Here is a 144179-nt window from a genome sequence, read left to right as displayed (position 1 = left end):
ATTGAAAAGGGTAAGGGGCCTAGCCAGCTGCCATGGGGGATTCCTGAATCTACCTGGATTATGTTGGAGAGGCATCCATTAATGAACACCCTCTGTGCTCTGTTAGACAGGTAACTCTTTATCCACAATATAAACTCAGCAAAAAAACGTCCTCTCACTGTCAACTGCGTTTATTTTCAGCAAACTTAACACCCTTCTCATTTGGGTGAATTAGAAATCAGGGAGGCTTGGGCGAGTTGCTGTGGGGAGTGCAGGGCAGATGACCGGGGTAGGGGTAGCCAGGTGGAAAGCATGGCCAGCCGTAGAAAAATGCTTATCGAAATTCTAAATGATAGTGGATTTATCAGTGGTGACAGTGTTTCTAACCTCAGTGAAGTGGGCAGCTGGGAGGAGGTGCTCTTATTTTCCATGGACTTTACAGTGTCCCAGAACTTTTTTGAGTGTGTGCTACAGGATGCAAATTTCTGCTTGAAAAAGCTAGCCTTAGCTTTCCTAACTGCCTGTGTACATTGGTTCCTAACTTCCCTGAAAAGTTGCATGGATGAGTCAACAGGCGTGGCGGACCTGGCACAACTCCTGCTATATGTCCGTTACGTTTATGGGGGATCAATTAAGGAAGACATCCTCTTCTGCAAACCAATGGAAACCAGAACAACATGAGAGGATATGTTTAAAGTACTGGACAGCTTTGTGACATCAAATGGACTTTGGTGGTCAAGATGTGTTGGTATCTGTACTGATGGCGCAAAAGCCATGACAGGGAGACATAGTGGAGTGGTAACGCGCGTGCAAGCAGTTGCTCCCAAGCAGTTGCTCCCAAGCAGTTACAGACGCCATTTGGGTACACTGCAGCATCCACCGAGAGGCCCTTGCTGCCAAGGGAATGCCTGACAGCTTGAAGTACATTTTGGACACTACAGTGAAAATTGTTAACTTTTTAAAAGCAAGGCCCCTGAACTATCGTGTATTTTCTGCATTATGCAATGATATGGGCAGCGACAATGTAACGCTTTTACAACATACGCTGGTTATCAAGTATTGACACATTTTTTTTAATTGAGAGACGAGCTTAAAGTTTCTTTACTGACCATAATTTTCACTTGTCTGACTGCTTGCATGATGACGAGTTTCTCACACGACTGGCCTATCTGGGTGATGTTTTTTCTAGCCTGAATGATCTGAATCTAGGATTACAGGGACTCTTTGCAACTATATTAAATGTGTGGGACAAAATTGAGGCTATGATTAAGAAGTTGGAGCTATTTTATGTCTGCATTAACAAGGTCTTTGTATGATTTTTTTGTGTGCAAAGGAACTCAAGCTTACAGACAATGTCAAATGTGATATAGCGAAGCACCTGAGTGAGCTGGGTGCCCAATTACGCAGGTACTTTCCTGGAACGGACGACACAAACAACTGGATTCATTATCCCTATCATGCCCTGCCTCCAGTCCACTTACCAATATCTGAACAAGAGAGCCTCATCGAAATTGCAACAAGTGGTTCTGTGAAAATTTTATTTAATCAGAAGCCACTGCGAGATTTCTGGATAGGGCTGCACTCAGAGTTTCTTGCCTTGGCAAATCACGCTGTTAAGACACTGATGCCCTTTGCAACCACGTACCTATGTGAGAATGGATTCTCGGTCCTCACTAGTATGAAAACTAAATACAGACACAGACTGTGTGTGGAAAAGGATTTAAAACTGAAACTCTCTCCAATACAACCCAACATTGCAGAGTTATGTGCATCCCTTCAAACACACCCTTCTCATTTACAACAACTATTACAACAACTATTATGGTTAAACTCAAATATACAAAAATAAAAATGCTTCTAGTTTATTTTTCTAAAAGGTATAATCTTTGTAAATGATATCATAAATAGGACTGGTGGAGTTATGTCACACATGCAGCTAACAAAAATATATGGAAATGTCTGCTCTACCCAAAATTACATCCAACTATTCCAGTATGGATCGAACAGAATATGCCGGGGCCCCCTTGATGTCCAGAGGGGGCGGAGGAACCTCCCGCACCTCAGACTCCTGGAGCGGGCCAGCTACCACCGGCCTGAGGAGAGACACATGGAACGAGGGGTTAATACGGTAATCGGGGGGAAGCTGTAACCTGTAACAAACCTTGTTCACTCTCCTCAGGACTTTAAATGGCCCCACAAACCGCAGCCCCAGCTTCCGGCAGGGCAGGTGGAGGGGCAGGTTTCGGGTCGAGAGCCAGACTCGGTCCCCCTGTGCGAAAACCAGGGCCTCACTGTGGTAACGGTCTGCGCTGGCTTTCTGGCGCAGCACGGCCAACTGAAGGTGAACATGGGTGGCGTCCCAGGTCTCCTCCGCGCGCCTGAACCAGTTGTCCACCACAGGAGCTCCGATCTGACTCTGATGCCAAGGCGCCAGAACCGGCTGGTACCCCACTACGCACTGGAAGGGGGAAAGGTTAGTGGAGGAGTGGCGGAGTGAGTTCTGAGCCATCTCGGCTCAGGGCACGAACGCCACCCAATCCCCCGGCCGGTCCTGGCAATAAGACAGCAGAAACCTACCGGAAGACATGCGTAAACAAGGCCTCCGCAGTCTGTAGGGCCGTAGGGAGACCGGGCAGAGGGAGGAGACTGTCACGTTCTGACCTTAGTTCCTTTGTTTTGTCTTTGTTTTATTATGGTCAGGGCGTGAGTTGGGGTGGGCAGTCTATGTTTGTTTTTCTATGTTGTATTTTGCGTTTGGCCTGGTATGGTTCTCTATCAGAGGCAGGTGTCATTAGTTGTCTCTGATTGAGAATCATACTTAAGCAGCCTTTTCCCACCAGTGTTCCGTGGGTGATTATTTTCTGTTTAGTGTGTGTTGCACCTGACGGAGCTGTTTCGTTTGTTCTCTTTTGTTACTTTGTATTTAGTGTTCAGTTCAGTTTATTAAAAGGATGAGCATTACCACTCTGCAAATTGGTCTGACATTTCTTACTCCTCATCAGAGGAGGACAAAGACGAAAGTTACAGAAACGGCAGGACTTAGAGAAACGATCCACAATGACCAGGATCGTAGTGTTCCCCTGTGAGGGGCGAGATCGGTAAGGAAATCGACTGACAGTTGCAACCATGGCCGCTGTGGAACGGGTAAGGGGTGTAGCTTACCTCTGGGCAGGTGCCTAGGAGCCTTACACTGGGGGCACACAGAGCAGGAGAAAACATAAACCCTCACGTCCTTGGCCAAGGTAGGCCACCAGGACTTCCCACTCAAACAGCGCACTGTCCGACCGATGCCTGGATGACCAGAGGAGGGTGACATGTGGACCTAATAGATCAAACGGTCATGGACAGCAGACGGAACATACAGACGCCCAGCGGGACACTGGAGGGAGCGGGCTCTGCACGTAATGCCTGCTCAATGCCCGCGTCCAGCTCCCACACTACCGGTGCCACCAGGCAGGAGGCCGGGAGTATAGGGGTAGGATCCATGGGCCGCTCCTCTGTGTCAATCAGCCGGGACAGTGCGTATGCCTTCACATTCTGGGAACCTGGTCTGTAGGAAAGGGTGAAAACAACACGGGTGAAAAACATGGCTCACCTTGCCTGATGAGGATTCAGTCTCCTCGCTGCCTGGATGTACTCCAGGTTGCGGTGGTCAGTCCAGATGAGAAAAGGGTGTTTAGCCCCCTCAAGCCAATGTCTCCATGCCTTCAACGCCTTGACAACATCCAACAACTCCCGGTCCCCCACATCATAGTTGAGCTGAGCTTCTTCGAGAAGAAGGCACAGGGGAGGAGCTTCGGTGGCGTGCCCGAGCGCTGAGAGAGCGCTGAGGCTCCTATCCCAGCCTCGGACGCGTCCACCTCCACTGTGAACGCCAAAGAGGGATCCGGATGGGCCAGCACGGGAGTCGAGGTAAACAGAACCCTTAGGTGACCAAAAGCCCTGTCCGCCTCAGCCGACCACTGCAAACGTACCGGGCCCCCCTTCAGCAGTGAGGTAATGGGAGCCGCTATCTGACCAAAACCCCGGATAAATCTCTGGTAGTAATTAGCAAACCCTAGAAACCACTGCACCTCCTTTACCGTGGTGGGAGTCGGCCAATTACGCACGGCTGAAATTTGGTCACCCCTGAGGTGGAAATGGGGTACCCTAGGAAAGAGATGGACTGCTGGAAGAACAGGCATTTCTCAGCCTTGACATATAGGTCATGCTCCAACAATCAACCAAGCACCCTGCGCACCAGGTGCGTGCATGCTCGGTGCATGCAGCGGAGTATATCAGAATGTCATCAATATACACCACTACACCCTGCCCGTGCAGGTCCCTGAAAATCTTGTCTACAAAGTCTTGGAAGACTGAGATCTAGTTTGGTGAAGAAGCGCGCCCCGTGCATTGACTCAATCGCTGTGGCTATGAGAGGTAACGGGTAACTGTACTTCACAGTGATCTGGTTTAGGGCTCGATAGTCAATACATGGGCACAGACCTCCCTCCTTCTTCTTCACGAAAAATAAACTTGAGGAGGCGGGTGATGTAGAGGACCGAATGTATCCCTGACACAGGGATTCGGAGACATATGCGCCACTGGTCGATGGAAGTCAGGTGCAGGAGAGCAGAGATGAGTGAACAGGCACACTTTATTCAGGCAGAAGAAAACAGCCTGATGCAACTGCGTCACAACACTCCGGCCCAAGGAAAAAGCAAGCGCACAAATTACACAAACAGGTACAAGTAACAAAACCACGGGTTATGAACAATACTCAAAACCAGCCTGTAGCGTCACACACGTAATGAAACAAACAATTCACTTCGGCGGGAGTCGTGACAGCACGCTGCAAAGCAACTTCCTCTTAGGGTTGCGAACATAATAAAAAATATTGCATAATGAAATTACACATGGGGAAAAAAACTAGTAGCAGCGTGTAAGTATAAGGCAGAATGATTTGCACGGCTTGGTTATCAACCTCTCTTTCGTGTCACCCCCTCTTCAAAGGGCTTCAATGCCATACAACTCTCCTTCCGTGGCCTCCAATTGCTCTTAAATACAAGTAAAACTAAATGCATGCTCTTCAACCGATCGCTACCAACATTACTACTCTGGACGGCTCTGACTTAGAATACGTGGACAACTACAAATACTTAGGTGTCTGGTTAGACTGTAAACTCTCCTTCCAGACCCATATCAAACATCTCCAATCCAAAGTTAAATCTAGAATTGGCTTCCTACTTCGCAACAAAGCATCCTTCACTCATGCTGCCAAACACACCCTTGTAAAACTGACCATCCTACCAATCCTCGACTTTGGCGATGTCATTTACAAAATAGCCTCCAATACCCTACTCAACAAATTGGATGCAGTCTATCACAGTGCAATCCGTTTTGTCACCAAAGCCCCATATACTACCCACCATTGCGACCTGTACGCTCTCGTTGGCTGGCCCTCGCTTCATACTCGTCGCCAAACCCACTGGCTCCATGTCATCTACAAGACCCTGCTAGGTAAAGTCCCCCCTTATCTCAGCTCGCTGGTCACCATTGCATCTCCCACCTGCAGCACACGCTCCAGCAGGTATATCTCTCTAGTCACCCCCAAAACCAATTCTTTCTTTGGCCGCCTCTCCTTCCAGTTCTCTGCTGCCAATGACTGGAACGAACTACAAAAATCTCTGAAACTGGAAACACTTATCTCCCTCACTAGCTTTAAGCACCAACTGTCATAGCAGCTCACAGATTACTGCACCTGCACATAGTCCACCTATAATTTAGCCCAAACAACTACCTCTTTCCCTACTGTATTTAATTAATTTATTTATTTTGCTCCTTTGCACCCCATTATTTTTATTTCTACTTTGCACATTCTCCCATTGCAAATCTACCATTCCAGTGTTTTACTTGCTATATTGTATTTACTTTGCCATCATGGCCTTTTTGCCTTTACCTCCCTTATCTCACCTCATTTGCTCACATCGTATATAGACTTGTTTATACTGTATTATTGACTGTATGTTTGTTTTACTCCATGTGTAACTCTGTGTCGTTGTATGCGTCAAACTGCTTTGCTTTACCTTGGCCAGGTCGCAATTGTAAATGAGAACTTGTTCTCAACTTGCCTACCTGGTTAAATAAAGGTGAAATAAAAAAATTAAATACAAATTAGCCAAAGTTCATATTCAACATGCATACTGTATGGGGATGAGGTAGGTAGTTGGTTGGATGGATGGGCTATTTACAGATGGGCTGTGTACAGCTGCAGCGATCAGTAAGCTGCTCTGACAGCTAATGCTTAAAGTTAGTGAGGGAGACATAAGTCTCCAACTTCAGTGATTTTTGCAATTCGTTCCAGTCATTGACAGCAGAGAGCTGGAAGGATAGGCGGCCAAAGAAGGTGTTGGCTTTGGGGATGACCAGTGAAATATACCTGCTGGAGCATGTGCTACGGGTTGGTGTTGCTATGGTGACCAGTGAGCTGAGATAAGGTGGAGCTTTACCTAGCAAAGACTTATAGATGACCTGGAGCCAGTGGGTTTGGCGTTGAATATGTAGCGAGGACCAGCCAACGAGAGCATACAAGTCGCAGTGGTGGGTGGTATATGGGGCTTTGGTGACAAAACGGATGGCACTCTGATAGACTGCATCCAATTTACTGAGTAGAGTGTTGCAGGCTATTTTGTAAATCACATCCCCGAAGTCAAGGATCGGTAGGATAGTCAGTTTTACGAGGGTATCTTTGGCAGCATGAGTGATGGAGGTTTTGTTGCGAAATAGGAAGCCGATTCTAGATTAAACTTTGGATTGGAGATGCTTAATGTGAGTCTGGAAGGAGAGTTTACAGTTTAGCCAGATACCTAGGTATTTAAAGTTGTCCACATATTCTAAGTCAGAGCCGTCTAGAGTAGTCGGGGGAGTGGGTGGGTGCGGGCAGCATTCGGTTGAAGAGCATGCATTTAGTTTGACTAGCATTTAAGAGCAGTTGGAGGCCACGGAAGGAGAGTTGTATGGCGTTAAAGCTCGTTTGGAGGTTTGTTAAAACAGTGTCCATTGAAGGGTCAGATGTATACAGAATGGTGTCGTCTACATAGATGTGGATCAAAGAATCACCAGCAGAGAGAGCGACATCATTGATACATACAGAGAAAAGAGTCGGCCCGAGAATTTAACCCTGTGGCCCCCTATAGAGACTGCCAGAGCTCTGGACAACAGGCCCTCCGATTTGACACACTGAACTCTATCTGAGAAGTAGTTAGTGGAGAGGCAGTCATTAGAGAAACCAAGGCTGTCGAGTCTGCCGATAAGAGTACAGTGATTGACAGAGTCGAAAGCCTTGAACAGGTCAATGAAGACGGTAGCACAGTATTGTCTTTTGTCGATGGCGGTTATGATATCGTTTAGTACCTTGAGCGTGGCTGAGGTGCAACCGTTACCAGCTCAGAAATCAGATTGCATAGCGGAGAAGGTACGGTGAGATTCGAAATGATCGGTGATCTGTTTGTTAACTTGGCTTTCGAAGACTTTAGAAAGGCAGGCCAGGATGTATATAGGTCTGTAACAGTTTGGGTCTAGAGTGTGTCCCCCTTTGAAGAGGGGAATGACCGCGGCCGCTTTCCAATCTTAGGAATCTCAGACGATACGAAAGAGGTTGAACAGACTAGTGATAGGGGTTGCAACAATGGTGGCAGATAATTTTAGGAAGAGAAGGTCCAGATAGTCTAGCTGATTTGTAGGGATCCAGGGGGGGGGGGGGGGGGGGTTGGACCAGTTGCTGCGGGGGGTGTGGAGCTGTTGGCTGGGGTTGGGGTAGCCAGATGGAAAGCATGGCCAGCAGTAGAGAAATGCTTATTGAAATTCTTGATTATCGTGGATTAATCAGTGAGTGCTTCCTAGTCTCAGTGCAGTGGGCAGCTGGGAGGAAGTACTCTTATTCAAAATGGACTTTACAGTGTTGGCGGTGTGTGCTAAAGCAGTGTATGCAGCAAACTTAGGGAGGAGGCTTCTGATGTTAACATGCATGAAGCCAAGGTTTTTACGGTTGCAGAAGTCAACAAATGAGAGCACTTGGGGGGACAGAGGGCCTGGGATAACCTTTACATCACCAGAGGAACAAAGGAGGAGTAGGATGAGGGTAAGGCTAAAGGTTAAAAGAACTGGTCGTCTAGTGCGTTGGGAACAGAGAATAAAAGGACAGATTTCTGGGCGTGGTAGGATAGATTTTTTATTTTTTTTATTTATTTTATTTTACCTTTATTTAACCAGGTAGGCAAGTTGAGAACAAGTTCTCATTTACAACTGTGACCTGGCCAAGATAAAGCAAAGCAGTTCGACACATACAACGACACAGAGTTACACATGGAGTAAAACAAACATACAGTCAATAATACAGTATAAACAAGTCTATATACGATGTGAGCAAATGAGGTGAGATAAGGGAGGTAAAGGCAAAAAAAGGCCATGGTGGCAAAGTAAATACAATATAGCAAGTAAAACACTGGAATGGTAGATTTGCAGTGGAAGAATGTGCAAAATAGAAATAAAAATAATGGGGTGCAAAGGAGCAAAATAAATAAATAAATAAAATAAATACAGTAGGGAAAGAGGCAGTTGTTTGGGCTAAATTATAGGTGGGCTATGTACAGGTGCAGTAATCTGTGAGCTGCTCTGACAGTTGGTGCTTAAAGCTAGTGAGGGAGATAAGTGCTTCCAGCTTCAGAGATGTTTGTAGTTCGTTCCAGTCATTGGCAGCAGAGAACTGAAAGTAGAGGCGGCCAAAGAAAGAATTGGTTTTGGGGGTGACTAGAGAGATATACCTGCTGGATAGCGTGCTACAGGTGGGAGATGCTATGGTGACCAGCGAGCTGAGATAAGGGGGGACTTTAACTAGCCGGGTCTTGTAGATGACATGGAGCCAGTGGGTTTGGCGACGAGTATGACGCGAGGGCCAGCCAACGAGAGCGTATAGGTCGCAATGGTGGGTAGTATATGGGGCATAGTGTATGGTAGGGTATGGTAGGGTGTGAGTACAGTGGGGTAAACCTAGGCATTGAGTGACAATGAGAGAGGTTGCATCTCTGGAGGCGCCAGTTAAGCTATGTGCGGTCTCTGCATGTGTGGGGGGTGAGACAAGGGGGCTATCTGTGGCATGTTGAGCAGGACTAGGGGCTCCGCAGTAAAATAAAACAATGAGAGCTGCCCTAAACAACAGTATACAATGCATATTGACATTAGAGAAATGCATAAAGCAATCACAGGTGTTAATTGGGAGAGCTAAGACAACAAAGGGTGAGACAACAACAGGTAAACAGCTAGGACAACAACAACGGTTAAATGGTGATGAATGGGCAGAGAGTGTCAGTTAACTACACACAGGGCCTGAGTTCGAGGCTGGGGCCGACAGATAAACAAAAGGAAGAACCGTGTTAATGAACAGTCCAGCAGGTATTGCCTGTGTAGCCGAGTGATCATATGGTCCAATGAGCAGCAATAGATGAAACAGGGAGCCGTTCGGTAGTCGATTACTACGCTAGGCGAGCGGGAGACACAGCGTTCAGGAAGCTAGTAGGCCGGGGATAGCAGATGGATCATCACCAACATCCACGACGCCGAGGCCGGTTGAGAGCACATTGGCCAAATTACGTCAGCAGACCAGCAGACCAGTCGTGATGAATCAGCGGGGCTCCGTGTCGACAAAGGGTCCAGGCCAATTGGCAAGAGAGGTATTGTAGTTGGTGTACTTCGTTTGCTAGCCGGGAGATGGGCCTAGCTCGAGGCTAACTGGTGCAAGCTTCTGGACAAGCGCGTTAGCCACAATAGCCACTGGGAAGCAACTAGCTAGCTGCGAAGATCTGGTGTAATGGTCCAGAGCTTGCGGCAGGAATCCAATGATACAGTGGGGGAAAAAGCAGTCTGATATGCTCAGGGCTTATATCGCGCTGTGCAGACTGGCATGTATTATCTGGGCTACCCGGGATAAAGGGGCTGGAGTCCGAGCTAAAGGTAAAGACTGCTAGCAGTGGCTAACAATGACTAAATAGCAAGTAGCTAATTATCTGGCTAGCTTCTGATGGAGGTTCCAGTTATAAGGTCTAAAAAATAGCAGATCCGTACCACATTGGGTGAGGCGGGTTGCATGATTTTGGGGATGAATATCTAACTGTCCTGTGCCTCAGGGTGTTAAGCTTTGTTTTCATTGTTCTGGACATAAAATAATTGTCCTCTTCAAAATGCAAACCCTCAACCTCAGCTACTGTATGTGAGAGATGTCTATGCACAGCATCCTTGTCCTCTATTCACAAGGTGGGTCCTCTTGCTTGCCAGACTCATGGAGACACGGCAGCTATGGGAAGAGACTACAAGGATGGCTAGCAGCCTGCAGCCAGTGAGGGAACAAGGAAAAGAGGGGGAAACCCAGAGGCCTTGAGTTTTTAGAGCAAGTCGACAGAGATAAAGATGGTACAGAGAAATCCAGAGGAAGGAGACCAATACCAGATGGTAGTTTAGCAAGCCCTGGGACCAGGGTAAAAGTACATTCAGCCCTGGGACCAGGGTAAAACTACATTCAGCCCTGGGACCAGTGTAAAACTACATTCAGCCCTGGGACCAGGGTAAAACTACATTAATCACTAGAACATTTTCTGTGTCATAGTCAGATATGGCCTGTCCACGTGCGCAGACACACACACACCAATGCACGAGCACACAAAACCCCATGTATGAGCACACACACAGAGAGAGAGACAGACAGCAGCCAGACAAACCTCCAGAGTCGGCTTTGTACCATCTGCTCCAGAGCTCCAGATTCACACCTGATGCCTCTCTCTCTCTCTCTCTCTTTCTCTCTCTCACTCTCTCTCTTGCCCTCTCTCTTGCCCTCTCTCCATCCCTCTCTCCATCCCTCTCTCCATCCTGGAGAATCTGGGAACAAGAAGAATGATTGGACACAGACGGTATCTTTCTGGCTCTACATATCAGCCATAACACAAAAGAGTCTAACACATTTAGGAAAAACAACATAATTGAATGGTCTATTATCCAGTGTCAGTGAAATGCTCCTCAGTGTCAGTGAAATGCTCCTCAGTGTCAGTGAAATGCTCCTCAGTGTCAGTGAAATGCTCCTCAGTGTCAGTGAAATGCTCCTCAGTGTCAGTGAAATGCTCCTCAGTGTCAGTGAAATGCTCCTCAGTGTCAGTGAAATGCTCCTCAGTGTCAGTGAAATGTTCCTCAGTGTCAGTGAAAGGCTCCTCAGTGTCAGTGAAATAATCCTCAGTGTCAGTGAAATGCTCCTCAGTGTCAGTGAAATGCTTCTGTGTCAGTGAAATGTTCCTCAGTGTCAGTGAAATGCTCCTCAGTGTCAGTGAAATGCTCCTGTGTCAGTGAAATGCTCCTGTGTCAGTGAAATGCTCCAGTGTCAGTGAAATGCTCCTCAGTGTCAGTGAAATGCTCCTCAGTGTCAGTGAAATGCTCCTGTGTCAGTGAAATGCTCCTGTGTCAGTGAAATGTTCCTCAGTGTCAGTGAAATGCTCCTGTGTCAGTGAAATGCTCCTGTGTCAGTGAAATGTTCCTCAGTGTCAGTGAAATACTCCTGTGTCAGTGAAATGCTCCTCAGTGTCAGTGAAATGCTCCTGTGTCAGTGAAATGCTCCTCAGTGTCAGTGAAATGCTCCTGTGTCAGTGAAATGTTTCTCAGTGTCAGTGAAATGCTCCTCAGTATCAGTGAAATGCTCCTCAGTGTCAGTGAAATGTTCCTCAGTGTCAGTGAAATACTCCTGTGTCAGTGAAATGCTCCTCAGTGTCAGTGAAATGCTCCTGTGTCAGTGAAATGCTCCTCAGTGTCAGTGAAATGCTCCTCAGTGTCAGTGAAATGCTCCTGTGTCAGTGAAATGCTCCTCAGTGTCAGTGAAATGTTCCTCAGTGTCAGTGAAATACTCCTGTGTCAGTGAAATGTTCCTCAGTGTCAGTGAAATGCTCCTGTGTCAGTGAAATGCTCCTCAGTGTCAGTGAAATGCTCCTCAGTGTCAGTGAAATGCTCCAGTGTCAGTGAAATGTTCCTCAGTGTCAGTGAAATGCTCCTCAGTGTCAGTGAAATGCTCCTGTGTCAGTGAAATGCTCCTCAGTGTCAGTGAAATGCTCCTGTGTCAGTGAAATGTTTCTCAGTGTCAGTGAAATGCTCCTCAGTGTCAGTGAAATGCTCCTGTGTCAGTGAAATGTTTCTCAGTGTCAGTGAAATGCTCCTCAGTGTCAGTGAAATGCTCCTCAGTGTCAGTGAAATGCTCCTGTGTCAGTGAAATGTTTCTCAGTGTCAGTGAAATGCTCCTCAGTGTCAGTGAAATGCTCCTCAGTGTCAGTGAAATGCTCCTCAGTGTCAGTGAAATGTTTCTCAGTGTCAGTGAAATGCTCCTCAGTGTCAGTGAAATGCTCCTCAGTGTCAGTGAAATGCTCCTCAGTGTCAGTGAAATGCTCCTCAGTGTCAGTGAAATGCTCCTCACAAGGCGTTAGAATAATTTGTTGCACATTGTCCCACATGTAAACATTGACACATCTTCCTACTTGTATTATTCCATTTAATTCATGTATTATTCCGTTCAACAGATGCTGCTGTAAAAATGGATGCATAGAAGAATGGCAACACTATCAACATTATGTCTAGCTATCACCATACTTATTTTTGTTATCTGCATTGAAACAACTGGCAGAAAAATACAATAAATGGCAGTGGTCTTTGTATAACAGCAGACTATCCCGGCATTTTTCTAACAGGACATTATCTATGCTCTTACATCAAGCCCTTTGTCTGTTTCCAATGCAATGTTTCGTCCCAATATTTCTATATTTCTTTATTCCATTTTTGCACTTTTAGATTTGTATTTATTGTTGTGAATTGTGAGATACTACTGCACTGTTGGAGCTAGGAACACAAGCATTTCGCACCCGCAATAACATCTGCTAAATATGTGTATGTGACCAAAAAAAATTGATTTGGTTCGACGTGCTATTCTACCAATTCAAAGACTTGCTTTGGGGGGGGGGGGGTTACTTTGGACCTTTTCCCACAGTGTTAAAAGGAGCAAGTGGGGTATTTTCTTGGACAGCATTCTGTGACCAATATGTTGTCATTTGTTACTGCCAGAAAGGTAAAAGTAATCATATTGCCAAGGTGTAACGAATGTCGTCGGGAGAAGGAGAGGAGGACCAAAGCGCAGTGTGGTACGTATCCATAATACTTTTAATCCAGAATGAACACAAACAACAACACAAACAAAAACAACAAAACCGATAAACGAACAGTTCTGACAGGTGCAACAAACACTAACCAGAAAATAACTACCCATAGTGGGAAAACAGGCTGCCTAAGTATGGTTCTCAATCAGAGACTATGATTGCCAGCTGCCTCTGATTGGGGACCATACCAGGCCAAACACATAGAAATAGAAAACATAGAACACAAAACATAGAATGCCCACCCCAACTCACGCCCTGACCAAACTAAAACAGAGACATAAAAAAGGAACTAAGGTCAGGATGTGACACAAGGCACCTAACATAATGACTTTCTCTGTTGTCTTGGTTCCTCACCTCACTCTAGCCAACTAATATCTGCTTAAAAGTATGCCGGTTGGTACTCACAGAGGACCTTATCACCTTAAACTGTCCCTCTTTACTCTACTGGGGAAAAAACATGGGAATAAGACTGTTACTTGATCTTTACTATGTCTTCATATCCACATTCCGATTCAACTCTAACCTTAGCCTCAACCACAACCCTTAACCCTAGCTTCATATCCACATCCCTGTTCAACCCTAGTCTCAACCACAACCACAACCCTAACCCTAGCTTCATATCCACATTCCGATTCAACTCTAACCTTAGCCTCAACCACAACCCTTAACCCTAGCTTCATATCCACATCCATGTTCAACCCTAGTCTCAACCACAACCCTAACCTTAGCTTCAAATCCACATCCCAATTCAACCCTTATTCTCAACGGCAATCCTAATCTTAGCCTCAACCACAACCCTAACCCTAGCTTAATGTACACACTAACACCTGTTCTCCCACAAGGAGGTGGTCCTGGGAGGAGGTGAATTGTAGGCAACTTAAAGTAAACTTTAGGTAGTTCTGGAAGTATTCCTAAGATTCTGAAAACTTAAAGTGTACTTCTAGTAGTTCTGGAACTATTCATAGGATTCTTTAAGGTGTGAAATTCAAGGTCAATCTTCTATCATAGTGTTCTTTAATAAATCACAAAACTGTATCTTGTTATTAAATCACATTATACATAATTTAATTAAGCAATAAAGACTGGGGGGGTGTGGTATATGACCAATATACCACGGCAAAGGGCTGTTCTTATGCACGATGCAATGTGGAGTGCCTGGATACAGCCCTTAGCCATGGTATATTGACCATATACCACAAACCACTGAGGTGCCTTATTGCTATTATAAACTGCTTGCCAACTAAATTATAAGAGTAAAGATAAAGATTTTGTCATACCCATGGTATACAGCCAATCAGTATTGTGGGCTCGAACCACCCAGTTTATAATATATAATATGTGATTTTAATCAGTGATTTTCCTGCAGAGATCCTACTCTTTAATCTACAGTAGTGTCACAACTTCTACCGAAGTCGATGCCTCTCCTTGTTCGGGCGGTGCTCGGCAGTCGATGTCACCGGTCTTCTAGCCATCATTGATCTATGTTTCATTTTCCATTGGTTTTGTCTGGTCTTCTTACACACCTGGTTCCAATCCCATTCATTAAGTGTTGTATATTTAACCCTCTGTTTCCCCTCCTGTCCTTGTCAGAGATTGTTTATTGTTATGTTCATGTTTTATGGATTGGTGTGCGACGGGTTCTTGTACCCACATTTATTTTATTATGGACTTTGGTTTTGGAGTTTGTTTTAAGTTATTCAAATACTCCAATTATACCAAGTTTGATTCTCCTGCTCTTGACTTCCCTGGCACCAGCATACACGACGTGACAAGTAGATTGTCTCACAAAAGCAACAATCAAAACATGCTTAATGCACGCAAAGGCTTGCAATATTCCACCCATACAGATTTTTTACATTAAAAAAGACTACCCAAATGCTCCATTTGCTGAATGTTACTGAATTCTTAGACACACATTTTATCTAACAAACATGATTATCTTGTCATACCAGGCAGCCCAAAGGTGACCCCAAGGGTACCATAAACTGTGCCTTTCATTGAGGCATTCAGAGGTGTTCAATTTACCATTAGATAATGTTATCACATCTCAGATAAAACTCCAAATGTCATCAGCTCCAGCTTCTGTGAAATCAAGTTTAAATCACAGAGCGTTTAGCTGTTCTGATTAAAATAACTGTTACAGAAATAAGAAGACTGCCTGATCTCCTATCTTTATAAGACAAGCTATTTATCATATTCCACTGTGGAATGTATTATTAATTCAAGTAGGAGGAATAGGTGGGAGGAATATAACGATGAACTATGATCAATATCCCTTAAATGTCTCCCAGTTAGAAGTGTAGGAAAATGGCACAGTCAAAATTCTGTAACATCCTACGGTTCAAGATGTGATTTTTAGAAATTATTTTTTTGGTATTAAAAAGAGATTTACATAGCAGAGACTGAGGTTGTTACTGTATACAATTCGTTCTCCACTTGGCCAATTTTAGAGAGATTAGAGGACTAATAGTGTTAGCATGCATTGAGAGATACTGTACTTTCTGTTCACTCTTGATGTGGCCCCAATGCATTAAAAAAAGGATTACCGAAATTGAAGGATTAACACAATTATTGAAGAGATGTCATCATCTCAGAGAGTTGAAATAGTTAGAAGAAAAAAATGAAGTGGGAAAGTTTCAAATACAAGACAAGGTCATCTGAAATCTTCCTGCATGCAGAGACCTGAGGTCATCCTGCAGTTCATAAAAATACAAATGCACTGTACTTCAAAGATAAACTCAAATTCAAACCTAAACTCAACTCAATGCCTAATACATTTGATTGATAGTTTGAAGCATCCTTTTCACCATCAAGCTGCTGATTTAAACAGTGATGATAACCAGCATGCTCTGGTTTCATTGTTCATAATACACTGTATTCCTCAGGGACTATACTCCAATGAGGCTCCGATAAGGGGGCCTAGGGGGGCCATCATAATAAATGGTTATAGCACCACCTAAAGGATGTGTTAGACCTACAGTACTTTACTGAATATAAATGGGGAGAATGATTGGTCGATTTCAGCTCCAGACCAGTAAAAAACAACTTTTCTACAGATTCCTATTTGTGATAGATGTGTGTGTTCGTACATTAGTAGATCATGAATGCACATGTTTCATATGGGGCTAAAATAAGCCAGTATTTGTCATTCTATCAATCCTGATGATAAATCATAAGCCATATCTTTCCCTTGCATTGGCATGCTGCAGAGAAACAGGATGAGAAGTTAGACCAGCACCTCAATGCTGCTACATCTGTTAGATCTTTCTGTGTGAAGCTCTGCCCAACCATCACACACAGAGAGAGAGAGAGAGAGAGAGAGAGAGAGAGAGAGAGAGAGAGAGAGAGAGAGAGAGAGAGAAAAATATATATTTTCCCATAATATGACATTTGAAACATCTTTATTCTTTTGGAACTTATGTCAGTGTAATGTTTACTGTTAATTTTTATTGTTTATTTCACTTTTGTTTATTATCTACTTCATTTGCTTTGGAAATGTTAACATGTGTTTCCCAGGCCAATAAAGCCCTTGAATTTAATTGAGAGAACATATCAACAAGCTGTTCTCTTCCATAACTTGGATACACACACCACCTGGTGGTTAAAGCACCTCACACCTGAAATCAAAATACTGTATTTGTAAATGTCTCCATCATACTCTCTCTTGATGTGATCTGAATAATATCTCAAATTGTATTTTCTAATGTTGGTCATGGATGAGGGTGGTTATTTTGTTGGGTTCCATTCTCCACATGATTACATACTTTGTGCCATATAAGAGGACAGACTGATATGAAAAAAATATATTTTCCCAAGGCTGAGAAGAAAACTCCCATTAGTTTGTGAGGTCAGAAATAAGAAATGAATGCAATAGTTCATCTTGAGATTAAATCGTTCTGTTTTGAAACCTGCAATTAATAAAACTCACCACTAGAAGGTAGTATTGACTTCATATTGAAAACTTTTGTGCTGCGTTCATGCAGGACAGGTTTAGACTATCCGCTAGGTTCAGGCCGTCCTTCTCTGGTTCAGTTAATTTTTGGTCTAAATACTCAATGCATAGATCACTAAGCAGACACATGAATCGTAACTTTTAAGAGTACATCGGTGGATACTTCAGTCGCTTCCATTGCTAATTGTTAATCTTTAACCCTGCAATGTTCCCACCGGACTGTGATCAATTGACAAAATATGAGTACTGTAAATCCTTTTCAGAATAAATTCCCGGGATGTCACGTGTCCTACTTATATCAGTACATACGTAACAACGTAAGCATTGCATTCTATTAAACAAATAAACCATCATGGTGTTTGTTAACCAAATTGGACACGCTCATTGACCTCTATACAAAAACTCATCACTTTTGTGTGTAAAAAAAATGCCACCTGCTGGAGAAGACAGGTGTAGGGCCCAGTTATCCCTCTCGCTTCACGTCTTCCTCTGTGTTATATTCAATTCAAATGGGCTTTATCGCCATGGGAAACATGTGATTACATTGCCAAAGCAAGTGAAATAAACAAAAGTAAGAAGACCAAAAACAACATCAACAAAAAACAATTAGAATTGAACATTTATAACTAACGATCATTCTATATGTGTTCCACGCATTGAGCTTTAATAAGAAGGGTTCAACTTTCAGAAAACGTGGCGTTCTGATATAACACGTGCGGAGCAACCAATTGACGCTGAGCTAAACGGTCACTCTCTGACCAATGGGGGAAGAGAGAAGAAGAAAGTGGTTACGTAGTAGTGCTTTGGATCCGTCCGTTCCACATTTATTGGTGTTGTTGACAGGACTGAAAGCGTGTCTGTTACATCGTAAAATGAAGACATTTTAGGATTTATCTTGATTCAATTTGTTATTTTTGGTAATACTATGGACTAGCTTGGAATCATGGTTGTGAATTCAGTGCATTGGTTTCGTAAGGGACTGCGGTTACACGATAATCCGGCTTTACAGGAAGCTCTAAATAGCGCGGACACTGTGCGATGTGTTTATATTTTGGATCCGTGGTTTGCTGGTTCCGCCAACGTCGGCATCAACAGATGGAGGTCAGTGTCAATGCACACATTACTAAAACGACTAACTATAACTTAATGAAATTATTAGCTGTATAATCAGCGTGGCCCCGAGGTCTAAGGCACTGCAACTCAGTGCAAGAGGCGTCACACTACAGTCCCTGGTTCGATTCCAGGCTGTATCACATCCGGCAGTAATTGGGAGTCCCAGTTTTACAGATTTGGCCGGGGTAGGCCGTCATTGTAAATAAGAATTTTAGGAAGTATACACGAACTAGCTAGTGGAAAAGCGAAGCACATCTGCATCACTGAAAATGCTGGCAAGACATCGGGCATTGTCTTGCTCCGCATCACAACAAAAATAATCACGCTACAAATTAGCAACTTTTTCGGTAGTTTACTACTTATACTGCAAAACGACGCACAAATTGACGAGAAAAAAAGCCAACACTGCCACGCACCGCAACCTAGTCCAGCAGAAGAGTTGCAGCGGTGTAGATTGCTTCCCAATTAAACGAATCCGGTGTGCACGAGGCCCGTTTATATCGTGACAAATGTCATTACACTATAAATATTATTCATGCAATTCCGTCATTACGTTATAGGTCATCTTCATGCAATCTCGTTCCGCTACTGGACCACATAATTTCTAACACACCGACAGTGTCATTGCGCAAAATATTACGCAGTATCATCTGGAACTGTATGTAACAAAAGTATAACATCACCTTCTGCTACCATTTCTGTCAAGCTATCTACCATATAGTTTGACGTACGCACTGCCTCGGCAATGCAATTCTACTGCATCTCAGTGCTAGAGGCGTCACTACAATTCGAATACAGGCTGTATCACAACTGGCTGTGATTGGGAGTCCCATAGGACATTGCCCAGTTGGTTTAGTGTCGTCTGGGTTTGGCCGGTGTAGGCCGTCATTATAAATACGAATTTGTTCTTAACTGATTTGTCTAGTTAGCCAGCCATTGGCCAGCGCAGTAGACAAACTCGATGAAACCACAGATCTACAGGTCCGCCAGGCAGACTGACTTTGTCTTTTCAGACATTAAATGGTTCCAAACGGTTACACTTTGCCTACTCGGTGCGCAGGGCTTTTGAATCAAGTGCAGCTAAAGCCAACAGCGCAACACAAATAACAAAACAAGTAGCGCAAGCCTTTTTCTTTGGCTTTTCTAAAGAAATGTTTGAGCGACTAGGAATGCCTTGAAGATCGACCGGTTGGTGACCACCGATCTATAGGCTATATGTGTGCAGCGTGCGTGTGATATATAATCGACATAATGAACAGCTTCAGAAAGCCATCTGTTATGACAAAATCAATGATGGCCCCATGCCGTGACACTTTTTTAATTTTAGATTCTCCCTGACTCCCAGTTTTTATTTAGGTGATTTGTTTGTTCTCAAAGATTACCTTATTTTTATATATATATATATATATATATATATATGAGCTCCATTATCTTTTCTACATATCTGTTAGTTGTTTTAAGTTTACAGTGAAAACATTTTACCATCCCAAATACAGATGGTACCAGTCAAACATTTGGGCACACCTAGGGTTTTTCTTTATTTTTACAATTTTCTACATTGTAGAATAATAGGCCAGGTATTCTGATGCAGCACTGTCACTCTCCTTGGTCAAATAGCCCTTTAACAACCTGGAGGTGTGTTTTTTTCAGTCATTGTCCTGTTGAAAAACAAATGATAGTCCCACTAAGCTCAAACCAGATGGGAATGGTGTATTGCTGCAGAATGCTGTGGTAGCCATGCTGGTTAAGTGTGCCTAGAATTCAAAATAAATCACAGACAGTGTCACCAGCAAAGCACCACCTCCATGCTTCACAGTGGGAACCACACACGCGGAGATCATCTGTTCACCTACTCTGCGTCTCACAAAGACACGGCGATTGGAACAAAAAATCTCAGATGAGATTTGGACTGCTCAAACCAAATGACAGATTTCCATTATTCTTGGCCCAAGCAAGTCTCTTCTTATTATTGGTGTCCTTTTAGTGGTGGTTTCTTTGCAGCTTTTCGACCATGAGGGCCTAATTCCTCCGAACAGTTGCTGTTGAGATGTATCTCTTACTTGAACCCTGAAGTATTTATTTGGGCTGCAATTTTTTAGGCTGGTAACTCTAATGAGAGCCAGTTTCATCATAGCGCTTGATGGTTTTAGCGACGGCACTTGAAGAAAAGTTCAAAGTTCTTGACTTTTTTGTCTTGAAGTAATGATGGACTACTTCTCTTTGCTTATTTGAGCTGTTCTTGCCGTAATATGAACTTGGTCTTTTACCAAATAGGGCTATCTTCTATATGCCACCCCTAGTTTGTCACAACACAACTGATTGGCTCAAACGCATTAGGAAGGAAAGAAATTACACAAATGAACTTTTAACAAGGCACACCTGTTAGTTGAAATGCATTCCAGGTGACTACCTCATGAAGCTGGTTGAGAGGTTCAGCTGTCAAGGCAAAGGCTGGCTACTTTGAAGAATCTCAAATATATAATACTTTTTTGGTTACTACATATTCCATATGTGTTTCATAGTTTTGATGTCCTCACTATTCTACAAATGATTAAATGGTTTTCAATCTTCACACAATATCCCATAATGACAAAGCAAAAAACATTTATTTGAAATTGTTTCTAATTTCTTAAAAATATCGAACTTAATTATTACATTTACATAAGTATTTAGACCCTTTAATCAGTACTTTGTTTGGCAGCAATTATGGAATCGAGTCTTCTTGGGTATGGCACAACAAGCTTGGCACACCTGTATTTGGGGAGTTTCTCCCATTCTTCTCTGCAGATCCTCTCAAGCTCTGTCAGGTTGGATGGGGAGCGTTGCTGCACAGCTATTTCCTGTTCGATCATGTTCATCAAGTCCAGGCTCTGGCTGGACATTGAGACTTGTCCCGAAACCAGTCCTGCATTGTCTTGGCTGTGTGCTTAGGGTTGTTGTCCTGTTGGAAGGTGAACATTCGCCCCAGTCTGAGGTCCTGAGCACTCTGGAGCAGGTTTTCATCAAGGATCTCTCTACTCTGCTCCGTTCATCTTTCCCTCGATCCTGCCGCTGAAAAACATCCCCACAGCATGATGCTTGCTACACTGGCGGGATGGTGCCAGGTTTCCTCCAGACGTGACGCTTGGCATTCAGGCCATAGAGTTCAATCTTGGTTTCATCAGACCAGAGAATCTTGTTTCTCATGATCTGGGAGTCTTTAGGTGCCTTTGGCAAACTCCAATGCGGGCTGTCATGTGCCTTTTTTACGGAGGAGTGGCTTCAGTCTGGCCACTACCATAAAGAGCTCTGTCAGAGTGACCATCGGGTACTTGGTCACCTGACCAAGGCCCTTCTCCCCTGATTGCTCAGTTTAGCTGGGTGGCCAGTTCTAGAAAAAGTATTGGTGGTTCCAAACTTCTTCTATTTAAGAAGGATGGAGACCACAGTGTTCTTGGAGAAATTGTTTGGTACTCTTCCCCACATCTGTGCCTTGACAAAATTATGGCTTGGTTTTTGCTCAGACATGTCAACTGTGGGACCTCATATAGACCGGTGTGTGTGTGTGCCTTTCCAAATCATGTCCAATCAATGGAATTTACCACAGGTGGACTCCAATCAAGTTATAAAAACATCTCAAGGATGATCAGTGGAAACACAATGCACCAGAGCTCAAATTCGAGTGTCATAGCGAAGGGGCTGAATACTTATCTAAATAAGGTATTTCTATTTTGAATACATTTGCTAAAATTTCAGTATGGGGTTTGTCAGTATGTGGTATTGTGTGTAGATGGCCGAGAAAATGTTTTTATTAAATCAATTTAGAATATGGCTAATGTAACAAAGTGGAGGGGTCTGAATACTTTCCGAAGGCACTGTGGAAACACTGATGTTGAACTGTATGTGGGTGGGCCAAGCCGTTATGGCTCTCCTATTCTCCCATCTATGTATCCTGTTGTGGCTGACTACCAGATGATAATGGGGATCCTTCTATAAGGGCTCAGCGAGTTCCTCGTAAGGTTTCTTTATTCTATATGGTTGCCACTGTCAACCGCTGTCCACAAAGTCACCACATCCAAGGCCAAATCTGATGTTAAGTAAGGAAAGACTGCGCTGGCAACACATATTGTGTTAGTCTAAAAAAGCGTGTAAGTTTAGGGTCAGGACGATACCAGTATCGCTATTATTTTTTTCCATGGCCAAAATGAAAACATGAAACAGATCAAACTCCTTGTTCCTTTAAAATATTGTGTTTGTGATGTTTTAGCCTGGAAAATAAATACATGTGACTCTGGATGACAACATAATGATATTTCTTCCCAACATTAGGGTTGTTTTCCTAAAGAAGTGAAATCTAATTTGTGTTTTGTTTCCTTGCCACAATACTGTTATAGTCCCGGCCCTATCTAAGTTTCGACTTTGTCACAGAGCTCTTAAAAAAAACAATGACAAATTTCCTTGTTAAAAGAAATGTTCACATTTGTTGATTGGTTGAGATATTCTTTTCACAGGTTTCTGCTGGAGTCTTTGGAGGACCTGGACAGCAGTTTGAGGAAGCTCGATTCTAGGCTGTTTGTGGTGCGAGGCCAACCTGCTAACGTGTTTCCCAGTCTCTTTAAGGTACTGTAGTCAAGTCACGGTTAGCCCTACAGCTTTGATTTTGGGTTATACTACTTTATGTAATGAGCATTTTCATTGAATTGGGTCCAGCAAAAGCTCATAAGCCTACAGTTGCGAGCAGTTACTTCAAAAAACATGTAGGCCTAAACTTATGCACTTACTGTACTTTAGCACAAGACAATTGAGCTATCTCAATCTAACATTGCCAGCTTTGTCAATATGCAAGTATTTTCATACCTGGATGTGAGGTAGACTAGGCTACTACTCCGTAATGACTGGAATCAGTGGGTGTATTAATTGTACACTACACCTTGAATCATGGGTAATTGCAGTGAACATCTTCCGTGGTATGGCTTCATTCGGATTATCACAATAGTATTCTACAGAACCATGCATTTGAGTAATACTGCAATGTGAGAATTGTCTCCCTAACTGTCTGACAAAAGGTTTGCATTGTTTTGGAAGGATCACCTTTGAGCTCCACTCACAAAATATATGACCATGAGTAACATAATATTATCCTCATTATTGCATAGTTAAGCTGCAGATTTATTTTTTAATACTAGTGAGTATCGCGATACTGGTACGTCCCGGCCCTACTAGACGTTCCATAACCCAAATTGTAAAACTCAATCCCTGTTTTGTTTTTAATAGTGATGGCACATAAATTTGGGCATTTTATAGGCTTATTTGGGTCCATCAATAGGTTTAGTTTCTCAGAAGACAACTATAGCCCTAATACTACACAGCCTACCACCCACCCACCTCAATGTTCATCCCAAATAAATAAAAAATGGGTTCTGAGAATATGCATTCTTACAGAGAACATAAACCTGCTTACTTACTATGGATGTGCATCGTTCCCTTTCAAGACAATTCGATTAGGATCTGTGGTACGATACAGCAGCGATACGTTTTAGTTTGGAACTATCTGGTTTGATTAGATGAACCAATCAATTCGATGCACTGAACACATTCATTTTCCATTCTAAAGTCACAATCTGCTGCTGATGGAGCTCACGGGCTGGATTTGTCTGAGCTGACTCATGTCGTGTGTGTATATCCTGACAAGGTAGTCAAACAATACTAGATTTTTAATGTCCTGAATTTGTTCAAATGCAATTTTAGGCTTAAGGGTTAGGCTTAAGGGTTAGGCTTAAGGGTTAGGCTTAAGGGTTATGTCATGTTGTGTCTTGTCTCTGTCCTTTCCCTTCACCCTGTCTCCCTCTGCTGGTCGTTGTTAGGTTACCTTTTCTCCCCCTCTTTCCCCCAGCTGTGCCTTGTCTCCTCCTAACCACCTCGTCACCCCTTTTCCCACCTGTTCCCTTTTTCCCTCTGATTAGGTCCCTATATCTCTCTCTGTTCCTGCTCCTGTCCTTGTCGGATTCTTGTTTGTTGTGTTTCATGCCTGAACCAGACTGTCGTCATGTTTGCTGTAACCTTGTCTTGTCCTGTCGGAATCTGCCGGTCCGTCTGAGCCTACCTATGTTTGGTAATTAAAGAAGCTCTGTTTAAGTTAATTCGCTTTTGGGTCCTCATTCACGCACCGTAACAGAAGAATCCGACCAAGAATGGACCCAGCGACTTCGGATCCTCTCCACTCAGCCGTCGGGATCCAGGGAGCGATGCTAGGCAGACACGAGCAGGAATTGTCTGCTGCTCGACATGCCGTTGAGACCCTGGCCACCCAAGTCTCCAACCTCACAGAACAGGTTCACCATCTCCGCCTCGATCCACCGGCCACTTCCAGGGCTTTCGAATCTCCGGAGCCCAGAATCAATAACCCGCCGTGTTACTCTGGGGAGCCCACTGAATGCCGCTCGTTCCTCACCCAGTGTGATATTGTGTTTTCTCTCCAGCCCTACACTTTCTCCAGGAGCACTGCTCGTGTCGCCTACGTCATATCTCTCCTTATTGGACGGGCTCGTGAGTGGGGCACGGCAATCTGGGAGGCAAGGGCTGAGTGTACTAACCAGTATCAGGACTTTAAGGAGGAGATGATACGGGTTTTTGATCGATCTGTGTTTGGGGAGGAGGCTTCCAGGGCCCTGTCTTCCCTATGTCAAGGTAATCGATCCATAACAGACTACTCTATTGAGTTTCGCACTCTTGCTGCCTCCAGTGGCTGGAACGAGCCGGCTTTGCTCGCTCGTTTTCTGGAGGGTCTCCGCGCAGAGGTAAAGGATGAGATTCTCTCCCGGGAGGTTCCTTCCAGCGTGGATTCCTTGATTGAACTCGCTATTCGCATTGAGCGACGGGTTGATCTTCGTCACCGAGCTCGTGGAAAGGAGCTCGCGTTCTCCGTTGCCCCCCTCTCCGCATCACTACCATCTTCCTCTGCCGGCTCGGGTGCTGAGCCCATGCAGCTGGGAGGTATCCGCATCTCGACTAAGGAGAGGGAACGGAGAATCACCAACCGCCTCTGTCTCTATTGCGGTTCCGCTGGTCATTTTGTCACTTCATGTCCAGTAAAAGGCCAGAGCTCATCAGTAAGCGGAGGGCTACTGGTGAGCGCTACTACTCCTGTCTCTCCTTCAAGATCCTGCACTACCTTGTCGGTCCATCTACGCTGGACCGGTTCGTCAGCTTCCTGCAGTGCCTTAATAGACTCTGGGGCGGAGGGCTGTTTTATGGACGAGACCTGGGCTCGGGAACATGACATTCCTCTCAGACAGTTAAAGGAGCCCACGGCCTTGTTCGCCCTGGATGGTAGTCCTCTCCCCAGGATTCAGCGTGAGACGCTACCTTTAACCCTCACTGTTTCTGGTAATCATAGTGAAACCATTTCTTTTTTAATTTTTCGTTCACCTTTTACACCTGTTGTTTTGGGCCATCCCTGGCTAGTTTGTCATAATCCTTCCATTAATTGGTCTAGTAATTCTATCCTCTCCTGGAACGTCTCTTGTCATGTGAAATGTTTAATGTCTGCTATCCCTCCTGTTTCCTCTGTCTCTTCTTCACAGGAGGAGCCTGGTGATTTGACAGGGGTGCCGGAGGAATATCACGATCTGCGCACGGTGTTCAGTCGGTCCAGGGCCACCTCTCTTCCTCCACACCGGTCGTATGATTGTAGTATTGATCTCCTTCCGGGAACCACCCCCCCCCCGGGGTAGACTATACTCTCTGTCGGCTCCCGAACGTAAGGCTCTCGAAGATTATTTGTCTGTAGCTCTTGACGCCGGTACCATAGTCCCCTCCTCCTCTCCCGCCGGAGCGGGGTTTTTTTTTGTCAAGAAGAAGGACGGGTCTCTGCGCCCCTGCATAGATTATCGAGGGCTGAATGACATAACAGTGAAGAATCGTTATCCGCTTCCTCTTATGTCTTCAGCCTTCGAGATCCTGCAGGGAGCCAGGTTTTTCACTAAGTTGGACCTTCGTAACGCTTACCATCTCGTGCGCATCAGGGAGGGGGACGAGTGGAAGACGGCGTTTAACACTCCGTTAGGGCACTTTGAATACCGGGTTCTTCCTTTCGGCCTCGCTAACGCTCCAGCTGTCTTTCAGGCATTAGTCAATGATGTCCTGAGAGACATGCTGAACATCTTTGTTTTCGTTTACCTTGACGATATCCTGATTTTTTCACCGTCACTCCAGATTCATGTTCAGCACGTTCGACGTGTCCTCCAGCGCCTTTTAGAGAATTGTCTTTTTGTGAAGGCTGAGAAGTGCACTTTTCATGCCTCCTCCGTCACATTTCTCGGTTCTGTTATTTCCGCTGAAGGCATTAAGATGGATCCCGCTAAGGTCCAAGCTGTCATTGATTGGCCCGTCCCTAAGTCACGTGTCGAGCTGCAGCGCTTTCTCGGCTTCGCGAACTTCTATCGTCGTTTCATCTGTAATTTCGGTCAGGTGGCAGCTCCTCTCACAGCCCTTACTTCTGTCAAGACGTGCTTTAAGTGGTCCGTTTCCGCCCAGGGAGCTTTTGATCTCCTCAAGAATCGTTTTACATCCGCTCCTATCCTTGTTACACCTGACGTCTCTAGACAGTTCGTTGTCGAGGTTGACGCGTCAGAGGTGGGCGTGGGAGCCATTCTTTCTCAGCGCTCCCTCTCTGACGACAAGGTCCACCCATGCGCGTATTTTTCTCATCGCCTGTCGCCGTCGGAACGTAACTATGATGTGGGTAACCGCGAACTGCTCGCCATCCGGTTAGCCCTAGGCGAATGGCGACAGTGGTTGGAGGGGGCGACCGTTCCTTTTGTCGTTTGGACTGACCATAGGAACCTTGAGTACATCCGTTCTGCCAAACGACTTAATGCGCGTCAGGCGCGTTGGGCGCTGTTTTTCGCTCGTTTCGAGTTCGTGATTTCTTATCGTCCGGGCTCTAAGAACACCAAGCCTGATGCTTTGTCTCGTCTCTTCAGTTCTTCAGTAGCCTCCACTGACCCCGAGGGGATTCTCCCTGAGGGGCGTGTTGTCGGGTTGACTGTCTGGGGAATTGAGAGGCAGGTAAAGCAAGCGCTCACTCACACTCCGTCGCCGCGCGCTTGTCCTAGGAACCTTCTTTTCGTTCCCGTTCCTACTCGTCTGGCCGTTCTTCAGTGGGCTCACTCTGCCAAGTTAGCCGGCCACCCTGGCGTTCGGGGTACGCTTGCTTCCATTCGCCAGCGTTTTTGGTGGCCCACCCGGGAGCATGACACGCGTCGTTTCGTGGCTGCTTGTTCGGTCTGCGCGCAGACTAAGTCCGGTAACTCTCCTCCTGCCGGCCGTCTCAGGCCGCTTCCTATTCCCTCTCGACCGTGGTCTCACATCGCCTTAGATTTTGTCACCGGACTGCCTTCGTCAGCGGGGAAGACTGTTATTCTTACGGTTGTCGATAGGTTCTCTAAGGCGGCTCATTTCATTCCCCTTGCTAAGCTTCCTTCTGCTAAAGAGACGGCACAAATCATCATCGAGAATGTTTTCAGAATTCATGGCCTTCCGTCAGACGTCGTTTCGGACAGAGGTCCGCAATTCACGTCTCAATTTTGGAGGGAGTTTTGCCGTTTGATTGGGGCTTCCGTCAGTCTCTCTTCCGGCTTTCACCCCCAGTCTAACGGTCAAGCAGAACGGGCCAATCAGACTATTGGTCGCATCTTACGCAGTCTTTCTTTTCGCAACCCTGCGTCTTGGTCAGAACAGCTCCCCTGGGCAGAATACGCCCACAACTCGCTTCCTTCGTCTGCGACCGGGCTATCTCCTTTTCAGAGTAGCCTCGGGTACCAGCCTCCGCTGTTCTCATCTCAGTTCGCCGAGTCCAGCGTCCCCTCCGCTCAGGCTTTTGTCCAACGTTGCGAGCGCACCTGGAAGAGGGTCAGGTCTGCACTTTGCCGTTATAGGACGCAGACTGTGAGGGCTGCTAATAAGCGTAGAACTAAGAGTCCTAGATATTGTCGCGGTCAGAGAGTTTGGCTCTCCACTCAGAACCTTCCCCTTAAGACGGCTTCTCGCAAGTTGACCCCGCGGTTCATTGGTCCGTTCCGTATTTCTCGGGTCATTAATCCTGTCGCAGTTCGACTTCTTCTTCCGCGATACCTTCGTCGCGTCCACCCGGTCTTCCATGTCTCCTGCATCAAGCCCGTCCTTCGCGCCCCCGCTCGTCTTCCCCCCCCCCCCCCCCCCCCCATCCTTGTCGAGGGCGCACCCATCTACAGGGTCCGTAGAATTTTGGACATGCGTCCTCGGGGCCGTGGTCACCAGTACCTCGTAGATTGGGAGGGGTACGGTCCTGAGGAGAGGAGTTGGGTTCCCTCTCGGGACGTGCTGGACCGTGCGCTGATCGAGGATTTCCTCCGTTGCCGCCAGGTTTCCTCCTCGAGTGCGCCAGGAGGCGCTCGGTGAGTGGGGGGGTACTGTCATGTTGTGTCTTGTCTCTGTCCTTTCCCTTCACCCTGTCTCCCTCTGCTGGTCGTTGTTAGGTTACCTTTTCTCCCCCTCTTTCCCCCAGCTGTGCCTTGTCTCCTCCTAACCACCTCGTCACCCCTTTTCCCACCTGTTCCCTTTTTCCCTCTGATTGGGTCCCTATATCTCTCTCTGTTCCTGCTCCTGTCCTTGTCGGATTCTTGTTTGTTGTGTTTCATGCCTGAACCAGACTGTCGTCATGTTTGCTGTAACCTTGTCTTGTCCTGTCGGAATCTGCCGGTCCGTCTGAGCCTACCTATGTTTGGTAATTAAAGAAGCTCTGTTTAAGTTAATTCGCTTTTGGGTCCTCATTCACGCACCGTAACAGGTTAGGCTTAAGGGTTAGGCTTAAGGGTTAGGCAGTGGAAGTTAACTTAATAGAAAATGACTCCAGTGAAAATCACCCAGTAAAATACTACTTGTGTTAGTCTAAAATAATTTGGTTTTAAATATTCTAAAGTATCAAAAGTAAAGGTATAAATCATTTCAAGTTCCTTATATTCAGCAAACGCAGAGGCACCAGTTTTATTTATTTTTAATTTTATGGATAGCCAGGGGCGCACGCCAACACTCAGACATAATTTACAAACGAAGAGTGTGTTTAGTGAGTTCGCCAGATGAGAGGCAGTAGGATTACCAGGGATATTATCTTGATAAGTGTATGAATTGAACCATTTTTCTCCCCTGCTAAGCATTCAAAGTGTAACAAGTACTTTTGGGTGTCAGGGACAATGTATGGAGTGAAAAGTGTATAAGTTGTAAAAAAAAAATATGCTCCTAAAAACTACTTAATTGTTCTTTTGGGTTAGGGAAAATATGATTTGAATAAGAATAAATGTTTACTTCCTAAATCAACATGTATAGCCAAATGAGTTTTCTCCGGCAGTAGCTTAGGCTACTTTTATTCTCGTTAAACACCATTTTCTACAGTGCTTTTGATTTTTTTTATACCTAGCAAATTTCACTGGTTGCCACTCAACTAAGAGAGTATACTGTTGTGCAAGCCATTGCATAAACATTTGACTGCTGAAGGTGCTGCGCAGATGTGTCAGATCAGGGAAAAGGTCTATCTGTTTTTGGTCAGCGCGCAGAGTTGCACAAAGCACCCAGTTTGACTAGACTACTGATATTCCCTGGGGTTGTTTGGCATGCAAAATGACTTGTAGATCAGTGACTCAACATAATAACATGCTTAGTTCAACACTGAAGGAGAGGACACAATTGTCACAAAAGATTAGGTATTTTCGGAAGGCGTAGTAATTTGAGAAAAAAAATAGTGTGAACTGACAATTCGTAATGTTTGAATCGATTTCCTGACCGACGCATGATACATTTGGATCTGTTTTGGGGTCCCGCAGACCGATGCACTCGTCTCTTACTCATCGGTCCCCAGTTCAAATGTTTCTCTATTAATCATTACATCCCTATTAATTACCCACATTTTCTACCATACATCCTCATTTTAATCTAACAATGATGTTTGGTCATGCATGAGACAAGCTGATGGATCACCAGTTTGTCTCTCCGGGAACATTTAGGAAATACAGCCAATGGTACAGTTGGTAAGTAAATCAAGGAACACTGAACAAACTGTAAAGAACAAATGATCTTCTGCCAGGACCAAACACTCTGCACATCCACACACCTGTTCTCACTTCTGAGAAATGGGACTTATTTTGCAGGTATCAATTCACCTCTATGAAGGTTGATGACTAAGAGGAGAGCCATACACATCACCTCATTGCCTCTGTCGTCAAGGCTGCTTGTCATAATACGGTAATTCTGAAGATATTTGCTTCTGAATTACCACTTCGCCGCACTTTAGTTTTTCAGATGTCCAGTTTACAGTGCTAGAATACGTGTAGTGGGTGACGCACTGACCAGCAGGTTGGAGAAAGGGTTGTTTATGTAAGAGACCATCAGGTCTGAGGAGAGGCGGAGAGGGCACTCGGTACGTTTCACTTTCAGCACTAAGCTCTCATTATCATGTGTTCAGCAGCAGGGCCTACTGAAGATGGAGGAAACGCTATAGAGGTCAGATGTCGATAAACTCCAATAACTGCATTGCAGATACAGTGCCCTCTGGTGTCTATAGACCTAGTGAATGTGGTTATAGTGATCAAATTGTTCTGCAGATCACGGTGCACTGAAGCATGCATTGCTGCATTTATTCAGCCGCTGCTTCAACAAGTAGGATGTTTTAGAAGGTTCTATAACCTACGCTGACCACTTGTTTCAGCAAGCACTGACGGAGAATCCTGTTTTTTATTTTTTTTTATTTTTTTTTAACCTTTCACCTTTGTGTAGCCTAGACTCTAGCCACCTGCCATGTAGACTAGATTGTAATGATAATGTGTACTGTTCACAGATCTTTAGGCCCATGTCTGGGAGATAAGGTGTTGTCCCAGTAACATCAGAGAAATGGATCTCAACCCCAGTTAGCGTTCCATTGTGACTTAACATGTATTATCTTTCATCCTCTCTCTCCCCATCTCTCTCTGCTCCTGTCGGTAGGAGTGGAACGTCACCCGGTTGACCTTTGAGTATGACTCTGAGCCCTATGGGAAGGAGAGAGATGGAGCCATCATTAAAATGGCCGAGGAGTTTGGAGTGGAGACCATAGTGAGGAATTCTCACACACTCTACAACTTGGACAGGTTAGTCACTGACTGTCACACTCAGTAGGAAGGGTCCAATAAGTAAAATATTTATTTCCCCATTATACTGCTTATCTAACCTAGTCCCAAATTGTTTTGCCTCAGGACAATGACCATAGGAGTTGGCAAGACGTCACAAACAGATCTGGGATCAGGCTAGTGCTTACCTAGTCATTTGAATGTTGAGCTCACACTGTTCCCAGTGCTATTAAAAATCTGTCATTCTGCCCCTGAGCAAGGCAGTTAACCTACTGTACCCCGGGTGCCGAAGACGTGGATGTTGATTAAGGCAGCCCTCTGCACCTCTAATTCAAAGAGGTTGGGTTAAATGCAGAAGACACATTTCGGTTGAAGGCCTTCAATTGTACAACTGACTAGGTATCCCCCTTGCCCTATTCAACACCTTATTGGATAAACCAGAGCAAAGTGTGTCCCAGGGAAAACCTTACTGCTGTGGTGCTGTAACACATCTGAGATGATGCTACGTGTTATGTCATGGAGACAGCCAGCTGACAGTCTGGTGTCGTCACAACCACAACAGAACAGTGTGGGAAATAAACTTACCCCAGCAATACTGTAAAATGCTGAATTAACAGATTGTTTGACCAGAGAGAAGTCCATAAGATTTTGACAGTCTATTGTGTCTGTCTATCCAGTAGGCTAAGTGATGTCAGTATACCACTGGAAGTCAAACTAGAGAACAATGCAGTGGGTAACATAATGCTGATTTCATGCTGTAAAGACATGCTGTAAGCAGTGCTTCAGAGCTCAAAAGGGGAAAAGCACTGATGTAGAATGAGCTAAAAGAGTTTTGATGTTCTACTTCCCACAAACACACAGTCCCATAGAATCCCATAGCTCTGTGATGCTTCCTAGTGGTGGGTTAATGTAACTAACTGTCACACCACACAACATGTGCAAGCTCCAGGCAGTGGGAGGAGGAAATGGCTGAGCAGGGAGGCAGTCACTGTGGCAGACATGTGCGTGGCGGACAGGTGGGGTGGCAGTGCTCAGCCATCGCAACCACATTGCTGCTGGAGACACATGGGGGCTCCTGACGCCTACTCGGCCCGGCCCACAATATGAGTTGATCCAATAAGAATACCTAAAAGGGCCCAAACAGCGCCAATAAGATGGGACCTATTTTATAAGATTCACGCTGTAACATAATCAGGCCATGGTTAGGGGATAACTACAGTACCAGTCCAAAGTTTGGAGAACCTACTCATTCAAGGGGTTTTCTTTGTTTACTACGTTGTAGAATAATAGTGAAGACCCCAACAATGAAATAACACATATAGAATCATGTGGTAACCAAAAAAGTGTCAAACAAATCAAAATATATTTTCTTGAAAATTGCCACCCTTTGTCTTGATGACAGCTTCGCACACTCTTGGCATTCTCGCAACCAGCTTCATGAGGTAGTCCCCAGGAATGCATTTCAATTAACAGGTGTGCCTTGTTAAAAATTAATTTGTGGAATTTCTTTCCTTGATGTGTTTGAGCCAATCTCACCAACTCTTGCTCTGTTATGAGTCAAGATGTTGCCAGATTATTATTTTTTTTAAATACGTTTAAGTACTTTATGTATATGAGGTAATAGAAAAGATGAATACAATAACTATGATCCAATCCTGTACCATTATTATGTTGACTATCAATCATTTATACTGTATAGGTTTTTAGATGGTACAGAATGTCAAAACTACATCATGTCGACTGAAAAGTAGAACTGTATTGATTGTTTTGATTTGTGCTGAGAAATTAGTTACCGGCCAGTTAATTTCCCCACCAGTTTGCTGACATGCAAAGATCACCACATCAGTATCAATTGGCCTTTCAACAAGTAATGCTCTGTTTTAATCCTGAAATGACATTTTCATAATTTCTACCTCTACATTTACACCATCATCTTCAGGATCATTGAGATGAACAACTGCCCTCCACTCGCGGTCAAGAATCACCCGTGCGTTTTCCTCAACAGCATCACTTCACCACAGCAGTATTATTATGGACATTTCAACAAAGTTACCTCGGGCCTGGTATTCACAAAACGTCTGATTTAGAAGTGCTGATCTACGATCAGTTTAGCCTTTTACATCGTAATGAATAAGATAACAGGGGCAGGGTGAGGACCTAATCCTAGATCAGCATTCCTACTCTGAGACGCTTTATGAATACGGTCCCGTATCTCAATGTGTTTTAATCTCACGATCCTTCATGTTTCTACTGTTATCAGGATCGTTGAGATGAACAACGGCAGTCCTCCGCTGACCTTCAAGAGGTTCCAGGCCTTAGTGAACAGGCTTGAGCTGCCTATGAAACCCCTGCCCACCATCACACAAGAACAGATGGGCAGTTGTCGGACGAAGATCGCTGATAACCACGACGAACACTACAGTGTCCCCTCTCTGGAAGAGCTTGGTAATCAATCAATCAGATGTATTTTAATACTCCTTTGATATCAGCAATCACTGCATTTACAGTAACCCAGCATAGACTCCATCCAGACCATGTAAGAGAATGACATTCAATTATGGATTGTCATTTTGACTTGGGTGTACCATATACACTACCTGTCAAACGTTTTAGAACACTTATTCAAGGGTTTTTCTTTATTTTTACTATTTTCTACATTGTAGAATAATAGTTAAGACCTCAACTATGAAATGGCACAAATGGAATCATGTGTTGGAATGAAAAGATGGAGAAAAATGGGGCATAGGTCGGGCTGCCTTCTGAGAATTCGTAGGCAAGTGAGTAAACTCCCAATGCCATCTGTTCTATTGGCCAACGTGCAATCATTGGGACATTAAAAACTGTAATATCTTATGTTTCACTGAGTCACCGCTGAACGAAGACACGGATAATATAGAGCTGGCGGGATTTTCCATGGTACCGGCAGGACAGAGAAACTACATCTGGTAAGACGAGAGGCGGGGGTGTGTGTCTATTTGTCAATAGCAGCTGGTGCGTGATGTCTAATATTGAAGAAGTCTCGAGGTATTGCTTGCCTGAGGTAGATTACCCTATGATAAGCTGTAGACCACACTATCTACCTAGAGTTCTCATCTATATTATTCGTAACGGTCTATTTACCACCACTAACCGATGCTGGCACTAAGACCGCACTCAACCAGCTGTATAAGGCCATAAGCAAACAAGAAAATGCTTATCCAGAAGCAGCGCTCCTAGTGGTCAAGGACTTTAATGCAGGGACATTTAAATCCGTTTTAGCAATTTTTTTTACCAGCATGTCACATGAGATGAGATGCATACAAAATGTCACACACAGAGATGCGTAGAAAGCAGGAAGTACCAGTGACTCGCTTAATACAGAATAATACTTATTTTCCACCATGATTTGCAAATAAATTCATAAAAAATCCTACAATGTGATTTTCTGGATTTTTTTTCTCATTTTGTCTGTCATAGTTGAAGTAGACCTATGATAAAAAATACAGGCCTCTCTCATCTTTAAGTGGGAGAACTTGCACAATTGGTGGCTGACTAAATACTTTTTTGCCCCACTGTATACATAATTTAGTCATTATTCATAAAAATCCCTTAACAGTAATACCTACATGTTTCAAGCAAACCACTATAGTCCCTGTGTCAAAGGAAGCGAAGGTAACCTGCCTAAATGATTACCGCCCCATAGCATTCACGTCGGTAGCCATGAAGTGCTTTGAATCGCTGGTCATGGCTCACATCTACAGCATCCTCCCAGATACCCTAGACCCACTCCAATTCGCATATCGCCCAACAGATCCACAGATGATGAAATCTCACTCGTAGTCAACACCGCCCTTTCCCACCTGGACAAAAGGAACACCTACAGTGCCTTGCGAAAGTATTCGGCCCCCTTGAACTTTGCGACCTTTTGCCACATTTCAGGCTTCAAACATAAAGATATAAAACTGTATTTTTTTGTGAAGAATCAACAACAAGTGGGACACAATCATGAAGTGGAACGACATTTATTGGATATTTCAAACTTTTTTAACAAATCAAAAACTGAAAAATTGGGCGTGCAAAATGATTCAGCCCCCTTAAGTTAATACTTTGTAGCGCCACCTTTTGCTGCGATTACAGCTGTAAGTCGCTTGGGGTATGTCTCTATCAGTTTTGCACATCGAGAGACTGACATTTTTTCCCATTCCTCCTTGCAAAACAGCTCGAGCTCAGTGAGGTTGGATGGAGAGCATTTGTGAACAGCAGTTTTCAGTTCTTTCCACAGATTCTCGATTGGATTCAGGTCTGGACTTTGACTTGGCCATTCTAACACCTGGATATGTTTATTTTTGAACCATTCCATTGTAGATTTTGCTTTATGTTTTGGATCATTGTCTTGTTGGAAGACAAATCTCCGTCCCAGTCTCAGGTCTTTTGCAGACTACATCCAGAATGGTCCTGTATTTGGCTCCATCCATCTTCCCATCAATTTTAACCATCTTCCCTGTCCCTGCTGAAGAAAAGCAGGCCCAAACCATGATGCTGCCACCACCATGTTTGAGAGTGGGGGTGGTGTGTTCAGGGTGATGAGCTGTGTTGCTTTTACGCCAAACATAACGTTTTGCATTGTTGCCAAAAAGTTCAATTTTGGTTTCATCTGACCAGAGCACCTTCTTCCACATGTTTGGTGTGTCTCCCAGGTGGCTTGTGGCAAACTTTAAATGACACTTTTTATGGATATCTTTAAGAAATGGCTTTCTTCTTGCCACTCTTCCATAAAGGCCAGATTTGTGCAATATACGACTGATTGTTGTCCTATGGACAGAGTCTCCCACCTCAGCTGTAGATCTCTGCAGTTCATCCAGAGTGATCATGGGCCTCTTGGCTGCATCTCTGATCAGTCTTCTCCTTGTATGAGCTGAAAGTTTAGAGGGACGGCCAGGTCTTGGTAGATTTGCAGTGGTCTGATATTCCTTCCATTTCAATATTATCGCTTGCACAGTGCTCCTTGGGATGTTTAAAGCTTGGGAAATCTTTTTGTATCCAAATCCTGCTTTAAACTTCTTCACAACAGTATCTCGGACCTGCCTGGTGTGTTCCTTGTTCTTCATGATGCTCTCTGCGCTTTTAACGGACCTCTGAGACTTATCACAGTGCAGGTGCATTTATACGGAGACTTGATTACACACAGGTGGATTGTATTTATCATCATTAGTCATTTAGGTCAATATTGGATCATTCAGAGATCCTCACTGAACTTCTGGAGAGAGTTTGCTGCACTGAAAGTAAAGGGTCTGAATAATTTTGCACGCCCAATTTTTCAGTTTTTGATTTGTTAAAAAAGTTTGAAATATCCAATAAATGTCGTTCCACTTCATGATTGTGTCCCACTTGTTGTTGATTCTTCACAAAAAAATACAATTTTATATCTTTATGTTTGAAGCCTGAAATGTGGCAAAAGGTCGCAATGTTCAAGGGGGCCGAATACTTTCGCAAGGCACTGTATGTGAGAATGCTGTTAATTGACTACAGCTCAGCATTCAACACCATAGTGCCCACAAAGCGTATTACCAAGCTAAGGACCCTGGGACTAAACACCTCCCTTTGCAACTGGATCCTGGACTTCCTAACGGGCCGCAACCAGGTGGTAAGGGTAGGCAACAACACATCTGCTATGCTGATCCTCAGCACTGGGGCCCCTCAGGGGTGTGTGCTTAGTACCCTCCTGTCCTCCCTGTTCACCCACGACTGCATGACCAAACACGTCTCCAACACCATCATTAAGTTTGCTGACAACACAACAGTGGTAGGCCAGATCACCGACAACGATGAGACCGCCTATAGGGAGGAGGTCAGAGACCTGGCAGTGTGGTACCAGGACAACAACCTCTCCCTCAATGTGATCAAAATAAGAGATGATCGTGGACTATTGGAAAAGGCGGGCCGAACAGGCCCCCATTAACATCGATGGGGCTGTAGTGGAGCCGGTCGAGAGTTTCAAGTTCCTTGGTGTCCACATCACCAATGAACTGTCTTGGTCCAAACACACCAAGACAGTCGTGAAGAGGGCACAACAACACCTTTTCCCCCTCTGGAGACTGATGAGATTTAGCATGGGTCCCCAGATCCTCAAAGTTCTACAGCTGCACCATCGAGAGCATCCTGACCGGTTGCATCGCCTGGTTTGGTAACTACTCTGCATTTGCATGTAAGGCGCTACAGAGGGTAGTGCGTACGGCCCAGTACATCACTAGGGCCAAGCTTACTGCCATCCAGGACCTATATCCTAGCAGGTGTCAGAGGAAAACATAAAACGTTGTCAAAGACTCTAGTCACCCCATCATAGACTTCTCTCAGAAGATAGCCCTGTTTGGTAAAGGACCACATTCATATTATCGAAAGAACAGCTAAAATAAGCAAAGAGGAACAACCGTCCATCATTACTCTTAAGACAGGAAGGTCAGTCAATACGGAACATTTCAAGTACTTTGAAAGATTCTTCAAGTGCAGTCGCAAAAACCATCAAGCACTATGATGAAACTGGCTCTGAAGAGTACTGCCACAGGAATGGATGACCCAGAGTTACCTCTGCTGCAGAGCACAAGTCCATTAGAGTTAACAGCCTCAGAAATTGCAGCCCAAATAAATGCTTCTCAGAGTTCAAGTAACGGACACATCTCAACATCAACTGTTCAGAGGAGACTGTGTGAATCAGGCCTGCATGGTCAAATTGCTGCAAGGAAGCAACTACCAAAGGACACCAATAAGAAGAAGAGACGTGCTTAGGCCAAGAAACGAGAGCAATGGACATTAGATCGGTGGAAATTTGTCCTTTTGACCTGGAGACCAAATGTGAGATTTCTGGTTCCAACCGCCTTATCTTTGTGAGACTGAGTGTGGGTGAATGGATGATCTCTGCATGTGTATTTTCCCATCATAAAGCATGGAGGAGGTGTTATGGTGTGGGGGTGCTTTGCTGGTGACGCGATCTGTGATTTCATTTGGAATTCAAGGCACACTTAACCAGCATGGCAACCACAGCATTCTGCAATGATACGCCATCCCATCTGGTTTGCGCTTAGTCCCACTATCATTTGTTTTTCAAGAGGACAATGACCCAACACACCTCCCAGGCTTTATAAGGGCTATTTGACCAAGGTGGGTGATGGAGTGCTGCATCAGATGACCTGGCCTCCACAATCCCCTGACCTCAACCAAAATGAGATGGTTTGGGATGAGTCGGATCGTAGAGTGAAAGAAAAGCAGCCAACTCAGCATATGTGGGAACTCCTTCAAGACTGTTGGAAAAGCATTCCAGGTGAAGTGGGTTGAGAGAATGCCAAGAGTGTGCAAAGTTGTCATCAAGGCAAAGGGTGGCTACCTTGAAGAATCTCATATAAAATGTATTTGAATTGGGGGGGGGGGGGTTTAAGCATTTTGTTTTATTGCTACATGATTCCATATGTGTTATTTGATAGTGTTGATGTCTTCGCTATTATTCTACAATGTAGAAAATAGTAAAAATAAAGAAAAACCCTTGAATGAGTAGATGTTCTAAAACTTTTGACCGGGTGTGTATATATGTTCTTTCACATGTTAAAACAATTGTGTGTTTGTACAGTATAATAGTTCTTGTTGCTAATGTATTTACACCATTGGGTTCTCCAGAACTGTAACATCCTGTTAATCACCATGTACTGTGTGTGAGGCTAAATGTAGTCACAATGCACATGGTATCTGACTGTTCTGTGTTTTCTGTTCTGTCCTCTCTGTTCTGTTCTCCAGGATTCAAGACTCAAGGCCTGGACCCTGCGGTGTGGAAGGGAGGGGAGTCTGAAGCACTAGAGAGACTCAACAAACACTTAGACAGAAAAGCCTGGGTAGCTAGCTTTGAGCGAGCCAGGATCAACATGTGTTCGCTGATCGCCAGTCCCACGGGCCTCAGCCCCTATCTACGCTTTGGATGCTTATCATGTCGAGTCTTCTACTACAACCTGAGGGAACTCTACATGAAGGTACCGAGACCTTTGATCACCACAATAGAGATCTTTAAAAATATATATTTATATATTTATATATATATTTTGTTTTACAAGAATACATGTTGCTGTTTGGAATGTGATAAAGAAGCTGTTTGATCATGTAATTGTAAAATAACATTTTGTTTCTGCATGCTCTCTGTGGTACAGGCTGGGTTACTGTAAAGCACAACTGCTGATGTAAGAAGTGATTTCGATAGGTATTTCTCTATCCATCCTTCCCACTCAGTTGCGGAAGAATTGCAGTCCCCCGCTCTCTTTATTCGGCCAGCTCCTGTGGAGAGAATTCTTCTATGCAGCGGGAACCAACAACCCTAACTTTGACCGGATGGAGGGCAACCCCATCTGTGTTCAGATCCCCTGGGACCATAACCCTGAGGCCCTGGCCAAGTGGGCAGAGGGGAGCACAGGCTTCCCCTGGATAGATGCTATCATGACCCAGCTGAGGCAGGAGGGCTGGATCCACCACCTGGCCAGACACGCGGTGGCCTGCTTCCTGACTCGGGGAGACCTGTGGATAAGCTGGGAGAGTGGCATGAGGGTAGGTTAGATTCCCTTTCCAGTCATTTACATTCACTTTTTCTCGATTCTTCATCTTTCCTCAGTTGCTCGCGTCTTTAGTCCCTATTCTTTCTCAAATGCATTGGAGAGGAAAATCAAAGGTCTCCCCTCTGATCTTCTCCTGCAATGGGCTTTGAGAGGGAATACAAGGAATCAAAGAAAGTAATTGAGAAAGAACCAGTGTCACCCAGCATGCACTACCATACCACAACAAGGGTTGTGGAGAAGCTTTAGTATATTAGGAGGACATGTAGCAGTAACCTATAGAGCTTGTCATCAGCGTCGGTAGATCTGGGCAGGGGTGTCCAACCCTCTTCCTGGAGAGCTTACCTTCCTGTATGTTTTCGCTCCAACCCCAGTTGTAACTAACCTGGTTCAGTTTATCAACCAGCTAATTATTCTAATCAGGTGTGATAGATTAGGATTGGAGTGAACCTACAGGATGGTAGCTCTACAGGAACAGCGTTGGAGAGCCCTGGCGTAGGTAGTTCTGGGATTACATTTTTTATGTATTTTAACCGTTATTTAACTAGGCAAGTAAGTTAAGAACAAATTATTATTTTCAATGACGGCCTAGGAACAGTGGGTTAATTGCCTTGTTCAGGGGCAGAACAATTTTTACCTTGTCAGCTCAAGGATTCAATCTTGCAACCTTTCGGTTACTAGTCCAACTCTAACCACTAGGCTACCTGCCAGGCTGTGGATAAGCCACAGCCTGTCAGTGTCTTAACCATGTAACGCTGGGGCTTGTCTCTAGTCCTTTATCCAGGTGTTAGAGCTTTTACTGAATACAGACTGTCAACACACACAGTGTTGACTTTACCTTAGTACTTCCATAAAGCAGGCCAATAACAGAAATACATGGACATTTACACGCACACAAAGGCATTGGGGGTTTACATTGACAAGGAAAACGTGGGTATTTACTGTATATCCAAAGCATCAAGACGTACGTGAGACAGTGGTGGTGCCGCTTCACTGGTATCTAACTGTATTCTTTGCTGCTTGGTTCTGCCTGTCAGGTGTTTGAGGAGCTGCTCCTGGATGCAGACTGGAGTGTGAACGCAGGCAGCTGGATGTGGCTCTCCTGCAGTGCCTTCTTCCAGCAGTTCTTCCACTGTTACTGCCCTGTGGGCTTCGGAAGGAGGACAGACCCCAGCGGAGACTACATCAGGTACACACACACACACACAACGTCTCACACACACACACAACGTCTCACACACACACACACACACACACACTACGTCTCACACACACACACACTACGTCTCACACACACACACTACGTCTCACACACACACACACACACACACACACACTCTATGTCAGACACACACTAACCTGTGGGCATTGGACAGAGGACAGTGATTGGTCCGTGGTTACCACGTTGTTTGTGCTTTGGCTGAATAATTAAATCAACTCTATTGATCCATAGAGGCTCATACAGGCACAATAAAGACACAGGCATATATCAGAACACATTGATATGAGCACTAATGGCTGACGGCAGGATTGAGCGTCAGTGCGGGTTGTGGGTCTGGCTGTGCTAGGTGTCTGCCTGTGGACCCAGGACTGGAACCTGGTCAGCCGGTGGGTCCTGGACAGTGCCGGGCATTGGATTCAGGGCTGGGTCTGGCGATTGGCCCAGGTCAAGCATATCTGCAAGGCAGCAGATGTAGTAGGTGTTAATGTTTTAAGTGTATATTATATAAGAAAAAGCTAACACTTGCGGTGGTATTATCGCTCGAGGGAAGAGCGAGAGATACAGCACTGGAAATATACATGGAGGATTTGAACAAGGAAACGGAATGGGAACTTTGATCAAAGCATTTGCCCAGCACAAATCCACTGGACAGGCATGGAAGGAGATCAGAATGTGGTATTTGTCAAAGCACTTACATTTGGGTTAAAGACTGTCCTCATAAAAATGAACAAGTTAAACTAACAGAGGAACATAAAACATAAAAACAGAGAGAGCCAATCTGCTTCTGATACTGAGATATTTATAGTTGAATCCTTAGGATCTGCTGTGATTGATACTGCATGTACACGCACAGTGTGTGGTGCAACATGTCTTAATAGTTATGTCAGTGAAATAAATATAAAATAAGTACAAAATATGATTGACACACCAAGCAACAGTGATTTCAAATTTGGAGATGGGTGAGTTATCCATTCTACCAAGAGAGTTAAGATACCAGCAAAAATTGAGCCACATTGAAACAGAGGTGTTCCCTACAGATATCCCCTTACTATTAAGCAAAGCTACCCTCAAGAAGGCAAAAAAATGACTTAAGCACTTAATTCATTCCTGGATAAGTGTGCATGGCCTGCCCCAGAAATTGTACATTGACAATGGAGGAGAATTCAATAATAATGAAATAAGAGAAATGGCAGAGAAATTCAACATGGAAGTAAAGACAACTGCTGCATACAGTCCATGAAGCAATGGACTTGTGGAGAGACATAATCAGACACTCAGAGATCATGCTGAAAGTGAAGCAAGACAATGGATGTGACTGGAAAACAGCCCTAGATTGGGCTTTGATGGCAAAAAACTCAATGCACAATGTTCATAGTCACAGCCCATAGCAACTAGTGTTGGGGCAGAACCCTAATCTTCCCTCTGTACTGGTTGACAAGCCACCAGCACTAGAAGGGACCAGAGTGAGTGCATGGGTGGGACAGCACCTTTCAGCACGACATGCAGAGAGAAGTGTTCAGAGAGAATTCTCAGGGCTCTGCGTAAACAACCCACCGATGAGCTGTACGAGACTGGAGACAAAGTGTACTACAAACGAGTTGATTGTCAAGAGTGGAAAGGACCGAGAGTAGTCATTGGCCAAGATGGTGTGGTGATATTTGTGAGGCACCATTGTTAGGGTCCATCGCTCCAGACGGCAGAAAGTAAATTTATCAACAAGATGGAGGGGCTGTTGCTGAGAATCGGCCTCCTACTGAAAATGACAAAGGACACATTAACAGACACAAAACCTACCAAAACATTTTTAACCTTTATTTAACTAGGCAAATCAGTTAAGAACAAATGTTTATTTACAATGACGGCCTCCCCTAACCCGGACGACACTGGGACACTTGTGCGTCGCCCTGTGGGACTCCAGATCACGTCCGGGTGTGATACAGCCCAGGATCAAACCAGGGTCTGCAGTGACTCCTCTAGCACTGAGATGCAGTGCCTTAGACCGCTGCGCCACTAAGGCGCGACTTTGTCACACAACCCATTTTGTAATGGAGAACTTATATAATAACTTGTGACATTTAATTATTTTGTTGATGTTTTATTTGTCTTTAAAGAAAAGTGGGAGATTATTAAGTTCATGGTTTAAGTATCCTTATATTTCTGTTTATTGCGGTGCTATCACTCTGTTATTAGTACGCCTGTGCAGTAGTCTCACTGGAGATGAACCTGGCCTGAGGGTGATGGCAACTGTGTACTGTGGAAATACGGGGAAGTAAATGTTGTTAAACTGGTCATTTTGTGTTAACAGTAGAGACCTGAACCAGAGTTGAGTCCGGTGACAGCTGGTCCAGGTGACACTCTGGCTGGGGTTTCTGTTGGGGTGCCAGCTCAGGCACCGGTGGCAGGCGGAGGTGGAGCATGCCAGAGCGCCGGCAGCTGCTGGTCAGGCTTCAGCACTGGCATCAGCTCGTCTGTCTCCGGTGCTGCTCGTGGTGTCACCGGCTGGAGTGTGGAATGGAGCTTGGCCAGATGCTGAAACGGCTTGAGCCTCTGAGACAGTCGCTGGTCTGGCTGCACCACTGGCGTCGGGTTGGCTGGCCGGAGAGCGTTGGACAGCAAGACTGGGTGCACCACTGGCATCGGGTTGGCTGGCTGGAGAGCGTTGGACAGCAAGACTGGGTGCACCACTGGCGTCGGGTTGGCTGGCCGGAGAGCGTTGGACAGCAAGACTGGCTGCACCACTGGCGTCTGGTTGGCTGGCCGGAGAGCGTTGGACAGCAAGACTGGGTGCACCACTGGCATCTGGTTGGCTGGCTGGAGCGCGTTGGACAGCAAGACTGGGTGCACCACTGGCGTCGGGTTGGCTGGCCGGAGAGCGTTGGACAGCAAGACTGGGTGCACCACTGGCGTCGGGTTGGCTGGCCGGAGAGCGTTGGACAGCAAGACTGGGTGCACCACTGGCATCTGGTTGGCTGGCTGGAGAGCGTTGGACAGCAAGACTGGGTGCACCACTGGTGTCGGGTTGGCTGGCCGGAGAGCGTTGGACAGCAAGACTGGGTGCACCACTGGCATCTGGTTGGCTGGCCGGAGAGCGTTGGACAGCAAGACTGGGTGCACCACTGGCGTCTGGTTGGCTGGCCGGAGAGCGTTGGACAGCAAGACTGGGTGCACCACTGGCGTCGGGTTGGCTGGCCGGAGAGCGTTGGACAGCAAGACTGGGTGCAGCTCTGGCGTCTGGTTGGCTGGCCGGAGAGCGTTGGACAGCAAGACTGGGTGCAGCTCTGGCAACTGCTCGGCTGGCTCTAGGGCTGGAGCCGTGGAGGCTGGGTTGGTTCCGGCTGCTGGACACGAACCTGAGGTAAAACCTCTCCATGGCCCCAGTCTGCTGGACTTCCCAGTCCTCCTCTTGCCAGCGTGTGTGCCTCGTCTGGGGCATGGCATGCTGCATGAACTGCATCCTGTTTCTACTGGTCATGTCCCAGGCCAATTGCACCTATCCGGCTCGAAAGACCAGTTTGTGGTGCTCTTTTTCAAGTACAAAATACATACATCAATAATAATAAACAACAAATGGAATGAATTGAATAAACTGCATTGAGACCATATGAATCAGTTCTATATGTAATTCAGTGGCATAAATAATAACAATGAATATCTCGAACATCTGTGATTGTCTATCTTCTAGGCGCTACATTCCTAAGTTGAAGGACTATCCCAACCGATACATCTATGAGCCGTGGAGAGCCCCAGAGTCTGTCCAGAAGGCAGCCAACTGCATCGTGGGAGTAGACTACCCCAAGCCCATGATCAACCACGCAGAGGGCAGCAGGCTCAACATAGAGAGAATGAAGCAGGTCTACCAGCAACTCTCCCACTACAGAGGCCTTAGTGAGTCTTTAACTTTTATATTATTTAACCTTGATTTGTACAGGTGAACAAGGTACGTTATTTACACTAAAAACCTAGGATCAAGATCTGAAGACAGCAGCGATAGAAAAAGTCCACCTCACCCGTCCTCATTAAAGGCCCCATGTGGCTGAGACATCTGAGGTTGGTTACAGTGGTCGTGTTCAGCGGGGAGAGTTTGATTTATTTTTTCAATAACGCCACAGATTATTGTTCTCCGTTGCGAACCGTTTTGCTGTGGTTTGCCCTATTGAACACGAGTCACGACCATGGTTTCATTTCATATAGTCTGAAAGGAGCTCTCTCGTCACAGTTCCTGCTGAGATAACGGCAGCAATTTGCCTCTTATGGGTCATCGTTTAATGGCCCCCAGCTCCACCATACTCCTTGTCATTTCTCTAAGAGCTGCTATGTTGGGCTCTGATGGACAGTCTGAATGGTTCCTACTGCCAACAACGCACTCCTCCTGTCATGAGCTGCATGACTGTCATGATGACCTGTTGTCACGAGCTGCTGTTGTCTGTCCATTCTGTCATCTCACTGATCATGTAGTAGAAGTATTATGGTTGCCACGGTACAGTAAATCCACGTTGTCCCCGTTACAGGGAATAGATATCTGTATGTATGCAGGTCAGGGGTAGGCACTTCATGTTTTTACCGACCTGGAAGACCAGGTGTGCTAAATTGAGGCAATCATTGAACTGATCAATTAGCTTAGTATTGCTGGGACAATATTCTGCAATCCCTGCGTCACTCGAGGAACAGGGTCGTCTACCACAGATGTAGGTATTGTACTGCAGTAGATGACTGTTGTTGACTGCTGTCTTATGGATGGGGCTGTCTGTCTGAGTTTTAACAGCACAGAATAGCATCCTGTTTCCTGAAGCACAGCTCCTGGTTTATTCTATGGCTCTAGAGAGCCTCCTAGTGGTAAAAGAAAAATGGTTGTTTTTCAGTTTACATTGGATGACTTGCCCTTGTGTTTTCATTCTGCGTCAGTCCTTATGTAGGCTATTTCCAGTCAGTGTTGCCATGGTAACATTGACGTAACGTCGGTCTGTGTGTGTCTGTCAGGTCTCCTGGCATCTGTGCCCACCATTCAGGAAGAGGCAGAGCCTCCCCCGACAGACGACTCTCAGGCCAGTAGCAGCACCTGTGGTATGTTCGGAGGTGTAGTTCTTATTTTGTAGTATTTAAAAAAAATGTTTATTCATCCTTTAATTAACCAGGGAAGTCCTGGTCAAGAAAGCAGCATTTTTCACGTTTTAGTTGCTGCTTAGTTGGCTCAATAAAAAAACAAGCAAATTATTTTGTAATTGAATCACTTGAAGCTTCTAACACATTGGCTTTTTCTTTTCTGAAAGTTTCAATGCATCAGCTAGACAAGGAAATGTCTATAACAGAAAGTGAATGATTTAAATGTACAGGAATAGACATTACTAATCTAAACTACTGAATGCAGAGTCACCCCCACACACTTCGTCTGCCCAGTCCAACACTCTGAAGAGAGGCAGGTCTTCCGAACCACAAAGCACCCAGATGTGCACCCACACAAAACACCAGCACACCAGCACTGCCAAAGGAGACCAGGTGCAGCAACAGGAGCAATGGGAGGAACAGTCAGAGCATCCGCCAGTGGATCTGCAGTGACACACGGTAATTAGCTAAACTATCTGATGACAATGGGTTGTTCTTTTCATTATTTTTTTAAATGATGAGATTCATTTTTCAGAAGTCATCAAATAAATTAAAATCAAATCATTCAATGCTCTTTTTTGGGGGGGCAGTTGGTAAAAAGTTAGACGCACCCCAGCTATTTTGGAAGATTTCCTTTTGGAAAACAAAATGTATTTTATATGGTAATGTACACACTCTTAAGGGTATAACAACAATATTTTGAGCAAAATATAATTTTTTGGACATAACTGAAAACGTCAAGGAGTAGGCCATGCAAGGAGTTGATCTGATGTGAGATCATCGGCCTCCCCGCTTACTTCAGGAACACTAGAGGTACAATAGTGAACAAAAGAGGAAAGGTTCACCCCTCACTTGTGTCGCGTCATGAGGATACCTGGACCACTTATTAGGGATGTGACAAATGGAAAAAATATTACTGTTTAAACGGCCCTTTTAATTATTTTATTTACTGTTAACGACGATGACGTAGTTGTGCAGACTCCCTGTTGAGTGTCAAGATTTGATTCTGCAAGAAATCGACTCCTAATATATATACTTTTTTTTTGGAAGGGATGAGACAGATTTTTTTTTTGCCTTCTGAGAACAGAAACACTTGCATCTTTCATAGCGCGCTAGTGAGGGACAGAGAGGGGAGGGGCACGGTATAGGTAGATCGGCCATCAGGCAGACCGTCAGAACCATGCACTAGGCCCGTCTATCGGCAGTTAAATGCTGTATCCCACAATTTCTTGGCTTGCAATGTCTCCCGACTTCAGCAAAGCAGGGCCTGTCATCAATGAATAGGCTAGGATATTGAGATGCGTGAGATGTAACAGTTTGCTCTCCACAGTCACACGCAGTATGTGCACGGGTTCGCTTCGTGCTTCAACACTCTTAGTTGTTGTGGAAATATACCCATTATGCTGTTTACTTTCTGCATCTGCGTCAAAAAAACGTCACACCTCTACCACCTATTGAGATGAGTTGCATCCTGTCTACTGGTGATTTAATGAGGTGAGAGGAGTGTGATTTTAACTGAAGCTTTGGTATGTTGCCTGTGTCTTTAGGATCTTGCCATGTGGGATGGTGTATAACAGAAGTACATGGCAGAAGACCTCTGATGTCCTGCGCTCACCCCCTATCCTTGTGGCAAGACGAGTCACTTACACACATGCATACATACACACACACCCACACACACACACACACACAGAGCGTTTTACAAACCATAACCACTTTCTAAAATCTAAGAATAACAGCAACTCCAGATCAGTGTTAAAAACAGTACCATACTGGCTAATAATGTATGTGTATACAGCATGGTTACAATGAAGTTTGTTATAAGAAGGTTAGTTCTTACACCTTTCAGCTTTCCTAATATAGCATTTTTTTAAAAATCTAAAAATTTACCACAACATTTTATTAGTGTGTGAATAACCTCTTTAAGACTGCAATAGACCCTCAAAGATATTAACCTTAGCGTTAAGAACTCACCGGGCAATCTCAAACTGGGGGAAATGTTTTAAATCCCCCAAAAACTGAACACATAATAACAAAACACATGCGTGTAAATACGCAGGTCATATGGTCTATAAAGATTTGATACGATTTTTATGTGCATTTCAAAGATGTGGATATGTGTTGCGAACAACCTCCATTCTCAACATGTTCGTGTCTCTGATTCCACTGTCCATATATCTGTTTGCTATTTTGCTGTATGTTATTTTGACTTCTATCACAATGACGTGATTGGTTTGTAAACTAATATTTTGCCTGTGGCAGAGAATATATATTATCAATCAGTGAAATAACCAACAATTGTTGGTGCCCTTCATTAAAGCTATAGAGAATCATATTCTATCAAACCTTACTGGAAAAAGAACGGCACCCACCTGTTTCTCCCCATCATGGGTAGTGAGGCGGCGGTCACACACGGATGAAAAATGCATAGGCACCCGTCACTGTCCCTTCACCTCATTTAAACTTCTCACATATAAGTTGCTTATGTAAAAAAACAATGTACGGACAAAACTGCTGATAGACATTTCTCATTTCTGTAGCACATCAACCTACAACAAATCCTTTTGGCTCAATATGTTTTAGATTTTGTGAATCCATCGATCAGGCTACAACACTACAGTTAATGATAAAGCTGTCTACTAATACAATAATGACTTGTTTCAATTAAATACCATATGTGTAAAGGATGTATATTAGTTCCTGCTATATTCTGTGTAAATCAGCCTTGTCTCTCTTTCTTTTTTATATATATATTATTGTTAAATATATCTTTGTCAAAACAAACATTACTTTCCCTAAAACCTTGGTAGCGTTAAGATCATTTTAAGTCCATTGGTAGGCAATTTGAGGAACAATGATCTTGGTGCCACACACATTTTGGGAAACCCCCCCCCAGTGTTGGGGAACAAGTTGAGTAGGAAATACTAACCGAGACGAACTCCATTTATATTTTCCATTAACACAGTCACCTTCTAATCGTTTTGTCAGTCACCAACTATTGTACATCCCACGCAAAAGTGTACGTTCACTATAATTTAAGTTGCCATGATGAGGTTTTGTTGAATAGTTGTATTTATTTGTTTTGAATTGTACAAAGGAGTTTATTTTCATTAAAGCCCTGATAGAATTGTGACCCATTTCACTATTCTTGGTTGTAATTGTTTTATGGACCTTACTATCACGTTCTGGAATTCACTGTTGTAATGATGACAATAACTGTAGAAGATATAGTTTGTAATAAATGTCAGTGCGTTGTATATTTACTGATGGATGGCTACAGCTCTTTTTCTTGAGGTTATGTCATTTAGTCACTGGAGGGCCACATGCAGTAGGTTGACACAGGAATATACTGGAAGTTAGGCATCTGGTAGACAAGATCGTATAGAATCTAAGGTCTAGGACTGAGCTAGAGCTATTGTCGGCTGATCGTATCTATTAATTAATGCAACAAATAAAAATGCACTCCAACAACCTTTTTAATTGTCTTGTGAAAATAGGATTGACTTACCGATTTGTAATGACTTATATTGATTAATCAACATTTAACTCTTTTAAGGCCTTAGGTTTGTTTATTTAATGGCTAGGCTCAGATCAGTTATAGCTATAGAGGTAAATTATGTCTTACTGTGCAGGCCAGTTGTAGTCTGTGAGGAGGTTTAACAGTGCTTTGTTGACCAGCAGTAACACTGACGTGATCTCCTCAGAGATCACTACTAATGGCCAGAGTCCTCTCTCTCTGTCTTTGTCTCCTGTTATCCACTCTGACAGAAACAAATGTATGGTTGTGTAACATTCTCTTACAGTAAAAGAGAAATGGATGATTGACAAATGAGCTAAAGGCAGTCTTTTAAGTACCATTTTGATATCTGGTAAAGACATGTCCCAGTGAAACTGAAACTTGAGCTTCCCTGTACAGTATAATTATCCTAATCTGTAACTTGATAAACTAAAGACCGAGGGTATTGTTAGGATGGATGAACACAGACACAGTTTAATTTACATGGCACAACCAGTAAAGTAAATGTCACACTTTCGTATTGGGATTTTACCCGCTGTTTCTTGTGAGGTTCAACGCTTGAGTTGATAGGAGTTAGTGTAAGTGTATTCACTTTATAGGAGCTGTATTTTACAAGCCCTGCATGTGTTAGTGGCTAGCCAGTGTTGTAGTGTGTGTGCATGTCATGACTTGCCAATAGGGACAGCAAATCACATTATTTTAAACAGGATAGACTAGACGTATGTAAGCTGAAAAGTATCTCTGCTGCACCGTTGCACATATCACAGTTTGTTCAGGGCATGAACCATACTACACAACCATACTACACAACAACACAGTGGAAGCCATGCTGTTCTAAGGGCCAGGGACCTTCCATGTCCTCCTCCCTCCGATCAAGATGATGAGAAGAAGACTCTTTCAGCAGCAGCTCCATTGATCCTGGCAGTCACCACTTCTCTTCCTTTAGCCTGCCCCGGTCACCACTTCTCTTCCTTTAGCCTGCCCCGGTCACCACTTCCCTTCCTTTAGCCTGTGTATGGCTGGCTGTCCTGGGGAGGAGGAGGCAGGCAACCTGAGTAGAGCTGCATCGATCCAAGCCCTCCATCATACAGGAGGCAGGGCCTTACAGGAGGAGACCCTACCCAGCCAGGGTTGATGGGCTGGGGCTAAGAGGGTGAGTCTCTTCCCCCGCCCCAGTCTCACTACTCTCCATCAGGCAGGGCTGCACCTCCCCCATCCCATCATCCCCCAGTCATTATACCAGACCAGAGGGGGAACACAAATACAGAGACCAAACAAGTGCCTTGGTGGAGCCAGTGGTGAAGACGAGATCTATGCTGTGTGGGAAATGAGCTGGTCTATCTTTTGACTGCATCCCTCTGTGGGTCCACACAAAATAGAGAACATCTAACAAAACACTGATACACTGACAGACAAGGAAAGTCAAGCACATTTTAAATACAATGATATGCAAATTATACAAACAATAGTACTAATAAAATGTCTGTCTTGTGGTGCTGATGCTGTAGTTGATGTGTGGGCCAGAGTGGATGGCGAGTGAAGAGGCTGGGAGGATTGTGAATGATGCTCTGTTGAAAGGAGGAAGTGTTTTAATTGCCTGTTGAATCGATCACTTCCTTGTCCCTTTGCCTGCCCTGCCCTGCTGATGTTACTCTGCCTCAGTCTGGCCATGGAGTACAACGAGGATGGAGTACAGTGGTTGGAGGAGGAGCATAGAGAGAAGTGGATTGAAGACCAGTGGGAGAAATGGTACAGAAGGGCTGCACTTCTAGAGTTAAACCAGGGTTGTATTCATTAGGGCAAAACGTAACAAAATGTTTTGCAATGGGAAAGCAAAAACAAGTGTTTTATTTTTGGACTACTTCAAGTGCTTCCATCCAGGTTTCAGTCTGTATTTTCCGTTTGGTGCCTAATTAATGTCTCAGGCAGAATTATAGACCTTTACCTGTGGTAAAGATACTGTGCATAGTATCATCAGATGGTTATTTTCGAACAGGGTAACAACACAACCCAGGATGCCTTATTTGGGGACTCCCGAGTGGTGCAGTGGTCTAAGACACTCAGTGCAAGATGCGTCACTGTAGAGCCTGTTTTGAATCCAGGCTGCATCCGGCCGTGATTGGGAGTCCCATAGGGCAGTGTACAATTGGCCCAGCGTTGTCATTGTAAATAATAATTTCTTCTTAACTGACTTTCCTAGTTAAATATAAAAAATAAAGCAATATGGTGTGAAATCTGAGATATTAGCGGTTGTAGGATATTATGTCCAATGATGGACTGCTTCCTGGAAAACCTCTACTATGCCAAAAGTAGGACGTTTTAAAAAGTTGTACTAGGAAATGTCCACATTATGTAAACAAAGTATGTGCTGTAAATTCATGTATTTATCTGTAGAATTACAGACAACTGTGCTGCTAGTTTTACATAGTCGGTTTTATATTTGTTGTCAAGCTTTTCTGCACAATGCATATGAGAAATGAAGATAAACTATGTTTATGCTGCGCAGCTCTTTTTGAACACCAGTATTTATTCTGGGGTGTATTCATTACATCTCGCAACAGAAACAATTTACTGTTTAAAAACCAAACGGAAGCAAACAAAACGGAGAGGTACCTATCTGAATTTGCCCAGTAGAAACTCTCGTTTACGTTGCAAACCGTTTTCCGTTTGCACCATAAGAAATGTTGTGCAACAGAATCGGCGTAATGAATACACACCTGGTAAGCAGAGGTGGGTAGTGAAACTCTGACTGGTGTAGTAATTGAAGAACCTCCTAAGCAGGACATGCAGCTGCCTTGTGTTCACCGGATTAGCAAACCAGCACATTTGCCATAAGTCCCGACTGCTTGGCAGTAATGCTCTATGATAATATACATGGAGGTCATACTAGTCTGTCTCTCTCTCTCTCTTTCTCTGTCTCTCTCTCTTTCTTTGTCTCTCTGTCTCTCTTTCTCTCTTCTTTGTCTCTGTCTCTCTTTCTCTCTTTCTCTGTCTCTCTCTCTTTCTTTGTCTCTCTGTCTCTCTTTCTCTCTTCTTTGTCTCTGTCTCTCTTTCTCTCTTTCTCTCTCTCTCTCTCTCTCTCTCTTTCTCTCTCTCTCTCTCTCTTTCTTTACAACAATTTGAATGTGTTCTAGGGTTTATTAGAGCATTTTGATATCGTCACAGATGGTAGTCCACCTGGTAGTTCTCCTGATAGTCCACCTGGTAGTCCACCTGGTAGTTCTCCTGATAGTCCACCTGGTAGTCCACCTGGTAGTTCTCCTGATAGTCCACCTGGTAGTCCACCTGGTAGTTCTCCTGATAGTCCACCTGGTAGTCCACCTGGTAGTTCTCCTGATAGTCCACCTGGTAGTCCACCTGGTAGTCCACCTGGTAGTTCTCCTGATAGTCCACCTGGTAGTCCACCTGGTAGTTCTCCTGATAGTTCACCTGGTAGTTCACCTGGTAGTTCACCTGGTAGTCCACCTGGTAGTTTTCCTGGTAGTCCACCTGGTAGTTCACCTGGTAATTCACCTGGTAGTTCACCTGGTAGTCCACCTGGTAGTTTTCCTGGTAGTTCACCTGGTAATTCACCTGGTAGTCCACCTGGTAGTCCACCTGGTAGTCCACCTGGTAGTTCTCCTGATAGTCCACCTGGTAGTCCACCTGGTAGTTCACCTGGTAGTTCACCTGGTAGTCCGCCTGGTAGTCCACCTGGTAGTTCTCCTGGTAGTTCTCCTGGTAGTTCTCCTGGTAGTCCACCTGGTAGTTATCCTGGTAGTTCACCTGGTAGTTCACCTGGTAGTTCTCCTGGTAGTCCACCTGGTAGTTCTCCTGATAGTCCACCTGGTAGTTCTCCTGATAGTCCACCTGGTAGTCCACCTGGTAGTTCTCCTGATAGTCCACCTGGTAGTCCACCTGGTAGTTCTCCTGATAGTCCACCTGGTAGTCCACCTGGTAGTTCTCCTGATAGTCCACCTGGTAGTCCACCTGGTAGTTCTCCTGGTAGTCCACCTGGTAGTCCACCTGGTAGTTCTCCTGATAGTCCACCTGGTAGTTCTCCTGATAGTTCACCTGGTAGTTCACCTGGTAGTCCACCTGGTAGTTTTCCTGGTAGTCCACCTGGTAGTTCACCTGGTAGTTCTCCTGGTAGTCCACCTGGTAGTTCTCCTGATAGTCCACCTGGTAGTTCACCTGGTAGTTCACCTGGTAGTCCACCTGGTAGTTCACCTGGTAGTCCACCTGGTAGTTCACCTGGTAGTTCTCCTGGTAGTTCTCCTGGTAGTCCACCCGGCATGTAGACTAGAAGTATAATCTAGCAGTACCTTAGTATGACTGCCATTATAAAATGAAAGTATGACTAATCTGCAGACAGACACACCTGTGATTACCCTTTGATTGATGTGTGTGACGTGTTGTGTGTTCTCCCCTCGCATTGATTTGTGACACAATGTGTGTGTGTGTCCAGGCTGACTCATGACATCAGCCTGGAGGAGTTTGAAGATGACGATCTCTCCCAGGCCACAGAGATCACTGACGAGGCTGGAGCAAGCCTCAACTATGACAACCTTGACTCACAAGTAAGATAAACTACATGTACACACACCAGACCTGGGTTCAAATACTGTTTCAAGTTGTCAATTGGGCTGGGTTTGCAGTTTTGCGACTTATATTGGTCTATTATGCCAGGCAAGCTCAATCAAACACAGATAATATTTGAACTCAGTTCTGTTACACGCAGCCTCAAGCTCCTCTGCACCTGCTTCCCTCCATTAACTCCCCCCGTCCTCCATTCTACCACAATGCACTCTGTTTGACTTGACTCTGCTGCAGTCTACTTTTCATAATATGAATATTCGTTATAGAGCGTTGAGATAAATGTTGCTCCCATTGTGTGATTTTATTTTGTGACTGTGAGAATGAGAGTAGCTGCAGCGATAGAAGAAACAGAGCAAAGTCCAGAGTAGGTCAAAGTCACTTATCAGATGAATGATTGCAGCCGGGGATAGTCCTGATACACATGTAGTCCTGAGCTAAGTCGATCTAACATATGACACGTCATTACAGCCTGGCCTTCAGCCTTTTAGCCATGCAGAGATTCTACAACACTAGCTGCTAGGGAGAACTGTCATTTTAATATCAGTCAAATGGAGTCTTCAGACCAGGCATTCGCTTTGGGGGGGTTGTAGGAGTTTTAGGATGGCATTGATGTAGCCTCAGTTAGGTTTGTGTACATCTTAATATTGTGTGGTTAATGAAATGATTCAGAATTATAATTAGATTTGACATCAGTGTAAAGACAGTCAGGGTGTTACACAGTGCTGTTGTATTCCTCACAGAACAAAACAATAGCCCAGCCCTGCCTGTGTTTGTTTTCAGGGAGGTTTATCCTGCTACAGTATGATTGGATTAGAATAACATTACAGTGAGCATGAGAGAGAAAGAGCCACAGACTCTGCTGATGTCATTGCCGAGCCCCGATTGGCTGGCTCCGTCTCTGCTCTCTCCCCCTCCCTCTGCTCTCCTCCTCACTGAATCATTCTCTCTCTCTCTCTCTCTCTCTCTCTCTCTCTCTCTCTCTCTCTCTCTGCTGCAACGCTGCTGCAACGCTGCTGCTGTCTGGATCTTCCCAGGACCATGTGACGTGGCCAGCCAGTAGCGAGGCGGGGAAGACAGACGGGCGGGGGTTTAGGGAATTGCAGGCGGAGATGATCCACTTGGAGCTGATCGATGCTGAGGAGGATATCCAAGAGGAACAGGATCACTGGGGCCTGATCCATGGTTTCCAAGACGACCACAGGCTCAACCAGGAAGAGAGAAGGGCCATTGTTTTAACGCCTGTCAGACAGAAACAGCCTAATGTCATAGAATCAGAATCTGCGGAACATCGGGTCACTATGGATACGTACAGGCCCAAGAGACCAACCACCCTAGCACTGTTTCCACAGCCTCAGCCTCCCAGGACTCAGGTGGGGGCTGTTTATTTCTACCCTGTGAGGACACGGATCATCAGATCATCCGTTTGGTTAAAATAATGTTGGATTAGATACAGAATATGTTAAGATGTGTATCCAAACAGTAGAGGGCAGATCATAGATCATATTATGTCTGTTTGAACGATGAGATTTGACAGGATAGGATCTGTATATGGGGAATTGTAGAAGCTGATAGCGTCCGAGCATCAATATACAGTAGAGATTCTGCTCATTTTCTCCTCTGTGATTCCAGATCATCTGTTTGGTTTAAATCCTTCATGGGAGATAAGATAGAATGGGATCTGTATCGAAGGCAGTTCCCCAGGCACCGATATACAGACCTGTCATGTAAATGTCTGCATTGTAACTTAATGTCCTTGAATGAAAAGGATGATCAGTTCTCATGCTTTGCTACCGTGTATTTGGATATCATAATGCTGGAACTCTTGTGGTTCTCAATCAAGGCGTTGTTACAGTAGAGGGAACGTTCAATCATGTGATACTGAATGGGCTTTTTCGCCCTCCATTTGACGGAGCCAGGGTTTACCACTGTGTATGTAGCATACGCTCCTGTCCTTGGTCTTTGCTGTCTGAAAATAGAACTGTCCTTCTGTGAGTCTGTCAGCTTCCCTGTCAGCTGAATGGCGACAGACAGGGAAGTAAGGGTGTGCTCACCAGTGATAACGATAGAAAAGGACAGGTCAGAGTCCGTCAGTGTCAGTCCAAGGATAGGGCCGTTTACAATGACAGTCCTATGTAGAAGGGGTAAAGGAATGATGATCAGCTTTCATCCCTTGCATCTTGTTGATCTGTTGAAGATCTTTGATCTTCCCCTCAGAATACACCTCTTGCCAGAGTGCTATCCTGCAGCTACCAGTTATAAACCAGTATAAACCAGAAACCAGTTATAATCAGTTATCACCAGTTGTTAAAATGGTAAAGAAAAAGTTCAGAATATATTTCACAAGGACATCCATGATGAGCACAATGTCTTTCTGAGTATGTGTTGAAATTCACAGAAGATCAGGAAAGAGCAGGATAAGGTAGTATGACCAGATGTAGGATAATAACCTGCTCCAGTATTCACTGTCAGGGTTCCTTCAGATAACCTAACATCACTTCCACCTCTGGGGAGGATGGAGAGAGGCCGTGTGTGTGTGTGTGTGTGTGTGTGTGTGTGTGTGTGTGTGTGTGTGTGTGTGTGTGTGTGTGTGTGTGTGTGTGTGTGTGTGTGTGTGTGTGTGTGTGTGTGTGTGTGTGTGTGTGTGTGTGTGTGTGTGTGTGTGTGTGTGGCAGAACTGGGTTCAAATAGCACTTGAAATCCTTAAAATACTTCAGCTGTGCTTGTTTACCCTTGCCTGGTTTAATGGACCAATAGCATAGTCCCAAAACATGAAACACCGCTCCTCTGGCACTCTAGGCAGACTAAAGCAAATGCTAAACATATCTGAAAGATTTCAAATTGTATTTGAACCCATGGTAACATGGTCCATGAGGAAGATAGAGGGATGCCTGTGTGGATGCTGTTCCTCAGGCAGTGTAATCCTTAATTCTGTCCCTGTCAGTCCTGGTCACGTCTCTGTGTGTGGCACGTCCTGAACTCTACTCCTGAGTCCTGCTGCTGCTGGTGAGTCGTGATCTCACCCTGTGTTGGGGTTAGGAGGAGGATTAGGATTAGGTTTACCATGTTTTAAGTCTCACTCTTACTCTGTCAGAGTGATAGCCTGGTACAGACAGAGACACTTCATTAAGGAGCTAATCTCAAGAACTGTGGAATAGACAGTGAAAGCTTGATTCAGACTGCCTGCTCTGGTCCCAGATATGTTTCTGCTGTAGCAAGGCTGCACTTAGCCTGGTCCCAGATCTGTTATCTGAATGTTGGTACTGCCTGTTTTCAGATCCCCCTCCAGATTAAGTGTCTATATGCCACACCCAGTCAGGTTTATAATGTGTTCAAGTACATTGGAGGATTTAGCGTTTGTTTAGACTAGAGAGAGGGACTCCCAGCCAATATGTCACCCAGTCCCTAGAGATAGGGCTGCTATCAGACTCTTATTATGCTAAATACTGCACAAATTAAACACCTCCCCTTCCCTAAAACATGTGTACATTTTGGGCTATAAATTGTGCCTTTCTGTTTTATGCTGATGCTAAAATATGTATTCTATTCTACTGAGGCATTTGCTTTATGTTCGTATTCTTATCTTGTATTATTTCTTATTGATTTCGCATTGTCGAGAAGGAACCTGCGAATAAGCATTTTGTTGGACGTTGTATCCCACGTGTATCCCGTACATATGACTAATTCAACTTGAAACTATAGAGATTCTACTCTTAACTGTGCCAGGTGATTTGTTCAAGATCTCAAAAGACCTGTATCTCTCAGAGGAAATATGTCTAGGTTGTAGCGTGGGCTAACCTGTCGGTGCCATGACTCAGATTACACAGTGGGTGGATATCAGCTGCTGGGGTTGCTATGGACAGGAGGAAGGAGGGTGAAGTCTTCCGGGGGTGGTTTGTAAAGCTAGGCTCAAATGATGTGTAACCTTACTGGAGACGTGAAGACTTGTTAGCTACCAGAGGGCCCACACAGTAAGTATTGAGTTTGATACCCGGTGGATTTCATAAACTCCAAAATGACTCTCCTTTATTTCATAAATATAACCAATTCTTCACGATGAACATTTCAACATCAAACTGTTCTATCAGCACACACACACACCAAAGAAACACATACACACTCTCTCTTTCCTCCGGTTCTGGGGCAGGGTAGCCATGGTAACCGTGCCAGTGCCCGTCAGCAGCAGCTGCATTACCACAGTGAGTCAGCACCATCACTGTGAATGGTCTCTATGACAGACAGTGAGCTGTGTTAGTGTAGGAGCCTTGACTTCCTCCTCTTCACTGGTTCATTCCTGATTCATCTTCCTGGCAGACGGATCTGATTGTGGTGGCGTGTGTGATGTCATCAGGGCTTGGTTAGTCTCGCCAGAGCCATATATTTAGATGGGTTTAGATTTAGGTGGATCTGGTTCTTCATTTGGCTGCAGGAAGCTGTAACTGAGGCTAGGGCTGGGTATATGTGATTGGAAACTGAGACAGTCATTGATCGTAGTGCTGCTTGGCTTAAATAGCTGTGGACTGGGCTGGATGGGGCTGGGCTGGATGGGGCTGGGGGGGGCTGGCTCTCTGGTAATAATACAAAACAAAACAACACTCAGGCGTTCTAACAACCACTCCTTTTGTGTGTGTGTGTACACTGTACACACATTCCCCTTGCTAACGTGCAGAACAGAGACGCTACCTCTGGTAAACCGAGGGGTGGGGCAATGTCTAATATTAAGGAAGTCTCGAGGTTTTGCTCGCCTGAGGTAGAGTACCTTATGATAAGCTGTCGATGACACTATCTACCAAGAGAGTCCTCATCTGTATTATTAGTAGCTGTCTATTTACCACCACAAAGCGAAGCTGGCATTAAGACCTCTCTCAACCAACTCTATAAGGCCATAAGCAAAGAAGAAAATGCTCACCCAGAAGCAGCGCTCCTAGTGGCCAGGGACTTTAATGCAGGCAAACTTAAATCAGTGCAACCAGGGGGAAAAAAATCTGAGACCACCTTTACTCCACACACAGAGATGTATACAAAGCTCTCCCCCGCCCTCCATTTGGCAAATCTAACCACAATTCTATCACTGGATTATGTCCCGGGATTCATCCAATGGCACTGAGGAATATACCACCTCAGTCATCCGATTCATCAATAAGTGCATCGATGACTTCGTCCCCACAGTGACTGTACGTACATATCCCAACCAGAAGCCATGGATTACAGGCAACATCCGCATTAAGCTAAAGGCTAGAGCTGACGCTTTCAAAGAGTGGGAGACTAATCCGGATGCTTATAAGAAATCCCGCTATGCCCTCAGACGAACCATCATACAAGCAAAGCATCAATACAGGATTAAGATTGAATCCTACTACACTGGCTCTGACACTCATCGGATGTGGCAGGGCTTGAAAACTATTATGGACTACAAAGGGAAACCCAGACGAGATGCCCAGTGACGCAAGCCTACCAGACGAGCTAAATGCCTTTCATGCTCGCTTCGAGGCAAGCAACACTGAAGCATGGACGAGAGTACCAGCTGTTCTGGATGACTGTGTGATAACGCTCTCGGTAGCCGATGTGAACAAAACCTTTAAACAGGTCAACATTCACAAAGCTGCGGGGCCAGACGGATTACCAGGACGTGTACTCAAAGCATGCGCGGACCAACTGTCAAGTGTCTTCACTGACATTTTCAACCTCTCCCTGACGAGTCTGTAATACCGACATGTTTCAAGCAGACCACCATAGTTCCCTGTGCCCAAGGAAGCAAAGGTAACCTGCCTAAATGATTACCGCCCCATGGCACTCACATCGGTAGCCATGAAGTGCTTTGAAAGGCTGGTCATGGCTCACATCAACAGCATCCTCCCGCACTCCACACCCCCCCTTCTCACCTGGACAAAAGCTCTAGCTATGTGAGAATGCTGTTCAGCCACTATAGCTCAGCATTCAACACCAAAGTGCCATGAAGCTCATCACTAAGCTAAGGACTCTGAGACTAAACACCTCCTTTTGCAACTGGATCCTGGACTTCCTGACGGGCCGCCCCCAGGTGGTAAGAATAGGCAACAACACGTCTGTCACGCTGATCCTTAACACTGGGGCCCTTCAGGGGTGTGTACTTAGTCCCCTCCTGTATTCCCTGTTCACCCACGACTGCGTGGCCAAACACGACTCCAACACCATCATTAAGTTTGCTGACTACACAACAGTGGTAGGTCTGATCACCGACAATGATGAGATGGCCTATAGGGAGGAGGTCAGAAACAGGCAGTGTGGTGCCAGGACAACACCCTCTGCGTCAATGTGATCAAGACAAAGGAGCTGTTTGTGGACTACAGGAAAATACGGGCCGAACAGGCACCCATTAACATCGACAGGGCTGTAGTGGAGCGGGTCGAGAGTTTCAAGTTCCTTGATGTCCACATCACCAATGAACTATCATGGTCCAAACATACCAAGACTGTCGTAAAGAGGGCACGACAAAACCTTTTCTCCCTCAGGAGACTGAGAAGATTTTGCATGGGCCCCCAGATCTTCAAAAGGTTCTACAGCTGCACCATCGAGAACACCGGTTGCATCATTGCCTGGTATGGCAACTGCTCGGCATCTGACCATAAGGCGCTACAGAGGGTAGTGCGAACGGCCCAGTACATCACTGGGGCCAAGCTTCCCGCCATCCAGGACCTATATAATATACCCTCGTTATTCTTATTGTTACTTTTTATTATAACTTTTTTTTTTTTTGCCTACTTGGTAAATGTTTTCTTCTTCTTGAACTGCACTGTTGGTTAAGGGCTTGTAAGTGAGAATTTCACGGTAAAGTCTACACTGTTGGTTAAGGGCTTGTAAGTGAGAATTTCACAGTAAAGTCTGCACTTGTTATATTTGGCGCATGTGGAAAATCAAGTTTGATTTGATGTAATGTTTATCAAATTAAAATGTATCTCTCTCCCCCTTCTCTCTTTCTCTCCCTCTTCTCTCTCTCCCCCTTCTCTCTCTCTCTCCCCCTTCTCTCTCCCTCTCTCCCCCTCTTCTCTCTCCCTCTCTCTCTCTCTGTCTGTAATATCATTGTAGGACAAGGACACTATTAACAACAATTCGTTTGGAAAGAAGGACACGTGGAAGGAGAATGTATCAAACTCAAACTCCTCCTCCCCCCACATAACAGGTGAGAATGGGATATCCCCCGGTTTAAAGCATAACCATGTACTGGTAGACAGTACCTGTTTTTAGAATAATACCAACATCAATTTTAAACAAAGCAACAAAGTTTGATTTTGCAGAAGTGAAAGTATTAAGTATGATATTTGTCTAGACATGTTTTATTTCATGTCAATGAGCACAGAGTAATTGCACATATTGTAGCCAATGCGGCAGTATTTCATTATACTCTAATCCGCTCATTCCTTCATAAAATGACTGGGCCTAGACCATGACTTGAACACTAAAATGCTTAAGAAATAGTACATGTAAGCCCAGCGGCTTCTCAATATTCTCATTCGAAACCCACCAATGGCTCTCATTATGAAACTCTATACAGTATGCAGAATGGATCTTATTATTACTGTAGCCCTTAATAATCCTTCACTGTAAAGTTTGGTGACAAATGAATAATCTTTTGTTTGTGTTGTTGTTGTCGCGTGCCTCGTTTGTGTTAAAGGGGATCCCACTAATGAGCAGGTGAATGACGAGGCTGTCCAGCAGCACAACGGTGACGGCTCTGTGGCCAAACCACCACCAAACAGAGGGAAAGAGCAGGCAGTCAAGGCACACAGCAAGGACTACTCCACGTTCATCTCACACGGAGTTACAGAAACACGAGGCCGACAGCGAGACGCCAAACAGCGGAATAAGAAGCCCTCTGCTGCTCCACACAACCAGGTTACAGCAGCAAAACCCAAAGCAGGCAGCATGAGAGACATGGCTGTGGAGGGGGATAAGAATAGGGATGGTAGCAGGGGGCGAGGAGGAGGACCGGGGCGAGGTCAGGTTCGGGGGTGCTGCCAGGAGGAGGAGCGCCAGCCAGAGGCCACCGAGGAGATCTACCTAACCCCGGTACACCAGAAGAACCCTGACACTGACTGTGACACTGACCGTGACCGTCCCTTCCTGTCTCAGAGCAGCGAGGGCAATCGCATGTCTATCAGCTCCGATGCAGAGGGACCCCCAGCATACACAAACACCACCCTCCCTGACCGAACAAACCCCTCCATCAGCGAGGAGGACGAGGTCTACCTGCACCCCTCTGCACCTCCTCCACGCTCCTCCTCCTCGTGCCTTAGGCCATCCGTCAGTGAGGGAGGGGACCGGGACAGGGGGATGTGGGACAGGGGCTCTAAGTCTAGATCTAAGGGGGGGTCGGGGGCTCTGCGAACTGCACACACTCAGAGCTCCGAGGCTGATGGTCTGTCTTATGACTCTGTCAAGTACACCCTAGTGGTGGACGAGCACGCCCAGCTAGAACTGGTGAGCTTGAAGCAGTGCTACCATAGCTACAGTGAGGACAGCGACACAGAGACGGTATATGAGTCAGCCAACGAGGAGGACTATGAGGTGGATCACAGCGAGCTGAAAAGAGAAAGGAGAAAGTCATCACGCCTGTCCAGAGCTTCTTCATCCTCTGAGGCAGGTGTTGGCGGGGGACCTCGAACACGCAAGTTCCTCAATGTGTTTGTGAACGGACGTTTACACTCCTCCGGTGAGTTCTGTGACCGGCTGCTGCCATCCTTTTTTAACATTTTATTTTTAAACCTTTATTGAACCAGGAAGTCTCTTTGGATGAATAACCTTTTTTCGAAGGAGACCTGGCTTAAGGTTATGCTGTTTCTCAGTTGTATTGCAATTTCATTGAAACCATATTTGTGAAGGAAGAGTGCTAAGATTACCACTTACCACACAGGAACTACAAAGGTTAAAGAATGACCAGAGTCAACATGATAAAAAGACCAAAGTCACTCCTGTATCAAGATGTTTGGACACTACTAATGTGATAGTGCCGTGAAGCTCCTCTCCTGCCTTGTGTCCTCCAGGTGCAGAGTCCTTTGGCCTGTTCTCCTGTGTGTTAGACGGGGTGGAGCAAGAGCAGAGCCACAGAGCTGTGTTCAGGTGAGACATTGTTTGGGGTTACTCTATACAACAACCTTCATGAATAAGCCATTATACAGTGCATTCTGGAAAGTATTCAGACCCCTTGACTTTTTCCTCATTTAGTTGCGTTACAGCCTTATTCTAAAATGGATGAAATATTTTTTTCCCCCTCGTCAATCTACACACAATACCCCATAATGACAAAGCAAAAACAGGTTTCAAACATTTTTACAATTTTTTATTTTTTTTTAATAATATCATATTTACATACACTATCGTTCAAAAGTTTGGTGTCACTTAGAAATGTCCTTGTTGTCCATGAAAACATACATGAAATTAGTTGCAAAATGAATAGGAAATATAATCAAGTCGTTGACAAGGTTATATATATAATGATTTTTAATTGAAATAATAATTGTGTCCTTCAAACTTTGCTTTCGTCAAAGAATCCTCCATGTGCAGTAATTACAGCCTTCCAGACCTTTGGCATTCTAGTTGTCAATTTGTTGAGGTAATCTGAAGAGATTTCACCTCACGCTTCCTGAAGCACCTCCCACAAGTTGAATTGGCTTGGGCTTGATGGGCACTTCTTACGTACCATACGGTCAAGCTGCTCCCACAACAGCTCAATAGGGTTGAGATCCGGTGACTGTGCTGGCCACTCCATTATAGACAGAATACCAGCAGACTGCCTCTTCCCTAAATAGTTCTTGCAGAGTTTCGAGCTGTGCTTTGGGTCATTGTCCTGTTGTAGGAGGAAATTGGCTCCAATTAAGCACCGTCCACAGGGTATGTCATGGCGTTGCAAAATGGAGTGATAGCCTTCCTTCTTCAATATCCCTTTTACCCTGTACAAATCTCCCACTTTACCAACACCAAGCACCCCCAGACCATCACATTGCCTCCACCATGCTTGACAGATGGCGTCAGGCACTCCTCCAGCATCTTTTCATTTTTCTGCGTCTCACGAATGTTCTTCTTTGTGATCCGAAACCTCAAACTTTTATTCGTCTGTCCATAACACTTTTTTCCAATCTTCCTCTGTCCAGTGTCTGTGTTCTTTTGTCCATCTTAATCTTTTGTTTTTATTGGCCAGTCTGAGATATGGCTTTTTCTTTGCAACTCTGCTGAAAAGGCCAGCATCCCGGAGTCGCCTCTTCACTGCTGACGTTGAGACTGGTGTTTTGCGGGTACTATTTAATGAAGCTGCCAGTTGAGGACTTGTGAGGCGTCTGTTTCTCAAACTAGAAACTCGAATGTACTTGTCCTCTGCTCAGTTGTGCACTGGGGCCTCCCACTACTCTTTCTATTCTGGTTAGAACCAAGTTTGCCCTGTTCTCTGAAGGAAGTAGTACACAGCGTTGTACGAGATCTTCAGTTTCTTGGCAATTTCTTGCATGGAATAGCCTTCATTTCTAAGAACAAAAATAGACTGACGAGTTTCAGAAGAAAGTTATTTGTTTCTGTCCATTTTGAGTCTGTAATCGAACCCACAAATGCTGATGCTCCAGATACTCAACTAGTCTAAAGAAGGACAGTTTTATTGCTTCTTTAATCAGGACAACAGTTTTCAGCTGTGCTAACATAATTGCAAAAGGGTTTTCTAATGATCAATTAGCCTTTTAAAATGCTAAACTTGGATGAGCTAACACAACATGCCATTTGAACACAGGAGTGATGGTTGCTGATTATGGCCTCTGTAAATGTGTGTAGATATTCCATTAAAAAATCTGCCGTTTCCAGCTAGAATAGTCATTTACAACATTGACAATGTCTACATTGTATTTCTGATCAGTTTGATGTTATTTTAATGGACATTAACATTTTTAGCTTTTCTTTCAAAAACGAGGACATTTATAAGTGACCCCAAACTTTTGAACGGTAGTGTAATTATTCAGACCCTTTACTCAGTACTTTGTTGCAGCACCTTTGGCAGCGATTACAGCCTTGAGTCTTGTATTTGGTGAGTTTCTCCCATTCTTCTCTGCAGATCCTCTCAAGCTATTTTCCGGTCTCTCCAGAGATGTTTGATCAGGTTCAAGTCCGGGCTCTGGCTGGGCCATTCAAGGACATTGAGACATGTCCTGAAGCCACTCCTGCGTTGTCTTGGCTGTGTGCTTAGGGTCGTTGTCCTGTTGGAAGGTGAACCTTCGCCCCAGTCTGAGGTCCTGACCACTCTAGAGCAGGTTTTCATCAAGGATCTCTCTGTACTCCATTCATCTTTCCCTCGAACCTGACTAATCTCCCAGTCCCTGCCACTGAAAAACATCCCCACAGCATGATGCTGCCACCACCATGCTTCACCGTAGGGATGGTGCCAGGTTTCTTCCAGATGTGAAGCTTGGCATTCAGGCCAATAAGTTCAATCTTGGTTTCATCAGTCCAGAGAATCTTCTTTCTCATGGTCTGAGAGTTCTTTAGGTGCATTTTGGCAAACTCCAAGCAAGCTGTCAATTGCCTTTTACTGAGGAGTGGCTTCCGTCTGATCACTCTACCATAAAGGCCTGATTGGTGGAGTGCTGCAGAGATGGTTGTCCTTCTGGAAGTTTCTCCCATCTCCACAGAGGAACTCTGGAGCTCTGCCAGAGTGACCATCGGGTTCTTGGTCACTTCCCTGACCAAGGCCCTTCTCCCCCGATTGCTCAGTTCTAGGAAAAGTCTTGGTGGTTCCAAACTTCTTCCATTTAAGGACGATGGAGGCCACTGTGTTCTTGGGGACCTTCAATGCTGCAGAATTTTGTGCCTTGATACAATCCAGTCACGGAGCTCTACGGACAATTTCCTCGACCTCATTGCTTGGTTTTTGCTCTGACATGCACTGTCCACTTTGGGGCCTTATATAGACAGGTGTGTGCCTTTCCAAATCATGTCCAATCATTTTAATTTACCACATGTGGACTCCATTCAAGTTGTAGAACAGGATGATCAATGGAAACAGGATGCACCTGAGCTCAATTTCGAAGGGCAAAGGGTATGAATACTTATGCAAATAAAGTATTTTTATTTTATTTCTAAAAACCTGTTTTCACTTTGGCATTATGGGGAATTGTGTGTAGATTGATGAGGAACATTTTTTCTTTAATCCATTTTAGAATAAGGTTGTAACGTAACAAAATGTGGGGGAAAAGGAAGGGGTCTGAAAACTTTCCAAATGCTCTGTACATGGGTTCTACATATATATGAATGCATAAAGCAATCTTACACAGGGTCCTCCTTCACGAGCTGACAAACGCATTAAAGATTCATTACATGAATAAACATCAAACACAACATCATAATGGTCTCACATTTAGCTAGTGTCCTCATGTAATCACTACCTCGTTAGCAAGATATTCCATGCTCGCAGTGTTTCATTTGCATCCACTATGGAGTGGGTTTCCTTCCCACTGTGCTCCTGCTTGCTCTTTGGGTGTAGGCTGGGTTACTGTAAAGAACTTTGTGACAACTGGTAAAAATGACTTTCTAACTACATTTGATTGATTTATTGATTAACCATGCTGTCTGTGTGATTGACAGGTTTGTCCCTCGCCATGACGATGAGCTGGAGCTAGAGGTGGATGACCCCCTACTGATGGAGGCTCAGGCTGATGACCTGTGGTGTAAGGCCTACAACATGAGGACTGGGGCCAGTGGCATCTTCCCTGCCTACTACGCTGCCAAGGTCACACAGGAACAAAGCAAAGGTATCAAATATGGTTTATTTCATCCATTATACGGGCTCTGAACATAGCAAAGGTAATGCCATCGATACACTTTGGGCATCACTGTTTGGTTATAGGATCAGTAAGGGCATTCTAAAAAATGCCTGAAATAAATTAGCCTGGGTGCCAGTCTGTTCATGCTCTCTTGCCAACTCCTTGCCACTCACTGTCATGCCAAACATGTTTGCCAGTTGGAGTTGGCGTTTTGGCACAAGAGCACGAACAGAATAGGATCTTTAAATAGTATTGCTTGGCTTTGAATGTACCTCTACTGTATACTGTGCTGATGAAATTAAATCTGTGTGGACCACCATTGAATGTTATTGAACTTTGTCTTTGCCCTTGTCTTACCCAAATAATTCCGCTTTTCAATGCTATTAATATCAGTATGTAATGCTCCTAACTGTAAATCAAACCGTTCTCTCCTCTTATATCAATTAGATGACAAAGATGACTGGGTTGACAGATTCCGTGTGAAGTTCCTAGGCTCTGTTAACGTACCGTACCACAAAGGCAACGATGTGCTTTGTGCTGCTATGCAAAAGGTAGAGTATTAGCCCCCCCCCCCCCCCCCCCCAGTGGTAGGCTGGAGTTTCTAATCTAAACCCTCCTTTCACAGTCCTTATTTGGAATAATACAGGAGGAATGTGATCTGGAAGCTAAGTGTACTTACAGCCAAGTAAACACCGTATTTGAATCTGACTATGTTGGTCCTGTTTCCGTCAACAGATTGCTACCAACCGGCGGATGACCATGCAGCCTCCCTCTACATGTGTTCTGGAGATCAACATGAAGGGGGTGAAGATCATAGTGCAAGATGAATGCAGGACCTCGGAAAGAGTATGTCTTCTCTTAAACCCTAAAATGCCCTTATTCCATGACTGCTAACAACAATGTGTGTTCACAGTGCTTCATTGTTATTGGTTTATGCATCAGTGTTCAAGACCCATGTTTCATTTGGATTAGCTAGATATTTATTTATTTATTTAACCTTTATTTAACTAGGCAAGTGAGTTAAGAACACATTCTTATTTACAATGACTGCCTAGGAACAGTGGGTTCAGCTCGGGGATTCGATCTTGTAACCTTTTGGTTACTGACCCAACACTCTACCACTAGGTTACCTGCCACCCCTACATGTTGTGGGATGGAATTTTGTAGTCAGACTTTTGTAGTTAATCAATCCCACGAGTCATAAATTAGTCATGTTGCAAAGTACAATTCTGGAGTGTTTCTGTGGAAGCTACGGTGTAACTAGACCTTTTCAAAACAGTCGTTAGTAGAAGCAGCAGTCTGTTACCAGGGTGGACACTACCATTCTGTTAGCAGGGTGGACACTACCATTCTGTTAGCAGGGTGGACACTACCATTCTGTTAGCAGGGTGGACACTACCATTCTGTTAGCAGGGTGGACACTACCATTCTGTTAGCAGGGTGGACACTACCATTCTGTTAGCATGGTGAAGACTTCCAGTCTGTTAGCAGGGTGGCCACTGCCAGTCTGTTAGCAGGGTGGCCACTGCCAGTCTGTTAGCAGGGTGGGCACTGCCAGTCTGTTAGCAGGGTGGGCACTACCAGTCTGTTAGCAGGGTGAAGACATCCAGTCTGTTAGCAGGGTGAAGACGTCCAGTCTGTTAGCAGGGTGGGCACGTCCAGTCTGTTAGCAGGGTGGGCACGTCCAGTCTGTTAGCATGGTGAAGACGTCCAGTCTGTTAGCAGGGTGGGCACTGCCAGTCTGTTAGCATGGTGAAGACTTCCAGTCTGTTAGCAGGGTGGCCACTGCCAGTCTGTTAGCATGGTGAAGACTTCCAGTCTGTTAGTGGGGTGGACACTGTCGGTCTTTAGTGGAAGCAGCAGTCTGTTAGCAGGGTGGGACACTGCCAGTCTGTTAGCAGGGTGTACACTGGCAGTCTTTAGTGGAAGTCGCAGTCTGTTAGTGGGGTGGACACTGCCAGTCTGTTAGCAGGGTGGACACTCAGTCTTTTGTGGAAGCAGCAGTCTGTTAGCAGGGTGGGACACTGCCAGTCTGTTAGCAGGGTGTACACTGGCAGTCTTTAGTGGAAGCCGCAGTCTGTTAGCAGGGTGGACACTGCCAGTCTTTAGTGGAAGCAGCAGTCTGTTAGCAGGGTGGACACTGCCAGTCTGTTAGCAGGGTGGACACTGCCAATCTTTAGTGGAAGCAGCAGTATGTTTGCAGGGTGGACACTGCCAGTCTGTTAGCAGGGTGGACACTGCCAATCTTTAGTGGAAGCAGCAGTATGTTAGTAGGGTGGACACTGCCAATCTTTAGTGGAAGCAGCAGTATGTTACCAGGGTGGACACTGCCAGTCTTTAGTGGAAGCAGCAGTATGTTAGTAAGGTGGACACTGCCAATCTTTAGTGGAAGCAGCAGTCTGTTAGTAAGGTGGACACTGCCAGTCTGTTAGTAGGGTGTACACTGCCAATCTTTAGTGGAAGCAGCAGTATGTTAGTAAGGTGGACACTGCCAATCTTTAGTGGAAGCAGCAGTATGTTAGTAAGGTGGACACTGCCAGTCTGTTAGTAGGGTGGACACTGCCAATCTTTAGTGGAAGCAGCAGTATGTTAGTAAGGTGGACACTGCCAGTCTGTTAGTAGGGTGTACACTGCCAATCTTTAGTGGAAGCAGCAGTATGTTAGTAAGGTGGACACTGCCAATCTTTAGTGGAAGCAGCAGTATGTTAGTAAGGTGGACACTGCCAAACTTTAGTGGAAGCAGCAGTCTGTTAATAAGGTGGACACTGCCAATCTTTAGTGGAAGCAGCAGTCTGTTAGTGGGGTGGACACTGCCAATCTTTAATGGAAGCAGCAGTCTGTTAGTGGGGTGGACACTGCCAGTCTTTAGTGGAAGCAGCAGTCTGTTAGCAGGGTGGACACTGCCCTCGTGAGGATGTTTGGGATACTGTGATAGCCAGTTACATAACCACACTCTTGCATAAAGACCACTCAGTTTTAAGACTTTTTAATCCTCCTCACTCGTGGTGCACCGGCAGTGTGCCCTTTCGGACAGGTTTACTGTATGAACAAGCTCTCAGACACAGACCATAGAGTCTCAGCCTAATATTAGGTTGTGTTTTTACTGGTATGGCCTGCGTGTCAGTCTGTTTCTGATGATTGAATTGCCATGTCAAACATGAGCAGAAACAGATGGGCTTCCATGCTAGTATGATGCATTCACTCAGGCCCATAGCCACTGTGCCCATAAAAATAGAATGAGTAGGCTACATTCTATGAGTACTTGTTCTAATTCTAGAACTGTACCCATAAAAATAGAATGAGTAGGCTACATTCTATGAGTACTTGTTCTAATTCTAGAACTGTACCCCAAAAAATAGAATGAGTAGGCTACATTCTATGAGTACTTGTTCTAATTCTAGAACTGTACCGTCTCTGACATCACACTCTAGTGCAGGAACTGACCGTAACTATCTCTAATCTCTATGTATATTTTCACAGGGGGATAAGTGCTTTCACTTTTTTCAGCTTAAGAACATCTCCTTTTGCGGCTGTCACCCAAAACATAACAAGTGAGTAAATGAACTATCATGACACATGCTAAACTAAGGAAGTAATTCAACTTAAAGCTTTTTGAATACTGTATGAAAGCAGATTCATTGCATAAAGAAATATGGGTGTTTAAAAAGCTGTAACTCAAGGATACAAAGACGAGCAATTGAGAGTTGCTTCTCAACTCTAGACACTGTATCTGGAGCATATTGCATCGTGTCTCTCCCATTGCTCTCTCCCATCCAGGTATTTTGGATTCATCACTAAACATCCTGATCATCAGCGGTTTGCTTGTCATGTATTCATGTCAGACGACTCCATGATGCCCCTAGCTGAGTCTGTTGGGTAATCTCTCATCCTTTCTCTCTGCCACCCCTTCTTACTATCCACATATGCTAATGAACATGTACATCACACTGTTTATATTACACATTTTTCTATTAACAAATTACTACTGACTATTTGTACCTAACTCCTCTTTGTTGTTCCTATACATATAGGAAAGCCTTCCAACTGTACTACAAGGAAACTGTGGGCTACTCCTGCCCAACAGAGGACATCTTCATTGAATAGCGTTCTCTCAATAGTATATTTCTCCAATATTGTGTTGTGATGAAACAACTTGCATGGTGGATTTTAAACTGCATTGAATGGTAACGCTTTGGCCGACTCCTAAAATAAATCTTTACAATGTGCCAGTAAATAACCATTTAGTAATACTGATCTGCAACACAATCTACTTGGTGCAGCTTTCTACTCACTGCCATGTTTCTACAGAACAAACATGTCTACAGAAATACCCAGGCTAAAGCATTACCGGTCCCATCCAAAAGAGCCTACATGTATCTTCCTCACAAAGGTTATTGGCCAAAAGTACAGTACTGTTAACTGTAAAGTGTGCAGCCAAATGTGAGAACAGGTACTACAGTGCAGAGAAACCAACAAGTAGTTACAGATCACACTCAATATCAAGATAGAATATGTTTATGTGGCTTTATGAGCTATTCCAAATGATATGAGATCACTATCAAGTCACCTGGAAACCTCGTCTCTGTACGGAGGAAGACGGGGACAGTGATTTCAATCTGTCTACGTGTCCCTGGACTGTTTTTAGTGTCACACTGTTTGATTTCAGATTCAGTTAGTATATATGTTGGAAAGTTTATTTATGGACTAATAGTCCATCACATCATAACAGGCTTTAAATTAAATGCAGTCCGTCAGTGCATTCTCACCAATTAACTATGTGAAAATGAACTCTGACTAGGGCTTGTCATCTATCTGCCAATACCAAAAAGGTGAATTAACTCTTATTTTTTTATTGTATTGAAAGGAATGTAATTTCAATTAAGAAATAAAAAAATAGTAGTCTGTTATTGAAGAATCAATGTATATCGGTGGGTAAGCAGGTGTAAGTTAAGGATGGTATCCTAATAACATTGTTTCCTACCTAATTCAATCACGCTCTATCACATTCTATGTGTGGAATTCTATCCGGGTGACCCTTGAAAATGACAATCTACAGACAAAAAAGCCCTATGTATTAACACTTACTCCTACTGTAACTTGGAAACAATGTTTGGCCAAAATTGTATGGTGGAATTACTGTATAAGGAAAATATTTCAACAAGTATGATCTTGGCATCACTGTGGTCTTACCACTTTAAAAGTCATCCAGAAGGCACTTTTTCTAAAAATCAAAACCACAAGTAGTGCCTATTTTCTAATTATTGTGATGACTGTTTACAGTATGTAGTTCCTTTTTATTTGAGATGGTTCTGGCACTGTGGGACAGATGTATTACCTGTACAATAGAAATATGCTGTTTGTAATTGAAATGTCCTACAGTAGGTTTGATCAAACCCCGTGTGTATTGCATGATATCAATGTCAAACAAAACAATGTAGAGAAAGACTCAGGAGGTCAATTCTTGTCATTAAATCTGAAGGTGTTTACATCTTCTCTGAAACTCAGTCGGGGTCTCAATTACTGTTGAAAGTTAGACTAGTAGAATACAAAAGGTGCCGTTTTGAATTTTGGTTGCGCATTAGCAGTTTTCCTCTTGTTATGTCAGTCACTCAATTACCTCATGTCAGCTAAATATATTTTGATTGGTAAATAATAATCTAGCGACCAACTATCTAAACTTGTAGTAATCATGGTCGAAATACCGACCGGGGTGCCCCCATTGATTTTCTTAGTCACTCTCACTCGGATATCATATTAAAAACTGCAATCATTTCTCTCCGCCCCATGGAAAAATAAGTAGAATTGCATGAAATTAGTTCTAAAACTGCTAAATCTTCTCTACGCCCCATGGAAAAATGGGTAGAAATGCAGGAATATAGCTCAAACTTTTTTCTTCGCTGTGAAGGGGTGGGGGTTATAGATGTAACAAGGTCAATAATAGATTTAGTCTGTCAGTGGGAGGATTTAAAAAAATGTAACTAGGCAAGTCAGGTAAGAACAAATTCTTATTTGTGTGTTAACTGCCTTGTTCAGGGGCAGAGCAACACATTTTTACCTTGTCAGCTCAGGGATTTGATCTTGCAACCTTTCGGTTAGTAGTCCAGCGCTCTAACCACTAGGCCATCCGCTACATGGATAAATGGATATAACAAGGTCAATAAGAGATTTAGTCTGTCAGTGGGAGGATGTGAGGGGGGGCGATTAGAAACATGTCTTCCTCGGGGGGTCTTTGTGTCCCGGTGAGATGCTGCTGCTGTTGGACTGATAGCAATCTGGGCAATGCTGTGGAGAGCATAGAGATACAATATAATACTATTTGATGCTGGGGGTGACAACACTGAAGGGTAATATTGGATTGATTTCAAGGCATTCAATGTGAGTTTAAAATATGTGATTCTATAACCTACTCCAGAACAACAGTACATTGAAGGTAGTTGCTATTAGCTATACCTAAAGCTTTGTTTATAAGTGTATATTAAATATCGAATCTGCATTAGGGGAAACAGCGCCACTGTTCGGCCCAGTAACATTATAATGAAAACAGAGGAGAGGAGGATTCGGCAACGTGGCAACAAAAAAAAAATAACTATAATCATATTCTTCGGTCGCGCGCAATGATGTCCGAATGGCGAAAAAACAGTGTTAGTTGTTTGCAGTAACTTCTTTGTTGTAATATCCGAAACGGACGTGACAGTTTCACCAATTAAGGATTCTAGCTATAAATATTTTCAACAGTATTAGAAACATAGGTGAATGTAAGGTTTCAATATTGGTCAGAATGAAACTAAATGAAGTAGGTTCTGTGCCTCAGTTTACCTAGTTTATCCACCTCCTGGTCCATATCAGGGTCAATGAGCAGCTCGGACTTGTTTGGCAGGCCACCTAGCAGCGACAACACTCGGTTATTAACACTAGATGAGCAGCCCACACACATTGCAATGGTAATATTTTCAAATGAAAAGCCTGCCAGTGTTAATTGTAGTAATGCATGGCTTGCATTTGTATTGCATTATGGGAACAATAGTCTTTGTTATGAACAGAAAACAAACCTTGTGTTCTCACCAATGTCCTGGTGGATGTCCTCGTGTCTTACCAGAGCCTTTCGCTACACTCGCATTAACATCTGCTAACCATGTGTATGTGACAAATAAAATTTGATTTGATTTGAGCCATCGCAAACCCATAGGTCATGGCAGGTGCAGAAGGATGGCTATGGAGAGTCACACAATATCAATAAATCACTCGAACTTAATCAAGCATTATGCATCCTAGTACAATTCAATACAACTCTATTTGTCCCCTTAAGGCAATTACTAATCCCAGGAAGAGCCTCACAAATAAGTATCATCTTGTGAGTACTACTGTTGACTGAAAAATCATTAATTATTTGTATTGCCATTGTAATCTTCAGATTTATTTAGAGCAATGTATTGTAATGAAACTGTTCCTTACTTACATTTGAACCTCTCACAAAGCCCCTCAAAGCATTCTCCAAACACTGATGAACCCACTCCTTCCTGAGCCTCAGTTTCCTATGTGGCCACCAGAGGCAGAGGTGGGGATGATTACAGTGTTGGGACTCTTCCCTGACAGCAGGCCCTAGTAGATCACATCACGGAAATGATCTCCAGGAACTCAGTGAGTGAAAAGGAAACAGGATTTCAGGTGACAATGTGCAGTCTAGAGTCTCCCAAGTCAGAGGCTGGGCTATTTATTTAAACAGGTACGTTTTCAATAGAGACCTGGATCATGTCAGGTATGCAGTAGTAAATCATGTTCTCTGGTCGTTGTGAGAGGACCCGAGGCAGTCCATGGCATCGTTCATCAGCACTATCCTATGTTGAAAGAGATTTGAATTGGGTATGGCCATAGTGTGTACTAAAATGTTCACAATAATGTCTTGACAATCCATTTCAGAGACGAAAACACCCTGAATTTCATGTTACATAGTGTAATGTAATACTGTACAATATCAATGAATAATGCCAAATCACAGACCTTGCTGCATGTTGTACCAACTCCACTAAACTGTCTGGACCGAGGAGCTGCAGAAGAGAGTTGTACTCCAACATGGCCAGGAAGTCTGTAGCAAGCAGAGCACATAACCTATAACAGTGGCAAACACCAGGGATATTCACTGTATCTACTGAATATAACTCAACGGCACACACAGGAGGTCCTTGTTATAATACAGTAGAATTCCATAACCTTTTTAATAAATTATATTCACATTTCTCATATGGTCAAAGACAGTGTTACCATCACACAGACGCATTAGGCCTACCTAAGTTCATTCCAATATGTCTGAAGCACCTCCAGAGAATGTGGATAAAGGAGGCCCTTTTATGAGCTCTGACCTTGATGTAGCTAAACTCTGAACAGAACATGGTTGCCATTCTTCACACTGCTGAAGCTGTCAACCAATCACAAAGGAAATCAAATACAACATGAGTGAGGACCAAATATAGGTGTCCATTAGTTACCCCAGCCACAAAGTAAAAATTGGCTATATATCGTAAACATTCATGAATACGAATTTAAGTTTAGGCATAAAGTTAGCAGTGTGGTTAGGGTTAGGAGAGTGAGAGAGAGAGGGAATGCGAGAGAAAAAAGGAGAGCGAGAGGGAATTAGAGGATGCATACTTAAATTCACACAGGACACCGGATAAGACAGAAGAAATACTCCAGATATAACAGACTGACCCTAGCCCCCCGACACATAAACTATTGCAGCATAAATACTGCAGACTGAGACAGGAGTGGTCGGGAGACACTGTGGCCCTGTCTGACGATACCCCCGGACAGGGCCAAACAGACAGGATATAACACCTTCTGTACTACTCTGATCCTGGCAACCTCAACCTGCTTTTCAGTCCAAAATGAATTTAGACCACACAAAGCCCTTTTTTTTTACCAAACAAAAATATTATGAGTCTGGCAACCAACCGAGCCATCTACTTGCACACCAACTTAAAAATGAACGGAGAGAAAGATCTATTGAGTCTATAAAGATGGCAGATGTCTCCACTACCTTGCTTATCAATAATACATTTGGTGACTTCTATAAATCTCTTTATACTTCTCAATACAGTTTACTAGCAGTGGTGTAAAGCACTTAAGTAAAAATACTTTAAAGTACTACTTAAGTAGTTTTTTGGGGGAACTACCTTCATTTATTATTAATATTTTTGATTACTTTTACTTTTACTTCACTACATTCCTAAAGAAAGAAAATAATGTACTTTTTACTCCACACATTTTCCCTGACACCCAAAAGTACTCCTAACATTGTGAATGCTTAGCAGGACAGGAAAATGGTCTAATTCACACACTTCTCAAGAGAACATCCTTGGTTATTCCTTACTGCCTCTGATCTAGCGGACTCATCAAACACGTTTTGTTTGTAAATGATGTCTGAGTGAAAGTTGGACCGTGCCCCTGGCTATCTGTAAATACATTTAAAAAACATAGAAAACGTAGCAGGCTACTTTGCTTAATATAAGGAATTTGAAATTAATTATACTTTTACTTTTGATACTTAAGTATTTTTAAAACCAAATAGTTTTAGAATTTTACTCAAGTAGTATTTTACTGGGTGACTTTTACTTGAGTCATTTTCTATTAAGGCATCTTTACTTTTACTCAAGTATGACAATTTGGCACTTTTTCTACCACTATATAATAGAGCAACTGACAACATCACAAAATATCTGAATAAGATCACTTTACCCACTATATCAGATGAGCATAGAACTACGTTAAATGCCCTCCTTACTTCTGAAAAGGTTTGGAAAGCTATTAAGTCAATGCCCTCCGGAAAAGAAGGTTCTCTGCAGCTATGCAGTCTGCTGTTTCACTAGGTGAACTGGATAGTAGATCGGCCTCCCTGTGTAGGTATTTAGTTCTTGCCTTCTTGAGGTCTTTCCATGTATCACACTTGCTGATACCTGGGAGTTGAGATATTTTGGCATTTTAAGTTGAAATTCAACATTTTAACACTGTAATGGAGTATCCTTATTCTGAATTATGTCTGTTAGTGTGAAAGAGGACAATTAATAGTCCATTTGTAATTTAGTTATGGTTTATTGATCAAATTGGGAAATGTATCAATGAGTAAAACGGACTCCTTGCAAGCCTGATAATTATGCCAGGCATGACGCTCTCTAGATAAGGTACTCTGTTTATTTTAGACAAGCCTTCTCCACAGAAAAGTTGATATTTCAATTAGATCCTTTAGATCATTATAAATCAATAATATAATAATTCCAATAAATGTTTACCCAGTGGCATCCTGAGGCATTGACAGATCACAAGAGAAGAAAAACAACTCTCAATACACACAGTCACTAATCACTAACCTTAATTCTACCACCTGTGAGTATATCAGAGGGTTGGGTACCATGGCAGAAAAAATACAAATTTCTGTTGCATAACATAAATAAATACATAAATAAACATCTATTTGAGTGGTCTTTTATTTTGAAAACTCCTTATGAAAACCCACAGTTAACTGCTAAAATGAAGGAAACACTTCAGTAAATGAGGGATACAAAGTATATTGAAACCAGGTCCTTCCACACAGGTGTGGTTCCTAAGTTCATTTAGTAATTAACATCCCATCATGCTTAGGCTCATGTATAAAAATGCCCAGTTGCCCATTATTTTGACTACCATAGCTAGAAGAGATATCAGTGACTATGAAAGAAGGGTCTGAAAGGAGCACAGGGGGTTTAAAGTGTGTTTGTGTGAATCTCAGTCACCAGATCTCAACCAAATTGAGCTCTTATGGGAGATTCTAGAGCGGGTCATGAGACAGCGTTTTCCACCCCCATCAACAAAACACCAAATTATGGAATTTCTTGTGGAAGAATTGTGTTGCATCCCTCCAATAGAGTTCTAGAAACATGTAGAATCTACACCAAGGCGTATTGAAACAGTTTTGGCGGTTCATGGTGGCCCAACGCCCTATTAAGACGCTTTAAGTTGTTGTTTCATTGATTTTGGTAGTTACCTGTAAATGTGTGATGAAGGGGAAGGGCGAACATAGTCAGTTGCACAACTGAATGCATTCTAACGAAATGTCTCTTCTGCATTTAACCCAACCCTTCTGGTTTAATCAGGTGTTATTGATGCCTAATGTATCCCCCCCTTTAAATGAAGTGTTACCCATTGTTTAAAAAAAACAAAAAACGTTTTTAAGTTATTGATTCTATTTACATTGCCGAAAATGTGTCATCAAAGTAATTTCCTCAATGGGTTACGTCAGGGTTGAGCATGTCGGAGAACTCGGGAACAGAGATGGTTCACTCATTCTGCATTCAAACAAACAGGTAAAGGTTGATCTGGTGAATTTGGCCATCAGTTGGCCAGGCAATAACGGGACGGGGGCTTCAGTAAAAAAATGGGACAGTGTGTTACAAATGCCGGGGTTGATTTCTGGCCGAGGGCAAAAGGGCAGGTGCTCAGCCATCCCTAGACCTCTAGATGTGCACATGTCTGCTTTTAAACAACATTCTTCCCATTGCTGTAAGAAAGTATTTTGGCATATAAAGTTAAAATTCAATATTTTAACACTGTAACGGAGTATCCTTATTCTGAATTATGTCTGTTAGTGTTACAGAAGACCCTTAATAGTCAATTTATCATTAAGTTCCTTTGATTTCAGTTTATTAATCATATTATGAAATGAATCAAATGTACAATGAGTAAAACTGGCTGCTTGCAAGCGTGATAATTATGCGAGGCAGGACTTGCTTTAGGTCAAGTACTCTGTTTACTTCAGACACGCCTTCTCCCGGATATCATCACAGAAAAGTTATTTATTCAATAAGATTCACTTAATAATAATTCCAGGGAACGTTTACCCAGTGGCATCCTGAGGCATTGACAGAATACAAACAACTCTCAATACACACAGTCACTACGCCAGGGTTTAACATGTACTTGCAGGAATTAAGGTACTGCATTGTACTTAGAGGGGTACAAACCCTTGTCACTGTAGTGCATCGTTTACCAAACTAGGGGTCTTGACCCCATGTGGGGTTGCCGAATTGAACATGGGGTCGTGAGATAAACTTGCTCTTGGTTTATAGAACCTGGGTCAGTAAACGGTAGCCGCTAGATGTGTGTGTAATAAACCAAGCTGTTTCTGTTTTCTTCCTACAAATGGGGTCTTATCTTTTGAATGGTTTAAGTGGATAATATTATCACCGCATCACTGAAAGATAAGACTCTCGGGAACACATATATGTGTTTTCTGTTCCCCTCTTCAATGCCCACAAGAACAGAATGGACAAGACAAGGCACTAAATCAGACTGGAGGGAGAATGTTATTTTCTACACTAAAAATCATACAAATCATTGCCTGATGATCTTCTGACCTGCCCAATACCTTTCTGATGTATTTCAGTCACTTCAAACCAACCGTCCTTCAGATTAAATTACAGTCAAAAGTACTGTCAGACTGATTTGTAATATACTGTCATATCAACGCCTCAGTTAATATTGGTTGTTGATTACATCGCTTTTTTTACATGTTGAAGTCGCACATCTTTTTTTAATCAAATGGGGTTGCGGGCCAAAAAAGACTTGGGAACCCCTACTGTAGCTGTCCCCTATAAGGTACGTTCATTGTACCATTATTTATAGTTGAATATTTGTACCCTATAAGGCCCTACAAGGTCTATAGTACCATTAGTTATTGGTGAATATTTGTACCCTTGCAGGTTTGTCAAACCAGCACCTTAATCATTACCCCAAGAGGCCTGTATTAGTGATGGGTTGTTTGCGAATGAACTGCTCCTTTTGTATATATATTTTGGTGAATGTCAGGAACTGAATCGAATGGATGAAAGAGATGTTAATTTGGCTCCCTGATTTGCATACCTCTACTATTGCTTTTTGAGCCGCAAACAACGATTCTCTGCAGTTCAGTTCAGAATCATTCTCTGAAGATGTTGAATTCTCATCACAGAAACAATCAATATTGGGGAGAGTGCTTCATTCTGGGCCACGCTCATTTTTGCAGTGCGTAAAAAACATTTCACGACTTTCAAACATTCAAAGTAGGCTACTTTTTTAAACTTTACATCGGAGATTTGCAATTTTTTCATGATTCTCTGTCAGTTTTTAAACATTTTGAGCAAAGAGCCATGTGGGAGCCAAATGAACAGCTCTTTTACGCGAATGGAGCTAAATTATACGGCTCACCGAGAATCCTTTTTGCTCAGCACTTTGTCAAATGCTATTATGTAAGCCTTTTTAAAGACTTCAGAACAGTTAGCAGACATGCTCACACTTTAATTAACATATCCATAGATAACTTAAACTGGTACAACACTTCCTTTTGCGGGTTGCCAAAAATAACTAACTGAAAGCCACGGCCCCACTTGGCCACACCGCCAATGATTCTACCTTCACATAAAACATAATAGGTACAAACATGTACCATAATACTAGATTATTTGCACATGTACCCTAAAAGATACCGAACCTCTAAAGGTACATTATGTGTAATTTGACATTTTTATACCTCAGGGAACAATACTGTACCCTAACCGTACCCATTTTCTGAGAGTGTAGGAAAACTTGTGGTACAGAGAGGGTTCTTATTCTGCATTCAAACAAACAGGTCAAGGATCATCTGGTGAATTTGGCCATCGTCTGTGGTGGTTCTTGTTAAAAGGCCAGGAGGGCTGATCACCATGCAGTGGCCTTAAGGCCTTAAGTCGGCATGTGACACGTTTTCCTTCACAGCTGTTTCAGGGAAGCAAACAGAGTTAATACAAACCAACCCTCCTCCACTCTTGAAGAAGGTGTCTCTGAAAAACCTATTTAAAGGAGAGGAGGGATAGGTAGAATTTAGGACACAGAGAGAACCCAGTGAAGTTCTTTGAAGATCTCTGAAGAAGTGAAGCTACAACTGAAGATTTCAGAAGGTGAGATTTCAACAGTTATTAATTTAAAACTGCACCTGTCTGCATTCCAATTGGTACCCTAATCCCTATGTAGTGTGCTACTTTTGAACAGGGCCCATAGGGCCTACAGTATGTGTTCCTGGTCAAAGTAGTGCACTATATAGGGAGTAGGGTGCCATTTGGAAAGCAAATGGTACCCTAAAAGGTTGGGAGCCTCCTGAATTCAAGAGCATAGACTTCTCCTTATCATTGAAGTAAATAGTCAATCTCAGACAAGGTATGGGAAGCATCCAAATGGCATCCTATTCCCTATTTAGTGCACTGTGGGCTATGGTCAAAAGGAGTGCACTACAAAGGGAATATGGTGCCATTTAGGAAGCATACATATTCCTGTGTGCTAGGCTATTCTCTTGTATGTGGTTGAAGGAATGATACCTGGTATTCCTTAGCATAGAGTTTCCCAAACTCGTTCCAAAATGTGCACCGCAGGACCGAGTTGGGGAAATGTTGCCTAAGGAGTTCCATACACACCCAACACAGTTTTTCCATTACCTCTCCTCCAGTTCCCCCAGTTCCATTTATTGGATTTATTCCAGTACAAGCACAGCTGACAAATGGTCAACTAATCACCAAGCCCTTCATTAATTGAATCTGATGTGATAGCAGTGGAATACATCAGCTAAGTGGAATGGCTGGGAGTAATCGAGGAGAGGCTAGGGAAACTGCATTCACCTACTCTGAAGTACTCACTGAATTTGTCTTAACGGCTTCTCTCTCTCACTGTATTTGTCTGTCTCTCTGTCTGTGTGTGTGACGCTCTCTCGCTCACTCTCTCTCTCTCAGAAGACTATATCAATGGCGATGTTGACCATCCTTCTGCTTCTCAGCGCTGCCATTGTTCTGGGCGAGGCCTTTGATCCACGTGCCTCAAGTAAGAGGGAATCCATTTTACACTTTACATTATGTATTCATTAATTCTGTATTTTTTATGTTTTAGCAGAGGTGTGTGTGTGTGTGTGTGTGTGTGTGTGTGTGTGTGTGTGTGTGTGTGTGTGTGTGTGTGTGTGTGTGTGTGTGTGTGTGTGTGTGTGTGTGTGTGTGTGTGTGTGTGTGTGTGTGTGTGTGTGTGTGCGTGCGTGTGTGTGACTGACTGACCTTCAAGTAATGTTGAATAGTTATTTATTATGCAAGGTGATTTGTAGATCAGTCAGTATCCTCTCACCTTTAAAGTCAACTGCAATGTGGAACGTGCACTGTCTCCTCCTTACAGAGGCTGGGGTGGAGGAGGACCAGCAGGAGGCAGGAGCAGCAGAGAGTGATTATCCATGCCCAAGAGGTTGGACCAAATACGAATCACATTGCTTTATGTTTGTCCACACTGCAATGACATGGCCCCAAGCTGAGGTATATCATTCTTACCCACTACTGTGAATTAAAGTAGAAGTTCAATTGAAATCAACTTGCTTATTTGTTTTGACGTTATTGTGAGTCCAGAAGACAAATTCTCACAGACTGGCCTACTGACTAATGCCTACATTATGAAATGTCTTTGTCCTTGTCCGCCACTTTCTCTAGCGCTACTGTCTGTCCCATCAAGCAAACCTGGCCTCTGTGCACAACTGTGGGGACAACTATAATTTACAGCAATTGGTGTTGAAAAACACCGGCCAACATCAAACTATCTGGATTGGAGGAGTTGATGCTGTTCAGGTAGAGTATACTCACAGATGAATAGGATATTTGCTCATCAATATCTCAAGGGTCACTTGTGAAGTCAGATCTAGGTTTGAACGATCTTATAGATGTACTCCCCCCAAAAATGCCCACTTCAGTATTCACTGGCACACTATTATTATAATAATAATAACAATGACGAAAGTAACAATAATACAAAACTCAGTAAAGTATTTATGGTTGTGAAATAGTAGTATTAGGGGAAGTGATGGCAGTAGTAATAGTAGTAGTAGTAATAATATTAGTAGTGGTGGTAGGGGTAGTGATGGCAGTAGCAAGGGTAGAGGTAGTAATAGTTGAGGTAGGGGTAGTGACGGCAGTAGTAATAGTAGTAATGGTAGTAGTAGTGGTAGTGACGACAGTAGTAATAGTAGTAGTAGTAGTAATAGTGGTAGTGGTAAGGGTAGTGACAGCAGTAGTAAGGGTATATATAATATATATATATAATTTGATATACAGAAGAATATACATAACTGTCATGATTTAAATTATCTTGTTTGATATAGTACATTTTATTGTATATTAATTGTAAACTACAAGCTATTTGTAAACAATTAAATGCTGTACACAATGCATGCAACTCTTTCAAACAAGGACGTTTCTAAGTGACCTCAAACTTTTGAACGGTAGTGTATATACAGTAAATGTTGAAGGACAGTATCTTATCTAATTCCTAGTTTTTCAGTAGGAATAGTAGTAGTAGTGGTAGGGGTAGTGACGGCAGTAGTAATAGTAGTAGTAGTAATAGTAGTGGTAGTGGTAGTAATAGTAGTAGTAGTAGTAGTAATAGTAGTAGTAGTAGTAAAGGTAGTAGTAGTAATAGTAGTGGTAGTAGTAGTAATAGTAGTGGTAGTAGTAGTAATAGTAGTGGTAGTAGTAGTAATAGTAGTGGTAGTAGTAGTAATAGTAGTAGTAGTAATAGTAATAGTAGTGGTAGTAGTAGTAATAGTAGTAGTAGTGGTAGTAGTAGTAATAGTAGTAGTAGTAGTAAATGTAGTAGTAGTAATAGTAGTGGTAGTAGTAGTAATAGTAGTAAAGGTAGTAGTAGTAATAGTAGTGGTAGTAGTAGTAGTAGTAATAGTAGTAGTAGTGGTAGTAGTAGTAGTAGTAGTAAAGGTAGTAGTAGTAATAGTAGTGGTAGTAGTAGTAGTAGTAATAGTAGTAGTAGTGGTAGTAGTAGTAGTAGTAGTAAAGGTAGTAGTAGTAATAGTAGTGGTAGTAGTAGTAGTAGTAATAGTAGTGGTAGTAGTAGTAATAGTAGTAGTAGTGGTAGTAGTAGTAATAGTAGTAGTAGTAGTAAATGTAGTAGTAGTAATAGTAGTAGTAGTGGTAGTAGTAGTAGTAGTAGTAAAGGTAGTAGTAGTAATAGTAGTGGTAGTAGTAGTAATAGTAGTAGTAGTAGTAGTAAATGTAGTAGTAGTAATAGTAGTGGTAGTAGTAGTAATAGTAGTGGTAGTGGTAGGGATAGTGACAGCAGTAGTAATGGTAGTAGTAGTAGTAGTAGTGGTGGGGTAGTGACGGCAGTAGTAATAGTAGTGGTAGTAGTAGTAATAGTAGTGGTAGTAGTAGTAATAGTAGTGGTAGTAGTAGTAATAGTAGTGGTAGTAGTAGTAATAGTAGTGGTAGTAGTAGTAATAGTAGTAGTAGTGGTGGTAGTAGTAATAGTAGTAGTAATGGTAAGGGTAGTGACGGCAGTAGTAGTGGTAGTAGTAGTAATAGTAGTGGTAGTGGTGGTAGTAGTAGTAGTAGTAGTAGTAATAGTAGTAGTAGTGGTAGTAATAGTAGTAATAGTAGTGGTAGTAGTAGTAATAGTAGTAGTAGTGGTAGTAGTGGTGGTAGTAGTAATAGTAGTGGTAGTGGTAGGGATAGTGACAGCAGTAGTAATGGTAGTAGTAGTAGTAGTAGTGGTGGGGTAGTGACGGCAGTAGTAATAGTAGTAGTAGTAATAGTAGTAGTAGTGGTACATAGTGTAGTTAACATGGGCTAGCATCCCTGTGGAACGTTATCGACACCTTGTAGAGTAATGCCCTGACGAATTGAGGCTGATCAGAGGCCAAAATGGGGCGCAACTCAATATTAGGAAGGTATAAGTATCAACACGTTTTTTTCAAGCAACAGTACCAGTGCCAGTCTATACATTTTAAAGTTGTTTTGTGTTGGTAGCTTTTGCGGTTTGGCACTACAGGTGGTGCAGGAAAGAAAATAAGTATGTTTCAGCAAGCACACTTACTACAATAATACCAATAATAATCATACAAATATTTATAATGATAATATGGGATTTCTTTGAACCTGAGACCTTACTTCTTCCCCACAGAACAAACATTGGTTCTGGAGTGACGGCTCCAAATTTGATTACGAGAACTGGGAGCAAGGAGAGCCCAATTGTTATGGTGGCAGGGAGCACTGTCTTCAAATGAACTATGGAGGTACAGTTAGCCCACTATCATTCACTGATCCATTCATCAAATGTAACTTTTAAATTGTACATTTAACAAAGAAATCTGGCACACATAGACAATGATATTGTTGTGTCTATATCTGAGTTGATTTAAGAGTTCATTTCTGTTCCGTGTTTGCTCTGAAGGTGACAAAAAGTGGAACGATTTAAACTGTGAAGAGAAATTGCCCTTGGTGTGCGCACTGAAAACCTGTTAAATCAAGCAAAACATCAACTCAACTGAAAAATAAACGTTTTTCCATAGTGTCAGCATCCTAACTGAACACACAAGTCAAATACTTTTAAAATTATTTGTTTCTGTAAAATTAACATTTTAGTTACTTGTTGTGCATAAATGTTGAGTAATGATTCTGTGGTTTGTTGTCAATAAAACTGGTGTACACATTATTTTCTCTCATGAGTCATTATTAACCATGAATGATACTGCCATAATTGTCAAATCCTTTGAAAGGTTTCCAAAAGGTACAGTCTAAGATCTGGGAGTCTGTTCAATGGTCATTTCAATTATTGATTCTTGAAGAATATAATTCATAAATTCTTCTCTTTTAAGACCACAAATTTGCATTACTCCACAAACAACATGAACGTAAACAAACAGTGTATGTACCTTTAAAAATAAGTTCCAAACTATCATGTGGATGTCACAGACTGTCAGAGCACTGTCTATGCATTTGATAGATGTTATATTTCCCTACCACATCCCTTCCCTGTATAAAAAGTAGTGGTTCAGCCATTTTGTTTTTTGTCGAATCCCAGAATGTAGCTTTACACTTCCAAACTCTCACTGGGTATAGGCATGTGTGAGTACAATATGTGCTTGTTATAGCCACATGTATTAGTCTTGTATGGTGTGGTACTCCCAGTGAGACAGGGCCATGCAGCTTTGGTGCCACAGGTTGTCAAAGTGAAAAAAGGGCAAACCACAACCAAAAATAAATACATCAAACTTAATTAACTGCTCCTGTAGAAAAATTCTTTATTTTTAACATTGGCCAACATTTTCTGCAAAAAAACACTTAATCATCACACATTGCAGGCTAAGCAAGCTAGTTTCACAGATGAAAGCGAGTTTGTTAAAAGTATAATTTACTCGAACCACTACTGGGGTGGGCTATGTCAGCTGATCATGGTGAATGTAGGCTAGATCAATAAGCTAGTGAACTAGGCTAAGCCACAGGCAACAGGGAAAACCCAGACATTTCCATTTAGAACGTCTTCACACCACCATTATGAAGCATCCGTTTAGAACGTCTTCACACCACCATTATGAAGCATCCGTTCAGAACGTCTTCACACCACCATTATGAAGCATCCGTTCAGAACGTCTTCACACTACCATTATGAAGCATCCGTTTAGAACGTCTTCACACCACCATTATGAAGCATCCGTTCAGAACGTCTTCACACCACCATTATGAAGCATCCGTTCAGAACGTCTTCACACCACCATTATGAAGCATCCGTTCAGAACGTCTTCACACCACCATTATGAAGCATCCGTTTAGAACGTCTTCACACCACCATTATGAAGCATCCGTTCAGAACGTCTTCACACCACCATTATGAAGCATCCGTTCAGAACGTCTTCACACCACCATTATGAAGCATCCGTTCAGAACGTCTTCACACCACCATTATGAAGCATCCGTTTAGAACGTCTTCACACCACCATTATGAAGCATCCGTTTAGAACGTCTTCACACCACCATTATGAAGCATCCGTTCAGAACGTCTTCACACCACCATTATGAAGCATCCGTTTAGAACGTCTTCACACCACCATTATGAAGCATCCGTTCAGAACGTCTTCACACCACCATTATGAAGCATCCGTTTAGAACGTCTTCACACCACCATTATGAAGCATCCGTTTAGAACGTCTTCACACCACCATTATGAAGCATCCGTTTAGAACGTCTTCACACCACCATTATGAAGCATCCGTTTAGAACGTCTTCACACCACCATTATGAAGCATCCGTTTAGAACTTCTTCACACCACCATTATGAAGCATCCGTTTAGAACGTCTTCACACCACCATTATGAAGCATCCGTTTAGAACGTCTTCACACCACCATTATGAAGCATCCGTTTAGAACGTCTTCACACCACCATTATGAAGCATCCGTTTAGAACGTCTTCACACCACCATTATGAAGCATCCGTTTAGAACGTCTTCACACCACCATTATGACAAAGGATGTAAAAGGAATAATAGCACCATCTTTCGGCCCGTTGGGCACTTATCAACGGAGATGGTAGAGTTGAAACGATCAGGATTCATTTTCATGCTAATTGCAGGGTCTGTAATTCTAAGGTTAAATATAGATATTTTAATGTATTTACTACTTAAATTTTACAGCTGACATTGCATTTTCATGTTAATGTGGTGAGTTAGCCTTGGAAGGTTCGCATAGGAAACAGCACCGGAGGTTTTGGGTTTCATTAATTAAACCCCTATGGAACATTGGTATTGTAAGGTTGAATTAGAGGGTGATGCTTATGAAATGTATTCACTGATTTAGTAAGTGAAGTTATGGAGATTGTACTGCTATTAGAGAGACAGTGAGAGGCTGTTAAAGCAGCAAAGGTGGGACCAACTCCATATTAATGCCCATGATTTTGGAATGAGATGTGCAGGTGTTCACATACTTTTCATCATGTAGTGTATCTGTGACCAACAGATGCATATCTGTATTCCCAGGCATGTGAAATCCACAGATTAGGTCCTAATGAATTTATTTAAATTGACTGATTTCCTTATAGGAACTGTAACTCAGCAACATCTTTGAAATTGTTGCATGTTTGTTCAGAATATAAATGAATGGGTGCAATTAACAAAACCGTTCCAACAGGATTCTGATAGAGGTGATTACAAAATCCTATAGAATTGCTAGAATCCTATAGGGTCCAACAGTATTACTTTTTATTTCCAATAGGAAAAAAATGGGTCTAATAGGATTCCAATAGGATTCTGATACAGGTGACACAAAATTGTATAGGACTGCGAGAATCCTACAGGATCCAATATGAAACTTTTTAATTTCAATCAAATCAAATCAAATGTTATTTGTCACATGCGCCAAATACAACTTACTGTTAAATGCTTACTTACAAGCACTTAACCAATAGGAAAAAGTAGTCCCATAGGATTTCAATAGGATTCTGATTGAGGTGTTGCAAAATCCTATAGGATTGTGAGAATCCTGTGGGATTCTATTTGAAAAATCACAAATGCTATAGGATTTTTTGACTAAGGATAGGCCAACATTGCTGTTCTCCAGAATGAACGAGTAGTACGTTCCACCTAGCCACCACATTCAGCAGCGTTTTTTGGGAATCACACAACCCATCACCTGCACTTTAGGAGTGGAAGCCTTTTCTGTTAGTTTAAGTTGTTTGGGATGGCTGTGTGGATTCCGTCTGTTACTCTGTTCGTATTTGGGAACCCATTGATGGAAAAGAAACCCCTCTTGAATTTAACCTGTTGTACGATGGTATATGGAAATTGAATGTTACAGTTCATCTTACTGATGATTGCACCCAAAACATTGGCTTATTGAGGGATGTGAGATGGTGATCGCCAAGCTCCCACTGAAAAGTACCCGTTGCCAAAAACCTTATGGTGGATAGCACTTTGATGTGCAGCGGCAAGTGTTTGCTTTCCTAAAGTAGATCTTAAATCCTCGCAAAGATCCTACGTGATTGGTTTTTGGAAACTACAGTATATCTGATGAGCCAATCTGTACTTTCTGCAAAAAAGTCCCACCTGTCTCTAAAAACACACTCTCTGCAGAATGCAGCCTGTGCTCAATCTTCCAACAGGGCAAGATCAGCCATCTCTCATTCTAATTTTCCCATTATATTAGTATTTTATAGTATTTCAACAATGGTTTCACTTTCACACATGCCTCTAATTGAACACATTACTGTACTTTATGTGGATTATCTGAGGACGTGGAAACCGGCCAGTATATTTTACAATAGTTATCTTTTGTTTATTTTTAGTCCCATCCAGCTCCACTTAACCCCTCCAATCTATCTGTCACGTTCGTTGTACTGAGGAGACCTAGGCGCAGCGTGATATGTTACTTTTAATAAAGACTGACACTACACAAACGTGCCGCTATAACATAAACGTGTATACACAGGCAACTAGACATAAACAATAACCCACGAAATACCCAGAAGAAGATGGCTGCCTAAATATGGTTCCCAATCAGAGACAACGATAAACAGCTGCCTCTAATTGAGAACCAATCTAGGCAACCATAGACCTACATAAACACCTAGATGGTAAACAAACCCATAAACCTACAAAACCACTAGACAGTACAAAAACACATACATCACCCATGTCACACCCTGACCTAACCAAAACAATAAAGAAAACAAAAAATACTAAGGTCAGGGCGTGACACTATCCCTGAACACCATCCATATATTTTTCAACTGTGGTGTGTTGTTTCACTAATGTTCTGAACCTTTCTATTTACATTGATTCTACATATTGTACTTTTTTTTTTTTAATTGCTGAGAGTATTATTATAATATTGATCGATTGACTATGACTTTTTAAATCACCCAGCAGTGATCTTTGCAGAAAGGGACATAACTTGGCCGGGTGTCTGGGGGTCCTCCCATTTTTTGGGGGCATCTAAAGCACATTTCCTACATTTCTACACAATCTAATATAACCCTTGGCCCTTCTAGCCTTCTCTATTTAGAACAACAAAAATGCCAGCAAAAATACCAGCAAAAATGCCCACAGTCATCAAGCTAGGTAAGAGATGATTAAATATGTTGAAGTGATTGATAAGAATGAACTTGATCCATGATCATTCAATAATCAATATTGTGTTGGACCTTTAACCAATAGCCTGACAAATGAACAACTCTTACAAATAAAGTACAAGGACATCCTCTATATCAAATTTCAGGAAGACAACCCAGCCAACCCAAGCTGCCTACACACCCGACCCCCACCAGTCTAGTCATTAACTTAACTCTCTCCCCAACACAACTGCCTTCCCATCTTTTTTTTATGTCTCAAGGGAAAGAAAACACACATACACCTACACATTAACACACAGAAACAGTACACCTTCCATATAATTTATACCATAAGCCTATTAGTACTGTAGAGCTCTTTTTACTTGCACACAATATAGCTGGGTCTCCCTGTCCTGCCCCTAGGGGTCCACTGCCCTGCAGAACCTCAACCCAACGCACCCCACTCAGCTTTAGGATCTTAGTGAAACATTTATTATTGGTTTCAGGTGTGTTAGGCCAAGGCCAGAGTGACAACAGTACAGCAGAGCCCCAGGGACAGGACTGAGCAACCCAGCAGCTAGGGATTGCCTAAATAGGTATCTCCCCTGACGTGGGCATGTTTTCAATACAGTCTCCTTTTGTCGTACAGTGTTCCATATAAGGCATCCAGACCTTATGAAAGTTGCACAGTTTACCCTTAATCTTAAATCAAATCTAGTGATACTGTACATATCTTGACATTTCTTCCATACATTGTGGAAGGATAACCAACCTTCCAGTTAATGGCAATGCCTTTATTAGCCATTATACATTCTAGGTTACACAGTTTCTTCTGATAACAATCTCCAGTATCAACATTTCCAAGCAAACAAAAACAGGGAGAAGGGAGAATATGAAGACACGCTGAGATAAAAGAACATACTCTTTGCCAGAATTCAGCCAGCCTTCACAAGATTACAACATATGCAAATATGTTCTCTTTTACACCTCCAGCAGAATAATACCATTTCGGAGTGCATGATATTCAGTTGCATTGGCATATACAGTGGTGTGTTCTCTGGATGGTCTTAAACTGTTTTAATTTATGTCTAAGATGATATGAACACGACTGGGCAGTCTAACATATCTGTATCCATTCATCATCATCAATAGCGTCTCCCAGGTCTTCCTCACATTTTTGTTTTATATGTTTTGTGTCATCGGGAAAAGCCTCTATCAACTCTTGATACAGTTTTGAAATCAACTTTAGAGGTTTGTCAGACTGCCTTAAAATAGCATCTGGCTTGTCCAGTGTTTGCAGGACAGAGAGAATAAAGTGTTGTACCTGCAAAAATTCACCTCACCTCTGTCACAGACCGGTCTTCCCTGGCTATTTTTGTCATCCCACAGATTCTTTTGAAGCCATCTTTGTTCTGCTTTGTATGCGTTAGCCTACTTTTTGTATGTGTTAGCCTACTTTTTGTATGCGTTAGCCTACTATTTGTATGCGTTAGCCTACTTTTTGTATGCGTTAGCCTACTTTTTGTATGCGTTAGCCTACTATTTGTATGCGTTAGCCTACTTTTTGTGGTCTCATTGAAATAGAGTAGGCTGCCTACATAGGCCGGAGAATCACGTGGCAGTTAACTTGAATATGAAATTAACTTAAATATGATTAGACTCTAGTGTACTACTAATATTGCCACAGGGTGTGGTGCTGGCGGAAGCAAGATGAAGCAATTGGTCCCGCGCAGACCTCTACTGTGCATCATGACAGTGAAGCCTGTAATGTTATAGCTGTTTATTACTGTGTCAGTGTGAAAAGTAGGGAATTAGCTTGGGAAACTGACAGATCAACAACATTACATTGACGTACTGACTAATACAACTCACAAGTAGAAAGAAACAAAGAAATAATTAAATATTATAATTAATATTTCTCTCCATTGTCTGAGCATCCAGAACTTGATGGGTATGCTGTTTCCAGGAGTCCATCCATCCATTTGGTTCCTGCTGTTCTGACAACTACATGCATGTGTGCATTCCTTGTCTTTAGAAATTATACAATGAGGCAAAATCAGAACATGGAGGCAAGAAAAGCCATAGTCCTCTCAGTATTATCATAGATGTGCCAACATGCAAGTACACAAACTGAAATGTGCATGTACAAGCTTACAGCATACTGTTACAGTATACCATATAAATAGTTTATGTCTATGCTGTATACATCAGTCAATTAGTGAAATATATGCACTGTAGGCAGAGATCAAGGCCAGGGCAAGCAGCAGAAGGCAGACAAGGCAGAGAAAGGAAAGGACAGGGGTGGACTGAAGACAATAGAGAGAGCACCAAGCTCACCTCGGGGCAGACAGTGGTATTAGTTTGAGGACTGATTCATTAACCCTCAAGCACTGGGGATGAAATAGAATAGACCATGATCATGCTGTCTGTTTGTACCTTTACAGTTTCAGGGCTCACATTATGTTAATGCATATGCCTTGTGCTATATGCAGATATGCAATTTGCTCTATGAGCAGGAATTGGCATCAGAATACTTGTGATTGAATGTTGCCATGTTTAACTGGCAATGACGTAGGGTGACTGCTTGAGGCGGTGCCCCTCTCTGTGGAGCTCCCTCTGACTCTCCGCCCTTGGAGGCGTTTCAAATATCGCAGAGAGTAATGATCAAATATCGTCTCTATCTATATAACGTTAGCTAGCTAACGTTATTTTGCCTACCAGAAAGACCCCCAGGTAACCAAAAGGCCTTTATTCATTGTTTTGCGTGTTAGCTATTACATACTGAGAGGCGAGCCCGCGTTTTCCATCAGACTTCGACATTATTGTTCTGCGATTTCTGGGCCCTGTGGTGCGCGGATGGATTAGCTTTGTGGCAGACAATACCGAGTCTTATTATGTGCATATGCCAGCTTAATACAATGTCATCATGCCTTATATTTTACTCCACGTTATACTGGTTGGTGAGAAAGTATCGTTGTAAATAGTCCAGATGGTTGGTTGGGTTTTGGGCGTGTTGACAGGCGCATCTAGCTAAGTTGCTAGCTACTGTTGCTAACCATTATTAGCTAGCTTCAGTTGATGTTGTCAGCTGACGTTTGCTAGAACAGTCTTAGTTAGCTAACTAACGATGCTAAGCTATCTGTGCATTGATGCTTAACTGTGCTCCTTGATTCTGAAGTATATATATATATAGATGTATATAGATCGTTATTTGTTACCCGAACATAGCTAGACTAGATGCGGGCGAGGTTTTGTCAGGAATGTTTATCATTAGCCTAACGTTAGTTAACCTATTGAGATTGTGTTGAAGATGGAGCCTTTTCCAACATGCCATGCATGTGTTTATTGTATTATCATTTAACACACTATGTTTGGCATTACTTTGCTAACTAGTTCAATCGATGTTTGCTAGTGTCGCAGACTCGCAGTTAACTAATGTAGCTAACTTAACTAGTTAGTGAGTGTAGCTAAGCCATCTAACCGTACCCAGCCAAAATATTGAACTCACCCCAGCCAGCCAGTCTGCCATATCATAGCTTGCCAGACTCTGTTGCCATGTTTTTTGGCAAATCTTTACATATCGCTCAGCTATTTGCAAATAAAACCATATATGTTATGTTTGCAAGTAACTAATTTGGCTAGCTAACGTTAGTTAGATAACTAACGTTAGATTACTAACATATTGTTGACGAAATATGCACTTCATGTGTTAAAGCTGTTTACCCCAAACTGCATGGATCAATATGAAATCTGACAAGGCAGCCTCTCTCCTGAGAATGCATTAGTGGAGAATCGCATGGTTTGTCCTTTCAAATAGAGCTGTAGCACAGCCATTTTAACCACAACTAGCGCGGTATTGTAATGGCTACGTTTTGTCTTTAGATCTCTTCTCAGACATTGCGTTAGGCAAGCTAATGGTTCTACTGAATTATGTCTGCACTTTGTACACAAGTGCTATTGGTGTAGGCCAGAGTATCATACTGATGCTTTCATGAATACATTGCATCATGTTTTCTAATTTCACATTGGTATGATAACTATGGAAATGACTGCACTATTGACATACCAGCACTCATTCCTACTTAAAATAGATGTCACATAAAAAATGGTGACTCACTTTGTTTTCATATTTCCATTACAGTTGAATTTGTAAGGCCTAAGGAAAACACACAGAGGTCATCATGGGTGACGACAGTGAGTGGATGAAGTTGCCCATCGACCAGAAGTGTGAACACAAGGTGATTACCCCTTCACACACACACACACACACACACTATAAAACAAACCTGACTTTCCTCAGTGTTGAATCCTTGCTGGATGCATTTCAGCAGCTGTGGTTTTGTTTCATAAAATGGTATTCAATAGCACACTCAGTATTCTTATTGTAAAATCATTTATAGAGCAGCTTTTATTGAACATGTTTTTTTTCCCCACAAAACATCTAATCTAATTTAGACTGGATTTCCAGCAGCATAGAGCTAGTCTGGAGAAGACTTATTGGCTTGTTCCAAAAGGATAACTTAAAACCCAGTAACGCTTATGATTTACAGTTTCTAATCCCTCTTCAGAGTTTCTCTCAATTGATCGAAACCCCTTACTGACTGCTTCAATCACAATGGATTGATTATATGCTAGCCCAATCAACAGCCTAGAAGGCCCATTTTAAATTTGTTTCTCTACCCTGCCATTCCAACTAGAATCTGGATCACATCACCCTATCCCTTAGTTATAAACTCGAAATGACCTTGACTCCCTCTCCTCACAATGCTCACTATTCTCCTGCTTCATCTCAACCAAGGTATGGAAGGCCAGACTAAATGGCTATGAAGAAGCCCTGAAGCTCTTCCAGCGTATAGAGGACGAGAAGAGCCCAGAATGGGGCAAATACCTGGGCCTGCTTAAGAAGTTTGTGACAGACTCAAATGCTGTGGCCCAGCTCAAGGGTCTCGAGGCAGCACTTGCTTATGTTGAGAATGCTCATTTGGCTGGCAAGTAAGTATTAAACATTCATCTGTCATCTGACTACACAGACTGTAATGTGTAAAAATGAGTAATACCTAACTTGTTTTCAGTCTTTAGGCTACTTGAATATCTCCTGATGTAAACACTGTTTAAATAATTAATTAATAGGCCTAACGTATAACCTGGGTCTACAGGTTAGGTGATTTCATAGAATTATAATACATGACTCATCGTAATTATTTGGGTGAATATAACAACAGTCTCCCAGTGAAAGCTTTCTGTGTTATAGGTACTGCTCTCTGTGTGAATATGGGCTTGTTGTGGAAAGCTCCAGTAAGCTGCAACACAGTCAGGAGAAATGTGATGCCTGTCTGATATTTATTTATGGCTAGTCAGTCTGACATCATAGCCATCTATTGTGTGCAGCCTATTGGGCAAGGATTACACTATTGAATGACTGGTAGATACTGAGTTTAGCTAAAAGGTGGTATTTCCAGATGACCTCTTACACCCCCTGGACAGCTTCTGGTTATGAACAACATGGTATTATATTATACAAAAACAATCACTTGCATTCTACAATGGTATCTAATATCAAATATTGTTTCCACAAACCCTTGTTATATGATGTACACTCCACAGTATGTATCCCACCTTTTACATAATTTCAATGGCTTGTATTTGAATGGTTGGCTAAGTATTCTTCTCTGTATTGTGCTTGTGTTCCAGAACATCAGGAGAGGTGGTGTCTGGAGTGGTCAGTAAAGTGTTTAACCAGCCTAAAGCCAGGGCCAAAGAGCTGGGCTCCGACATCTGCCTCATGTACATAGAGATCGAGAGGGCTGAGGTGGTTCAGGACGAGCTCATCAAAGGCCTCGATAACAAAAACCCTAAGATTGTTGTCACCTGTATTGAAACTTTAAGGAAGGCACTTAGGTGAGTTGTTCAATTTCATAGTTTTCCTAGAGATTTCTCCAACCAATTAATTCTCTTTTTTTACCATTGCTATTTTCATTACATACATAGGCCTAAATTCTGAAATGTGACATTATTTTTTAAATTTTATTTCCAGTGAATTTGGCTCCAAGATTATTACCCTGAAGCCAGTGGTGAAAGTTTTGCCCAAACAGTTTGAGTCGAGAGAAAAGGCAGTCCGAGATGAGGCCAAACTACTCTCAGTAGAGATCTATAAATGGATCCGGGATGCTCTGCGACCTCCTCTCCAGGGCATCAACTCTGTTCAGGTGTGATGACACTTTTGAACACTTTCATACACATCCTCTCTGCCTTCTCAAAACGTATAGGAGAATAAGTTCTGAGGGGAGGGACGTTGGACCTTCTCCAATAATAGGATTATAGCATGGAATTGTGGAAAGACAAATTGAGATGCAGCCAGAGTTTCCGTATGCTCATGTGCAGTATGGGTCTCCCTAAATGCCGGATCAACCGATGAATGGGATGTCTAACAGTTGGGTATCTTCCTCTTTCTTCCACAGTTGAAAGAGCTGGAAGAGGAGTGGGTGAAGCTGCCAACAACGGCCCCTAAACAAAGTCGCTTCCTCCGCTCCCAGCAGGCCCTCAAGGCCAAGTTTGAACAGCAGCAGGCGGCTGGAGGAGACGAGGCAGACGGTAGGCTTTCTCATAAATAGTTTTGATGTTCGCATTTAAGCTTTTTATTCCCCCCCCTTTTCCTAGCCTGGGTGGCGGTGTGTTTGTGCTATCTTGCCCACTCTTTATGGAAATGTTGGCTAGATGGCACAGTCAGATCTGTGACTAGGCTGCTTTTTACCCCCTGCAGCTTAATTCCATTTGTGGAACAATTGTTCTTCATCAATGGCGTTTGAGAGTGAATTTGTGCAATGCTTTATATCTTTGTGAAAGTGAACTTTAAATGCCCAGGTGTTGTTGACAGATAAGAAGATTGACGTATGATGGAAACTGGTCTTGAGAAAGGCCTTTGTGCTGAAGCGTCGACATCAAACCGTCTCCAATATATCCCCTCGTCTTTTTTTCTTCCTCACTACTCTTACTAATGAGATGGGTCTAGGACTACAATATCAGATGGTCTCAGTCTGTAAACTCTTTCAGGAGATGACGATGACGAACCTGCACCTCAAGTTGATCCTTATGAGCTGCTGGAACCAGTGGAGATCCTCTCAAAACTACCTAAAGACTTCTATGACAAAATTGTAAGTTTGGGCCCCTGTGTTTTAGGAAAGGCCCTATTGGATCTTTGGATGTGATGTAATGCTGAATGTGTCGTAAATTATTTTATATAATAAGTTTCACTGCAATTTTGTTTCTTGTAACAACTAACTGATTTTTATCTGACCATAGGAGGCCAAAAAATGGCAGGAGAGGAAAGAGGCCTTAGAAGCATTGGAGACCTTGGCTAAAAACCCTAAATTGGAGAACGGTGACTATGGGGACTTGGTCAGAGCACTAAAAAAGGTACAGTAACATGCATATCTGCTTAATGGAGTTGCCAGGGATCCTGGGAAATGGAATGTGTCTCAAGGAAGGAAGTAGGTCGGTCGACAATGGAAAAATCTACTGAACAACTCTGTCTTGTTTTCCAGGTTATTGGGAAAGATGCAAATGTTATGTTGGTGACCTTGGCAGCCAAATGTTTGGCTGGACTAGCTGCTGGGCTCCGGAAGAAGTTTGGAACATATGCAGGACATGTAAGTTAACTAGCTAGCTATCCTCATGGCAGAGGGAACGTCTCTTTATACATCTTGATTTCTGACTAAACATAAGTACTTATATGTTATGCGCAATGTTTTCAAGGTGGTGCCAACAATTTTAGAAAAGTTTAAAGAGAAGAAACCTCAAGTGGTCCAGGCCTTGCAAGAGGCTATTGATGCAGTCTTCCTTACTGTGAGTATACTGTTTCATCCAGTGTAGATGCGTATAGATTGCATTTGGATTACTGTTAGTGTTATTTGGGTTGTTAATTCGATTAGTTCCTCAATTTCTTGATTAACCTGGAAGCCAGCCGCACCAATGTGTCGGAGGAAACACTGTACAACTGACGACCGTGACAATGCATGCTCTCGGCCCGCCACATGAGTCTCTAGAGCGCAATGGGATATCCCGGCCAGCCAAACCCTTCCCTAACCCTGACGATGCTGGGCCAATTATACGCAGCCTCATGGGTCTCCCGGCTGCGACACAGCTCGGGATTGAAGCCAAATCTGTAGTGACTCCACTAGCACTGCCTTAGATTGCTGCGCCACTCGGGAGGCCCTCAATGTCTTGTTTTTGACACAATGCTATCCATGTTTTTCAGACAACTCTCCAGAATATCAGTGAGGATGTATTGGGGGTGATGGACAATAAGAACCCTTCCATCAAACAACAGGCCTCTCTGTTCCTGGCCAGAAGCTTCCGCCACTGTACCCAAGCCACATTGCCAAAGAGCATGCTCAAAGCTTTTTGCCCTGCATTTCTCAAGGTATCTGAACATTTCCTATTTCTAAGCAGGCAAATTCCGGGCTGGTTTCCCAGACACAGATTAAGCGTTGTCCTCGACTAAAATGCATGCTTAGTCAAGACTCTAACATTGTAAATGCTTTTTAGTCTAGGACTAGCCTTTATCTGTGTCTGGGAAAATGGCCCTCTGTTCAAATTATGCTCTGTCCACCAATTTGTGATTGAGTGTGTGGAGTAATGCTCCTACTCCTGATCTCTTGATTAACCCTCTCAGCAAGTGAATGATTCGGCCCCAGAGGTGAGAGATGCTGCGTATGAAGCTTTGGGTACAGCCATGAAGGTGGTGGGTGAGAAGGCTGTCAACCCATTCCTGGCTGATCTGGATAAACTCAAGCTTGACAAGGTGAGGCTAGGGCTGTTGCGATGACGTATTACCGCCACACCGGCGGTCACGAGTCATGAAGGCAGTCAAATTCCTCGTCACCGTTTAGTCACGGTAATGATGATTCTCCAAGTAGTAATGCTGCTGATGGTCATTAGTAGCCAACCAAACTTGCTAACTGCCTGGTACTCAGCACTCTATTGTCCCTCTAATCACTCTGACATCAATGCAAATGTGTTCGAAGATCTAATCTAACACTTCATGAGAGCCCATGAGCTCATGTTGTGCAACATTTCTATAGGCTATGCAATTGTGCGAGAAAACAGAGTGATGGCCTCTATTAAAAAGAGGAGGATCCCAACAGCTTTCTATAGGCTAGCCCTACTATATTTATTTCTCAACTTTCCCAATATTAAGCACATTGCTTATCTTTACAACAGGAGTATAGCCTACCTGGCTGGCATGAAAATTAACCACAAGAAAAGTGTCCTCCATTCACTATTTAAGTGCATAGATGACATGATTTTATCCCGCTACCCCTGTTTGGAGACTGGACCATTGTCATGCACCCGTCTAAATCCAAACTTCACACTTATATGTTGATGGATTCTGGGTGCTAAACTCCTAAACTTGGGATAAGGTTAATTATCAGGTATCCTATTGAAATATTGAGTGCTATGGTTTAGAGGGTCTACACCAGAAGTTAATGGTTATCTGTAGGAGGAAGGTATATAGTGTGTGCAACTAAGCTTGGAATGTACTGAGTGCAGGGAAACCGATCACATGTGGCAGGCATTGATAAGGGGGGACAGCCATGGATTAATGATGAAGGGGGTCTAGGTCAGGTCACGTTAAGGGAGAAATAAAAGTTTATGGCCCGTATCACTTAGTGTCCTGCCTTGCAGTAAAGATACAATGTTTGTACAGATGTGTAGGAGGAGACTCGGCCTAGGAAGAAGGGTTAAATATCAGTCCTTGTACAAATGTGTAGGAGGAGACTCGGCCTAGGAGGAAGGGTTAAATATATGTGCTTGTGTGAAAAGGTTTTTGTCTAATGCAGCTGTATTGATCCTCTGGGAAGAATAAACTTGGTTAAGCTTTCATAGTGTCACTATGAAATTAGAACCTGACAAGATTAAATCAAGAATAGTCTGATGGGTGACAGTATTAGCCGATCACTTGTGAATGAAATATTATCACTTGTGAATGATGCCCAGCATAAGAAACTGCGCTTATAATGTGATGAAATAACCTAATAGTTAAAAATATATATATTTTACCCCCTTTTCTCCACAGTTTCGTGGTATCCAATTGTTAGTAGTTACTATCTTGTCTCATCACTACAACTCCCGTACGAGCTCGGGAGAGACGAAGGTCGAAAGCCATGCGTCCACACAACCCAACCAAGCCGCACTACTTCTTAACACAGCATCCAACCCGGAAGCCAGCCGCACCAATGTGTCAGAGGAAACACTGCACCTGGCGACCTGGTTAGCGTGCACTGCGCCCGGTCCGCCACAGGGGTCGCTAGTGCTCGATGAGACAAGGATATCCCTACCATCAAGTTTTTTTTAGGGTGCATTATGGCCACACAAAGGGATGCCGTTGGGAAATTCGAGGCATTATCAAGTGCTTGTCAAATTGTGAAGAGACTGATGAAGTGCGGCTTTTCAAGTCCTCATTACAAATGTATTAAATCAAAATGTATAGCCCAACGTTTGTATAACTAAAGTTAAATTACTAACTCTAAATTAAGCATATAGGAGTACACCTTTTTTTGTTAACCGCTCAACACAGATTAGCCGCATGTGTTACTCCCTTAAATCATTAGGAGAAAATATCCTTTCTATTTTAATTCAGCTTTGTTCAGTTGTATTCTTCAAATTATAAAATAATGCCACGGAATTCTAAGCAAATGTTGTCTGCTAAATGAACTATGTAGCCAGAGCCATTTGTCATAGCCAGATCAGGACCTAACATGAGGACACCTCAGAGTATGCTATTCTGTTCTTCTGAAATAGACTATGTTTTCTTCATATCATGTTTCTTCAGACCTAAAATAAATCATGGATTTGTGATGGTGTAGGCTATATTAAATGGATTTAAAATGTAGATGTTCCAAAGGTCTGCATCAGTTGCTTGTGTGGAAGCCAGGAGATGCTAAATGTGGTTGTCAATTACCGTGAGACCGACAGTTATTTGCTTGATAGTCACCGGCTGACAATTTTGTGACCGCCACAGCCCTAGGCAAGTCTATATAAAAGATGTATCAGTCTATCATTTTCTCTCATATATATATATATGAGAGAAAATGATAGACTGATACATCTTTTATATAGACTTGCCTAGGGCTGTGGCGGTCACAAAATTCATTTATTTATTTATTTATATATAGTTATATTTATTTATATATATATTATATATATTATATATAATATATATATATATATATAATATATATAATATATATATAAATAAATATAACTATATATAAATAAATAAATATATGAATTTTGTGATAAATTAAGGATTAAGGATAAGGAATATATATATATAATATATATATATATATATATTATATATATATATATATTATATATATATATTCCTTATCAGTATCCTTATTATTGTTATCTTGTGTTGCTTATCCTGTGAAAAACTAGTTCACCCCTTCAGACTAGTTGAGGTCAATGTAGATGAGTTCTTTATTGGATAGGGGTAATATTATGAGTGAGTGAGGTTGTACCCTTTTGAAGTTTAGCTGTTAAAGAGTTGACGACAAATGAAATGACCTGACCTCCATCTCTAAATGAACAGATTAAAGAAAGTGCTGATAAAGTGGAGCTGCTGGGAAAGAAAGGAGGTGGAGGGGCGGAGAAGAAGGCACCTGCTGCAAAGGTAGCACCGCCTGCAAAGGTAGCACCGCCTGCTGAGAATCCAGCTAGGTCCTCTGGACCACCCAAGAAGGCCTCAGCAGCTAAGGTGTGATTGGGTGATTGATTATACAATTATAATGCATATAAAGCCACTCCGGCCTGAGACAACATTACAAAGTGAATCCCAGGCTACCAGTTTTGTTAACCAGGCTCACTACACTGCCCCTAATGAGACACAGGAACCATAGTAGTAGTAGTAGTAATAATAATGCATCTATATAGCGCCTTTCCACCTCAAGTAGGTGCTCAAAGTGCTTTGCATAGTAAAGTGGGGAAAGTCACCACTTCCACCACCAATGTGTAGCAACCAGTTGGGTGATGCACAGCAATCAATTTGTGCCGGAACTCTCACCATACATCAGCTATCATGGTGAGGAGTGATGAATGCCAATTGGGGATTCGGGCAATGATTAGGTGGCCAACTACTATTAATAAAAAGTTATATTTTGTGTTTTCATTATTTTTGCAGTCTGGTGGACCTCCTAAGAAAGGGAAATCTGCCTCTGCTCTGAGTGCCAAAGGAAAGAAAGTTCCTGAAACAAAGGAATTCATAGAGACAGAGCTATCGGTAAGTTGGCTCATAACGTTTCACGGCTGTTTCGCAGATTGTAATGTACAACCATTTCACCATGTTTTGATGCTTTAGTGATCTGTTTCAACATGAGTGAAGCAGTCGTCTCTATGGTTGGCTCTGGCCCCGGTTCCTCTCTAGGTTTCTTCTTTCTAGGGAGTTTTTACTATTTTCATTAACTTGAGTGCGTTCTTCTGTCTGTGTCCTCTAGATTGAAGTATGTGAGGAGAAGTCGGCCGCGGTTCTCCCTGCCTCCTGCATGCAGCTGCTGGACTCTGCTAACTGGAAGGAGAGACTGGCCAGCATGGAGGAGTTTCAGAAGGTAACTAGTTTTGACCTTGTATAGTTTGACTTCTTTTTTGCTCATACAGTGCTTCCCCTTTTCCACATTTTGTTACGTTACAGCCTTATTCTAAAATGTATTAAATTGATTTATTTCACCTTTTATTTAACCAGGTAGGCAAGTTAATTTACAATTGCGACCTGGCCAAGATAAAGCAAAGCAGTTCGACACATACATCACACAGTTACACATGGAGTAAAACAAACATACAGTAGGAAAATAAGTCTATATACGATGTGAGTAAATGAGGTGAGATAAGGGAGGTAAAGGCAAAAAAAGGCCATGGTGGCGAAGTAAATACAATATAGCAAGTAACACTGGAATGGTAGATTTGCAGTGAACGAATGTGCAAAGTATAAATAATGTGGTGCAAAGGAGCAAAATAAATAAATGCAGTAGGGGAAGAGGTAGTTGTTTGGGCTAAATTATAGATGGGCTATGTACAGTAGGTACAGTAGTTATGTACAAATAGTTTTGGCTTTGTCATTATGGGGTATTGTGTGTAGATTTGGGGAACGATTTGGTCCATTTTCAAAATGTGGGTAAAGTCATACTTTCCAAATGGACTGTACCTCATAATAAGATACATTTGTGTTCTATTTAATTCGGTGCTTTTGCTCATATCATGAACATGCTCCATACAACATAATGGTATTGTCATCTGAATTCCAGTGTATTTTTAGCCTCAACAACTGGCATATAAACCTCGTTTTTTTTATTTTTTATAGCTCTAACCTGACTGGAGATTACATGTGTAAATGGGTTAGAGACATATTTTAAGTGGCGGCTTCATTTACTGTTCTTTCATGTGATTGTCATCAGGCTGTGGAGCAGATGGACAAGAATGAGATGCCATGCCAGGCTCTGGTCAGGATGCTGGCCAAGAAACCAGGCTGGAAAGAGACTAACTTCCAGGTACAGTATACCAACTTTAAACACTTACCGATAAAATGGAAGTATCACAAACAAGTATATATTTTAGTGGACAGTCCCTTTTTTTGGTATTGGACCTTGTTTTTGTCCAGCTCCTGTCATTATTTTGGATGCATGTAGAAAGAAAACGTATTCACTAGATGGATCCACCCACGTGGTCTTCATAACTGACTTTTGGCTCTTGGGTTTGTTCAGGTGATGCAGATGAAGCTCCACATTGTGGGTCTGATAGCCCAGAAGGGCTCCTTCTCCAAGACGTCTGCCTTCGTGGTGCTGGACGGCTTGGTTGATAAAATAGGAGATGTGAAGTGTGGGGGTAAAGCTAAGGAGGGCCTGACTGCTACTGCCGAGGCCTGTTCCCTCCCCTGGACTGCTGAACAGGTTTGTTGGCACTATTTGTTTATGACACTGCTATTCTGTTAGTCTGTTTTTGAATGAAAAGAACAAGACTAAGAACACAAGTAAGATAAATATCACAGGGGTCCCAGGACTGGTTTGGAGATTAGTATGTCATATGTCTGTTCTACAAAATATATATTCCCAAATATTAAATTTTTCTGTTAACTGACATGCAGGATTGTTGATTACGTTCTGATATATATCATTAAATGGTCTATAATGGACATCACAGTGGCGCTCAACTCAGACAGCAGTGTCTATCCTACTGTAGTTGCTGGCAAAGCCGATTCATTCAAAGCCGATTCTTTAGAACTTTCCAGTGCTACTATCTTTGCCATGTAACGGTGTTAATGAAACTAAATCAGACAGCCCCCATAGTTGACCTATGACCTAGTCTGCTAGTTGCGGTGTGTTCTATGCAAGGTAAATATTCCTCAAGGTTCAAGTCGCGAGAGCCATAAGAGGGGAAACGTGTATTCTGACAAGCAGTCAGTGCACAACAATTCTTAATGCAATTGTGAGAACACTTTTGAAAGAGGTTTTGGCAAATATTTTGAAAGCAGTTTTGGCTTTAGATTTTTTTTAAAGAGGGGAGAACCCTGCTTTTCCCTAAAAGCATGATGATGGTCATTACGTTCTTACATGAAAGGGAGTTTAACTTGGCCCCAACCAATCAAACTGAGATCCTCTTAAGTTTCAGTCATGGGCCTTTTTTATTTTTTTCAACCGGTCCCTGGCCTGGTCTGTAATGATTTGACTGGGATAGGGTCCAAGGCAGACAACATGAAAGAGGATTACTGGTTTATAGATATGATTCCACGTTCTCTAAGAACGTCGCCTGATGGTCCTAAGGGAACATTCTCTGTGGGACCTTTGTCTAGTTCCCTGTACGTTCCCAGGACTTCACTGAGGACCATGTCAGGACCTTTTTAGGACGTTCCCAGGACTTTCATGGACATCGCGTAGTTGTTCACTAATGTGCTTCATCCCTCAGGTGGTCTCCATGGTTTTTGCACAGAAGAATCCAAAAAATCAAGCTGAAACCCTCAACTGGTTGTCTAACGCCATGAAGGAATTTGGATTTACTGGGTTAGTCTTGCTTTCCATTATTGGAGGCGTATTCATCTACCAATAACAGTATCAAAGCCTTCGCTGTCCTATGATTTAGATATTTTAATTCACCAAATCATTGTGGTAACACAAGTCTGCAGGTAAAATGCTTTGTGTTATAAACATTTATGAAAATGTGTATCCCCTGCAGCATCAATGTGAAGGGTTTCATCAACAACGTAAAGACGGCGTTGGGAGCGACCAACCCTGCGGTGCGGACAGCAGCCATCACCCTCCTAGGAGTCATGTACCTGTACATGGGAGCTCCTCTACGCATGTTCTTTGAGGATGAGAAACCTGCCCTGCTGAAACAGATAGATGATGAGTTTGAAAAGGTAGGAAAAAACATGTGAGCAGCATGTTGAGTGAAGTAAACAATATAAGTATTTGATGTATGTCTTTTTTTCCTTCTTCCTAATGACTGGCCTCTTTTTGAAATTGGTAGCTAGAGGTTTATTTCAACTTTGATCTGTTCGGTCTACATAAGATGAATCTCTTGTGAACAGACTATTTAAACATTCTGGTACCGTCGATCTGTCATCAGGCTTTAGGCTGCATGAGATAACGAGCAGAATTAGTTCAGTGTTTGTGTTTTCGTCACTGGTTATTTTTGACGAATCGGGTTTGGGCGAAGGCAGTGGTTCAACTGGGGGTGGGGATATCCTGCCTGGTTAAAAACAGCCGGAATTATCAGGGGGGTGGGGCTGATTTATTTTGCAAGGGTGATGTTAATCGGTTAGCTGCTGAAAATACATGCTTAATGGTCTACAGGTTATTTTCATAACTTTGTGGAATTAAATTGGTGCGTATGTATTTTTGTTAGTCGTCGGGCATTTCATTTATCACAGCATACAGACCCTAGTTTGAGGAGCTGAATAGCCTACCACCTGTCAGTCAGCACGAGAGTAGCTCCTTAAAAAGCCTGTAGGTTACTGGAGTGAAACCTGCTTTTATAAGCCCAGTCATTGGCAACAAATAACAATTCTAAATGCATTCGCGTGTTAACTTTGGTGTCCACGATACCCCCTTTTTTTCTTTTGGTGAAGCGCACCCATTTGCCTTAAGGGTTCATAGGCTATAGACTGCTTACTCTTGACTATCAGCACATCACCCACTTTTCAATGCGAGCTGGAGGCAGGGTAGTGTAATGCGAGCTGGAGGCAGGGTAGTGTAATGCGAGCTGGAGGCAGGGTAGTGTAATGCGAGCTGGAGGCAGGGTAGTGTAATGCGAGCTGGAGGCAGGGTAGTGTAATGCGAGCTGGAGGCAGGGTAGTGTAATGCGAGCTGGAGGCAGGGTAGTGTAATGCGAGCTGGAGGCAGGGTAGTGTAATGCGAGCTGGAGGCAGGGTAGTGTAATGCGAGCTGGAGGCAGGGTAGTGTAATGCGAGCTGGAGGCAGGGTAGTGTAATGCGAGCTGGAGGCAGGGTAGTGTAATGCGAGCTGGAGGCAGGGTAGTGTAATGCGAGCTGGACGTCTTACTTTGAAGTAAAATAGCCTTGTGAAAATCCATCCATAGAAGCTTTCAGGCAGTTATTTTCTAAAGACTTCCTTATGCCATTAAAACCTCTTTGGGCTGGGTGGGATGCTAGAGCCCCACCTCGACAACATCCGGTGAAATTGCAGAGTGCGAAATTCAAAATACAAAAATCGTAATATTAAACATTCATGAAAATACAAGTGTTGTACATCGTTTAAAAGCTTAACTTCTTGTTAATCCAGACGTTTTGTCAGATTTCAAAAAGGCTTTACAGCGTAAGCATACCATGCGATTATCTGAGGACAGCGCTCTGCATACACCAGCATTAAAAACATTTTCCAAACCAGCAGAGGCGTCACAAAAATCAGAAATAGCGATAAAATAAATCACTTACCTTTGAAGATCTTCCTCTGTTTGCAATCCCAAGGGTCCCAGCTACACAACAAATGGTCGTTTTGTTCAATGAAGTCCTTTATATCCCAAAAAAGTCAGTTTAGTTGGCGCGTTTGATTCAGTGTTCCACTCGTTCAACATGCAGACAAAGGAATCCCAAAAGTTACCGGTAAACTTCGTCCAAACAAGTCAAACAACGTTTCTAATCAATCCTCAGGTACCCTAATATGTAAATAAAAATACTACATTCTATGTTCAATACCGGTGGTAAATAACGAAGTGCGCGCCCTCATCCACACGCGCCACAAGACCACAGTCCAAATGAGAGCCATCTTGAAAGACTACAACTACTAATTTTTCAAAAAACGAGCCTGAAACCCTTTCTAAAGACTGTTGACATCTAGTGGAAGCCATAGGAACTGCAATAGACAAGCATTGGAATGGCCTCAAATTGGAGTGACCTCAAAAACAAGAAATCTGGGTTTTCGCCTGCCATATCAGTTCTGTTATACTCACAGACATTATTTTAATATTTTTAGAAACTTCAGAGTTTTCTACCCAATGCTACCAATTCTATTCATATCCTAGCTTCTGGCCCTGAGTAACAGACAGTTTACTTTGGGCATGTCAGTCATCCGAACTTCCGAATACCGCCCCCTAGCCTTAAGTTTTTAACCAGCATTACTCTCCTGTTCTATTGGATTTCATATTCACTTACTTTTGTTGTCCAGAAGCCAAAGGCACAATCCTAGTCTTATTAGCAACCCATTATACTAGTTGCTATTAGATCCCCCCCTTTTTTTTACGTTTCTAATGAAGATTTCCGTCTCTCACATGAAACTGCCCGCCGTTAGGTGTGTAATTTAGAACTGTGTTTTCCGTGAAATAACTGTTTTCCGTGAATTCTATTCATTAGCTGCTTCATTACAGCAGTTGCTTGTTCAGTAATAGGCTATAGCTTTTTTGACTGTAAGACGATAGACTTGCTATTCATGAAAAATATCCAGTCCTTGTATGCATGCATAGTATCAGGGAGGAAAAAGCGAAGCGAGAGGTTTCATTCTTGCCAAAATAAGCCCAGTGCGATTTCTATAGGCTTATTTTGGGCATAAGCTTGTCACCTGCCATCCCACCTTGCCATTGTTAGGGTGGAAACATCTCTGTTAGTATTTTCTGTTGGTCACATCATTTTACTTATTTTTTTTAAATGTAACCGTTTGTTGAGGGTCAGTTAGTCGGCAGCAACATTGACTGAAATTTGCACCCCTAGTGGAGACTTTGCAAGACCAGGAATCTAAATTTCTAATCCCCCCCCAAAACCTAATTGAGGATCGGACCAAATTACGCAATATTTTCTTTATGGTTTAACTGAGATTAACATAAGATTGATGTCAGGAAGGCAAATAAGATATGTTTATATGCACAGGTATATATTTTCCAATGTGACTGAGATTGCTGCTTTTGCCTCTTCAGATGCAAGGCCAGTCTCCTCCGGCTGCGTTCAGAGGAACCAAGAAAGGAGGAGCAGAGGAGGACGGTGAGGAGGCAGACGAACAAGAGGAGGATGGAGGAGGAGCACCTGACATCATGGATCTGCTACCTAGATCTGACGTCAGGTTTGAATTCACACACTACCTCACCGCTCCTTCTCGGCACTGTTCCACATTTTCAACAAGTATGGTGGTCCTGCTTGGATTGGTTTGGCTCATCTGGCTCAGTGTGAAAAGCCCTATAGTACTTGGACTATTTTGGTTTTGATGTTAAATGGTTTAGCCATTTCACCTTATGAATCTATTTTCTTCATCTCCTGTCAGTGATAAGATCACACAAGACATGGTGGATAAGATGGCTGATAAGAACTGGAAGATCCGTAAGGAAGGTCTGGATGAGGTGGCAGCGGTCATCTCTGAGGCCAAGTTCATCCAGCCCAGTATAGGAGAACTGCCCATGGCACTGAAGGGCCGACTCAACGACTCCAACAAGATCCTGGTAAGAAATTAACTCTGCTCTGACAGATACCATGACATAAAAAAAAATCTACATTTTAGAGATCCTAAGCGATCTGTTTTTCTCCAGGATATTGGGAGTATCAGTGCAAACATCATTTATAGATGTCCTGCCATATTGTAGGTATTTCTGACACTGAATTATGTCTCTCCCCAGTGCCAGCAAACCCTGACTATTCTTCAACAAATAGCCGTAGCGATGGGCCCAGCTCTGAAACAACATGTTAAGAGCCTGGGCATGCCCATCATCACTGTACTGGGAGACAGTAAGGTAAAGACTATCATTCTCTAAAATACCTGTACAAAGGCATAGGTAGACATTAGGATTAATGTGATAGAGAGTATTATACTGTATTATATAGTGCTTTCATATTACACGCATAATAATCTCATACCATTGATAGACTAGTGTAGAGTTGTCAGAATCACTTTGAATTGGATTGAGGGAATAATGGCGTTGGCGCTCTGTGTCCCCTCCTCCCCTGTAGACCAATGTGCGTGCTGCTGCCATGACAACCCTGCAGGCCTGGGTAGAACAGACCGGCATGAAGGACTGGCTGGAGGGAGAGGACCTTTCTGAAGAGCTCAAGAGGGAGAACCCTTTCCTCAGGCAGGAGGTACAAACACAGCCCTTCAGGTCAACTCTTAGAATCTCTGTTAAAGCCTACCTCTTGTAGCTGGCGTAATGTGCACTGATAATGTGGTTAGTTGGCTGTGTCATGGGTATTGTGTGGATTCATTGGGGGCATTTGGACTGTTGAAAAAAGGGGAAGCATAATACCTCAACCATGTTTGAGAAAAAGCCATGTAACCCCCTCTCCCCAGGTGCTGGGCTGGCTGGCAGAGAAGCTCCCCACCATGCGTACGGTGCCCTCCGACCTGATGCTGTGTGTGCCCTACCTGTTTATTTGTCTGGAGGACCGCAACGGAGATGTGAGGAAGAAGGCCCAAGACGCCCTGCCCACCTTCATGATGCACCTGGGCTATGAGAAGATGTTGAAGGCCACTGGCAAACTGAAGGTATATTATGCTATGGAGGAGATGACTTAGACACGTTAACTCAAGGTGGGTTATGGATGGAAGAGATGACTAGGACAGGCTAAATTAAAGAGAACTTGGCTAAAATATATCTACCAGAGATGGTGAGATGCAAGTTCATTGGATAGCTTTTGAAAACAGTAGATTGTAGAGTATAATTTGAATTACTAATACATAGAGGAAAACCGAGCTGAATTCAGTCTGGATTCATAGAGGAAAACCGAGCTGAATTCAGTCTGGATTCATAGAGGAAACCGAGCTGAATTCAGTCTGGATTCATAGAGGAAACCGAGCTGAATTCAGTCTGGATTTTGAGGCTAGAGTACATTGTCTTAGTTCACAGAGTGCAGTGGTTCATGGCAACACTCGCGTTAGAATGACGCCATCTGTGTGAACACAATGGGCTGGGTTATTGTTATTGGGTAGTGACTCGGAAGACAATGGGCTGGGGTAGTGTTATTGGGTAGTGACTCGGAAGACAATGGGCTGGGGTATTGTTATTGGTTAGGGACTCGGAAGACAGTGGGCTGGGGTATTGTTATTGGGTAGTGACTCGGAAGACAATGGGCTGGGGTATTGTTATTGGGTAGTGACTCGGAAGACAATGGGCTGGGGTATTGTTATTGGTTAGGGACTCGGAAGACAGTGGGCTGGGGTATTGTTATTGGGTAGTGACTCGGAAGACAATGGGCTGGGGTATTGTTATTGGGTAGTGACTCGGAAGACAATGGGCTGGGGTATTGTTATTGGGTAGTGACTCGGAAGACAATGGGCTGGGGTATTGTTATTGGGTAGTGACTCGGAAGACAATGGGCTGGGGTATTGTTATTGGGTAGGGACTCGGAAGACAATGGGCTGGGGTATTGTTATTGGGTAGTGACTCGGAAGACAATGGGCTGGGGTATTGTTATTGGGTAGTGACTCGGAAGACAATGGGCTGGGGTATTGTTATTGGGTAGTGACTCGGAAGACAATGGGCTGGGGTATTGTTATTGGGTAGTGACTCGGAAGACAATGGGCTGGGGTATTGTTATTGGGTAGTGACTCGGAAGACAATGGGCTCGGGGTATTGTTGTTCTGTCATCTGACTCTGTGTGTCCATGTCTTCCTCTCCCTGCAGCCGGCCTCCAAGGAGCCAGTGTCTGTCCTGCTGGAGAAGGCCCGGGCAGTGATGCCAGCCAAGCCTGCTCCACCACCTGGCAAAGCTGGCGCAGCCAAGTCTAGCAGCGGCGGCGCCCCCGCTTCAAAGTCAGGTTGGCTTGCCTCTCCGTTACTGTCTGAATGATGGATGAGAGGTCATCCCAAATTGCACCCTATTAAGTGCACTACTTTTGACCAGGGTCCACAGAGCTCTGATCAAAAGTAGTGCACTGTGTAGGGAATAAGGTGTCACTTGCGACACAATGTCCACCGCCAGTACATTCCTTATCATGTGCTACACCAACTAAGTAATGTCAGCCAGGGGGGAGGATCTATCTTTCCAATGTTCTAATCTTGAGCAATAATCCAATCAAATGGTATTTGTAACATGCGTGAGGACTGTACTGTGAAATGCTTACTTACAAGCCCTTTCCCAACCATGCAGAATTAAAAAGTAAGAAAATAAACATTTTTGGCAAATAAGAAGGAGAAAGAGGAAATGGTCACGCAATAAAATAATAAGGCTATATACAAGGAGTACTGAGTCAATGTGCAGGGTTACGAGGTAATTGAGGTAACATGTAGGTAGGGGTAAAAGTGACTAGGCAATCAGGGTAGATAAACCGAGTAGCAGTGTGTGTTTGTGTACTACCGTTCAAAAGTTTGGGGTCACTTAGAAATGTCCTTGTTTTGAAAGAAAAGCACAAAAAAATGTCAATTTAAAATAACATCAAATTGATCAGAAATACAGTGTAGACCTTGTTAATGTTGTAAATGACTATTGTAGCTGGAAGCGGCCGATTGTACGCCTATGTAGATATTCCATTAAAACAGAGGCCCATTATCAGCAACCATCACTCCTGTGTTCCAATGGCACGTTGTGTTAGCTAATCCAAGTTTATCATTTTAAAAGGCTAATTGATCATTAGAAAACCCTTTTGCAATTATGTTAGCACAGCTGAAAACTGTTGTGCTGACTGATTTTAAAGAAGCAATAAATCTGTCCTTTAGACTAGTTGAGTATCTGGAGCATCAGCATTTGGGTTCGATTACAGGCTCAAAATGGCCAGAAACAAAGAACTTTCTTCTGAAACTCGTCAGTCTTTTCTTGTTCTGAGAAATGAAGGCTATTCCATGTGAGAAATTGCCAAGAAACTGAATACAACGCTGTGTACTACTCCCTTCACAGAACAACTCAAACTGTCTCTAACCAGAATAGAAAGAGTGGGAGGCCCCGGTGCACAACTGAGCAAGAGGACAAGTACATTAGTGTCTAGTTTGAGAAACAGGCGCCTCACAAGTCCTCAATTGGCAGCTTCATTAAATAGTACCTGCAAAACATCAGTCTCAACAGTGAAGAGGCGACTGGGATGCTGGCCTTCTAGGCAGAGTTGCTAAGATAAAAGCCACATCTCAGACTGGCCAATAAAAATAAAAGATTAAGATGGGCAAAAGAACACAGACACTGGACAGAGGAACTCTGCCTAGAAGGCCAACATCCCGGAGTCGCCTCTTCACTGTTGACGTTGATACCGGTGTTTTGGGGGTACTATTTAATGAAGCTACAAGTTGAGGACTTGTGAGGCTGTGCTAACATAATTGCAAAAGGGTTTTCTAATGATCAATTAACCTTTTAAAATTATAAACTTGGATTAGCTAAAACAAAGTGCCATTGGAACATAGGAGTGATGGTTGCTGATAATGGGCCTCTGTACACCTATGTAGATATTCCATTAAAAGAAAAAGTTGAATCTGCCGTTTCCAGCTATGATAGTCATTTAGTACTTTAACAATATCTATACTGTATTTCTGATCAATTTGATGTTATTTTAATGAACAAAAAAAATTGCTTTTCTTTCAAAAACATGGACATTTTGAATGTGTGTGTGCGTGTTGTAGTGTGTGGGTTAGAGTCCAGTGAGTGTGCATAGAGCCAGTGCCAAACAAAGGTGGGGTGGAGGAGCAATGCAAATAGTCTGGGTGGCCATTTGATAAACTTTTCAACAGTCTTATGGCTTGGGGGTGGAAGCTGTTCAGGAGCTTTTTAGTCCCAGACTTGGCGCTCCTGTACAGCTTGCCGTGCTGTGGCAGAGAGGACAGTGTATGACTTGAGTGGCTGTAGTAATTTCTTGGGGCTTTCCTCTGACACCGCCTAGCTCCCTTGGACTCATAACCTGTCTTGTAAGATGTCTGTTTTATTTATGTATATATATTAGTGTGGAGAGAGAGAGAGAGAGAACTTCCTGACCACTGTTGTTTTTTGTGCAGGTCCGTCTAAACCTAAACCTGTCATTGATGACTATGATGATGACGATCCTGAGCCTGAGACTAAGTCTAAGAAAGTGGTCAAGCCTGGAGCAGCCAAAAAGGTGTGCGTTTATTCAGCTTGATACATTTGATGCATTGTTCCACATATAGTTGGACTGATAATGTTCATCTCCAGTCCCTGGGAATTTTACTTGCCAATGTCATGAAAATATCATTTCAGTCCCGTCTCATTTCAGTACCATCTCATTTCAGTACTATCTCTTTCAGCTCTCGGGAAACCAAACTCCTACAATGTGCCAGCTTTTCTCTCTGTGAAGTTGATATTTCATTTAGCATTTAATAGAACGGCCCCCAGGAATCTGTTGCGAGCTCGTATAAAGATAGAGTCAGTAGTCCTAAAAGACTTACAAAGGGGAAGCCTAGCAGCCAGCAGGTACCGCCAGATGATTCAAGCACCTCTGTGCTACTAATGTGTGACTCAGGAATGACTAACTGGGTGGAGCCTTGCGTCGGGTGTTGAGGCACTGCGCTCTGTCCAAGGCGTTGCACAATATCTAAGACTTTTAAATCTAGCTTTATATTCATCTTTGTATTTTTGGTGAAAAATATAGTTAATGTGTAGCACTTTTTCATTTACAGGCTGAAATCACAAAGCTCTTTACATTATGAAGAGGATGGTGTTTTGGTGTTCTCTTAACTTTGTCTTGGTCTGACCACGCTATACATGAGTTTTACAGCTTTTATATATAGCTTTACGTGTTGTAGTCATGTTTCTGTCTTTTAAACCTCTACCACATATTCTCTCACAACCTCCCCATCTCTCTCCCCCGTCCCGTCTTCAGGGTGTGCTTGGGAAGAAGGCCCCGGTCACGAAGGCCAAGGATGAGGAGGACCGGTCTGGTGTCATCTTCATCCTGGTCCCCAATGGCAAGGAGCAGAGGATAAAGGAAGAGAAAGGGCTGAAGGCACGTCACCTTTGACCTTTTCACTTTTGATAAAAGGAGTGTGGGGGATGTCTCTTTTGTAATCACTTGAAAAAGATATGTACATCTCAATGTGACTTCTATGGTTAAATAAAGAGTAAATAAAACATCTAAATAAATTGTACAGTGGAGATGGAAGCTAGAGGTTGCTATGAAGGACAGTCATGTTTCATCTGCTCCCTGACAGTGTTTTCTGGATGCCCAGGATAAGACTGTTTTCTGAGCAAGACATTTTAACTCTTTATTTGAGCTTGAAGTCCCATTGAGAGCAAAGTCTCTTTTGCAAGGGAGCAAAAAGTCTCTTTTTTGAGACCAAAAGTGTAAAGGAAAATATTGTTTTATTTTATCCTTTTATTTAACCCGGCAAATAATTTAACATTCTTATTTACTTTGAAAACCTTTCTTGCTGAACAATAAATAACTTGTAATGTGAATAAGAATGCTGATTTTATAGTTCTTGACTAATGATAATCATCTAACTTGTGATGCAGGTGTTGAAGTGGAACTTCCAGACCCCGCGAGATGAGTACGTGGATCAGCTAAAGACTCAGATGTCCACCTGCTTCGCCAGATGGCTCCAGGACGAGCTCTTCCATGCTTCTGACTTCCAACGCCAGGTCAAGGCTATCGGGGTCATGGGAGAGGTGAGAACCTGTCGGAGACAGTGAAACGCACTAATGATTAGATGGAGCCCTTTATTGAGTGTTTTCTTTTTTTTCTTGAACCTTTATTTATACAGGTGTGTGTTACTGAGATGAAATCTCTTTAGCAATAGGGGCCTGCACTCTGTACATACTTTTGTTGTTTGAGTCTGAAGAGTGAAAAGGCTTCAAAAATCAAATCTTGTTTTTTAGTTTCTCTTAGACCAAAACCATTAGTGTTTCTTAGAAAGCTAAGGGAGTTGCTTGTTTACTTGACTGACTACAATCTTATGTTTCCACTCTGTAGCGAATGGAGGATGAGCTTGAGGGCACAGTCAGCTGCTTGGACCTGATCCTGAAGTGGTTCACGCTGCGTTTCTTTGAGACCAACAGCACTGTGCTGATGAAGGTGCTGGAGTACCTCAAGCAGCTCTTCCCCACACTGAGCAGAGAGAACTACCACCTCAATGAATACGAGGCCTCCTCCTTCATTCCCTACCTCATCCTCAAAGTAAGTAATTCCCCTACCACCACCTCAAAGTAAGTCATTCCCCTACCTCAGTGGTCACCAACTGGTCGATCTCCAAGGCATTCGTAGTCGGTCACTAAACATTTATGTTAAAAAATATTTAAACGATAAAGCCTTGCGTTCCTTTTTTGGGGGGGGGGGTTGCGCTGTTGGCGGTTGCGCTGTTGGCGGTTGGTGCACTTGATTCAGCAGCCCTAGTGCCTGGAAAGAAAGTATTCCCATTATGAACCACTTCATGTGCCTGAAAGTAGAACTCTGCAAACCCGGCAGGCCTAGGAAGCAAATCAAGTGCTCAGATCACCGTGGAAGACTGTGTCCCCTTTTCTCAGCGGAGGGAGGGCGAGAGATGGTGAGAGACAGCCCCTCAGGCTGACCATCAGATGCAGGCCATCAGTCCAGTAAAATGAAAAAAATATAATTATTATGCTCTCTCTGCTGTGCCTCAAAAGTAATACAACACATATATTACCAGTGTGATCATATACCTACCATTGTTAAATATAATTTCATAATGGTCTGTGAAGAACAATGACAGGGTAATTCAAGCATAGCCAATATGCAGTGATAATGTATTCGGCCTATAGCTTACTGTACAAACCTCTTTGCTACAGAACTGTTAGGTTAATGTAGAATAAGCTTATGTTTTTCATAGGTTAATGTGTAGGCTTAAGTTTTTAAGCCATGTTTTCAACAACAAAAAATAATAGTAATAAATCTGAGAGGTAGATCTTTGCTGGCTTTTGGACTCCGTGATCTTGACCCAAAAGGTTGGTGACCATCCCCCTACCTCGTCCTCCAAGTAGGAAATGCCCTACCTCGTCCTCCAAGTAGGAAATGCCCTACCTCGTCCTCCAAGTAGGAAATGCCCTACCTCGTCCTCCAAGTAGGAAATGCCCTACCTCGTCCTCCAAGTAGGAAATCCCTACCTCGTCCTCCAAGTAGGGTGTCCCCCTACCTCGTCCTCCAAGTAGGGTGTCCCCCTACCTCGTCCTCCAAGTAGGGTGTCCCCCTACCTCGTCCTCCAAGTAGGGGGTGTCCCCCTACCTCGTCTTCCAAGTAGGGCGTGTCCCCCTACCTCGTCTTCCAAGTAGGGCGTGTCCCCCTACCTCGTCTTCCAAGTAGGGCGTGTCCCCCTACCTCGTCTTCCAAGTAGGGCGTGTCCCCCTACCTCGTCTTCCAAGTAGGGTGTGTCCCCTTACCTCGTCTTCCAAGTAGGGCGTGTCCCCTTACCTCGTCTTCCAAGTAGGGCGTGTCCCCCTACCTCGTCTTCCAAGTAGGGCGTGTCCCCCTCCCTCGTCTTCCAAGTAGGGCGTGTCCCCCTCCCTCGTCTTCCAAGTAGGGCGTGTCCCCCTCCCTCGTCCTCCAAGTAGGAAATGCCCTACCTCGTCCTCCAAGTAGGAAATGCCCTACCTCGTCCTCCAAGTAGGAAATGCCCTACCTCGTCCTCCAAGTAGGGTATCCCCCTACCTCGTCTTCCAAGTAGGGCGTGTCCCCCTACCTCGTCTTCCAAGTAGGGCGTGTCCCCCTACCTCGTCTTCCAAGTAGGTCACCCACTGTAAATTGTGCCGTAAAATTTGTTTTCATGTATGATTTTGGGTGGCAGGTAGCCTAGTGGTTAGAGCTATGGGCCAGTAACCGAAAGGTAGTTCTGCCCCTGAAGAAGGCAGTTAAGTTAACACACTGTTCCTCGATTAGGCCATCATTGTAAATAAGAATTTGTTCTTAACGGACTTGCCTAGTTAAATAAAGGTTAAATATTTTTTTTTTAAAGTCTTAAACTTCTTAGGGCTCAAATCCCTTTAACGGGATCAATTTGACAACAGCCAGTGAAAGTGCAGGGCGCCAAATTCAAACAAATCTCCTAATTAAAATTCCTCAAACATACAAGTATTATACACCATTTTAAAGATAAACTTGTTGTTAATCCCACCACAGTGTCCGATTTCAAAAAGGCTTTACGACGAAAGCATACCATGCGATTATGTTAGGTCAGCGCCTAGTCACAAAAAAACAGCCATTTTCCAGCCGAAGAGAGGAGTCACAAAAAGCAGAAATGGAGATAAAATTAATCACTAACCTTTAATGATCTTCATCAGATGGCACTCAGGACTTCATGTTACACAATACATGTATGTTTTGTTCGATAAAGCTCATATTTATATCCAAAAATCTCAGTTTACATTGGCGCGTTATGTTCAGTAATGTTTTGCCTCCAAAACTTCCGGTGATTTTGCAGAGAGCCACATCAATTTACAGAAATACTCATAAATGTTGATGAAAATACAAGTCTTATACACGGTTTTAAAGATAAACTTCTTCTTAATGCAACCGCTGTCCGATTTCAAAAAAGCTTTACGCTGAAAGCACACCATGCGATAATCTGAGTACAGCGCTCAGCAACCAAAACAAGCCATACAGATACCCGCCATGTTGTGGAGTCAACAAAAGTCAGAAATAGCATTGTAAATATTCACTTACCTTTGATGATCTTCATCGTAATGCACTCCCAGGAATCCCAGTTCCACAATAAATGTTAATTTTGTTCGATAAAGTCCACTTATGTCCAAATACCTCCTTTTTGTTCACATGTTTAGTTCACTAATCCAAATGCACAAACCACAGGCACTAAGTCCAGACAAAGTCAAAGTTCCATTACAGTTCAAAGAAACATGTCAAACGATGTGTATATAATCAATCTTTAGGATGTTTTTATCATGAATCTTCATTAATATTCCAACCGGACCATTCCTTTCAGAAAGGAAAGGGAACGGAGCTCGTGCTTACGGCCGCGCGCGTGACTAAACTAAAGGCTTTCAGCCAGACCACTGGTTAAAACGGCTCTTATTAGCTCCCCTTTCACAATAGAGTCCTGAAACAACATTCTAAAGACTGTTGACATCTAGTGGAAGCCTTAGGAAGTGCAATCTGACCTCATTTACACTGGATATTGGATAGGTAATCACTTGAAAAACTACAAACCTCAGATTTCCCACTTCCTGGTTGGATTTTTCTCAGGTTTTTGCCTGCCATATGAGTTCTGTTATACTCACAGACATTATTTTAACAGTTTTGGAAACTTTAAGTGTGAAACTTTAAGTGAAAATACTGCCCCCTTGCATAAGAGGTTAACAAAAAAGGAAAGGTTTAGTTTAAAATTTGATACACGGTGAAGCTGCAAATGCTAATATGACTATTGACTAACCATCTGTAACCCTCTTTCACCTGACAGGTTGGCGAGTCGAAGGATGTGGTGCGTAAAGATGTGCGTGCCATCCTCACCATGCTGTGTAAAGTCTACCCGGCCAGCAAAGTCTTCCCATTCCTCATGGACGGGACCAAGTCCAAGAACTCCAAACAGAGAGCTGGTAAGAAAGAGATTTTAGTTGTGACTGAGGTTGACCAAGGCTATAAGGACTAAAACAGGTTATAGAATTCATTACAGTAAGTGACTGTGTCAGAAATGTTGTAATTCATTGTAAGAACGTTCAGGTTCTTAACCTCTCTAGGGTACGTGGGACGCTAGCGTCCCATCTGGCCAACATCCAGTGAGATTGCAGAGCACCAAATTCAATTACAGAAATGCTCATTATAAAAATTCAGAAAACAAAACATATTTTACATAGGTTTAAAGATTAACTTCTTGTTAAACCAACCACAGTGTCATATTTATAAAATGCTTTGCGGCGAAAGCATACCTAGCCCAGAACATACCTAGCCCAGAACATAGCCCAGTTGACAAATTATTACAAACGGTAACCAGCCAAGCAGAAGCGTTACAAAACTCAGAAATAGAGATAAAATTAATCCCTTACCTTTGATCTTCATATGGTGGCAATCAGAAGACATTCATTTACTCAATAAGTGTTCCTTTTGTTCGATGAAGTCTCTTTATATCCAAAAACCTCCATTTTGTTAGCGCGTTTTCTTCAGTAATCCACAGGCTCAAACGCAGTCAAATCAATCAGACAAAAAATCCAAATTGTATCCGTAAAGTTCATAGAAACATGTCAAACGATGTTTATATTCAATGATCAGGTTGTTGTTTAGCCTAAATGATCTATAACATTTCAACCGGACAATAACGTTGTCAATATAAAAGGTAAACAAGAAATGTGCATGAAAAAGCTCTGCGACACGGTAGGGTCCACTCATTCAGACTGGTCTTACTCTCTCATTTATAAGAATACAAGCCTGAAACGATTTTTAAAGACTGACATCTAGTGGAAGGCATAGGAACTGCAAATGGAGTCCTAAGTCAATGGATACTGTCATGGCATTGAATAGAAAACTACAAAACCAACAAAAAAAACTATTTCCTGAATGGATTTTTCTCAGGTTTTCGCCTGCTAAATCAGTTCTGTTATACTCAGACACCATTTTAACAGTTTTGGAAACTTTAGAGTGTTTTCTATCCAAATCTACCAGTTATATGCATATCATATCTTCTGGGCCCGAGAAGCAGGCCGTTTAATTTGGGCATGCTTTTCATCCAAAATTCCGAATGCTGCCCCCTACCCTAGAGAAGTTAATAAACACTCTATGGGTCTAGTTTCCCAGACACAGATTATGCTTAGTCCTGGATAAAAGCTATTACATTTTATGGGGGGAATATTAAAATACGTTTTAGTCTAAGACTAAGCTTAATCTGTGTTTGGGGAAACTGTCTGAATACCTGAAGTGTGACGTTCCTGTCTGAAAAGCTCCAGATCTTACCATCTCTCCCTGTATTTCCCCAGAATGTCTTGAGGAGCTGGGCTGTCTGATAGAAAACTATGGAATGAATGTGTGTCAGCCAACACCGGCCAAGTCCCTGAAAGAGATCGCTGTTCACATCGGAGACAGGGACAACTCAGTACGCAACGCTGCCCTCAACACAGTGGTGGCTGTGTACAACGTCTGTGGCGACCAAGTCTACAAACTCATTGGCAATGTAAGCTACTCACTAGTACAATGTACTGAAACAGTGTACAAAACATTAGGAAAACCTGCTCTTTCCATGACACAGACTGACCAGGTGAATCCAGGTGAAAACTATGATCCCTTATTGATGTCACTTGTTAAATCCACTTCAATCAGTATAGATGAAGGGGAGAAGACATGTTAAATAAGGATGTTTAAACCTTGAGACAATTGAGAATGTGTGCACTTCAGAGGGTGAATGGGCAAAACAAAAAATGTAAGTGCCTTTGAATGGGGTATTGAGGTGCCAAGTGCACACCGGTTTGAGTGTGTCAAGAACTGCAACATGCAACTCAATATTAGGAAGGTGTTCATAATGTTTTGTACACAGTGTAAACTTCAGTACAATAGAGGGTATGTCACAACGCAGGATCAATGAGTTAACCAGCTAACTTGCTTAAATCTTCTGGAATTAATACATTTTAAAAGATATGCTTGAAATGGGCATGGACTGTTTCAACCAACAACCATTTCATTTATTAATGAACCATTAAAATCTGAATGTTTATCAAAGTTGGCCAATTTACTATCCTGCTTTGGACTAGACCCCTCTGGATATATCATCTCCGGTGTTAATCTCAAACATCTTGTCTTTCTCCTGCAGTTGTCTGAGAAGGAGATGAGTATGTTAGAGGAGAGGGTCAAGCGCTCGGCTAAGAAGACCCCGGCAGCTGCTCCACCACCCAACAGACAGGCTGCAGAGAGGGAGAGGCTCCAGAGAGAGCACCCCTCCAACCCCAATGCTACCTTCATGAGGAAGCCTGCTCAGCAACCTCAGGAAGAAGTGCCCAACAAGCTCAAGTATGGGAAGGATCAAGTCCCTGGCCTAGTGCCTCCTCAACTACCTGCCACAGCATGACTCTCTCTCCTAACAAACCTACCTATGGGGGTTTTACTATACTTATGTCTGGTGATCTACTAGATAGTACCACTTTTTTTCCCATTACTAACATTCATGGTGAAGAAATTCTGTCCATGTCTTAAGACCTATCTACAAACCCTCGTAAAAAAAAGATCTTAATGCTCCTTCTCAATGTCTCTTGAATGTCTTTCCTCCTGCTCTAACCTGTGTTTCATTGGGTACAACTAAAGGCATGTGACTGGCCTGCAACTCATTGACAGTCCAATGTCGGCAACCCTAAACTGACCCTAACCTTGAACAAACCCCTAACGTAAACCTCAACCTAAATTGAACCAATTATAAAATTCCATGTGTTTGCGGGTCAGTCACCCTTCAGTTTTCCCAGTATCGTTGCATGGTGTGGTCTCTTAATCCAGAGCCTCTCTTCTCCTTTATAATTGCTCTTTTCTTATCGCTGCTCTGCTCTCCATGGACAGAATAATGTATCGCACATATAGGATGTGAGTACCACCGAGCCTCTCCCAGTGCCCTCTGCTCTCCTCCAGAAGCACTCCGAATGGGGCTGTAATGTAACACTCACCAGTCTAAACTAAGTAGTTCATCTACTGTGTCCTCCCCTCCTCGTTTGTTGCAACTGTCTTAATGTGTCCATGGTAACCTTCCAGTGTCCATACTAGCCAACCACACTGTATTGGGCATGCATTCTAAGTAGTAGGCTAGTGGGGGATATTGGAACAGAGCTATTGTGTGCTGCCTGCCTGCCTCTCTGTAAGTGTTGGTTTCCATGACATGGTTCTGATTCTGAATGATCCTCTTCTGTCCTCCCTCCACCAGCCAAGCGCGGGCTCAAAATGCAGAACGGGAACACTCACACCCCTCTATCCCCAAGGAGTTTCAGCTGGATCTAGACATGATTGAGAACGACCACACACGGGTCAGTGAGCTGCCTGACCTGGTCCAACACAAACTGGAGGAACTGCTGGAGCCCATCATGATGCCAGAGCCCAAGTAAGTGTCCAGCTGCCCTGAGCAGCCTTGATACTCTGTCCGGCTGCCCTGAGCAGCCTTGATACTCTGTCCGGCTGCCCTGAGCAGCCCTGATACTCTGTACGGCTGCCCTGAGCAGCCCTGATACTCTGTCCGGCTGCCCTGAGCAGCCCTGATACTCTACCCGGCTGCCCTAAGCAGCCCTGATACTCTACCCGGCAGCCCTGATACTCTACTCTATACTCTACCCAGCAGCCCTGATACTCTACTCTATACTCTATCCAGCAGCCCTGATACTCTACCCGGCTGCCCTGAGCAGCCCTGGTACTCTACCCGGCTGCCCTGAGCAGCTCTGGTACTCTACCCGGCTGCCCTGAGCAGCCCTGGTACTCTACCCGGCTGCCCTGAGCAGCCCTGGTACTCTACCCGGCTGCCCTGAGCAGCCCTGGTACTCTACCCGGCTGCCCTGAGCAGCCCTGGTACTCTACCCGGCTGCCCTGAGCAGCCCTGGTACTCTACCCGGCTGCCCTGAGCAGCCCTGGTACTCTACCCGGCTGCCCTGAGCAGCCCTGGTACTCTACCCGGCTGCCCTGAGCAGCCCTGGTACTCTACCCGGCTGCCCTGAGCAGCCCTGGTACTCTACCCGGCTGCCCTGAGCAGCCCTAGTACTCTACCCGGCTGCCCTGAGCCCTAATACGCTACCAACACAGGTTGGGAGATCTGCCTGCCAACTGTATTACTTTGTTCTGAAATGGCTGTGTTCTTAGCTCGCTGGGAGAGATGTGTGTTGATGGATCTTAAGTGCAAGAGACTTAAGGACCCTGTCATCATAAGACCAATCATCACAAGAGATCTCATAAGACCCATGGTTAAATAAGGTGTGAGTTGCTTGTCTTCCCTCAGGATCCGCTCTGTGTCGCCCCACTTTGACGACCTCCACAACAGTACTGCGTCCACCATCAACTTTGTCATCTCCCAGGTGGCCAGTGGCGACATCAACACCAGCATCCAGGCTCTGGCCCAGGTACATCATTGACTCTAGTGTAGGCACAGCACAGGAGGTTGGTGGCACCTTAGTTGGGGAGAATCAGTGGAATGGTATCAAACGCAAGATGTCCAGGTGTTTGATGCCATTCCATTTGCTCCGTTCTAGACATTATGAGCCGTTCTGCCCTCAGCAGCCTCCACTGAGGCATAGCAACATCACTCACTGGGGAAATACCAGGCTTTGCTGTTCAACTTTAAACCTCAGCTCGTTTTTATTTTTGTTGTTGTAATGAATACATTAGAAATCCTATTCAACCAAGTTCTCACAATAATAACCACAAGAAATGGAAGTAAGGTAACCTCTTAACACCCATCTGTTTACCTGAGGTACTCTGCTCTGGTTAGGAGAGAGTAAACGGTTGATAACGACAGTACCAAAGTGTGTGTGTTGTGGGCTTCTCTTGTCTCTCTGTCTGTAACCCTTGTGCCTCCCCCTCCCCCAGATTGACGAGGTGTTGAGGCAGGAGGACAAAGCGGAGGCCATGTCAGGTCACATTGACCAGTTCCTCATCGCTACCTTCATGCAGCTGCGCCTCATCTACAACACACACATGGCTGACGACCGCCTCGACAAGAAGGACATCTTCAAGCTCTACAGCTGCATCATCGGCAATATGCTCTCAGTGAGTGTGACTACACATGAACACCACTAGGGGGTTCCGTTTGACCATTTAAGGCCTGAAGATTGGCAAAGGAATTGTTCTTTGTCATTGGTAAAATGTTTTAATAAATACAAATGTTTTTAGCCAAGCACACCTGAGTAGACTGGTGTAGACTGGTGTAGACTGGTGTAGACTGGTGTAGACTGGTGTTGACTGGTGTTGACATCTGTGTCCCTGTCCTGGGTCTGCCTCCTGTAGCTGTTCTCTATGGAGAGCCTTGCACGGGAGGCGTCGATGGGCGTGCTGAAGGACCTGATGCACGGTCTGATCACCCTGATGCTGGATGCCCGGGTGGAGGACATCGAGGACGGTCAGCAGCTCATCCGTTCTGTCAACCTACTGGTGGTCAGAGTACTGGAGAAGTCTGACCAGACCAACATCCTCAGGTCAGATTCCACTCACTCTCATTTTTCTTCTTCCTGGTTTAATAAGGAATTTCTACTTTTCTCATCTTCTATTCATATTGAAATGTACCTACCCCCAAACAAACATCCCATGTTTCCTGATTGTATATGTTTTGAGTTTCCAGTGAGTTCCAGTATCTAGTGTTTATACGGAGTCTCTGTTCTATGTCTCTGCAGCGCTCTTCTAGTGCTGCTACAGGACAGTCTTACCACTTCTTCAGGGTCACCTATGTTCGCTGAACTGGTCATGAAGGTAATATCACTGTTTCACTATTTTCTTGTGGGAGAGTTTACTTTTGTTGTTTTACATACTATTGGGGCTGAGAATTGTTAGGGACCTCACAATATATTATCACGATACGATATGTATTGTGGTTCTCATGATTCTATGTATTGCGATTCGTTACTGCGATTTGATGTTACAAACATTGCTCACTATGTGTCTGCTGCAGAGAGACAAGCCAGCATGAGAAAATGAGTGCTGAAAACACGTTGGCTCATTATTTAAAAAAGAAAATGGAGAACAAACCTATAGAATGAAAAATACCTGAGTTTTGGCACAGGTACAGCCGACTAGCAATTATTATTTATATTTTTACAAATGAATACTTGCCATCAAAGTATCGGTATAATATTGCAATTCGAACTGTCTATTTTTCCCCCCCATCACTACATACTATGTACATTGTCACGTGATTTTCTCAGACATAAACTTCCTATTCTTTGTATTTCCAACGAACACACAAATGGAGGATACTGAATTTGACTTTAAAAAGTGGTGAATTTCTCCCTTTACACTGCCTGTACAATCTCAAACTGATGATTGGAATGAAATGGAATTTATTTTGTTCTGTGTCTGCAGTGCCTGTGGCGTATGATCCGGTTCCTGCCAGAGACCATCAACAGCATCAATCTGGACCGCATCCTACTGGATGTTCACAACTTCATGAAGGTGTTCCCCAAAGAGAAGCTCAAGCAGCTGAAGAGTGATGTACCCCACAGGACCCTCAAGACCCTACTGCACACACTGTGTAAACTCACTGGAGCCAAGGTACTGCGTGCGCGCGCACACACACACACTGTGTAAACTCACTGGAGCCAAGGTACTACGCACGCACACACACACACACACACACACACTGTGTAAACTCACTGGAGCCAAGGTACTATACCGTAATTTCCGGACTATAAGCCGCTACTTTTTTCACACGCTTTGAACCTTGCGGTTTATACAATGACGCGGCTAATTTATGGATTTTTCCCGCTTTCACAAGATTCATGCCGCCAAAAAACTGAGCACCGTCACATAATGTGACATAAATCGAGCGGGCTCAAACTTCCCATCATTCTGATTACGATAGTCATTTTGTCACCCTCATCATGGCAAAGACACAGAGAAATGCATATGATGCAGCTTTCACGTTGAAGGCGATCGATCTGGCTGTTGGAAAAGGAAATAGAGCTGCTGCACGGGAGCTTGGCCTTAATGAGTCGATGATAAGACGTTGGAAAGCAGTGTGAGGAACTGACTCAGTGCAAAAAGACAACAAAAGCTTTCAGAGGGAAGAAAAGCAGATGGCCCAAAGTATTTGCAACCACTGGACATCAGTGTAAATCGTGCATTTAAGGTGGTGGTGTTCAGTGGAGGCTTGGATGACAAGTGGGGAGAAATCCTTCACTAAAACGGGCCGCATGTGAAGAGCTACTTATGGTCAAGTCTGCCAGTGGGTCCTGACAGCGTGGAGCATTGTAAAAAAATCCACTATCATCAACGGGTTTGGAAAGGCTGGACTGCTGCGTGTTGAAGAGGGCAGCATGAGCTCAGCGGGGAATTTGCCTCCGGATGAAAGTGACGAGAGCGACAATGAAAGCGATCCAACATCGGATGAAGCAATTCTGAGGCTATTCAACTCTGACACCGAAGGAGATTACTTCAGTGGTTTCAGTGCACAGGAGGAGGAAGATAGTGACCAAGTTCATTTGTTTCAATGTACCGGTAGGCACCTGCGGCTTATAGACATGTGCGGCTTATTTATGTACAAAATGCATATTTTTTTTAATAATTCAGTGGGTGCGGTTTATATTCAGGTGCGCTTAATAGTCCAGTAATTACAGTACCTACACGTTATTCACAGCCAATGGTTTAGTGATTTATGTTTTATGTACACAGATGAATTTCCCCCTTGAGGAACAATTAAGTTGTATTGAATTGAACCACCTTACTATTTATTAGTGCATTATTCAGGGGTACTTCTGTCTATTTTCACTGGTCTTCATTACTCAGGGGTACTGCTGTCTATTTTCACTGGTTTTCATTATTCAGGGGTACTGCTGTCTATTTTCGCAGTTTTTTGTTAAGTAGACCATAGGTAGGCTGTTGTGGTTGTTTTGACCATGTTGTTTTGCGGTGGCTAGATCCTAGACCACATGTCCATGATCGAGAACAGGAATGAGTCTGAGCTGGAGGCCCACCTGAGACGTGTGGTTAAACACTCTGGAAACTTCTCTGGCATGAAGTCTGACAGGGGCACAGAGAAAGGACAGGTATGTTCACTTAACCCAACCTCTATTAGATTTATTGAACACCAAGTGAATACACTGAATTAAAGAGAATTGTCAAGCTTCCATGAAGCCTAATCTCTTCTTCCTGCTTCCATGAAGCCTAATCTTTTCTTCCTGCTTCCATGAAGCCTAATCTCTTCTTCCTGCTTCCATGAAGCCTAATCTCTTCTTCCTGCTTCCATGAAGCCTAATCTCTTCTTCCTGCTTCCATGAAGCCTAGTCTCTTCTTCCTGCTTCCATGAAGCCTAATCTCTTCTTCCTGCTTCCAGGATGACAGGATGTCGAAAGCTAAAGTGAGCGACATCCTCTCTGAGATCTTCAAGAAGATTGGTTCCAAGGAAAACACAAAAGAGGTGATTTATTTTCTTTATTATTCCTGTTCATGTATTCATACCTTAGTTTTACTGTTTTCATCCCCCTGCTCAGTTCCTAATTGTAAAATATGTGTTCTCAATAACTGGTTAAATGAATTTCCAGTCCCACTCCAGAATTGTTTTAAGTTGGCTGTGTGTGTTGTGATGTTCTCTCCAGGGTCTGACGGAGCTGTATGAGTACAAACAGAAGTACTCGGACGCTGACCTGGAGCCCTTCCTGAGGAACACGTCTCAGTTCTTTCAGAGTTACGTGGAGAGAGGCCTGCGCATGATTGAGTCTGAGAGAGAGGGCAAAGGCAGGATCCAGCCTTCTAGCACAGGTAATAACCCTGCAGGATTAAAAGGGAATTATTGGTCTTTACCTTTTTGATACTTTATCTGATGTGTCTACCATGGCCAACCCACAGACTTTAGTCCCATCCCTTTACCTGAGCAGTAGGGAATGTAATCCTATAACATTGGCTCCAGTGCTCTGGTATAGGGAGTGTTATTACTGTTGTGGTTTACTCGTAGCTAGCTACTGTATGTCAATTCGTTGATATTATATGCATCTTCTGTACTGGTTAAAAAGCAGCTCAGTAGCTGTGAAGAGTTGAAGTGTTATGTTTCTCTCTCTGTTCCAGTGATTCCCCAACATGGCCTAGACTCTGGCTCAGTGCCTCTGAACGGAGAGGAGATGAAACCTGCTGTGTACTACGAGAGACTGAAGATACTGAGACAGAGACAGGGACTGGAGAACAACTCCAGGGTTAGTTTCATATCGATCCCATTGATGCCACTTGGCTTACCAATTTCACATTTAGATTTATATTACGATGTAGATTTGTAATACTTGCTGTATTGACGAGTGTCCCCATTATATTATAGCTATTGATGAGTGTCCCCATTATATTATAGCTAGTGTCACACAATTGTAAACCTTATCACCTGTTCTCTCATTCTACCTTTTTTTCTATATATTCTCTCCCCTCCTCTCTCTCCCTCCTTCTCTCTGTCATTACAGCAGGCTCAGCTATTGCAGCAGGTGGAGGGGGACAGTGGACCAACGCGTCCCATCACGTCCCTGCTGTCCAAGCCCTCGGTGGCCTCCTCCACAGACATGCTCCAAAGCAAACTGTCTCAGCTCAAGGAGTCCCGTGAGTCCCACTTCCAGCAGGAGCAGTCCCACAGCCCCACACGCTCCTCGTCCCCTGCCGCCAACCTCGACGACCTCAAGAAGAGGCTGGAGCGGATAAAGAGCAACCGCCAATGAGTTACCCCTGACCCCACCTCTATACCCAGTCTATCCAATGAGTGACCCCTAACCCACCTCTATACCCAGTCTATCCAATGTGTTAGCCAGCCTCCACCCTGAAACCCACCAAGCATTGGCTTTACCCACCCCCAAACCCATCTCTTATCCTGGCCTTATTTTTCAGGGCAATCCCCTCTTCTGTGTATAAATTGAAAAAAAGAACCTGTCATTGTATAATATTCTATAAGTGGACTAGTTTCTGTTTAGTAATGTGGCACAATTGTTTGTATATACTCATGTGTGCTAACCACTCAATGCTTTTAAGTGTCAAGTTAGGGTTATAGTGTACAGTTTCCATGTGCAAAATGCTGTAATATGTGTAACTTAACCTGTCCTTTTTTAGGTTTTAGAATTCCATGGTCAAACCATAACATTTCTCTGAGCCTCCAGCAGGGTTGGAGTGTGTTCCATTTCAATTCATGAAGTAAACTGACATTCCAATTTTTTTTTTATTGTCATACAGAAGTATTGAGGAAAATCAGAATTGGAATGTCAGTTTACTTCTGAAATTGAAATGGAATTGACCCCAAACCTGTTTCCAGGCCTTGTTAGTTTATACCACTGTTTGCTGCACTTGCTAATGAGCTTTTTCATCTATGAAGTTAAGACTCATAAAACCTGAAGGATTCTGTTCTCAAAGTGAAGGAAGGAGCATGGCATGAAGGAATTCATGTTTTGTAAATAAAGTTTGCATTACTAAAATCTGCTGGTTTAATGATGCGCCCATCTTGCGTACTGTAGCAGAATGTTGCTCATTCTGACTCATTGTTTTTATTTAATTCAAATGGAAGTAGTCTTAAATTGTTGCTCTTATGAGTGTTTAATCTGTAGTGAAAATGGCAATAAAGCAAGTTTGTTTTTGAACAAACTATGTTTTGCATTTTATTCTTGATCATGACGCAGGTGCACCTTGTGCTGGAGACAAAAGGACACTAAAATGTGCAGTTTTGTCACAACACAATGCCACAGATACCTCAAGTTGAGGGCATGTGCAATTGGCATGCTGACTTCAGGCATGTCCGCCAGATAATTAAATGTTCATTTCTTTACCATAAGCCTCCTTCAACGTCATTTTGAAGAATTTGCCAGTACTGACCACACGTAACCACGCCAGCCCAGGACCTCCACATCCGGCTTCTTCACATGTGGGATCATCTAAGCCACCCGGACAGCTGATGAAATTGAGGAGTATTTCTGTCTGTAATAAATCCCCTTTGTGGGGAAAAACTCTTTCTGGTTGGCTCGGCCTGGCTCCCCAGTGGGCGGGCCTATGCCAACCCAAGGCTGTGCCCTTTGAAAGAATCTGCCAAAAACAATCAGATTCTGACAGAAATATGGCTGAGACACAAAGAAAATTCGAGGGGATAAATTATCAGATTAATACTGCCATTGAGAAAATCTAAAACAAATCGAAACATGATATCTTTCAAGGACAGTCTCGCAAAAAGAAGCATTCTTGCGTTTTTACTATCGCTATTCAAAATGCTCTGAACAAATTAAGGGAATCGTTTACAAACATTGGCATATTCTAAGTACGATGACAGAATCGGTAATGTGTTTTTGGACCGTCCCTTGGTCGTATTCTCATGGGGCAGAAATCTCAGAGATCAATTAGTAAACTGATTTACCACCCCAAAATACCCCTGCACAACGTCTATTTGCGCCTCTGCCGGATGGAAACTACAAGTGTAATGGCTGCGCGTAATGCAATGGCACTTACAAATGTAGCTCCTTCAAACAACCCCAAACAGGTAAACAAATCCCAATCAAATGTGTTATCACGTGCTCCAATAAGGCAGTTATTTACCTTATAACTTGTCCTTGTGGTAAAAAAAAATCTACGTATCCAGTTACGGACCACTTTTTTGGAAGCGAACCACTCGATTTGTCCCTACGTTCTATCGACATCGAACACTTCACCCTCCCTAGGAGAGGGGTTGACCTCGAGAGGCTGCCTGGGTCTTTAATTAAAATAACCTTGTTCCCTTCGGTCTCAACGTAGACGTTGATCTGAAGCCATTCTTGTGGTTATTGTAATTGTGCTATTCATTGAAAATGTTTGTAGGTCTATGTAGCCAAATTGTATCTATGATCGTATGCTATTCATTTGTTTTTTATATGTTCTATTTATAGCTGTAAATTAACCAATGATATCAACTGTAAATTAACCAATGATATCAAACCAAACCCGGCCATAATTACAGACACGTGTGTGTTCTTTGACACTATATTAACTAGTGACCCGCAGTGTTCGTCATTATATGAAGACAGTTTGTCAGTCGATGCGTTGGTTATGAGGTTATTAAATTATTGCATCTGAGCTATCTCCTAGAGTGTGCGGAAGTGTTTAACTCCTCTAGCCAGCACCTCGCTTTAACAGGTGTGCGTTTCTCTCGCCTCTCTGCAGTCATGTGGAATCCGTAGATTAAGGTCTAATGAATTTATTTCAACTGACTAATTTCCTTATATGAACTGTAACTCAGTAAAATCATTGAAATTGTTGCATGTTGCGTTTATATTTTTGTTCAGTATACACAAAAGGTATATTAATAAAGGTATTTCAGGATTTCAACAGGTTTAGGCCAAGATTTAATCCGAACATGGTTTATAATGCTACTGCGCTAGACAGCTGACAATGTGCCTGTTAAAGGCTACTTCCCAGCCGTTTGCGGAGTTCACATTCATGGTTAACGCTTTGAATGTCGGCTCAAGTGTAAATGACCTTTTCAAAGGCAAAATGTCCCCTAATACGGCAGCTGCGCTATAGCATGCGTCGGATTGAATCCAAGTCCTAAAGTTGTATTTTCAACATTTACAATAAAGGCTAATATCGCAATTGTGTAGATAAATACAAAATCTGGGGTATTGCCTCAAATATCCATAAAGTGCTGAAAAAGCACACTATTTAAAACAATCTAATAACTTTATTATTTTTCAATCCATACAATCTTTTAAAATTCGAGTACATCTCAAAGGCCAAAGGTTACCTGAAGATGTGGCATAAACATGCTGGAAAACATTTGTGATCAAATTGAAATTGACTGGCAGTATATTCAACTTCCCGTAGATGTTTCTGTCTCCAAATCTTTCACTAAGCACTCCATCTTTGGTTTTGTATATCCTAAATTGATGTAAAAGAATGGAAAACACAGAGTCAACAGTACAGCCTCCAAGCATGCTTTGTGACTACATGCAAGGGAAGAGGAGAGCTGTATTCAAACAAGTGCAAGCATACAATACATTTAGAAACACTCTCAGCAGCCAAAGACAAATAGAAGCATGACGTACAAGAACGGCATGATCAACATTGTGTGTAACGTGCCAAATTCTTGACAAATTACAATGTTTTCTGATTCAGTTGTAGGCACATGCAACACAAATGATTTGACATACAAGTTACACGTTGCTTATACAAAAGGCAGTGACATTTTAGAACAGGGGAAGTTTGAGGTTGATTGTAGCCACAGTTTTTCTCTGTTGGGATGTGCTTATTAGTTCATTGAGCAGCTGACATGGCATGTTTACCTATAACTATGCTATAGTACACGCAAACAGATAGGGGTGGCAATATATCTTTCATCAACATGTTTCCTATTGCAGATTTCTTGACAATGACATGCATCACAACAAACCTCATTATTTTTTCAAATCTATTTAGTAACAGTGTTGAGTGCTGGGAGGACATGTCTATAACCATTCTCCTAATCAGTGGGCTCAGAATAGTTAAATATAAATAAAATAAACAGCATTGTGGAAGACTGGAGATTAAGCACAGTAGGCACCAAATCAGCCCTGTTCACTGTAAAATCGATCATAGGCCTACTGCTGTATTAATGGGACGGTCTTTGTCAGAAGACAACATGCATAATCTTGGACTTTGACTTTCAATTTCCCTTTGTGTAATCTATAGAAAAGTGTGCAAACGGTGAATAGAGCGAACAACAGATGACAACTGCAGAGTTGGTGAACTTTGTCACTTGTCCAGGAACAGACATTAGCACTGGGTCTGGCCCAGGCCTTTAGGAGGGAGTATGAGCCCCAGGGAGTTGGTTCCTAGCGGGTCGATCATGTTCTTGTAGCGTTCTCCTCTGTGCTTCATCAGGAAGGGGCCCCAGTCTGGCTGAGGGGAGCACACTAGCTTCAGACGCTGAAACATAGTTAAATTCATTACCATAACACGTCGTAATACCAGGGCACACATCAGGACATCATTAGAATACTGTTGTATAAAAACCATTGTCCCTTGAGCCAGATGTCCTGGAACAAGTGTAGTAACATAGCATTAGAAGAATATTCCAATTATTACCAAGCATCTCAATTTCACTATCAATCTACATTAGGCATTATTATGCTACATTAGGCTACATTAACCATTATTAGGATACATTATTGGACCACTACATAACATGGAAGATGAGAGAGACAGTAAATGTCTTTAACAGGGGGAGGGGGGAGCTACAGTAAATGTATTTAGCAAGGGAGGGGGGAGCTACATTAAATGTCGTAAGCAGAGGGAGGGGGGAGCTACATTAAATGTCTTAAGCAGGGGGAGGGGGAGCTACATTAAATGTCTTAAGCAGAGGGAGGGGGAGCTACATTAAATGTCTTAAGCAGAGGGAGGGGGGAGCTACATTAAATGTCTTAAGCAGAGGGAGGGGGGAGCTACATTAAATGTCTTAAGCAGAGGGAGGGGGAGCTACATTAAATGTCTTAAGCAGAGGGAGGGGGAGCTACATTAAATGTCTTAAGCAGAGGGAGGGGGGAGCTACATTAAATGTCTTAAGCAGAGGGAGGGGGAGCTACATTAAATGTCTTAAGCAGAGGGAGGGGGAGCTACATTAAATGTCTTAAGCAGAGGGAGGGGGAGCTACATTAAATGTCTTAAGCAGAGGGAGGGGGGAGCTACATTAAATGTCTTAAGCAGAGGGAGGGGGAGCTACATTAAATGTCTTAAGCAGAGGGAGGGGGGAGCTACATTAAATGTCTTAAGCAGAGGGAGGGGGGAGCTACATTAAATGTCTTAAGCAGAGGGAGGGGGGAGCTACATTAAATGTCTTAAGCAGAGGGAGGGGGGAGCTACATTAAATGTCTTAAGCAGAGGGAGGGGGAGCTACATTAAATGTCTTAAGCAGAGGGAGGGGGGAGCTACATTAAATGTCTTAAGCAGAGGGAGGGGGAGCTACATTAAATGTCTTAAGCAGAGGGAGGGGGGAGCTACATTAAATGTCTTAAGCAGAGGGAGGGGGGAGCTACATTAAATGTCTTAAGCAGAGGGAGGGGGGAGCTACATTAAATGTCTTAAGCAGAGGGAGGGGGGAGCTACATTAAATGTCTTAAGCAGAGGGAGGGGGAGCTACATTAAATGTCTTAAGCAGAGGGAGGGGGGAGCTACATTAAATGTCTTAAGCAGAGGGAGGGGGGAGCTACATTAAATGTCTTAAGCAGAGGGAGGGGGGAGCTACATTAAATGTCTTAAGCAGAGGGAGGGGGGAGCTACATTAAATGTCTTAAGCAGAGGGAGGGGGGAGCTACATTAAATGTCTTAAGCAGAGGGAGGGGGGAGCTACATTAAATGTCTTAAGCAGAGGGAGGGGGGAGCTACATTAAATGTCTTAAGCAGAGGGAGGGGGGAGCTACATTAAATGTCTTAAGCAGAGGGAGGGGGAGCTACATTAAATGTCTTAAGCAGAGGGAGGGGGGAGCTACATTAAATGTCTTAAGCAGAGGGAGGGGGGAGCTACATTAAATGTCTTAAGCAGAGGGAGGGGGGAGCTACATTAAATGTCTTAAGCAGAGGGAGGGGGGAGCTACATTAAATGTCTTAAGCAGAGGGAGGGGGAGCTACATTAAATGTCTTAAGCAGTACATTAAATGTCTTTAGCAGGGGGGGGGGGGGGAATTAAATGTCTTTAGCAGGGGGAGGGGGAGCTACATGAAATGTCTTTAGCAGGGGAGCTACATTAAATGTCTTAAGCAGAGGGAGGGGGGAGCTACATTAAATGTCTTAATCAGAGGGAGGGGGAGCTACATTAAATGTCTTAAGCAGGGGGAGGGGGGAGCTACATTAAATGTCGTAAGCAGAGGGAGGGGGGAGCTACATTAAATGTCTTAAGCAGAGGGAGGGGGGAGCTACATTAAATGTCTTAAGCAGGGGGAGGGGGGAGCTACATTAAATGTCTTAAGCAGAGGGAGGGGGGAGCTACATTAAATGTCTTAAGCAGAGGGAGGGGGAGCTACATTAAATGTCTTAAGCAGAGGGAGGGGGGATTAAGCAGAGGGAGGGGGGAGCTACATTAAATGTCTTAAGCAGAGGGAGGGGGGAGCTACATTAAATGTCTTAAGCAGAGGGAGGGGGAGCTACATTAAATGTCTTAAGCAGAGGGAGGGGGGAGCTACATTAAATGTCTTAAGCAGAGGGAGGGGGGAGCTACATTAAATGTCTTAAGCAGAGGGAGGGGGGAGCTACATTAAATGTCTTAAGCAGAGGGAGGGGGGAGCTACATTAAATGTCTTAAGCAGGGGAGGGGGAGCTACATTAAATGTCTTAAGCAGAGGGAGGGGGGAGCTACATTAAATGTCTTAAGCAGAGGGAGGGGGGAGCTACATTAAATGTCTTAAGCAGAGGGAGGGGGAGCTACATTAAATGTCTTAAGCAGAGGGAGGGGGGAGCTACATTAAATGTCTTAAGCAGGGGAGGGGGAGCTACATTAAATGTCTTAAGCAGAGGGAGGGGGGAGCTACATTAAATGTCTTAAGCAGAGGGAGGGGGGAGCTACATTAAATGTCTTAAGCAGAGGGAGGGGGAGCTACATTAAATGTCTTAAGCAGTACATTAAATGTCTTTAGCAGGGGGGGGGGGGCAAATTAAATGTCTTTAGCAGGGGGAGGGGGAGCTACATGAAATGTCTTAAGCAGGGGAAGGGGAAGCTATATTAAATGTATTTAGCAGGGGGAGGGGGGAGCTACAGTAAATGTCTTTAACAGGGGAGGGTGGAGCTACAGGAAATGTCTTTAGCAGGGGGAGGGGAGAGCTACAGGAAATGTATTTAGCAGGGGGAGGGGAGAGCTACAGGAAATGTCTTTAGTAAGGAGGGTGGCTACAGGAAATGTCTTTAGTGGCGGGAGGGGAGCTACAGTAAATGTCTTTAGCAGGGGGAGGGGAGCTACAGTAAATGTCTTTAGTGGGGGGAGGGGAGCTACAGTAAATGTCTTTAGCAGGGGGAGGGGAGCTACAGGAAATGTCTTTAGCAGGGGAGGGTGGAGCTACAGTAAATCTCTTAAGCAGGGGGAGGGGGAGCTACAGTAAATGTCTTTAGTAGGGAGGGTGGCTACAGGAAATGTCTTTAGTAGCGGGAGGGGAGCTACAGTAAATGTCTTTAGCGGGGGAGGGGGGAGCTGCATTAAATGTCTTTAGCTGGGAGGGGGCTACAGTAAATGTCTTTAGTGGGGGGAGCGGGATACAGTAAATGTCTTTAGTGGGGGAGGGGGAGCTACAGTAAATGTCTTTAGTGGGGGAGGGGGGAGTTACAGTAAATGTCTTTAGTGGGGAAGGGGGGAGCTACAGTAAATGTCTTTAGTAGGGTAAAGCTACAGTAAATGTCTTTAGCAGAGAGGGTGTCTACAGTAAATGTCTTCAGAAGAGTGAAGGGGAGCTACATTAAATGTCTTTAGCAGGGGAGGGTGGCGCAACAGTAAATGTCTTTAGTAGGGAGGGTGGCTACAGGAAATGTCTTTAGTGGCGGGAGGGGAGCTACAGTAAATGTCTTTAGCAGGGGGAGGGGGGAGCTACATTAAATGTCTTTATCAGGGGGAGGAGGAGCTACAGTAAATGTCTTTAGCAGGGGGATAACTACAGTAAATCATTTCATACCTGGATGAAGGTGCCGGGGGCCAGGTGCATCTTGATGCCAAACATGATGGGGATCCAGATAACAGAACACACCACCATGAGCCAGCCCATCACCATGGACCAGGTGGGGTAGGTGTAGGTCTCATAGGTCATCACCTTCCAGTGGTACAGACTCAGACCCAGGATAAACTGTAGTACAGGCAGAAGACAGGGACAACCAAGACATTAAAGGCTACTGAGCATTAGGTGAACTATAGAAATATCATTATTAGAAGGGATAAAGCCCCTGCATTTGTCTAGAACAGGGTGCATTATCAGTCCTGGGGCCCATCCTGGGTGCACGTTTTGGTTTTTACCCTAGCACTACACAGATGATTCAATAATCAAAGCTTGATGATTAGTTGGTTATTTCAATCAGCTGTGTAGTGCTAGGGCAAAAACCAAAATGTGCACCCAGGGTGGGCCCCAGGACCAAGTTTGGGAAACCCTGGACTAGAACACTCATAGAAACATTATGACTGACATGGTATAGTGATGCACAATGCCCATGTAATTAGATTTTTATGCAGTTAACACCGTTTCTTATGCTGAAAGCAACATGTTCTATATAAAATCACACAGAGCAACATGAGAATACAGAATATATTTAATCTTGGCCTGGGGATGGTAGCACCTACTGTGAGAATGGTGGGGGTCACAAAGGCCCAGCAGACCCTCCAGAATATGTTTGGCTGGAACCCGATCATCATTTCAATGTCTTCACAGAACCTCGTCAGACCTAGAACACAACAACCAGTTAGTTTGAGTCCTTTCACACACAGTACCAAGGTTGATAATGTTACTCAACTACAATTAGTAAAGCATATCTTGAAAACATTTACAGGAAGGCTTATACCATATAAGGTCTTTGTCGAATACGGTATCTTTCGAATACAGTCTGAAAAAAACTGTACAAACACTGGACAAGTGGCTGTCAAGACTATACATGACTCACCATAAATGTATGATACTCCCACAAGTTCAAAGATGGCGATGATGATCAGAGAGTATGAGCCTGCATATGTGTCCAGCAGCTGAAGCATATACATTCCATTCTGCCAAGATGGGATACAAGACCCATCAGAGCACTGAAAACATAGCAGTCCTCTACACAGCCTCACTGACTCTCAATGTCATTCTATTAGTTTGACTGTGTATCCTTAGTGTTTGAGATGTGCCACTCAGACACCTAAACTGTTTAATACATTTGCGATATTGACAAAAATGACTAGGGCCGGGATCTAGTTGTTGCAGAGCAGCGCACGACACAGCGCCTTATCAAGGCATACGTCATTTATGGTAAACGCTACAAATGAATGAATGCTGATGATCAGATTAGGCCTTACCTCTGTGATCAAGGGGTACCCCAGGATGTAGAAAGAGGTGCAGCACCCCAGGGTGAAGAGGGCCTTGTACTTCCTCAGATATCTGGGGAACTCATCTGACACAGACGTCACTATGGTCTCAACGGTGGCAAACTGAGACAGGGACAGTAGATGCTTAGTTAATACAATAGATTCCGTCGAGCAACAGAAAGCAAAATGACATAATCTTGGTACTACACATACTTACAATGAACCACTAAGACCCTGTGGAGGTCTAATCAACCACTAAGTCCTTGTGGAGGTCTTATCGACCACGAAGACCCTGCGGAGGTCTTATCGACTACGAAGACCCTGCGGAGGTCTCATCAACCACTAAGACCTTGTGGAGGTCTTATCAACCACTAAGACCTTGTGGAGGTCTTATCAACCACTAAGACCTTGTGGAGGTCTTATCAACCACTAAGACCTTGTGGAGGTCTAATCAACCACTAAGACCTTGTGGAGGTCTTATCAACCACTAAGACCCTGCCGACCACGAAGACCCTGCGGAGGTCTCATCAACCACTAAGACCATGTGGAGGTCTTATCGACCACGAAGACCCTGCGGAGGTCTTATCAACCACGAAGACCTTGTGGAGGTCTTATCAACCACTAAGATCTTGTGGAGGTCTTATCGACCACTAAGACCCTGTGGAGGTCTTATCGACCACGAAGACCCTGCGGAGGTCTTATCGACCATGAAGACCTTGCGGAGGTCTTATCAACCTAATGAACCATTAGGGCGACGCACAATTGACCCAGCATCGTCCGGGTTAGGGGAGGGTTTGGTAGGACGTCATTTTAAAATAAAAATGTGTTCTTAACTGACTTGCCTAGTTAAATAAAGATCAATTTTAAATAAAAGACCACCAAGTTATTAAATACAAACACTTACATCCACAGAAAACAGAAAGCAGAACAATAGTTACCATGGTATCCAGTCCCAGGGTGAGTAGCATGAGGAAGAAGATGATGGCCCAGAAAGGAGAGAGAGGAAGTCTGGTGAGGGCCTCTGGATACACTACGAAGGCTATGCCTGGACCTGCAGAATCACAACAAGACAACAGAACTGTCTAGTTACACTAATATTACCTCAAAAAGTTATTTTAATAGACTAGAATAACGGTTTTCTTTACCCCCATCAGCCACCTGTTCGATGGGCACTTTCAGCTCATGAGCCATAAACCCGATGACAGAGAAGATGACAAACCCTGCAAAGATGCTGGTGGCACTGTTGGTGCAGGCCACAATGATGGTGTCCCTAAAAGATCAAAGACAGTCTGAAATTGCATCTACAGTATAGTTTGCATGTAGGGCATGTTTCCTGGACCCTTAAGACTAGTTCTGGAGTAAGAAGCATACCCAATAGAGAATCTGTGTCCGGGAAACCGTCCCATAAGGTTTAACCCTGCTCACCTGTAGCAGTTGTTATGGAACTTGTTGTAGGAGGACAGCGTGATGAGTCCACCCCAGGCTGCTGACAAGGAGAAGAAGATCTGGGTTGCAGCATCCTTCCACACCTTGGCATTGTAGAGTTTCTCCCACTTGGGAGTGATGAAGTAGAGGATGCCATCCCCAGCTCCAGGCAGAGTAACTCCTCTGACCAGCAGAATCACCAGCACCACGTAGGGGAACGTAGCCGTGAAATACACCACCTATAGAATAGAACAGAATCCAACAGAATCCAATCCAATAAAATAGAATAGAAAAACTTGAATAATCCTATAATCCTATTGTCAATCAGTGCAGCAACGTAGGCACAAAGACAACAATCCAAAAACAGACACCAATGACCACAACATATATATCTTAAGAAAAGCCTCAAAAGAATAATATAAGTATGTTGGCTGGAAAGTGACAATGATTACCTTCCCAGATGATTTGATTCCTTTAGCCAGTGAGGCGTAGACAATAACCCATGCCAAGAGAAGACAGAGGGCCAGAGGCCAGCGGATTTCCCCTGGGTATTCTATTCCTCTGGAGATGTTCAGTACATTATATCTGCATGGAGAGAGGGAGTGGGAGACATCAGGCTACAACGCAATGCCTTCAAATCAATAAGATATTATTTTCAATGAAAAATCTACCTTCAGTCACACACACACACAGCAGACATATTTTTTTTAATTGTATTACATAGCCTAACATAATAAACAATACGTACTTAAAATACTCTTCACTTGGGCTGACATAGGTTTTGTTGATCTCAGATGTGATGTTAGTGAGTTTGCTCAGATTCCCAATGACATCAGCAGACAAACATAGTGTAGTATTCCTTATAGAGGTGGCGTTCCCATCCCGCAGAATGCATGAATCTGACAGGAGAACAAAAGCGAAGAAAGTGGGTGGTAGCATGTGTGAGTAGTTAAAGTTCTGTGGTGGCTAAAATTGAGGTGGTATGAATAAATCCACGATGCAGCGCAAGAAGAACAGATGGACGCTAGAGGGCGTCACAGTAGCCTGCCCTCCAGCAAGAAATGAGTCAGGTAAGCATGTGTACGGTACCTGACATTAATGCTTTGCCATAGCATTCGATTGTGGCCTATTTATGACTTACAATCCAAAATGTTATATCCCTGAATAAATTAAATGCACAGTATTTTCTCACAATAAACATTTCTAACAACAATGAATCCTTGCATTCCAAATTGGAAGGTGTTCTGTCTTCTGAATACTTACCAAGAAGAAGCATGTCTTTGTCCATGCAGTGTTGAGTGTTCCATTTGTTCTTGCAGTTCGCCCAGGGGAGTGAGCCCTTCAACGAAGCGAACAGGTAGTACAATGTCCAGCACATTATTATGTTATAGTATATGGCTATCAAGACTGATATTATCAACATGGCAATCCCGCAACCTAAAATAACGAATGAGACGAAATATAGAAATTACTCTTTTGCACCTGAAATGTATAGGTTATAATAAAAAATAGATTATGCTTACGTACTGTTCAAGTATGATCGCTGTTGTTTGGTTTACCTTGAAGAGCAGGGATTGCTTTCCATACGGACACGGGTCCTTGGCTTGCAAACTGCCCCAAGGACACCTCCAATAAGAATATGGGGATTCCAGCAAGACCCAACATGATTAGATAAGGAATCAAGAAAGCACCTTCAGGAAGGAAATGGAAACGGAGTTGAATGTCAGGCAGCTCAATCCGATTACACTTTTGCATGAAACAGGCTGAATGGTGAAATTATTGGACAAGAAATATGTAATTTCACAGCATATAAATGTAAATTGTAGTTGAATCACAATTATTACTACAATTATTACAATTATTACGTTTTATTTAATAATATAAACTGCATTAGTATCAATATTAAACGAATCACATAATTATTATTGTAATTATTATGATTATTATTATTTTATGTAAATTGTTCATTTATTATTATTTAATTTATTAAAATAGGCTATTGAAATAATAGTCAAACGCTAAAACGAATAAAGTCTTCAAAATAAATAAACAGATAGGGATTTAATTATTTTATATATTCTGTTTTCTTTGCTGAGAATAGCAGATGCAGTTGAGGAAGGGTGCAAACGAATCAAATTGTTTTGCAACATAGGTGTCCTTTACCTCCTCCATTTTGGAAGGCTAGGTATGGGAATCTCCAGACGTTTCCCAAACCAACAGCATATCCAACCATTGAGAGAATGAAGTCCATTTTATTGGACCAGTTTCCCCTCGCTTTATTCTCATCTCCTCCTTCGTCATCATCATCCTGAAGGAAACAATTAACGTTTAACGGTTATTTAAAAACACAAATATATGATTGATGTCGAAAAGTCTTTAATCACCGATCAATTTGATCTGTTCCTGCACATTTCACCATTTTTGTAATTATAAATGTAGGACTATTAATTCTAATGATTCTGTTTCGATTAGGCTACAATCATGATGCGTTCCATCACTTCCACACAAAGGGCGCTATTTGGTTTGATATGTCCCCAGGGAATAGAACAATGGAGAGGGCCTGCAGCGCTACAAACTACTCCGCAACACCCTGCTCTGCAGTAAGTAATGCATTGGGACGGAACACCAGCAAAATGCTCTCAGGAAAGTGAAATTCGTTTAGGCAGCACACCAGTTTACACTTGACAGATGAAATCAGCCACTGGCTATGTTCTGGGCATGCTTTTTACTCGCGTCATGCCTGAGTATTAAAATAACGGACTCTTACCCCGTCCCCGGTCACTGTGCCAGGTAGAACCGAAATGTTTCCATCTGTCTCCAATATCACAGTGGTGGGACTAATCTCCGTCCCCGTGCCATTTTGCTCTACTGGGCTCGTTGTAACACTTTCATTGGGACAGGAATCTGTGCCATGACTGTGTATCGTAAAATGATCCACAGTGGCACATTCGGCTCCATCAACGTCGGTATTATGCATTGCAGGTGCGTCGGTTTTAAACGTTCCATTTCTTGTGTTAGGCCTATCCACCGGTTGAGAAAAAGTTTGTTCCTCGGTTTTTGAGGGATTCTGCCAGTTTGAAGAGGGTAGATCTGGGACATTATCTTGTTTGTTTATTGCTACTCCTACCGCTCCATTATCTGATTGTGGTAACGACTCCTGAGTGGAAGGATCAGATACCTGCCGGTTGTTCATCTCTTCAGAACAATCCTACAAAAGGTGAAATTAAAATTCGTTAGAATATAGGCATGTACATACAACTGTACAAAGTAAATGGTAAAATAGACTGGAAAATCAAGTGGCTTAATTGGTGGCAATTCACATATTGGATAACATATATACAGTTAGGCCTAGTGCATGTGTTGTTTTAGTTCAATACTATTATTGCATATTTGTGGCAATTCCTTGGTGGGGCATTGGTCGACTCTGGATTGGTTATTTATTCATTATTGCAGAGATTCTTTAATTTTACGGCTCATTTGCTCTCGGTCATTCCGTGCAGCAGCAGCAGCAGCGGCCCCTCTCTCTGATTGAACAGGCAATAGACAAGCTGTTGAGCCCCCTCTCCCCCAGTCCCAGCCCAGCAAGCATTCTCCACGGCAGTAAAACGTAAACACAACAAACAGATAAAATGATTACCTGCGTAGAACCAAAAATCGTTATGGTTATAAAATTGAGATACATAAAACTACTTTGCCAAAGTAAAAACACACAAACACAGGCACATATGTTATAAAAATGACTAAGCTACTGACAATAGAAGAGAATCTTGCAAAAATGCAAAAATATATGCTAGAATAAGATTAGCCAATAAAATGACTGAACAATTAAACTGAACAGAAGAAGTCGAGTAAGGAATGTTTCGCTGCCTGGAGTAGAGGGAATGAGCTGTAAATAGAAACATCATAGTTTTAGCACAATGCATTTCAGCACCATGGACGGCGACAGTGGTTCGACTACTGTACAGTCTACAGTAGTCCACTCAGTGTTGACTGAATAAGTGCCACTTGTGATTTTTCATCAATTTTAGTCTAAAATAACTGTACGTGGCCACAATCATTGTTTAGGCTAGGAATTGAGGATCAATGAACGCATCTCACCATGTTCGTAGTAAATTCCAGGACAGCCGGAAGCTGAGAAGAGAAGTCAGGACTGCAGCGAGATTGAATGAAACTGCAAATGGAAAGCTCTGTCGGTGGGAGTTTATTTAGCCTACGTCAGAGTATTGCAAGGTGCCATTCGAGGAACGTTTTACTGCTAATATATATTCAATGCGTCTTCAGTTGGAGATTCACAATTCTTACAGGAACAACTATTCATGCCTAATGCAGTGTGCACGCTTTGTCACTCGTCGTTCGCTGCCAGCTCTGGTGTTTGGCTGGACAAATTAATGGACAAAGTATACACGAGGGAATACACAAAACAATAAAAACCGACATGAATCTCGTCACATAAAGAGAAATGCGACTTAACTATGGACTTCACAGGTTCGTTTCAGGGCAATGTCCTGAATAATTGAAATACAATTATAATTATTTATAGTTTCCATATTATGACCAGTAAACCTACAATGTTAGAGTGCATCCAGATCTGACAATTTTCTGTTTTCATCATCACCTATGCCTGGTAGCGATACAGCACATTTTAGCCATTCAGCAGGAATGAACGCCTCAGAAGCGCGAGGCGAGCTAAACATCTGTGCTTGGCAGTGATAAGCTCTTCCACATTTAACTGGCCAGTGCCCAATACCAGTTTAATTACTTTCTCAACCAAGATTAATTGTAATTGATTTATTTCTACACCTCTTTTCGTCTCC

At 43.3% G+C, this 144179-nt stretch overlaps 5 protein-coding genes across 9 annotated transcripts; 4 read left to right on the top strand and 1 right to left on the bottom strand.

Annotated features, from left to right (window-relative positions):
- The first annotated feature begins 17929 nt into the window (after positions 1–17929).
- Positions 17930–49518, top strand: cry2 (cryptochrome circadian regulator 2). Of its 3 annotated transcripts, none has more exons than XM_036959107.1 (12): positions 17930–18240; positions 22743–22851; positions 31246–31388; positions 33307–33354; positions 33628–33812; positions 39129–39358; positions 39612–39923; positions 40966–41117; positions 44833–45035; positions 46128–46211; positions 46516–46709; positions 47798–49518. In XM_036959107.1, exons 1-11 carry the CDS (start codon positions 18083–18085, stop codon positions 46701–46703), a joined length of 1812 nt encoding a protein of 603 aa, XP_036815002.1. In that variant the 5' UTR covers positions 17930–18082; the 3' UTR covers positions 46704–46709; positions 47798–49518. The 3 variants fall into 3 exon arrangements, with proteins under 3 accessions (XP_036815002.1, XP_036815004.1, XP_036815007.1); XM_036959112.1 differs by lacking the exon at positions 17930–18240 and adding an exon at positions 21830–21951; XM_036959109.1 differs by lacking the exon at positions 33307–33354.
- A 4682-nt stretch (positions 49519–54200) lies between these two features.
- On the top strand, positions 54201–72619 carry LOC110502383 (C-Jun-amino-terminal kinase-interacting protein 1; the record flags this gene model as incomplete). Its single annotated transcript, XM_021580367.2, has 11 exons — positions 54201–54326; positions 55380–55715; positions 61408–61501; positions 61994–63031; positions 63363–63438; positions 66937–67103; positions 67563–67666; positions 67851–67961; positions 70596–70666; positions 70893–70991; positions 71147–72619. Coding segments are annotated over 11 exons (2295 nt in total), but the record flags the coding sequence as incomplete, so codon positions are not given.
- Positions 72620–80917: 8298 nt separating this feature from the next.
- Positions 80918–85613, top strand: LOC110533906 (ladderlectin-like). Its single transcript, XM_036934765.1, has 6 exons — positions 80918–81052; positions 81875–81962; positions 82302–82435; positions 82607–82741; positions 85083–85194; positions 85353–85613. Exons 2-6 carry the CDS (start codon positions 81887–81889, stop codon positions 85421–85423), a joined length of 528 nt encoding a protein of 175 aa, XP_036790660.1. The 5' UTR covers positions 80918–81052; positions 81875–81886; the 3' UTR covers positions 85424–85613.
- Positions 85614–92576: 6963 nt separating this feature from the next.
- LOC110499841 (cytoskeleton-associated protein 5-A) lies at positions 92577–129565 on the top strand. 3 transcript variants are annotated; one of them, XM_021576906.2, is made up of 44 exons: positions 92577–92733; positions 94142–94238; positions 94799–94992; positions 95692–95898; positions 96035–96206; positions 96459–96591; positions 97051–97151; positions 97300–97413; positions 97542–97646; positions 97753–97842; positions 98255–98419; positions 98672–98800; positions 101597–101761; positions 102185–102283; positions 102498–102608; positions 103452–103544; positions 103758–103943; positions 104956–105050; positions 105223–105406; positions 108415–108557; positions 108756–108930; positions 109105–109218; positions 109436–109564; positions 109773–109967; positions 111106–111238; positions 113394–113494; positions 114236–114358; positions 114868–115020; positions 115325–115528; positions 118776–118911; positions 120283–120476; positions 121110–121306; positions 121844–121867; positions 122202–122375; positions 123258–123378; positions 123845–124024; positions 124262–124449; positions 124645–124720; positions 125330–125518; positions 126883–127011; positions 127299–127382; positions 127561–127723; positions 128027–128151; positions 128407–129565. In XM_021576906.2, the coding sequence occupies exons 2-44, from the start codon at positions 94182–94184 to the stop codon at positions 128653–128655; spliced, it is 6099 nt and encodes a 2032-aa protein (XP_021432581.2). In that variant the 5' UTR covers positions 92577–92733; positions 94142–94181; the 3' UTR covers positions 128656–129565. The 3 variants fall into 3 exon arrangements, with proteins under 3 accessions (XP_021432581.2, XP_036815001.1, XP_036814999.1); XM_036959104.1 differs by lacking the exon at positions 92577–92733 and adding an exon at positions 92936–92956; XM_036959106.1 differs by lacking the exon at positions 121844–121867.
- Positions 129566–131125: 1560 nt separating this feature from the next.
- LOC110499833 (sodium- and chloride-dependent glycine transporter 2-like) lies at positions 131126–143869 on the bottom strand. Its single transcript, XM_021576894.2, has 15 exons — positions 143464–143869; positions 142133–142573; positions 141529–141673; positions 140925–141056; positions 140629–140802; positions 140114–140264; positions 139818–139950; positions 139366–139604; positions 139086–139210; positions 138879–138991; positions 137932–138063; positions 137541–137640; positions 137224–137324; positions 136568–136735; positions 131126–132844 (listed from the first exon to the last, which is right to left on the bottom strand). The coding sequence occupies exons 1-15, from the start codon at positions 143464–143466 to the stop codon at positions 132692–132694; spliced, it is 2310 nt and encodes a 769-aa protein (XP_021432569.1). The 5' UTR covers positions 143467–143869; the 3' UTR covers positions 131126–132691.
- Between the last annotated feature and the right edge of the window lie 310 nt (positions 143870–144179).

This window comes from Oncorhynchus mykiss, chromosome 2 (genome assembly GCF_013265735.2).
Source record: "Oncorhynchus mykiss isolate Arlee chromosome 2, USDA_OmykA_1.1, whole genome shotgun sequence".
Lineage (NCBI taxonomy): Eukaryota > Metazoa > Chordata > Actinopteri > Salmoniformes > Salmonidae > Oncorhynchus > Oncorhynchus mykiss.
This window is presented reverse-complemented; position numbering and strand designations above follow the sequence as displayed.

What these genes read in the sequence shown, in the direction of transcription:
- cry2 (XM_036959107.1), top strand. Translation starts at nt 18,083, where the DNA reads ATGGTTGTGAATTCAGTGCATTGGTTTCGTAAGGGACTGCGGTTACAC. An exon ending in CTCGCGGTCAAGAATCACCC is followed by an intron (nt 33,355 to 33,627) that starts GTGCGTTTTCCT and finishes TACTGTTATCAG; the next exon opens with GATCGTTGAGATGAACAACG. An exon ending in GCTGGGAGAGTGGCATGAGG is followed by an intron (nt 39,924 to 40,965) that starts GTAGGTTAGATT and finishes TCTGCCTGTCAG; the next exon opens with GTGTTTGAGGAGCTGCTCCT.
- LOC110533906 (XM_036934765.1), top strand. Translation starts at nt 81,887, where the DNA reads ATGGCGATGTTGACCATCCTTCTGCTTCTCAGCGCTGCCATTGTTCTG. An exon ending in CTTTGATCCACGTGCCTCAA is followed by an intron (nt 81,963 to 82,301) that starts GTAAGAGGGAAT and finishes TCCTCCTTACAG; the next exon opens with AGGCTGGGGTGGAGGAGGAC. An exon ending in TCTTCAAATGAACTATGGAG is followed by an intron (nt 85,195 to 85,352) that starts GTACAGTTAGCC and finishes TTTGCTCTGAAG; the next exon opens with GTGACAAAAAGTGGAACGAT.
- LOC110499841 (XM_021576906.2), top strand. Translation starts at nt 94,182, where the DNA reads ATGGGTGACGACAGTGAGTGGATGAAGTTGCCCATCGACCAGAAGTGT. An exon ending in GGAAAGAGACTAACTTCCAG is followed by an intron (nt 103,545 to 103,757) that starts GTACAGTATACC and finishes GGGTTTGTTCAG; the next exon opens with GTGATGCAGATGAAGCTCCA. An exon ending in CCAAGGAAAACACAAAAGAG is followed by an intron (nt 127,383 to 127,560) that starts GTGATTTATTTT and finishes TGTTCTCTCCAG; the next exon opens with GGTCTGACGGAGCTGTATGA.
- LOC110499833 (XM_021576894.2), bottom strand. An exon ending in AGCCTTCCAAAATGGAGGAG is followed by an intron (nt 141,057 to 141,528) that starts GTAAAGGACACC and finishes TCCTTCCTGAAG; the next exon opens with GTGCTTTCTTGATTCCTTAT. An exon ending in CAAAGACATGCTTCTTCTTG is followed by an intron (nt 140,265 to 140,628) that starts GTAAGTATTCAG and finishes TTCTCCTGTCAG; the next exon opens with ATTCATGCATTCTGCGGGAT.